The sequence below is a fragment of the Melopsittacus undulatus genome, chromosome 4 (assembly GCF_012275295.1).
Source record: "Melopsittacus undulatus isolate bMelUnd1 chromosome 4, bMelUnd1.mat.Z, whole genome shotgun sequence".
Lineage (NCBI taxonomy): Eukaryota > Metazoa > Chordata > Aves > Psittaciformes > Psittaculidae > Melopsittacus > Melopsittacus undulatus.
The window spans coordinates 31,383,358-31,527,536 of record NC_047530.1 but is presented as its reverse complement, the minus strand read 5'-3'; positions in this window follow the sequence as shown (position 1 = coordinate 31,527,536).

Here is a 144,179-nt window from a genome sequence, read left to right as displayed (position 1 = left end):
TTAACCATTTTTTTGCTTTTGGCTGGTCTTGAGGTTATTCAAAACCAGAGTTTTCTGGCATGACAGATGCTGTGAATTTGTTTTGCAAAGTTTATTTTATTTTGTTGAAGGCTTAAAAAGAGACAGGTATATCTGTTGCTACAGAATTAGTAATTATTGGATGACAGATATTGTCTGCTATTGTTGTTTAAGGCATTCATTCTATAGAAAGTCTGTTTTTTAATATTTTAAAAAAAAGAAGGAAAAAAATGTTTTGTGAAGACAGCATCATTAACAATATTTTGGAACAGTTTGTAAAAAAGAATTAATCTTACATGAATACCAGCGGAGTGTATCAGGTAAGCAGAATGTAATTATCCATTTTGGCAGGTGGCCAGTACATCAAATTTAGAGGATGTGTCATCCAAATGACAGTAACCTGTACTTTTAATTAATTTATGACAGATCTCACCTAGTTTTGCACTTTCGGAGTCATATCTTTTTTTATTGTTGTTAGTTCTTTTGAAAAAAAAAAGATCTTTCATTTGTTTCAGCCTAGTGAAATATCTTATTTTGACTTTTTTTTCACTTTTTGTTACATCAAAGGAATATCTGCATGAAAATGAAAGTGTTGTAATCACGAAGTGTTGAAATGCTTCTATTCTTAGGTCTTTAAAAATATTGCTAGAAATGCTCAGAAATATGCTTTTGACATATTTCTGTGATTATTTTTCTATACAAAATTGTTAATTTGGAAAACTTCTGATTAACTCTTATTCTTATAAACTGTATTTACACCATTTCAGGTTGCCTAACATCACCAGTTAACATGATTCCAAGTGAGTGCAGATATCCACCTTGAGTGTCTCTGCCCCTAAGTTACTGGATCATATTGATTTAAAGGAAATAATATTTTCTATTGTAACACAAATACTTCTTTTTCGTTGAATATTCTTTTTCTAATTTCCAACCTCACTAAATTAGCAGTTGCACATGAAAAGGTGATTACAAGCAGTCAGCTTGTAGTCAAAATAAGTGGACACTGATTCTGTTCCCCTATAGAAAAATGTCTTTGCCATGACTCTGAAAATTCATTTATGATCTTAGTTGTTGCTTTTTTTCCCAGCAACTGCTAACTTCTCATTAAACTATTGAAATCTGTGACAACAGCGGAGTGCTGTGAGTCATTAGAATGATCTCACCTTGTCAGTGGTGAAATCTACATGAACATAAGTCTGTGGCAACCAAGGAATCTCACTTAGCTACAGAACTTACTCAATATGGAAAGAAAATTTTATAGTCTCTTGAGTCAGATGTCCACTGAACCTGAACCACACTTTTTAAAGTGACTTCAAAGACAACTGAGAGTACTAAGATGGGCTGATAATTAGTTGGGTTAATCATATCACTACTTTTGAAAGCATAGATTAGTTTTAGCATGAAACTGAAAATCAGAACATGAGGAGAGAGAAGAATGAACATAATTCTAGGTTTGCAAAGCTCCTTCAGCATAGTAAAGCCTGTTTTTCTTAAATAAATCTAAGAGCAAAAGCTGTGATGTGTTTGCACTCTTTGCTGTGTCTGAGGCTGTTATTGTGTTGTGGGTTAAGTCCAGTCGGTAACAGAACCATGCAGCAGCTCTCTCACTCTCCTTCCCCACTCTTTCTCCCCACCACTCCAAGGGATGGGGAGGAGAATGGAAAGAATGTAAACCCCAAGGGTTGAGATAAGAACAGTCCAGTAACTAAGGTGTAACACAAAACCACTAGTGCTACCACCAATAATAACGGTGATAAGTGGAATAACAAGGGGAGACAATACAGTTGCTCACCACTTGCCAACCAATACCCAGTCTGACCCGAGCAGCGATGTGGGCCTTCCGGCAAACTACCCTCAGTTTATACACCAGGTGTGACGTGCTGTGTTATGGAATACTCCTTTGGCTAGTTTGGGTCAGTTGTCCTGTCACTGCTTCCTCCCAGCTTCCCCTTCTCCCTGGCAGAGCATGAGACTCAGAAAAGTCCTTGGTCAGAGTAAACATAACTTAGCAACAAACGGTGTTATCAGCTTTGTTTCCAGGCTGAAAGTCAAAACAGAGCACTGCCCCAGCTACTAAGGAGAAAAATTGACTGCTACTGCTGAACCCAGGACATATTGGTAACTGCTTCCTCAGCTGATGAGCTTTATTCTCAATTTCCTTCTACTAGCTAATAATCCAGCTCCCCTTTGAAGAACAAAACAAGCAAACAAATAAAGAAACAAGAAAGATGCCACCTCAATGCACATCTTCCTACCTATTATTTTGCATAGACATCCTGCTGGAAACCACTGTATCTGACGGACTGTAGTGCTGTTCAATTGCCCATGAGCATGCAGGGGCAATAAAGTGTATTTATTTCCTGTCCTTTGTAGCTTTTCTTTGCTTATAGTCCATTCTGTGAGCTGCAGAATATTTTGCAAAAATGTATAGCTTTCTGATTCTGCGAAGAGCAAAGACAGAAATGCCAATCAATTTTACTCGTGTTTTTGTTCAATGTGCAAACCTTGTTACTTATGCATGGTTTAAGTACTAGTTTGCAACTTCTGTGGTCATAAGTTGAAGTCTTATAAAGTGTTTCCTGCTGAAATATCATGCTGGCAAGAATTCAGCAGCAAATAAATATTGCTGTCCTCACTAATTTGAAACAGTGTGAGTCTTAAATCTTTAGCTGCAGGAGATTTATTAAGATTGCAGTTTTCATCACCTTCCCTTCAGTCTATCAAAATAGGTCAAAACAGCAGAAACCATATTTTTTGGAATTATTTCAGCTGTTGTAAATTTAATTTCTTTAATTCCTGGCTTATAATACAGTTTGAGAGTAAGAATCCTAAGCTAGAAATAAATGCAGCAGCTATCCACAAAAACATTTTAAACTTAAGGTTAACTAACTGGTTTGATTGAAAGTGTTTTTAAGTTTCAACTGTAAAAAGCTGTCAAAATCTGACCCACAGCTTTGCTAATTGAATTTTGAGATATCCTTGCATTAGTGTGATCTTTTTTTTTAATTTACTGAACTCTTTGGGGCATATTTAAGAAGGATGTGTGCTTTTGCTCTGCATTGAAAACACACTGTTTTGTTACTTCACAAATATTTTGCTGTCTTCCTATCAATTCCGTTTTTCTTAAAGGTATTTACAACTTCTCTAACACATTCTAGAGCAGTAAAACATAACTTCATGATTCAACGTATAAATTAATGAAATTATTATTTCTGTTCTAGAAAAGAAGACTGTTAGATTACTTTTGTTCTAGCAATTTTCAATATTAATTTTTAAATATTTATCACTAAAACCTTATCACTATCACACACACTTTCTTTTGAAGAAGTACCTGTGAAGCACCTATGTGTCACCCATTTATTCAAGCTGTTTATAGATAGCTTGGTCCTAGACAACCAAAATACCTTTAAATAAAATGCTAAGTATTAAAAAAGAAAAAGTAAGGGAAATAATTCAGGGAACTTCTTTGGAACATTTTATCACAGATGGAAGATCATGAGGCAGACGTTCTGAGACTTTGAAAAGTTATAACCCGATTTTAAAAGATTTTTTGAGAGAATATGAATTTTACTCTATAAAGGGAGAAAAATTAAAGGACAAAATATCTTTACAACATCCATTCATTGTTTCCTGTTGCCATTATCTGGAGAAGCCTTGACTAAAGGTAGCTTTAACTGGGTAACTGCAACAAGTGTGTCAGGTAATTTTTAACTATAGAAAGATTTTACTTCAATGATGTACTGTTGAAAGAAGAAGGATGAAGACTATGAATGAGTATATGTGAGTTTACATTAGCCGGGACAGGGCTGTTCTATTACTCTCCAAATTTAGCTCTCAAATAGAAAGAAATCAATTCACAGGCCAAGTTATGAAGTTTGGTAAAGAAAACACAGGTCTATTTTACTAGGTCATTTATTCTGTGTCACTGATAATTCCAGCTTATTTTCTACAACATTACAAGTCTAAGATTTTTTTCAATCACCTCATAAATGCAGTGGTCGAGGTCTCTGGCAGCTCATTTATTTGTACATAAAATTTACTTGAGTTATTATTTGACATTTCACACCATAGGATACAATTATTGAAAATTGTTAATTCTGTACTATTTTATGACCAAAAAAACCCAACCTAAAGCAAAAACAAACAAACAAAAAACCCACAAACAAAACTCTAAGTCAAATAGTTTTCAATATTGAGGCAGGTAACAAAGTATTCATAATTCTTAGCTGAAGCATGATCATAGAATCATAGAATCATAGAATAGTTAGGGTTGGAAAGGACCTTAAGATCATCTAGTTCCAACCCCCCTGCCATGCCCATGGACACCTCACACTAAACCACCCAAGGCTTCATCCAACCTGGTCTTGAACACTGCCAGGGATGGAGCATTCACAACCTCCCTGGGCAACCCATTCCAGTACCTCACCACCCTAACAGTAAAGAATCTCTTCCTTATATCCAATCTAAACTTCCCCTGTTTAAGATTTAACGCATTGCCCCTTGTCCTGTCACTAGAATCCCTAGTGAAGAGTCCTTCTTCAGCATCCCTGTCAGCCCCCTTCAGATACTGGAAAGCTGCTATGAGGTCTCCACACAGCCTTCTCTTCTCCAGGCTGAGCAGCATCAACTTTCTCAGCCTGTCTTCATATGGGAGATGCTCCTGTCCCCTGATCATCCTTGTGGCCACCTCTGGACTTGTTCTAACAGTTCCATGTCCTTTTTATGTTGAGGACACCAGAACTGCACACAATACTCCAAGTGAGGTCTCACGAGAGCAGAGTAGAGGGGCAGGATCACCTCCTTCACATGTCATGTAGAGAAATAATTTACCCTGCACGTCTCTGTTCTATGGGTCATCTTCAGGATGTAAAAAAATAATGAAAACCTTCTGTTGAGTAATAGCTAAATAACACTTTTGTCCAATTCATCATGACTTTTTGTATTCTGAGAGCCAATACCAATAGCTCAGAGGCTTTCCCCAGGTATATTTCCTATTAAAAACCCACTGTACACAAAATAGGATTCAAGGGACATTTGTTTGTAACATTTCCAGCATGATTTGCATATGTTTTTCCTTGAAATCATGCACTGGTTTGAAATCTAAAACACATATATGATTTCCCACATCTTTATTATATTGCCAATACTCATTTCTTATGTAACCAAAATGACACACTTCTGTAGTGAAATATAAAACTATTGTATCCAGTTAAAATTAATTATATCAGCAGAATATTTAACAAGTACTCAGGCCATATAAGTTTTCAGCTTCAATTATAACTCATATAGTGAAATTACATGTTATGAAAATGATCATTATCATCAAGAAGTCTTTTTTTTCTTGAAAGCTTCCTCTGAAATAGTGTAAGATTTGAATATTATTCTTTAAATGAGAAATGTTTTTAAAATTATTTACAGAATTAACTTATACATATGCAGACACATATATATACATATGTTTGTTACATTACAGTAACAAGAATATTGCTTTTGTAAGACATATATATTGTTTAAAGCTGAGTAATTAGATTACTTACATGTCTAGTCTTTTCTGTCAGTGTAGGTATCTGACTTCAACATGGAAACAATAAAAAAAAAAGAAATTGGAATGGCAATGACAGAAGATCATAGAAGTATATATTGGATAATACAGGGGAAAATATTGGTTTTATGGCTCATAATAGAATTATAGAATCATAGAATGGTTTAGATTGGAAGGGACCTTAAAGATCATCTAGTTCCAAACCCTCTGCCATGGACAGGGACACCACCTTCCACTAGACCAGGTTGTTCAAGGCCCCATGCAACCTGGCCTTGAATACTGCCAGGGATGGGGCAACCACAACATCTCTGGGAAACCTGTTCCAGTGTACCAACACCCTCACAGTAAAGAAGTTCTTTATATCTAATCTAAATCTACCCTCTTTCAGTATAATACTGAAATTACTCTTTCAGTAATAGAATACTTTATATAAAAGTATTCTTTTGTAATTAAAAGAAGCAATTATTCTTTCTTAAATTGAAATAAAATAGTCATTGGCATTGCACAAAATTTAAACTCTTGTCTAAATTTTATTTTAATCAACTAAAAAGCTTGGTCTCTGAAACAAAAATCTTTTAAACTGTGAGTTTCAGAACTTCTACAGTTTTGTTGGAATGTCATGTAAGAAAACTCACTAGAAGCTTTCTGTAAGAGGCCTACTTGGACATTTGAAAAGAACTATAATATAACAGGCCTAAGTGAAAGATTTTCACTAAAAGTTCCTCTCATTGAAAAGCCATGCTTTGGCGTTAAAAAGACAAAGGCCTTGGCTCCCAATTATTTGCTTCAAACTTGCCTCAGAAAAGGCTACTATATGCTAATGGAAACTTATGTGGATAACCAGTTGGTCTGCAATATGAAGAAACCTGCATTTGAGCACTTATGTAGAGACTGATATGAATGCAAATTCTGTCCTCTTTCATGACTTAAAAGCAGAAGTGGGACTCCTCGTAGTAAAATTTGATGGTTGCAGGGTAAGCCATCTACCTCTGACACAGGATTTTGCATTTTAATTTTAGGAAATGGAAGTCAATACAGGCAGTCAAGTCTATAGCATATATCCCATCTGCTTTAGTTCAACACAAATCCCTATCTCAACTCCATTGGCTGTATTGACCTGATCTCTGCCAATTAAAATGTGCATTTGAATATCTGTTCAAAGCTGACTGGTGTGCTGTAAAGGTCAGGGGCTCAGTTCAGCAGCTAGAGTGAGTTGAAGAGTGTTCTGCATATCTCTGGCTGCACTGGCTTGCAACTCATTGACCACAATACAAGCTTGCATACCTGGTTTGTGTTCAAACACCTACATTTAAGTATCTTAACTTCAAAATTAATCACTTGTTATAGATTTGATCAATTTCCAGCACATACATGCATAATAGTGTTTGAGATACTCCAAAGAATCCAAAGATCTGCTCACAAAAGAGCCCTTATAGTACTGTGTCATTCCAGAACAATAGCTGCAGATCAGTAGTGGATATTTCAGATAGCATTACACATCCATGTGTATGCATCTATATTGAATCCCACATGACTTAATTTAAAGATGAAACACATCCTTGAACTTAGACAAGCTGAATCCCACAGCACTTTTCATATTTCCTAGATTAGTATCCTTTAGTAATGAAACTGCATGAACAGCCAGCTCACACACTTCTTCTTACAAGTGAATGATAGACACGACATTTGTTTGAATCAAAAATAAAAGAAAATTTTGAAACATCAAAAGTTGTATTGAAATAGATTTTTCTTTATCTGCTCTGTTCTAGCTAGAAGGAGGATTCAGGCACAGCAAACACAGAAGGTGGCTTTGTGTGAACGGGAATAAAAACAAAGTCTTTGAGGCCAGCATTGGGCTGCTGCTATGATTTATTTTAGTGCTACAAGTTTCTAAACAATGAAGCTGCCAACTTTTTCTACAAGCATTTATTTAACACTCTCACTATCAGAAATTTTGTCCTTGTTATTTACTCTGAATTTCACGTGAAGAATTTGGATATGAAAACAGTGGGGGGGAAAAAAAAAGAATATGTTAGTGATTTGTGTTCTTTTACAAACTCTCCACTCAAATAACTCTCAGTCTTTCCTAAAGTGGTATTTCTTCCAGACTTCTGGTGACAGAAATAATTCCTTTTGATTTTTAGACAATATTTTGCTACAAACCGTTATTTTCTTAACATACGCGCAGAAGTTTAAACGTTTCAATCATACCATAGTGAATCAGAGTATTTGATTTTTCTGCAGCCAAAAATAGGGAAATTAATACCAAAACCAAAATCCTATCAAGGACCTTACATTTATTTTTCAATAACTAAATTATTTAAAATCTAATTAATTACATCAATGTTTATCCTTTAACTGTTTGTTAAAGGACAGCTTTGGGTGAAAGAGAATCTGGTTTTGCTGAATTGCTACAACTAGCTTAGGGTTTTTTCTGTTCAGGTGTATTTTTGCTTGATATTTGTATTTCTGATTTTGGCTGGTTTAGGAAAGCATATTTACAAATATAGAAATATTTTCCAGTTTGGCGATGATCACGTTAGGGAGAAAAAGGGGGAAAAAAGAAAAAAATTAAAAATTATTAGCGGCCTGATTCTGATCTAATTTAGAAAAATATTTTCCAAAATAAAACATCTTTAACAACGTGAATGAAGACAGGAGTATTCTACTCCATCTGAAGGTAGGTCAGAACATACAGATTTCCATCTGTGACATTTGATTACTGCAGTATGAGTTAAACTGAAATATTTTTGAAATACTAATGCTTATGACCTTTGGAAAGTTATGACTGAGGCTAAATAGGTAAAAGACTCCTCATTCAAGTTTACCATCTATAGACGAAACAGTCATAAAAACAACAGCAGAACAACCAGTTCAGTTTGTATTTGTGGTAAAGGTCTGTAATTGGATTGTAGATAGTTTAACTTAGGTGTTGAAGTACAATCTACATTTTTATGTCTCCACATTTCATACCTTTATAGGCTGGACAGCAACAGAACTTGAAAATCATGCTTCATTTGCTCATTTTTTTATGAATGACAGAATTACTTAGCTAGGTTTGTCAGCTAATTTCCAACAGGCTGATTTGGGCCTATTGTTTCATACCCTAGCCAGCCACTTTGATCTGTCTATAAGCTCCCCCTGTTACTTCAAAGGTCTGTGCTTTTCTCTGTTTTCTTTCTTGGTAGGAATTTCTACACATCTTCCTATCCCCATTCTTGGGATAAGCCATAGTAGCCATCACTGGCAATAGATCTTCTATTCCATCTTTGTTTGCTGTCTAGACAGGCTGTTACTTGCACAGTACTTCAGCTTTTTCATGGTCTCAAGGATGCCTAAACACTGAATGTGATAAATGGAGTTCTATACTCTTCAAGTATTTAGTGTTATGCTTTCACAACTTGAAAAAAAATGACAATTTCCTCTTTGAAGGATATATATATATTCACCTTCTGACTTGCACAAATCTCTCTGAGCATCATTTAGCAGCACAGAAATTACAACACAAGAACAGAATACCCTGATACTCTTTAATATAGTAACCTGTTGCCAGAGCAACCAATGCCGCACAAAAAAGGGATAAACCCCCTATAATGAACCTAAATATGCCATTTTATATTGTTAGACAAATATCTTCTAAATCAAAGCTGGTGTTCCTCTTTGGTTTAACAAATTTAAAACTGACAGCCCCAGCAATATTAGTCATAGAAATGATCATTGTCACACGTGAACTCAAAGCTGCCTCAATCTCTCTTGCAAATAAACTTGAATTACTGTTTTAAATTAGATTCTGTAGTAATGAATACCAGAACTTGACAATTCTTAAATATAAACATTTCAGCTTATATCTATACTCAAAGAGAAAGGAGCCATGAGGAAAGTGCAGAAGAAGTTAACTGCCCTGGCCAGGAATGCATCAGTGGTACCGCTGGCCATTCCTGATAATGTACTAGACTATCCTTAACAATTTTTGGAGCTGAAATTTCCCTTTGTAGATTTGTTGACTGCTGTTGGGAGTTTTTCAACAGGATTTTTTTTTTTTGTACAATCTGGGTGTTGTATGGGAACAATTTCAATTTTGCTAAATATCTTTTGTACCAGGAGAAGACATGGAATGAAATTCAAATTAAATTCAGAAGGATCAAAATGCTTCATTTTTTCCTAATTAATCCAGTAGGGTTGAGGATTTTTATGTCTACTTGGTTTGGATTTTCTTTTTTTAGTAAACTCATCTATGACTATAAATACTATTTTAGTTAAATCACTTGTTTTGAAGGAGCATATATGTTACTAACAATCAAATAATAAAATATGAATCAAAGTATCTGACAGTCAAATGTGTGTTTGTCTTTTAAAGAGTGATTCCCTTCACCTGTGTGTGTGTGTGTTCAGAAAATATGTTGCAGATCATTTCATTAGCATTTTCATCCTTTATTGTTTTATGTAAACAGATTGTTCAGCTTTATTCATATGGGAGATACTGAACTCCTGAAGTAAATAGTCTTAGGTATTCAGGCAAGCCAGAGTGTTACAATTTCAGAGTTTAGAACCATGAACTGTACGGTCACAAACAATCAACTCCTGCCAAAATAAAATAAAGGTGCTTTTTTGTCTTAAATGCCTTTTCAATATACTGTTCAATAAAACCAATTTGTGCTGTCCATGGTGACCTTTATGTGGTATTACATGGTTTGCAGAGGAAGTGTGTCTAATCAATAGTTAGTTCTTAGGGATGACAGTGCTGAACTCTTAGATTCTTCTCCTGCTGGAATACAATTATAAGAATAGCAGATGTGGTAAGACTGGGCTCTGTGCTGTGGAAACACATTTTATTGCAAATTAACTTGTGATTTGTTTAAAAACTTGTCCTTATTGCTCTGAATATACTGTTAATCAGAACAATTTCTAAATAAACAAATTTTAGCCTGTGTTTTTGGTGGGTTTTAACTAATGGTATTTATGATTAATTACCAAAACCATTTCACCACTTTGAGAGAATAATTGACTGTAAGAAAAACAAAAGATTCAGGTGTGCATTCACAAGTATTTCTTCACTCTCACATGTACTCCTGTCAAGTTTCAAGATTTTATATTATAGAAATGTTACTGTTTATAATAAATCAGTTAATTTTAATCTACTGGTTCTGATTAGATGAGGACTTTAGAAAGAATACTGGAATATCAGTGATATAAAACCTACTTTGAATTAAACTCTTAACATCATAGAGGTTTTATGAAAGATCTCTTTCTTTACCCCAAATTATCCAGTAGAACTTTTTCACATAACGACTTTACTAAGGGCAGATCATGAAAATTAGATTTTAACATTGTCCTTGAAAAAAGTTCTTATCCTACCACACAGTAAACATAATTGCAGTCTTTACATAGCTCATTGAGGAAAAATCCATAAACACTTAAAGTCATGTTAACTGTCCTTCAGAAGGTATTTGGATTTATTCATTGGAATGGTCTAAGAGGTGAAACAGATTTTAATATAATAGTAAATATTCCAAAATTAAAACAAAAATAAAATATTACTGTCAGTAGTATTGTTCATGTAGTATTTATGATAGTATTCATCCTTCTAATTCCACTGTTTAGAAATTTCTGGATTGCCTCCCATGTGAGGATGTGGATCAACTTTCCTATGCATTCACTGTTACCCAACTGAATAATGTAATATTTTCACTTTCTGGGCTATGAGGAAAATGTTAGGGTTAGGGTTAGGTTTATTTCAATTAGGCTTTTTTTTTCTTTTTCTTTTTTTTTTTTTTTAAGAGGAAACACAAGCCTCTTGTATACTGCAATTTTTTGTGCCTTTCTGTTTCCTTCCAATACCAGTGAGACTGTGAAACCAAAATCAAACAGAACCTAAAAACACCACCACCACCAAAAAATTTGAACATAAAGAATTAAATAATTAAACCAAAACCCTAAACTTTGTGTAATTGTACTGTAAGCTTTACGGTGTCATTGCTAGGAGGATGGAAAGGGAAAAGATAAGGGAAAAAAGAACTATCAAATAAACACTTTATCATTTCAGGGAGAAAATGGTTATTACTATCATGGTTAAACAGCAAAGATTTGACCTTGGAAACTTCAGAAATCCTGTTTCACTAGAAGTATGTGGTTTTCTATATTGTATTATTCCTTTGGGCATATTTCAGTGGTAATAAAAAATAATACATGAGACCAAAAGAAAGGTAAAACGTATGTTCATATTTCTTTCAGCCTTTTTACTTTCTGCCTCTTTTAAGCTTTAAAGGAAGAGCATATTTCACAGTGCATTCACCTGTAGCAGCAAACTGGGTAGCCATGCATTCACTGCCCATAACAATATTTCCATTTGCAGATTCTGTTGGCTAAGCTGATCAGAATCAGCCATTTAAAATATACTTGCAAATTTTATGTACAGAATTTTTTCAAGCATTTAAGCAATTTCAACCAAGTTTCTACAAGCATTTAAGATAACCATCATATTTCAGAAGTCCTTACTGAAGCAAAGCAGAATGTATGATCTTGTTTGATGATATGGTAGCAACATAATTATTCTTATAAGAGTGGCATCTCAGGCTCAAAGTCAACATTACTCAGCTGAAGCTGAGCTTCTCATCAGTTTTTATCCTACTTTATATTTTCAGCTTGAGGTCAAATACCAGACCAATTAATATCTATATTTTGTTTTTCCTTTCAAATGTAATTCACAGGAGAGCAGGAATATGAGAGTCAGTAGGAAGTTTAATTAATATTTACCAAAGAACTTCATAAAATATTTGTGTTTTAAATTCAAAAAGGAAATTGAGGTTGTGTCTCACTTTGTGTGAAGTGACACATATATATATCTGTTGATTAATATACACATAAAATGTTGAGGTGAAATTTTGACCCTTCACATTCAGTAAAATTTTTTACCTTTAATTCACCACTTTCCTATCTGAAAAGAAATAAAATGATGTTGCTTCCTTTTTTTTTTTATGCACTGCTTTGAAACCTTCTGGAGAAAACAATCATTCTGAATCCTGTAAAGTATCTTATGTTATATAAAAAAATACCCATTAAAAAGTAGAAGCTTGGATGAGGTGTTTTCCTGCTCATACTTAATATATTTATCAGTGCTAAACAATTTCCAGTATCTGAGCACAGCAGCATGCTTTAAGGAACCCTGCTGCTTCACTTCTTAATGTTACTGTTCATGTTACAATAAAGATGCTGCCAAATATAATCATATTCTCAAAAATCTCATGTCTTTTCTTTTATATATATATCCTAATCTTCAATTAAGCTGCACATGTAATACATATAGTTACTGCAATTGGCTGAAATTTTGAAATACTTCAGCTAGTGAAATACGTTGGTAGCTACGTTAGTTACATTATCATGTAAAGTGAACTCTCACTTCCTTGGCTTTTCAGAACTTTACATTTTGAAAGTTTTAACTATCTCAGAATTTATAACAGGTTTATAATGGGAAGGTCCTTGAGGGGAGTATAACAGAATCTCAGCCCTCTCAAAACTCAGTAATATCAAATTTCACTGCTGTCTTTTGAGAAAGTGTTTATTTCCAGACTTAAGCATTGGATGTACACAGATGGTAATGCACTTGCTTTTCAGTGAATCAAAAAGCATAAGGTTCCTGGTAGGGACAGTTGCTTTGACCTTAGGAACCGTTAACAAATATGGTTTTGTTTGTTTGCTAGTTCTTTAAGCAGAGGTTGAAATTTTTGGCTCAGCCAGGTGCAGGGGGCAATGCCAAGAGGTTCCCAAAAGCTCTGAATTTACTGTAGCTGAAGAAGGAACAGAGTTTACTTCTCCTCTACAGACATTTGATGACAACTCAAGCACATTAATGGAACATGGCCAAAAAATGTGTCATTTCTGTAAACAATCGCTTTTTGATGAAAAATGAAGGGTGAAATGGAGGAAAAGGCCAAACAGAAGGGCAATCACTGTTGTCTCTTTTCATGCTTCTGAACTCAAAAGCAAACAGTTTTTGAGGTATGTGTGTAAGTATAAAGTTGTATTTCTATATTGTGGTCATATAAGGAACATTTCAGGGGCAGTCTCAGTAGACATGAAAGTATTGCAAACTGCTAATTTACACAGCTAGCAATTGTCCTCTGTACCTGGCAGTAATACTGCCTGATCCTTTATGTCAGAGGCTTAAGAACAAAATTCCAGTGGTGTAGGTTCTCATAAAATCTTCTTCGGAGATGCTTAATGATAATATACCCACTTCTTCACAGTATTCTATTTTTCTAAGAAATATTATATTTAAAGGTCTGTTGGCAGAGGTCACAAGAGCTGATTTAATAATTTAAAACTGAAGTTTGGATGACAGTTTTCTAAGCCTAATACAATTTATTTTACATTCTTTTAACTGTCTATACATATAATTTAAACAAATTTATTTCCATTGACAAAAGATACCTGATAGTGCTAGTGATGGAAATCACAGTTAGGAAGAGATACATCCTATACGATTGTTTTTCTTTGCTGTATTTCGGCTAAAGTGACTCAGGAATTTCTGAGCTTGGAAGATATTCTGATCCCTATATTAGTCTGCTCACATCCTTGTGAATGAAAAAAGACAGCAAGAACATTCATTGAATGCTTGACTGAACTCAACAACTGATTCTACATATGGTACAGAATTAATTATTTTGAGAAGAAGAATCTTCATCTCTGCCTATAATCACCATAAATAATAGACTTTCCTGTTAAGAGTTCATCATTAGCCACTCACTGAAGTGTGTCTGTAGCACAAAAGCTTGTGTTGGGTTCTCAGATAAAGCTGAAAGCAACTGTAGAGAAACATAGTAAGATAATGGTTTTCCAGTAATATCTTCCATTATAAGTAAAAAAAACCAGCAAAATAAACACAAACAAAGCAACAAATTATAGTATATGATAAAAATATAACATTTTTTATTAGATGTGGAACAGAGGCAAAAAAAATGACTGCTGACCCCACAATTACATGACTCTTGTTATGATGCTCTGTCAGGAAACTAGTAAGATATCAGCTGTGTTGTCTAGCTGGAGCTTGAAAATACAGATTAAAAAAGCATATATTAAGCACCCTCATAATAAAAGTAATTAGATGAAAAGAAGCAGTTAACTTAGTGGGCTTTGACTGAAATTGAATATCTAAATATTTGAATCTGCTTTTCAAATGGGAAAAAAAAATCCCAAAACAAAACATGATGCCCAGAACTATATGTTAAAATAACAGTATCTTTTCTTTTCTGTTTACAAGGAAAGGTGGAAAGTCATGGCTAAAAGAGGTTAATTCAGATCCAGTTTTAGTCAAATATCTGAAAGGATATCAGCTTTTAGTTTGGATATGGAACTATTTATAAAACATCAATGTAGTCTTTGTTATTACTTGTTTTCCTTCTTTAGGGTAAAAAAACCCCAAAACAAAACAAAAAAACAACAAACCAAAACCAAAAGCTTAATGTTTTATGGTCTGATGTAAATTCTGTAAAGGTTTTTGTGGAGAGTATACTTACCCTGAAATAACCCTTATTTATATATTTGATTATTCATGCTTATTACTTTTGAAGTTAACATCAGGAAATTAAAAGCTGGTATTACTCTTATGTTATACTTTCAGTTGCAGTATGGAATTTCAAGAGGAATCTTAAGTATTTTCCTGGATTTGAATGCCTTTTTCTGCTTGGAATAGTTTTTACTTAAGTGACAGCACTTTTATGGGCCTCATTTACACTTATGCATTGCAATTTTGGCCTTGACTGGAAAGAACCCATGTTTTATTCTCAGTCTTTTGTGTACATACAGGAGATAATCTGTGAGAGAAAAAAAAGAACCAGTCATGACAAAAGATAAATTTCAACAAGATCTGGTAGATATCATTCTTCCCAAGAGGCTCCAATATGTCTATAATGACTGAATAGAATAAGGAGTTTGTCACTGCAGAGGGTTTACATACTGTGTAGTGTAATTCCCTCATCTCTGTAAGTGACTGCTTTCTCAGGGTGAAATGAAATGTGCCATTGCATGGTATTATAAGCAAAGATATTATAAACTTGCTAATTTTTACATCAGTTGTGGAAGCAAAGGAAATTTCTTCCACTGGGAGCCATTGTGGATGAATCAGTTAAAGATTCCGCAAATTCACACTTTAGGTTTTGGGTGTTGGTTGTTTTTTTTTTTTTAGAGAAAGCTGTCATCACTACAGATGAAATATCAGGAAAGTAGAGCTCTACCCACAAAAGAAGCAGTGGCATTGAGCAACCTTCTGAATATAAAATAGCAGCTTCTGAAAACAGAACTCTGAGGCATTTCTCCAAAATTTGTTAAGACTGATCAGAACAGAATAAAATGAAATAAACTAGTCCCACAGTAAATGTGATTGCAGTATAGCCCTTGACATTTTCTATCCTCTTTTCTTTCGAGTAACACAGCCTGTATCCATGCTTAAAACCAATTTTACTAGTATCTGTCAGGACATATTTCCTAGCGGTACCCATAGCACAACTGTGCTGTCTGTATAGATGGCATCTCATGTAAATGGTCTTTAAGAGAAAAAAGGCCAACATTGTTTCCGGGATCAAAAACAGATATGTTCGTTCTGTTTTGTTTTTTTGCTTGGATTCCAGTTGCACCTACTGGATGCAACCATTCAAAGTAAGTTCTACCAGTGTGTTATATCATGTGGACTTTGCATAACCAATCACGTAAACAAAATCAATGGACTCAATTAGCCCAGTTTAATAGGAAAGCCAGACTTATTCCAGTCTCAAAAATGCTTAAGGAACTTAATATTACAAATACTGAAATCATACTAACAGAGATCAAGTGATGAATGAGATTTGCTTCGGAAGTTAATAAAACCAAGGTGACTTTTCTTGACCTTCTTCTACTGAAATGATTTTTTTTTTCATGTATTTCCAATATTTTTTTCCAGTGTAAATTTTACTTTAGATATTCGCTTAACTTTTAATGATCATATTTCTCAAAGAAAACCTGTCATTAAATGAGGCATTCCTATAATCCTATTCTGCTGTGGCTGTGATAAAAGATTTAATTTGAAACTTCAGTGAAAAATCCAACATATTTATTTTTAACACATCAATTTTAAACAAAATTTTATTTTTTCACTAAACTATTCTAAACAGCTACATACAGCAAATTTATTCCTTACTTAAATAGGAAAACTTATTAATTGTTTAAGGTTTTACAAAAGCTTCTTAAAGATAAAGGTTGAAATATTTGTCCTATGGAAATCACTTACAAAATTCTACTGTAACATTTGGTCATCCAGTCAGTAGGCTTTGATTCAAAGTGCCAACAAGCAACAGACAGTGGATGGATAGGTGTCAATGAAAAGCTTCCCAACGTATGGATTTAGCAAAAAAGAAGAAACAGTTAGGAGTGATGAAACAAATATATTTTTTTTTAATTTTCACAGCACGTGTATAGTACTCTGTACTACTGTTATTTTATTTTTGTTCTTGTTTGGTTTTATTTCCTTTCTGTGTATTTGTAAACCATGTCCATTGTGATGAATTACAAAACATCCACCAGTTTTTAACTATGGCTGCTATAGGTCTGAGTTGGGAATAAACCAACAGCTAGAGCAGAAAGATTTTGTGTTCTAACACTAAATACTCAAGCATGTAATTCATCCATTCATTTAATAATATTTCAATTACTGACAGAATTTTCAGTCAGACTAAACATTTAAATCAAAAGCAGGTTAAGATTTGTTTCAGTTGTTTTTTTTTTTTTTGTTTTGGTGAGTGATGGACAAGTTATTTTGATCATCCAGCCTAGCTTCTGTTTTGTTAAGAAAATGAAAACAGAAAGAATGAGGAAAGAAAATAAATTTTGTAGAAACAGATTTATAAATTTGCACGCATAAAACCCCATGTTAATGAAGAGTAAAAACATACTAATTCAGACTTCATAACATTTCAAAATATTAACTGATTTGGCCTGGAAAACAAAGCATGCATAAAAATCTGAGAAAGCTAATTTTAGTAATTTAACTGAATGTCTGATGGAAGCAATGGAAACGTATTAACATATTATGAAAAGGTAATTGAAACAGTATAAAGAAGCAGCAAGAAGGACAGTTAGATCTTGACAAAGCTCAAACACATATATAATTTTAATTTGTTATGATACAAGTGAAGGGAAAGTTATTTAGAAAAACTGGAATATTAGATCCACATCCTTCTCATTTCAGTAAAGGAGGTCCATAGATTATTTTTACTTTGTTTACATTATGTAAAGAATAAGAAAGAAAAATATCTTCCACAAATGTTCCAAAATTAAGGCACAGTCTTCCCAAATGTCAGTTTCAGGTCTATGATGTTATTTGAGACACTGTGGTTAATCCAGTAAGATTGTACTAAGATGAGACATCTGTAAGGTCAGACTGTATGCATCTGGAAGTTCAAACTGGAAGCTCACATGAAATTTTGTCATACCAAACTGTTAGCTGTACTTCCAAAAGACTCAATGACAATTCTTCAAGGACAAATGATACCACAGATGTTTGTGAACTGGTTGAATCTTCAGAAAAAATGAAAAGGAGATTTTTATTTTTTTTATAGCAATTAGCTATGTTTGTTCCTTCCCATTATCAATAAACAGCAAAAGAGTTTGAAATATAAATGTCAACAGCTTCCTATGAAGTATGAACTTGTCTCCAGTGACAAAAGAAATTGAGCAATAGGTGGTTAGGAAGATAGAAGATAAATGGTTGGAGAGAAAAATGAGATTGAAGAAAAAATAAGGAAGCAGATGTTCAAGAGGAACAAGTTCATAAATGTATTCTGCAACTATAATACATACTAATATCAATATATTTTAGTAATTGAATGTTGAATTAGAATACAAAATAGAATACTGCTTTCTTACAGCACGGACAAACCTGATCTTTACCTCCCTTTATGTTCCTTTAACCCACAGAGAATGTACTGCATTTCTGGACAAAATAGTTAAATGTTTCCTGTTAGAGTAAAATGCTATTCTCTGGCTGTTGAAGTTACCCACAGAGAGATCTTTACTTTTCAGAAGACATCCTACCAGATTCAGAGCATTATCCTGTGTGAAAGGAGTTATACACTCCCAATGCTTCCTTCTGCCAAGAACTGTATACTTTACAAACAAATCCTTTGTAGGCTTGTCAAAAGATATTTTCCACACAACATTGCATTTGCCACTGTAACTCACTGAAAAATCCATTCAGATTCCAACCACACACAGAAGAATCAGCAACCTGTACTGGAAGAATAGGAAATACTTTTTTTTTTCAAGTTCTTTGATATAATTTTTGTACAAATAGGACAACAAATGTTGCATTAAAATAGCAAGAGGCTGTGAAATTAACTTTTTTCTTTTTTTTCCTGAAAATGTCCAAAATGCAGTTTTCCACTTGCATATGGAAATCATTGAAATCTGTATCTTTAGTTGTCTTCAAGTGTAATACTGAGCAGAAATTAGATCTTTCCAGAACATTATAACAGAAATAGTGTCAGCACTGGTGACCTATATAAAAGCATTACAACACCACATTTTCTTCTCACCCACCCAAGCAGTTTGTTAACCAGCAAAAGGACCACATCCTGGAAAAAAGAACTTCCTTGAATACATTATGTTTCTTACAGGTCCACAAGCCTTGTGTTTCACCATTATGCTTTGGCTTATAATCATTCTAGGAGGCACAAAGCAAATGGGGGATGGAATTTCATTTAACAGTGAATTTTGTAAATGTGCCACTACTGCAGAAGCAGCTGCAGCTAAATAACCCTAGTGACAACCTGCTGTACAAAGAGTCTTCAGGAGGCCTGATTCTCATTTACTCTAAGGCCCTTTTCTCTGGCAGTGGTACTGATTAGGAGCCTTTAAGACATGGTAAATATAATTTTAAAGCCATTTTACACAGCCAGAGCAAATCAAGGGGGCTAAGGATAAGTGAAAATTAAGGTCCAAGTATTCTATGACTCTCCTCATTTCTCACAGCATCACTGATAGAATAAGTAATTGCTTCTTGAATGAAATTATATAAAATGTTTGTGGTTTATAAAGCTTACTGCAGCAATGAAAATTTAAAAGTGAAAATGAAAGCCGTCTGTAAAAAGTTACAACAATTTTCTTTACATCACCTGACTCAAGTATAAAACAAATGGAGGCTTCGTCTCACCCCTTCTTTGATCCAATGATTAGGCATCTAAGCTCAATTTATAGCTATTTAGCATCTAATAGAAAATACTTTCTTTCATCTCAGCAGAAAGCATGCAAAAACAATGCATCCAGGAGGGCAAAATAGGAGTAGTACAACACAACCATTTCTCAGTCTCCATTTCTTCCTTTTCATTATGCTGTCTTGGTTATATACCTTATTCATCATACATCACCTTTCACACCATCAGAGAATTTGCATTACGTGTGAGCAAATACTGTACTTTCTTTCCCACTAGAATATTTCAATTCCCTACTTCTTTCTAATCTTTCTTTTTGGGGGCATTTTTTTAGTGGGCTGTTTATTAATGTCCTCTGAAGAATGTTAACTAGTTCTTTTAGCTAAGCATGGAAAACGTAGTAGAGGACAATCACAAAGATCACATCTGTTCTATTTCAACAGCCACTGAATTACATATAAATACATGTGTTGCTTTTTTATTACAAAGCAAGATTGTTTGCATTCAAGATTATTTGCATTCAAGTTTGAAAAACCCAAAACTTTACATATTCCTGACACCAGAGAAGTATAGAAGTATATGCTTTAGGAGTTTAGAATAAAATTTTATTAAGAAATATGAGAAAATGAGAACAGCTTGAGAGAATATCCAGTCTTTGAATTTATCATTAAATTAAACAAAACAGAGCCGAAAAAAGTACAAAACAGAAAAGACTGCAACAGTGGAAACCAGAGTGAGCTAGAAGATAAGATTGCATTTTTTTCATAAAAGAAAATATTTTTCTTTGCTTCCTTTCAAAAGAAAGATCACAGGATAAGTAATCAGCATAAACCTGATGCCAGCTATTTAAATAACTACATGAAAAACAGTACAGTAATTTATTCATACCATAACAGTTTTTTTTTTACGTCAGTTTACATGAAGCTATGTTTTCTTCTTGTACAGTGTTTTCTGTGAGACAAAACTATACCAAGAGTAAGCAACCAAGACTCAACGAAGAGAAGGGCTATTCTGGATCTTGTCCTCAAGAACATGGAGGGGCTGGTGGGGAATGTGAAGTTTGAGGACAGCCTTGGCTGCAGTGAACATGAAATGATGGAGTTTGAGATAACTAGGTCAACAAGGAAGGTGGGCAGCAAGCTAGCTATCCTGGACTTCAGGATCCCTGACCTCTTGAGGGGTATGCTTAGTGGAGTACCATGGGATAAAGTCCTGAAGGGAAGAGGGGCCAAAGAGAGCTGGGTAATATTCAAGGATCACCTCTTCCAAGCTCAGGAGCAATTAGTTCCAAAAAAAGGAAGTCAGGCAGAAATAACAGGAGGCCTCTGTGAAGTGAAAAAGGAGCTCTGAACAAGCTTCAGCATAAAAAGGAGACCTACCAGTAGCGGAAGCAAGGACTGGTATTCTGGGAAGATTATAGATAAATATAGCAGCCAGGGATCAGTTTAGGAAAGCTAAAACCATGGCAGGACTAAAACTGACCAAAGACATTAGGGACATGGCAAAATCATGGAGCAGATCCTGATGGAAACTATGCTAAGACACATGGAAAATAAGGAATTGATTGGTGGCAGCCAACATAATTTCACTAAAATTATTGCTGAGATGAGTACCTTGACAAAGGACGCCTGCAACACCGGAGCAGAGAGGGGGGAGATCAGCGTCCAGGAGCCTCACCACAGAGCGACAAGAGCGACTGAGGAGAAAGCCTCAGATTCTCGACAGGACTTGACCAGGAGCCGGCAGCTCAGCTACCGCGAGAGGTGACTCACCAGGGGCGGAGACAGGAGGAGTGGCACCAGCTGTGAGTGGTTAAAAACCTACCCAGGGAGCGCAGCAACCAGGAGTGGGGCAAACAGAGCTGGTCAACGCAGTTTGCACTGCAGTTCGCACGGGCAGGCGAGCGGGATGGTGAGCACTCACCTTATGACCAGGGTCTGGTCTGGGAGCTCTGCCTTGGCTGCCCCAGTCGTGGCACAGGCACCCAGACAGAGCCGGTAAGAGGGCAGGTTGCAGTGCAGAGCTCGGAGTGTGGAGAGTTCCTGCACTGGTCTTGTGAGGGAAAGGTGCAGAATGGGCAGGACTGCTCTCGCTGCTCCCTGATGGAGATCCTCCTCCAGCAGGTGGCTGAGCTACGGGATGCTGTCAGTAAACTGCAAGATGTCAGGGAAGCTGAGAGGAAGCAGGACTGCCTGCTCCATGTACAAACTATGCAGGGGGCTCAAGCTTTCCCTCTAACTCATGGAGGAAAGAAGGAGGCTGTTGATCAGGGAAGCTGGGAATTAGTAACAAAGGAAGACAACCAAAGGAGGAAGAGAGCAATTAAAAGCAAGGGTCTTCCTCCTAAATCTACTGTACCCACCCAGAACCACTTTGCTGTCCTGCAGGGGGCTGATGAGGAAATGCACTTGCACCAGAAACAGTCGGCTGGTGCACTGGTACTGGTGCCGCCAGGAAAAAGCGGCGGGTTGTAGTAGTAGGGAACTCTGCCTTGAAAGGCACAGAAGTGCTCATCTGTCACCCTGACCCGGTCGCAAGGGAGGTGTGTTGCCTACCTGGGGCACGGATCAGGGATGTTGTGGAGAGGCTGCCTGCTCTAGTAAGTCCCACGGACTATTACCCACTTCTAGTGATACATGTGGGTGCTAGGGATATAGATAGTAGTAGCCTGAGGAGTATAAAGAAGGACTACAGAGCTCTGGGATAAGGGCTCTGGAGCTCAGATAGTCTTTCCAACAATTCTCCAAGACACAAGGGAGGACCTTCCAAAGGTTAGGAGGATTAGACAGTTTAATAAATGATTAAGAGGGTGGTGTCATAGTCAAGGGTTTGGGTGTCTTGAACATGGGGCCCACATTTGTAGGCCAGGCCTCCTGGGGGCTAGTGGAACTGCTCTGATAAAGAAAGGGAAGAGTGATTTTGCTGGGAGGCTTGCCAGACTTGTCAAGGAAGCTTTAAACTAGATGTGTTGGGGGAGGGGAGCATCATTCCATCCCAACACACCCAGTCAGTTGCCAGCACCTGTAATAAATGCTCGGAGGAATGTAGTGATATCCTACCCGCTCCAGCCACTGAGCTGGCTTCATTTGGAGCTCGGATCAGATGCCTCTATACAAATGCCCATAACATGGGGAACAAACAAGAGAAATTAGAAATGTGGGCACGTTTACGGGAGTATGATATAATAGGCATCACAGAAACATGGTGGGATGGCTCCTTTGACTGGAGTGTTGGAATGGAAGCTTACAGACTTTTTAGAAAAGACAGACACAGTAGGAGGGTTGGGGGAGTTAGGGACCAAGTTAGGAAAGCTAAGGCCCAATTGGAGCTAAACATGGCAAGGGATGTTAAAGATAATAGGAAGGGATTTTATAGGTAGGTAGCGGCTAAAAAACAGCCTAGGGACAACGTAGGCCCCTCCTGAAGCTTTCGGGAGAACTAGTTACGCAGGATTTGGAGATGTTCTGAATGGCTTCTTTGCCTCGGTCTTCACTGGCAAAGGCTCTGACTGCACCACTCGAGTCTTGGAAGGTGGATGCAGGGACTGTGAAAATCGAGAACTTGGGCCCACTGTATGAGAGGATCTGGTTCCAGACCATCTTAAGAACCTGAATGTATACAAGTCCATGGGCCCTGATGAAATCCATCCGCGGGTCCTGAAGGAGCTGGCAAATGAAGTTGCAAAGCCACTGGCCATCATATTTGAAAAAATCATGGCAGTCAGGTGAAGTTCCCCACAACTGGAAAAAGGGAAATATAACCCCCATTTTCAAGAAGGGGAAAATGGATGACCCAGGGAAATACAGACCAGACAGTCTCACTTCTGTGCCTGGCAAAATCTGGGAGCAGATTCTCCTGGAAGGCATGCTAAGGCACATGAAAAACAAGGTGCTTGGTGACAGCCAGCATGTCTTCACTAAGGGGAAATCCTGCCTGACCAATTTGGAGTCCTTCTATGATGGGGCTACAAAAATGATGGACAGGGGTGGAGCTGTTGATGTCATCTACCTGAACTTGTGCAAACTATTCGACACTGTCCCACATGACATCCTTGTCTCTAAATTGGAGAGACATCAATTTGATAGGTGGACCTCTCGGTGGATAAAGAAGTGGCTGGATGGTCGCACTCAAAGAGTTGTGGTCAACGGTTCAATGTCCAGCTGGAGACCAGTAACGAGTATGTCCCTCAGGGATCGGTGTTGGGACCGGTCTTGTTTAAAGTTGTTGTCAATGACATGGACAGTGGGATTGAGCGTGCTCTCAGCAAGTTTGCCGATGACACCAAGCTGTGTGGTTTGATTGATACGCTGGAGGGAAGGAATGCCATCCAGAGAGACCTTGACACTCTCGTGAGGTGGGCTGATGCCAACCTCATAAAGTTTAACCATGCCAAGTGCAAGGTCCTACACCTGGGTTGGAGCAATCCCAGGCACAGCTACAGGTTGGACAAAAAGGAAATTCATGGCAGCCCTGCGGAGAAGGACTTGGGGGTGTTAGTCAATGAGAAAATGAACATGAGGCAGCTTCAGTGTGCACTTACAGCCCAGAAAGCCAACCATATCCTGGGCTGCATCAAAAGGAGCGTGACCAGCAGGTCGAAGGAGGTTATCCTGCCCCTCTACTCTGCTCTCATGAGACCTCACTTGGAGTACTGTGTGCAGTTCTGGTGTCCTCAACATAGAAGGAGATGGAACTGCTGGAACAAGTCCAGAGGAGGGCCATGAGGATGATCAGGGGACTGGAGCACCTCCCATATGAAGACAGGCTGAGAAAGTTGGGGCTGTTGAGTCTGGAGAAGAGAAGGCTGCATGGAGACCTCATAGCATCCTTCCAGTATCTGAAGGGGGCCTACAGGGATGCTGGTGAGGGACTCTTCATTAGGGATTGTAGAGATAGGGCGAGGGGTAACGGGTTGAAACTTAAACAGCAGAGGTTTGGACTGGATATAAGGAAGAAATTCTTTCCTGTTAGGGTGGTGAGGTACTGGAATGGGTTGCCCAGGGACGTTGTGAGTGCTCCATCCCTGGCAGTGTTCAAGGCCAGGTTGGATGAAGCCTTGGGTTCTATGGTTTAGTGTGAGGTGTCCGTGGGCATGGCAGGGGGTTGGACCTAGATGATCTTAAGGTCCTTTCCAATCGTAACTGTTCTATGATTCTAAAAGCAGATCTCAAAAATCTGGTAGCTTTCTATGATAGGACTAAAGTGTTGGACATCTTGTGCAAAACATGTGACACCACCCACACAGCATCATTGTCTCTAAATTAAAGAGGTATAGTCTTGACAGATGGATCACTCAGTGGATAAGGAATTGTCTGGATATTCACACTCAAAGAGCTGCGTTCAACAGCTCAGTGTCCAAGTGGAGACCAACAATGAGTGGTGTTCCCCAGGTCTTAATATTAGGACCAGTGGTTTTTAACATCTTTGTCAGTGACATGGACAGTGGGAGCAGGTGCACACTCAGGAAGTTTGCTGATGACACCAAGGTCTGTGGTGCAGTTGACACACTGGAGGAAGGAGATGTCATTCAGGGGGACCTTGACAGCCTTGAGATATGGGCAAAGCTCATTAAATTCAACAAGGCCAAGTGCAAGGTCCTACATGTAGTTTGGGGCATCGCACATAATAGAGACATATCATATAGTTTTTATAATAAACAGGTTAGGAATAAATTTGTATAAAAGATATGTGTTTATGAGTGTGAAAAAAACTGTAGATTGTGGAAACAAAATTACTCAAAATGAAAATTAAGATTATGGTTCACCCTAGGGACAAGGATTGGAAAAAAAAAATTGCTATTTGCAGTGATAGCAGCCCAAAGGAGTTTTGTCTTGGTTTTCTAGACCATTAATTTACCATATAAGTGTTCTGGATTATTTCAGCGTTAACTATTCCAACTTCACAAGTCTTTACAAACAACATGAGGCGTCACAAGGAATTATAAAGAATACATAATTCCCACTAACATTCCTCAAATGTTTTCAGATCCCTTTAAATTCTTAAATAATTATTCTCCTTTATTTATTGTCAAATTGCTTAAAGTGGGAAAACATTATGTATTTTTTTTTGTTCTGTAACTGTCACCTTACAAAGAAATATATTGAAAAATATCAATCATCTTAAATCCTAATGTAATTTTTCTTTCATTTTGACAGGGAGTACTTTCTGCCCTCAATATTTGAACCCAACAGTCATGAGTACGTCCTACCAGTTTATCAGTTCACGTTTAGCTTAGTTAAAATTCAAAAGTTTAGAAATTTATCTGAACTGACCTCTGCCTTTGTTTGGCCTGCAGACTTCAGCTAATAAAACTTGACACAGCCCCAGGCTGAAAGTGTGCAAATTGGAGCAGCTCCAGGCATGGCGACTCTGAAAACCTGCTGTTTTATGATGGTTTCTTCTTGGTCCCAGGAGAAAGCCATTTGCTATCAGTCTGTGAGAGAAATTGTAAGTTGCTAATAACAGCATATGTATTCTGTATGTTTTGTAGACTCTATCATCTTATTCCAGTGTTTAAAGGCTGGCTACAAAGAAGATGGAAATTCCCTTTTTTCAAGGAGTCATATGGAGAAGACTGGAAGTAATGGATACAAGGTACTCCTGCATAGTTTTCAATTAGACATAAAAGGAAGTTTTTTCACAGTGAGAACAATCAGTCACTGGAATAATCTCCCCAGGGAAGTGGTAGATTACCAACACTGAACAATTTTAAGATTTGACTGGACAGTTGTATAGGTGGTGTTTTTGTCTTTGTCAAGAAAGGTTGGACCAGATGGTCCTTAAGGTCCTCTTCCAACCTGGTATTTTATGATTCTATGATTATTTTATCAGTATATTTTGGGTTATTTTAAAAAGAAGCTGTATGATTAAAGACCTAATGAGAGAAGAAATAGCATGGAAGAAGCAGTTCATCACCATGATAGACATTCTAATAGACATTCCCATTTTATACCTTTGCTTTCTCCTTATCTGTTTCAAAGAAGCATTATTTTTGCTTAAGAAATGCCTTCTTATATTTTGTGATCTCAGATTCTAAAACAGAAAGGGAACAGATTCCTGTGTTCTGTCAGTTTTTCATGCACAAATTGCAGTATACAATAAAATTCTGCCCTGGATTATTTAGAAACAAAAGACATAGGACCATAAAAGCAGTATTAAGGGAGGAAGGGGGAAACTTGGTGAGGGGAAGTGCAGCAAATCTTATAAATGTGGCAATTTGAAATACAGAGAATTGCTCTTTTTTTTGCATTCTTGTCTAAAGCAGTTCCTGTGATCAGTGAATTTTCAATCCAATAGAGGATTATGAGATGCTTAGGTTGTAACATTGATGAAAACTGTCTACGAAAATATACAAACAAGATACCTAATGCTTTCCTCTTCAGAGCAGGCTTGTTAAGTATTTCCTGTTTATCATCTCTTATCAAGAGGGAGATCATAGCTAAAATTTCAGTGCTGGAATTATCTGGGGTGATTGTGGAAATGTAGGATAGAGTTGCTAGTATCAGATGCTAACTAAAAGCTAAGATATTTCTGAAATCCAGTATTCAGAGAAGCCCAGTATTTATGCTTAGTTTTTGTGAGATTATCCTGATATAGAAAAACAAATGAATTCTGGATCACGTTGACCACTGCAAGGGCCAAAAAGTCCTTCCAAAAGTCTTCCGTAATAAAGTTTTAAACTCTTGAGCACAGAATCACAAAAAAAAAAGGTTAGAAGAGGTCCCTGGAAGTCATCTGCTCCAAACTTTTTCTCATAGCAAGGCTAGCTTCAAAGTTAGACCAGACACCATAAAGCCTTGTCCAGATGAATATTGAAAGTCTTCAGGAGCAGTGAATCTTCATCTGCTCTAGGCAACCTGTTCCAATGCTTAACCACTGACAAGGGGAAGAAACTTTTTATGCTGGTTGTGTTTCTTGTACTGTCATTCATGACCACTGTACTTTATCTTCTTATTATGCACCCAAAATAAGTCTGATTCTATATTTTCCATACTCCCCATTTAAGTAGCTGAAGATTGCTACTAGAATTATCAAAGTATAATTACCGCCTATACTCTTTATCCTTTTCTCATCCAAGCCAAACAAATTCAGTCAAATTTTTCTCTTCTCAGGACACGTTGCAACTCCTGAACCATCTTGGTGGCCCATCACTAAATTCTTTTCAGTTTGTTGACATTTCTCCTGTACAGAGGGCCCAAAGCTGGACAAACTATTCAGGATGCAAGATCAAAAGTGGGGAGTAAAGGAAAGTAAGCACATTCCTCAACTTGTAGGCTACCCTCTGGCTAATGCAGCCCAGGGGCTGCAGTTAGTCATTATTACTGCAGGGATGTGATGGTGATCCACATTTAACTTATACACCAAGACATCTGGAACTTTGTTTGCAAGACTGCTCCACACCTGAACAGATATGTGTTGTTGCTCTGTCTGCACTTTCTCTTGTTGTAGTACATGGGGATCCTCTTCGCCCACTCCTCTAATGCTTAACAATGTTCATGTGACACACGTCATCCATGCACAAATGTTGGATAGATCCTTCTGTGAAACTAAAGGTTTCTGAGTACATTAGAATATTAGTTATTTTTTTATACATATATTTATATTTTTATAATTATTTTAGATATTTAGGTATATTTATATTTATGCAATTATATATAAATAAATGCATATATATGTAATATATATTATATAAAAATTAAATATAAACATATATTTAGGGATATAGCCTGAAAAAAGAAATAAGTTGCACTTTGAAGGCAGGTGTGCTGACTTGAAGAGGCAGCATTTTTATTTAACATTCAAATGCTTCTTTTTTCACTGACCTTTTCTCATTTAGGGGTCTGTGGAAAATGAAACATTACCTCACTTAATAGATTTCAATCATCTCTTGCATCACCTGCTTGAGTGATAATCTGGAGTCTATTAAAAGTTATTGAAGATTGAATAGCAGGAAGACTGAAAAACAAAGCACTAAAGGTTTGTTTTCAGTTTTGTAGATTATATAGAGAGAGATGTGTTACTTATTTCCTTGGCTGTTATGATGTGCTGATATAGTGTGTTCCATCCCTGACATGCAAATTATGCAGATTGGTGTGTATTTTCACTTAAAAAGTAAAATCAAACAAATAAGGAAAACAAACAAGACAGAAATGAGAAACAAAGCATGAAAACAAAGTGGCAAATAAATCTATTGTGCAATTTGGGACAGTCACCTCATTCTGCTAGGCATTGTCTTCACTGACAGCTATATCTCTTTGTTCTCAAAGACCACCTGCTATCTAGACAATAGAGGTAGAAGATATTCAGTTCCTTTTCTACTTTTCTTTCCTTTCTTATTTGGTATTTAAATGCTTTAAGAGATAAACACAAGTCAATGACACCTTTAAAAAAGCTTAACATAAATTTAGACGTTTAACATCTAAATGAATAACATTATTTTATATGTTAATAGATAGCAAGAAGGACATAAGAGACTGCATTTGGCTGTTATTCTTCTTATGTCAGTAAAATGTGCATGTGCCTGCTTCATTATAGTTGGTGTTAACTTTTGATGATATAATGCACAATTTATGCAGTCTCTTCTTTATCAGAACATAAAAAATCTATCAGGAGAAGCAAGGGATTTTCCTTGTTGGTTTGTTAGAAATGCAATTAAAAATATGATAACGAATAGCTACCAATACAGAAAGTGGGTGTTTTCACGTTTTCATGAATGTTGATTGGAATGTTAATCAGTTTTATGTCTCTCTAATAACATTGCTACCATCCCAAGAAACAATTAAAGAAATCTTTGTTTCTGAGATCTCTATGCATTTTTCATGGGATGCTGGGCATTTGGATATAAGGAAGCAATTCTTTACTGTTAGGGTGGTGAGGTGCTGGAATGGGTTGCCCAGGGAGGTTGTGAATGCTCCATCCTTGGCAGTGTTCAAGGCCAGGTTGGATGAAGCCTTGGGTGATACGGTTTAGTGTGAGGTGTCCCTGCCTATGGCAGGGGGGTTGGAACTAGATGATCTTATGGTCCTTTCCAACCCTAAATATTCTATGATTCTATATTCCCAGGCAGAGCCTGTTAAACTGTTCTGAGAGATAGATTATACAGTCAATATCCTGCCATGAATGCAGACTTGAATATTTGGGGGAGTATGTGAAAACATTTTCATTTACATGATGAAGTAAAAGAGATTTCCAGAAGAGAAAAGAGAACTTATGTAAGTTACAGATATTCTGTACGTGGATGTAAACAAATTGATATAGAAAATAAAGATGCATATTAAAAAGCAAAGCTGGCAGCTTGATGTTATTACTTCTGCAAGCTACTATCTAATAGCAAAAATGTTTTCTCCTGATTTATTCCCCTTCATCTGATAACATTTGTGAACATTAATTAAAACATAAAAAAAACCAAAACCAAACAACCCTAATAAGTAGCACATCACTGAAAAAAACAAAACAAAAAGACACTGAAAAAAGTCATTTAAGGAACAACAGGGTCAATAAAGCTTAGATTTCAAAGCCAGTGCTCCCTAGATACTCTGGGTGTGTATATACACAAAGAAGCTTTGATCTTGAATACTGGTCTCCAGATTGTCTAGTTCCTGGACTTTATTTTGGAACCGAAAAAAAGTTCTTTGGAGATTGGGAGATTTCTGGGACAGGAGTAGAGGCTGTTTTCTGTAAATAAGGGATGACAAAGTGCCAAGCTTGGCTTTCACTACCTTAAGATACCTTTCAAAACTGTTCAAACAGTCCCAGTGCCTCCAAACATCAGGATATAGCATCATTCTGTAAGAACTTCACTGTAGTTGGAGGTAGAATAGCCCTCCAATTACTTGAGGTACCTGAAGCCCTCAAATGTACATATACACATACATATGGTTATATATACACATATATATATGCAATATAATACTAACTTCTGATTCCTCCTCACCCCCTTCTTTCATATACACATATATAAATATATACATACACATCTAGAACATATAGACATATTTTCACATATTTATACTAAGTTACAAGTGCCATAGGAAGATTACTTGCTTCTCAGAGGATGCTGAACTCAAGAGACAAAGACAAACATCCCTCATGGAATATCTTGTTTCTGCCTGAACATCAAGAAACACTTTTTTCATTGAGGACGATCAAGAATTAGCACTGATTGTCCAAATAGTTTGTGCCCTCTCCATCCTCAGAGATACTCACTAGCTGTCTGGACAGAACCCTGGACAGCTTGCTCTAGATGACCCTGCTTGGACAAGCATTTGGACAAGACAAACTCCAGAGATTCTTTCCAGTCTCAGCAATTCTCTAATTCCATGACTGAATGGAAATTATGATACAAATCTGATGCTGATGTCTGATAGTGTTGGTGTGAGCTCTGTTGTTAGGCTGGGAGGTATTTAACAGACTTTTTTTAGTGAGGTCAGTCTTATAGGATCTCCTCCATGTTGTATTGTAAAACAGACAAATCCTTTCAAACATTTAGCATCTGCAATAGCTCTATTTCATTTGTCTGATTGGTTCATGTTGGCTATTGGATTTATAAGTTCCACTTGAGGAAAGTCACATAGATACAAAAAACAGTACTATCATATCAGTCTTACCACTCTTGAAAAGCAATTTTATTGAAACAAAGGATAACTTACTACCATCTCTTAGCAGCATGATGATGAAAGGGCAAATACTTCCCTGCCCTCAAGGTACATTCCTTCTGTTCTCAGAAACGGGTTTCTCTCTTCCTTCATGGGTTCCTTTCTTATTGTGATTAAGTTACTAGTGAACTAGAACATTTTACAGTGAACTATCCTTACGTAGTCAACACAGTTTTATATTTGCATAAGGTGTTACACACTTAAAAGTTGTTATATTTTTGACAACAGAATTATTCTCGTGTACGTCACTAGGCAAAATTAGGCTGGTGCAAAATAATTTAATATAAATGTAGACATAAATCAGGAAATCCATGCTACCCTTGACCTTGATAAGGTGTTTCTATGTAAAAGATATGATTTAACTGGAATTGTGAAAGATACATTCTGTTTTAATGAAAATAAGTTTCCAGTCATTCAAAGAAAAGTAATAAAATGGAGCCATCAAAAAATACCAGTGAAAAAGTTAATACTTTCATGGAACAGGAAAGATCTGTAAAGAATCTTAGAGGGCTTTGGCTTTGTTTTCCTTAGGAATAAAATGTTAGAGCTGGGAACTAAAGCAAATGTTTCAAATTATTTTGTCCAAGGTAAGTACCATATGCAATAACACAAAAAGAAAAGAACACAAAACAAAGCAAAGCCATCCCCAACACATGCTTCTCAAGTGAGAGGCATAAACAATATTCCTAGCACCTGTCAGTTCATATGCAGAAATCTCCACTCAAGAAGGAATAGGGCAAAATAATTTATACAAAGGACAATTGATTTTCAAGGAGAAACAAATGCAATATATGAAAATCTTTGGTGGTATACCTGTAAGTAGGATTTTTAAAAGCTAAGAAAAAGGATACACTATAAATTTTCTGCTATAGAAAGATTCTTGGAGTTCACAAGCTTCCCTAACTTGGTCTATAATGATTGATTTAGCCTTGTTGTATATATAGAAAACAAAATGTATAAATCTAAATTTCATCAGTTTTACTTACCAGTTTGTCATAACTTTGTCATGTTAGCCTGAACATTCCTTATGCCTCAAATCCAAATATTTTTCCAATACACAACATCACAAAGTATTTATTCAGCATTTGAATTGTGGGAGGGGTTATAATATCATGGTGACATAAAAGATGTCTTTGAAAACTTAGTATCCCAAACTATTTTCAAATTTTCCAAATATCTGAAACTTTGGAGGCTGTGACAGTTTTGGAACATAGCTAAAATCCAGCAGTACATGGTCAATATGGGTCTTGGCTGTTTAAGCCAGCATTTCACCTTACTCTACCCATCTCAGTTGGTCAGCTTATCTCTGCTACTGTGTAGGCTCTCTTTAGAGTCAATATAAATCACATTTTTTCCAGAAATCATTTCCTACCCTCTTTTCTTAAGATGTTTTCATTTTTCTGTACTGTATGTAAAAATAACACCGCACACCTGGGTACCTTAACCCTTCAATCTCATTTTTGTTATGCAGAGAAGTTCATGGAGATTGCTAACACAAAGAAATGGTACCTTATGGAAGACTCAGAAAACTTGCTTCTATGTGCCGTATAGCTAATTTGGTAATATAATTTGGTCAAATGTATATAAGTTTCCAAATCTTTCAATAGAGGTTCTCTTCTGAATCACACCAGTCCCTAATCCACATCACAGTCTTGTCTCCATTCTGTTCCTTCTTCTGTCTCATTGTATTACCTATATCAGATTATAAATCAGAATAATGACCATAGATACAAGAATGAAGTATCAAGTAGATACAAATAGATCTTTCTTTGGTTGTTTTTCATTATTAGTAGGTCCTTTGAATGAAAGTTCAGAATACAATTTCTACCAAGTTTGGAAAACAAAGTTTACATTCACCATTACATCTGTTAAACGGTAAGTAGTGATAGAAGCCATTTGATCAGCCATTTAAAGCTATGCTGAACATAGGTCTGCAGTGTCAATTATACACAGTAATACAGTTTTAGAAAGGGAAAAGGATAAAATGGCATATAAAGGCTTTTCTCCCACCATAAATCTAAGAAAACTTTGAAAACTGACATGAATAGATCAGGAACCACAATACCTGCTATTGTAAAGCCAGGAATGCAGTTTCCTGGAAATGAAAGTGAAAGCCTGACATCAGAGAAAACATAATGATTATATGACTAAATTGAGCTGAAATTAAATTCTGGAAGCCTGTTTAATTATTTTTTATTCTACACTAATGGAGGATTAAACATTGCCTGTGGAGTTTGTCCTATAAATTACAAACTCTGCTCCATGATCAAGTGCTAGATTTCTCTTTATTGCACTTGCTCAACATTTATGAGAGGAGAGAATGGCACTAACTCACTGGTAACTTCAGAGAACTTCAGAGAGTTATCACAGAGGGATATGACATCATTGCTCAAGATGGGTGACATGGTTCAAATTAAACTTCAGCATTCAGGAAAGAGCCCAAACCTTGACATTTCCAAATGACTTAGATACACAGGGCCAAGTACTTCCTGCTTTCATGCTGTGTGTAACAGAGCCAAGAAAAACAAAGGTACAACAAAGGCACTTTTCATGCTGTCTTGAGCAACTTTGTTTAAACAAGATTCAGACTAAGAGATATTCAGAAATACTGTAAGTAGCATGTTATAAGAGTACAATAAATGTAATAAAAGTGGAAATAGACTATTACTACATTCACACATGAGGTGACCTGACTTTTTCTAAATCCGTATTGGTGCTTTTGTTATGTTTTTAGAGACTGGGTTAATTCATTAAATTTATTAGGTTCATAAAATTTAAATCATGCTTGCATTGAAGTATAAGACATATATTAAAAACATCTGAAATAGATTCAGAAGTATAGTACAAGGCCAGACATGACAGCTTTGATGGGTCAATGCTGATTTCCTCTGCAGTGAGACCTGGTGTATCTCCATTAATTGGGAAGTACACAAGAAAAGAAACAAACAAAAATCCTCAGTATTCTAATGTCAGATGCTTTCTCAGGTTTGGCATGGAGGAAGACGGATGCAGAAGCTGGAACACAGCATGTTTCAGACTCTCTTTTACTGTTATCATTTCCCTAAAATAATAGCATTCCAGGTGGAAATGAACTCTGCTCAAACATGACAGCAGGTAGTTGACTGAAAATGTAAATTTTTTGAGTCATAGTTTCTTGGGGTTTGACCATACTGTGTAACAAACTTCTAATTCCTCCTCACCCCCTTCTTTCATTTGGTATTCCTTCTGCATGTATTATGGTGAGCTTCTGTTTTTTTCTCTGATACAGAGTCACTGGCAAAGTGGTAATGCCTTTTTGCCTTTTAAATTATTAAAACTTCCCACTGACTTAAAGATATATTTCAAGCATACTCAGTTGTGAAAATATGTATTTTAAACATACTTGAATGCATTGTCCTTTATACAGTATTATTTTAATCTTTTGGGTACACTGAGTCACATTATTATAATAAATCAATTAAGTGTGCAGACAGTACTTAAATAAAAAAATGGTTGTGTACTTTTCAAACCCATTCATTCTTTAACTTACATATATGTATTTGCTCAAAATGAAGTTTATCAACATGAAGTATGCATTTTATATTAATACATTAAAAGAGTGGAAGCTTATTAAAACCCTTTGCCCTCCAAATGGCAGAAAAAAACCCCAACATTGACTTATGTCACAGTATGAAACTACACTCAAGAAAGCTTAATATCAAACCTCCACTTTCCAAATAGTCATGTTACATTTCTCTTTACATAAGTTAGAACTTTAATTCTAGATAATTTGGTTTTACTTGGCTCTTTGCTGCTCAGTTTAGTTAGTGACAATGTTTATGGTCCAGTATTATCAGATCAAAACTAGTGATTACATTACATCATCCATAAAATAATGTGGTTTGTTTTCAGAGTAAAGAAATCAATTTAAGTGACATGACATACTTATATATAAGCATGTAGGAGCAAACATAAGAAACTATCAGCTTTTTTTAACCCTGGGTTTTGTTCCTCTTCTTTTCCCTTGATCACAAAGTTAAACACATTCTTAACAAATGGCCTAATTTTCCTTGAGGACAATGGTGCCTCTGAAAAATAACATTAGCTTTTACAAGAAGAGTGATCTAATTTAGTTTTTAGGTACATCATAAGTAAGCACAAACAACAAAACAATAAAACACATTTTTTATGAAAGCAAATGATATGACACAAACTGAATATATTCAAGGTATAATCAAGCTACTTGGTAAGATTTTATAGTTTTCTTACCATAACATTTCACTGATTTTTAAAATTTTAGACAGGTAAAAAACATTATTGCAGACTGCAATTTCCAGCTAGAAATTTACTCTTATTTTCAGAGTGTGTTTATATCTAGACAACTTACGGTTCCATAAGCATTGTGAGAAGCAGAGTGTCAATGACTCTTGAAATATTTGTCTTTAAAAATATTTCCTAATAGGCATGTATTAATACTTTTATAAAAAAATTAAGGAAACTGCTGTTAAGGATCAAGATCTTAAGGCAGGGTAATTCAACAGATTTCTCTTGGAAAGAATGAAACCATGCCAACTTAAATTAACATGCACACATTAAAGTTAAAAAATGTATGAAATTGCATATCTTAAATATAGTAAAAATTTCAGTAACTCTGTTTAAACTGTTTTACATATGCTAATGATAACAAAAGCTACAGTGTCATCTTATAGAGTAAAACTCTTTCCATGAGGGCTTTTTTTAACCTTTGCCTCCATAAATCAGCGTCTCTTTGAACCTTATTAATGTATGTGAACAAGCAATTATTTACATGGGGCTGTGTTCTGAGGGTAACCTACTTTGGAATGTTTACTCTCTTGTTGCAAAGGTTACAGCAGTTGTTTTGCAGACTCCCAACTAAAGACTCAATTCTTCTTTTTTTTTTTTCTGAAACTGAGTTAACAGTTTTGATAAGACTTGAAGCACACTTCACAATAAGTATTCTTTTCACTGTTAGTTGCCAAATAATAGAAGATATTTTCTCCCTGAGAATGAAACTTCTGATTTCATTCCTTTTCAATGAAAAGATTCAATTGCCTTTCTCTGATATATCATATTTTTCAGGATTTTAATATAGATGTGAATATTACTTCACGTATAGGTCATGAGTCCATTACCTGAAGTCTTGATTTGAAAGCAGAAGGAATGTGGTTTAATGAAAGCACAAAAACTTTGGCAGGACTGCTGGTCACTCATTTTTTGAGATTTGAGTGAAGATGATCATGAGTGAGAAGGGGAAGCTGCACCATGTTAATAACAATGCAGTCAAAGATACACTGACAGGTAAAATAATCACTGGAAAACACCCATATGAAAGTAAACTGAAAAAAAAAAATCCTACTACGTTTAGTGAGCAGCTAGATAAGACAAGCAAGAGGAAAAGGTGGATTTAAAGAAATGGATGGTTTATTTTTTTTTTCCTTTTCCCATAACTGATTAAAAGAGAATATGTGATTAATTGAAAGGAGGCAAAACCCAAAATGAAGTTTTCTCTGTGTAATGCGTAAATAGTAGACTTTGCTATGTTATCATGCAGTCTGAATTCCACATTTAGAAAACAAACAAAAAAAAATTGTTGTCTATTTTCTACATAAAATAGTAGCCTGAATTAATGAAAAGATACAAAGATCAAATCTTACACAGCTGTGACAGTGAAAGAAAGGGGGAAAATAACATGAGAGGAGAGTTAGATCAGCTTTATTCCAGAGACAAGATCTTTTCTACAGGATGATTCAAATTGTGTATTCTGGGTTGTTTCTCCAGGCATCGTGATATACCACCAAAGTTCATATCAGGATTCTTACTCAACACAGTCTTGGTGATAGTGTAAAAAAAAAAAACCCAACATAAACCAGGTCTTATTTTCTTTTAATGTAAGGAGAAAGAACCTGCCAGTGAAATTAAGAAGCCAGATATTAAAAAACTTTTTTTGGCATAGCATATGAATCACCAAAGGAACTCGGTGCTATAGTATTCAGTAATGGCAACATTCATTAGAAGTGCAAAGGAAATGCACAAAGAAGTTGAGACAAATCTTCCTGAATTTGAGTGACATCATGTATTATGTAACTTGATTTTTTACTTCTTATTTTTTACTTCTTGTTGGGAATATATATGTGCCTGCCATTTCAGTCAAGAGTTTCTACGTTTTGTTTACACATTACTTCTTATCAGGACCCTTGGTTCTTAATCAAAGAGACATAATACTACGGGTTAGACAGCCTGTTGGTTTCTCTCAGATGTGATCAGCTTTAGCAAAAGGTGGGTAAAACTATAAAGGTGAGGTATATTTCAAAATTACCACTCTCATGACCTTATATGTAAAGTCATCACTAACAGAAAAATAAAGGGAGGAGCTTCTGATAGATACATTGGTTCATGTTTCTTATCTAGGGAAGCAGTTCCCAAACTGGGTAATAGAGGTAGAGGACATACCAAGCTAGTAAGTTTTGCAGGGTAACTGACCTTCCTAGGAAATGAAGAGAAGGCAATATCCGTATTGGACTCCTGACATGCACTTCAAATGCTGCAAAACACTTGATAATAATTTCATAAGTTTTTCTTCTTTCTCTGACATGATTCGTGGCTGTGCACAGGTTTTTGAACTAGATAGGTAGCTATTAATGAAGGAAGGAATTTCTGAAGTGCCTCTATCCCTGAAGCGGGACTGCAAAAAACAAGAGGTAGGAAATAGCACTTGGGAAATATCTGTTGTGTCACTGAAACAAGTGCTGCTTGACTAGTTATTCTTCTCTACTTAAAATGTCAGAGGCTGGAACAACTGTCTACACTAAAACAAAACAGAGACAGAATGAACATTTCTGTATAATAAACATCATATCTTATATTTGCTATAGCAAACTGCTAATGTTATTCATCTGATGTCCTATTTCCTCAGGAGTACATTTTTTACCAGCTGCTGTGTTCCGTGTTCCATAGTAAGGAAGATATACCCGTATTTCTTAAATGAAATTCACATCTGATGCCAAAGGGCTGCTATTTGAATATCAAGAACTTTTCTACAAAGCTTGCATTATTCCTACAACTATTGCACATATGTCTGATCAGCCACAATTACCAAAAAAAAAAAGGCAAAAATAAATATAAATTTGCTAGATCAGCTCAAGGTTAATGTCAGGCTTCTCTAGCTGCAGCTTCATTCCTGAAGATATTGCTGACTCCTTCCAGTATCACATTTCTACAGATGAGCACAAACACTTGGTTTTCTTTTGTGTCTGTGATTTCAGAAGTGAATTCCTGTGAGCCTCCTTGGAATTTGACTCTTAGCACTTCTGTTCCAAGCACTACCTAACTCGCACTTGAATACAGTTTGCAGAAATAAGAAACATACTTACACAGAGCTGACCTTCAATGAAAGACTAAATATCCTGCACAACTTTTATTTAGTTAACACACTTCACAAATTAAATTCAAAAAGTGGATGTAATGCCAAATGTCACCTTTTAGCTGTTTCTAAAAGATGTCCAGTAGTCAAGCTAATTTTTGTTTATATGTTGCAAATCTGCTTATTTGGGACAAACTCTCAGTTTATCAGTTAGCTCTATTAAATGAAGCTGCAGCTGTTTACACTAATGGCCCAGCTCATTGAAACTCTGAAGAGTTAGTTTTCCAGCTTTCTATTACTGTACAGTTTTAATTTTGCTGAAAAGTGGCAGGATTTATTTCCAGGCTTTATTAAGAACAACTGTATTAAGAGAAGGCACACAACAATTACTCTATTTTACCCTACTACTTACTGGGCAAGTCGACAGGGACATAGGCACCTTGACATTTGCATGAAACATTTTAATCTTCTGCCAGACATTTCAGCAATGGATCAAGGACAGTGTATGTCCGTATTAGACTTCATGGCACTAATGAATAAAATAGACTCTTTTATTACACTCAGTAAAGGACATATATGCAGTAAATCAGAAAGCTAACTTTTGTCATGTTTCTTATAATGCATTGGAATCCTGAATATTGGCAAGAGGTATTTCTGTCTCCTTCTGATTATATATTTTTAAGGTTTATAGACCATTTTTGTACACATTTATTAAATTGTATCTTTTCTACTTTGTTTACTTTTAGCTATCCTAAACAGCTAGGAAAAAAAAATCAGCAGAAATGAGGAGCAGAGCAACAGAGATGAAAGAAATAATGGTAAATGAGGCTTATGACAAGAAAAAGAAACCCCAAACAAAAACAAACAAACAAAAAAACCCTAAACTAACTAAAGTTGGGCTTATGTAATCTAAACAAATAACCATGGGTACATGATTACCTTAGATAAATAACAACTGTGGGTATATGATTACTATGTGTAAGTATATCAAAGGTAGAAACAAAACAGGCAAAGAACAATTGTTTATCCTGCTAAGCCTAACAAAAAATATTCAGTTTTATCTTAAAAAGTCAACAGAGTTCTTGGGATTTATATTTTAAATACCATAAAGTTCTTATTTAATTAAAATATACTAAATTTAGTGTATTCATTCATTCATAATATCTGATGATCATAAGTCAGGATATCAGTATTTATTCTGATAAAACATAATGCCAAATGGCATATTCTTTTTATAGATTCCCTGTCACCTCTAATTCATCTGTATACAAAGAAAAAGAACATTGCAAAGAAAAACTCTTTAGCGAAGGGATGTAAAACCCCTGATGGTACTGTGCAAAGTGTGTTTGATTCATAATTCAAAGATTAATTCTGCATCCATTTGGGTAAAGAATTTTCATCTTTTGAAACGAAAATGAAGGTTCTGGGTTGTTAGGGGTTTGCGTACCATAGAGTATAAAACATGAATTTGGTTAAAGTTAGTAAATTTGAATATATAAGAGAAAAAATTATTTAACATTTAGACTGGCCAAAATTATTTGCCATTTAGATTGGCAACAGTTTTCTATGAAAAGACATTTCTTTACAACAGCCAAAATTCTTAAATGAAGAGCAACCATCCAAGGTTTTAATCCTTTAAGAGATGTCTACTATTAATAACACTTCCCTGCCCCAGGCATCCTGGGGTCTCAGGCTTTAAAGCTGATAAAGTAATTTATTTAATTGGTACACCGATCAAAGTAGCTAGAGCTCAGTGTTTCTGGGTGCCCGAAGAAAGAAATCCCTGAGCAATCATAACCTTAAAATCTAAGATTCCTGCCCCTCACATGGCAGTTTGGTCCAATAATGATATAAGGGACAGGGGTCTTGTCCTTCATTGGTTCTCTTCACTGCCTTTAGGAAAACTGTTTCTTCATTTCTTCTTTTATCTCTAAGGTTGCAGTTTCTACTGACCAGGGTAGTCACCTTCCTTGTTTCCTTATCTCGTGGCATGAACCAGGTATGGGGCCTCTTGCTACTTAAATAAGTAAAATTTCAGAATATCTGTGTGAAAGTTCACCTACTGTATCTCCAGGTGTTTAGAATGACATTAGTGTTAGGGACACACCACACTAAACCATATCACCCAAGGTTTTATCCAACCTGGCCATGAACACTGCCAGGGATGGAGCATTCACAGCTTCCCTGGGCAACCCATTCATGTACCTCATCACCATAACAGTAAAGAATTTCTTCCTTAGATCCAATCTGAACCTCTGCTATTAAAGTTTCAACCCATTCCCCCTTGTCCTATCACTACAGTCCCTAATGAATAGTCCCTCACCAGCATCCCTGTAGGCCCCCTTCAAATACTGGAAGGCTGCTATGAGGTCTCCAAGCAGCCTTCTCTTCTCCAGGCTGAACAGCCCCAACTTTCTCAGCCTGTCTTCATATGGGAGGTGCTCCAGTCCCCTGATCATCCTGGTGGCTCTCTTCTGCACTTGTTCTAACAGTTCCATGTCTTTTTTATGTTGAGGACAACAGAACTGCACTCAATACTCCAAGTGAGGTCTCACTGAAGGCAGGAAAGGAAAAGCATGTATGTTGTACTTCCTTTCAACACCTTGATTTATCATTCTTAGGCAATTTTCATTGTCAGGAGAAAATATAATACGTAGTCATCTCCCACATGTGCCTAATAGAATTAAAGTATGCTATAAGTACTCTCTTTGTTGCAAATAACTGCTTTAGTGAAAATGTTATTTTGCGTGGGGTGTTACTGGGGAAGCTGACTGAGGAATGTGATTTGTTTTACAGTTGATGACAAGAAATTAAATATAATCAATAAATAAATAAAACTACAATGTCATTAGATAAATTGCTTTCTGTTTTCCAGTCTCAAAAACTTTTTAATCTATTTTGTTAATACATTTCCATGAATTAGATCTTTGGATTTGAGATCATTTAGATCTCAACCTTATTTTTCTGCTTATAAGACATTTCTGTTTTGATCATTCTTTTAAGATCCGCTCAAATGCAAAATATAATTGAAAACTTGCGAGATACAGAAAGGTTACACTGTATAACCTCTGAAAAAGTTGTCCTTCCCCTGTGAAGACCACAAATTAGTATTAAGACTCTATGTAATTCTTCATGTTTCTTTTCTGTGAGACAAATAACATATACATTTCCATGCCACTTATACATATATATCTTTCTTCCAAATCTTTGCACAAAGAAAAAATTATAAACAAGAGAAAAAATGAATCACTGAAGCACACTACAAATGAAATTTAGTTCTTGCAAAGAGAGCTATGAGTAAAAATCCATCATTGTTCTTTCTCCCCGGCTTGGCTTCTGATGTTTCACAGTCTGTTTTGAAAAAAAAAAATTATTTCAGATATTTCATAATTTTTATGGCAGATTGAAAGGTTTTAGTTTGAAGAATAAACTCTAAGGATCCATTGTTCAATTTAAATCAAATACTTTATCCAAGATTAACAATGGAAAAGATTTTGCTCACCTGAGGTACAATTAAGAGGAAATTCCTGCTATGCTTCTGTATGGTTTTCCCCTTTACTGAGGCCCAATGATGTAAAAGACGTGTACCGTAGGTGAATTTAAACATTGTCCCTTTAATGATCCATAATGTCTCCATATTTACTCAAACCCAGACTGAACGATGCTATCCATACTAAACTCTTAGTCCTCAGTGAGGAAGGAACAGTCACATATTGATAAACATGTGAACTTTGATTATATAGGGACTAACCAAATACATTGTCCTTTGACTTTCATAAAAACGTTAAGTCATTGCAGGGTAGTGTCACAGAGAATCCTTAGTCTGCTTACCTGCAGAGGGTGAAGTTCTGAGCTGCTAAAAAATTTGAGTGGAGGTTTGTCCATTTACATATCTAATCAAAGTCCTTTAGAATTTCAATCAGCATTACAGCCTTATTCCTTATTACTATAATGAAACCAGAGAACAACTAGACACAACAACTATAAATGAGTCCTCTACTAGTCCTTCTTTGCTATGTAGAACCACAAAAATTGGACAATGGGAACTGGTGGAAATTTGGTCAGTAGATTTAAATGACTGTGCTAAAAAGCTCTTCTAGATTTTCTTCTTTGACCTTTAATTACTTAGTCTTGAATGCAGTGATCATGAGAAGGTCGAATTTGAGGTCCTCAGGACAGTGAGAACAGTGCGCACCAAGCTCACTGTCCTGCACTTCAGGAGAGCAGACTTTGGCCTCTTCAGGAGCTTGCTTAGCAAGGTTCCATGGGATATAGCCCTATAGGGCAGGGGGGCCCAAGACTCTTGGTTAATATTCAAGGTTCACCTGCTACAGGCTCAGGAGTGTTGCATCCCAACAAGAAGGAAGTGCAGCAGGAGGGCCAAGAGACACCCTTGGATGGATGAGGAGATGCTGAGAAAAGCTCATGGGAAAAAAAGAGGCTTAGAAAAGGTGGAAGCAAGGACAGGTGGCCTGGGATGAATACAGGGATCTTGTCAGGGAAGTTAGGACCGGCTTAGGAAAGCTAAAGCTCAGTTACAGCTAAACTTGGCTAGGGATGTTAAAGATAATAGGAAGGGATTTTATAGGTAGGTAGCGGCTAAAAAACAGACTAGGGAAAATGTAGGCCCCTCCGTAAGCTTTTGGGAAAACTTCTGAATGATTTCTTTGTCTCAGTCTTCACTGGCAAAGGCTCTGACCGCAGCACTCAAGTCTTGGAAGGTGGATGCAGGGACTGTGAAAATCAAGAACTTGGTCCCACTGTATGAGAGGATCTGGTTCCAGACCATCTTAAGAACCTGAATGTACACAGGTCCATGGGCCCTGATGAAATCCACCTGCGGGTCCTGAAGGAGCTGGCAAATGAAGTTGCAAAGCCACTGGCCATCATATCTGAAAAATCATGGCAGTCAGGTGAAGTTCCCAACAACTGGAAAAAGGGAAATATAACCCCCATTTTCAAGAAGAGGAAAACTGATGACCCAGAGAATTACAGACCAGTCAGTCTCACCTCTGTGCCTGGCAAAATCTGGGAGCAGATTCTCTTGGAAGGCATGCTAGGGCACATGAAAAACAACAAGGTGCTGTGTTGGGGGTCGAGCATGGGCGCTTTAACAGGCCTACAGCAAGCTGTGAGAAAGTGAACCTCTGACCCCAGGCTAAAAGAAGAAGCGTCAAGATCAGCAAAACAGGAACGCAATAACAAGATGCCAGAAGCATGATGTAACGCTAAGCTGAAGCGAAGGTGTGAAACCAATCAGGAGAGGCAAAGTGGAGCGTGTACCCCTCGTGGGCAAAGTGAAGCAGCCAATCAAGTAATGCATGATCGCGTGTAAGACAGTATATTAAGAGCAGCCTTGTAATCAATAAATGGAGCAATTTGTGAACCTACATCGTATCGGTGTTTTCTCCCCTCCACCTGGCCGCGGCAGTGCTGGGTGACTTCCAGCATGGCTTCACTAGGGGAAAATCCTGCCTGACCAATCTGGTGGCCTTCTATGATGGGGCTACAGAAACGATGGAGAGGGGTGGAGCTGTTGATGTCATCTACATGGACTTGTGCAAAGCTTTCGACACTGTCCCACATGACATCGTTGTCTCTAAATTGGAGAGACATCAATTTGATAGGTGGACCACTCGGTGGATAAAGAACTGGCTGGATGGCCACACTCAAATAGTTGTGGTCAACGGCTCAATGTCTGGCTGGAGATCAGTAACAAGTGGTGTGCCTCAGGGATCGGTTTTGGAACAGTCTTGTTCAACATCTTTGTCGGTGACATGGACAGCGGGATTGAGTGTGCCCTCAGCAATTTTGCCGATGACACCAAGCTGTGTGGTTCTGTTGATACTCCAGAGGGAAGGAATGCCATTCAGAGGGACCTTGACACACTTTTGAGATGGGCTGATGACAACCTCATGAAGTTTAACCATGCCAAGTGCAAGGTCCTACACCTGGGTTGGAGCAATCCCAGGCACAGCTACAGGTTGGGCAGAGAAGAGATTCAGAGCAGCCCTGCAGAGAAGGACTTGGGGGTGTTGGTCGATGAGAAAATGAACATGAGCCAGCTTCAGTGTGCACTCACAGCCCAGAAAGCCAACTGTATCCTGGGCTGCATCAAGAGGAGCGTGACCATCAGATCCAAGGAGGTGATCCTGCCCCTCTACTCTGCTGTTGTGAGACTTTACTTGGAGTATTGTGTGCAGTTCTGGTGTCCTCAACAGAAAAAGGACATGGAACTGTTAGAACAAGTCCAGAGGAGGGCCACCAGAATGATCAGGGGACTGGAGCACCTTTCATATGAAGACAGGCTGAGAAAGTTGGAGCTGTTCAGGCTGGAGAAGAGAAGGCTGCATGGAGACCTCATAGCAGCCTTCCAGTATTTGAAGGGGGCCTGCAGGGATGCTGGTGAGGGACTGCTCATTAGGGACTGTAGTGACAGGACAAGGGGGAATGGATTGAAACTTTAACAGGAAAAGTTTAGATTGGATCTAAGGAAGAAATTCTTTACTGTTAGGGTGGTGAGGTACAGGAATAGGTTGCCCAGGGCGATGGTGAGTGCTCCATCCCTGGCAGTGTTCAAGGCCAGGTTGGATGAAGCCTTGGTTGATATGTTTAGTGTGAGGTGTCCCTGCCCGTGGCAGGGGGGTTTGGAACTAGATGATCTTATGGTCCTTTCCAACCCTAACTATTCTATGATTCTATAACATTCTTTTTCTGTCAGCTTGTCTCATTGTTGTTACAACTTCTGGATTGCCTGTTACACAAGCATCTCAGTATACTTTACCACCATGTGTTGAAACCCACCATGTTCTGCAGCTTGCACTTAAAACTGTCACTGTCTTAGAATGGCTTAAATATTTAATGATATAAAAGATTTTTCATAATAACTTAGTAATACTTGAAAATATTAAAGATACTACAGAGAACTGGTAAATTTTTAAATTGTAGAGGCAGCATTTACTGTGCTTTTTAGACAAAAGGGGAGAGTTCAAAGTTACATCATGGCATTAAATGCTCGGTGAGGACTTCATTTTGTTTGCAGTAGGAAATAGTGTGTAAGCATTCTCCTGCAACCCTCTTTATATTAGTCTGCTATATTCATATTGCCAGGAAGAAAACATAATTATGTTCAGAAGTAATCAAATTAATCTGATATCTTTCATATCCTCACAATAGAGAAGAAATTCGCCATTTCAAACAAGTAAATTATCTAAAAAAGAACATCAATTTTATTCTAGTCTAGACAGGATTCAGCTCTGCAATAAAATCTGATATCCCAAGATGAAGTATTTTATTTTTTATTAAATTAAGTATTGATAGTAGATAACAGTTTAAGAAAAAAATGTTTAGAGCACTTCTTAGATATACTAAAACTGTGTAAGAATTATAGTAAATTGTTTTAATTTTCTTTCACCTGTGGACCTCAGCTTTGAATGAGACATATACTTTCCAAAACCAATGACGTGACATATGTTATGATGATCCAAAAAATTTAGTGTAGAGAAAATGCTGAATAAACATGGAATAAATGTGCAACAAAAAAGCAACTTTCAAAAAAGAAGGAAAATTATTCCACCTGATTTTTATAAAAGTTGACAATAAAAAAAGCCTGAACAATCTCTTCAAACAGCTCTCTTCTAAGCTTTCAGGAAGTGAATAATTTTTAGTCTGGTCATCTCTAGTCTGCTTTGCTGATTTTTGAAATGCAACCCTAGATTCCCAACTTTATAAGTAAGTTATTTCTGTTTGCTACAAATAAGCAATCAATATAAACAGAAAAGAATAATTAATCTTAATGAGAAAAATATAAGGGCACATACTTAACTGAACAGCAACTTAACAGCAAGAACAGTTCTAACAAGTGAAATATTTTGTGAATATTTATATAGAACTAAGGCACAGAGGATTAGTCAAAGGAGTAACCAGATACAGGAAATTCTAGAAAAATATTTTACAGAAAGTACACTTGAGTTTGTTAAAAAATATGTCAGCCATTTCTTTTTAAACTGATTATTTTACAGTGTGGTTAACTTGGGAAACATGTAGGATAATAGTTTCTCTTTTTCATGCTACTCTGACAGTCTGCTGTTAAATACACTAAGTGGGACAATCTAACAGGGATTTAAAAGATACCATATATTTGTGAGGTGAAACAAATACTTTTCTAGACCTATATTTCTAATTCTGTCTTCACCAGGGTATGTATCTTTCTTTGGAATTGAACCACGCACATAGCAGAGCATGTTTACAATTAATTTTAGTATTTTTGGGAAGCTCACTTAGTAACTCTGCATGTAGGATAATACGAAAATAATATGCAGTTCTTTGAATATCGATGCATTAGCCATATTTTTGTTCTGAGGAAGTTGTTCATAATATTCAGTATAGTTCTTCCTTCTGACAAGCTTGGTATTCTCAGCCTCTTCTGTGTTAGCACATTTATCCTTCTTCATCCACCTTTCTCCTTTAAGAATGCTTCCTTATCTTTATATACTGTATTAAGAAGATAGGATCTCTAACCCTAATTAACACCATTGGACATGTCTACACTATTGCACTGACATGATCTCACTCAACCCTCCTTCCCCAAACTCCTCTTGTGCTGGAAGTCATGCAATTACTGTAATTACTATGGAACTGGAGTAGCAGTGCTGGAGGTGAGTTAACACAAATATCAGCCTGGTCTTAGAGATGAGTTATTCCTGTTTATATGATGTCAAGATAACTGCAAGTAGAAGCATACCACACTCCCATCAGCTGGCAAAATATCATGTAGATACTCTGTAAACGTTCTTTCCATGTGGAATCCTGCCATAGTTATCATCAGAGAAGTCTTCAACATACAGTAAACTCTGGCTTGTGAATAAGGGAGTAATCCATTTAAGATAAGCAAAATAAGTTTTAAATTTAAAGCATTTTTGTGTTACTGTACCTTAGTGCATATATGATCCAGCCATGTCATTTACAGCCAAGATCTGTAGTTCCATTCTAGTCTTTGTGCAGTCCAAATCCTATTGTTTGGGTTTTTTTTTTTAACAGAAATTTTGATTTAACAGAGTGGTAAAACTTCAACCTCAGAAGACAGACTCCTGATGAAAGGAACTGTGTGTGCCTTTCATAAGAAAGAGATCAGCATCTGGAATAATATTAATTAGTAAAATTGTCTCAAATAATTTGAGAATCATTGATATTATGTTTTATTATGCAATATACCTCCTCGCCTGCATGGTGAAAATGGCACAACCAGAGAAGAAAAGGGCTTATTAGGTCTCATTTCATTTTTAACCCCTTCTCAACAAAGATTTTATCAGTGTGCTTTCTTTTTCCCTTTTTAGTTCGCAAAAAAAAATTGATACTGCCTGTCTAAAGGAAGTGCAAATAAAATCTACAGTGCAAAAACAGGGCAGATGCTTTTGTCGATATGCTGCTCTTTCTTGATGCTTGCTTGCTCTCCACAGCTCACATTTAATTGATAAGCCTTACACATATTAATGTCTGGGCTGTGAATGAAAGGATACAACACTGTATGAAAGTTCAGATTTACTCATATAAAATAGACAGTGGCATAGAAAAAATTTTAAGCCATTCTCTATAGGTTGCCCATAATTTATCTGAAGTCCTCAACCTCACATAAGCAAAATAAATACATCCTACACAGAAACTGTTGATAAAAAGAATAATGAGAAGAAGGAATGTATTCCTTCTGTTTGAAAGCCATGGAAGAAACCCTGATTATGCTTTGAAAAAGAGTGTTGTGTTTAAGTGTTTAGGAATAGGCTTGGAAAACAGCTACAAAATGTCAGATCAAGATCAAGTCACTTGGAATCCTTATGAAGAACATGGAGAGATTCAGTAGCTATTACTCCAGCCCACAAGGCTAAATTAAAGCCACGACCCCTGAAGTTTGGCCACATCACATGGTGGCTTTGTATTGAGGCTGGATTTAAATTTTCCCAGTCCTCTCGTAAGTGCAGCTGCATAAAGTGTGAATAAGCAGTCTTTATGTGTTGTTCATTAATTTCACCCCCAAGGAACATATTTTATAAAATTGAACACAGTATCAGAAATGACTGCAGCACAAAATTTGCTTTTATTGCTATGCTAGCCAGTTCTAAGAAGTAATTCCAATCAGTGAGAGCCAGAGCCAGGAAATCATGAGTTCATCTCAGTTCTGACAATAACTCCTTGTGTGAATTCTAGTCTGTTATTCAAATGCTGGTTTTCTAAAGGGGACTCTTACTGTGGGCACTTTTCTTCTTGGGTACCTACTTTCTAAGATTTAGCCTGAAATCCTGGTTTCATTGAAGTATTATGCTCACAGAGGTCAAAATTTCACCTCTATGTTTTTTGTTTGAGAATACTGAATTCCCACACCCTATTGACTTCATCTGGTCAGCAGTTTAACATTTCTACAACCAGGCCCTTTCTCCAGGTCAGCATTTTTTTTAACATTTTCACCATGGGATAAGCATTTAAAAATTAAACTTTTTGTTTCTAGTTACATTGGAGAATATTAATATTAAACCTAGTAGTTAGGAAAGTAATGCAAAGTTGTGAGTGAAAATTATGCTAAGGCAGGGGTTTGACTCTTTTCTCACAAGGATTCCAACTTTCTATCCAAATATTGTGCATGTCTCATGAACATTTTTTGCAATAGTAAGATATAGGTACTGTGATGGATCACAACAGAACAACAAAATACTCTTTTTAGCTTCTAAGACCCAAGTTCACAAGTCCATTTTTTTTAACACACCCATTTTTATGTTTAACTGAGAGACACTATGATCATTTCATGCTATGACAAGTTTTAATGCAATAGCACAGGAAAAAGAATGTGCAATATGATTTATTTTTCTTATACTTGCATACAGAGTTGCAGCTTCAGATGTCTGTCTCTATGTTTCTGACTTCATAGACCATCCATAGAAATGACAATGCAGACTGCTTGTTCAGGTGATTTGCTAAATAATTATGAACTGTGCAAAACAAATCCACTCAATTCAACCTTTTAGCTGGTCTTTTTCAACAAAATGCTGAATGTTAAAGTTTGAACCTGAAACATATTTGTTTTGTCATATGCTTGTAAACTTTTAATCTAACTGAAGAAACTGCTTTAAATATGGACTGATCTAATGTATCAATGTTTCAGTTTCTTAGTGTAGCATATGGGACAGAGCTGAAAATTCATTTGGTGCTTCCAGACAATAGTGACCATGCTTCTCTGTCAGCTATCAATCGTTCTCTTGTAATTCAGAGTTTTTATTTTGCAGCTTGCTTAAAGAACACAGCCTTGGTATAAATGCAAGGTAAATTAAGAGGTATTATTGTTGCTGTGTGGTCTTGCATTATACTCTCCCGCACTATGTTTGATTTCATTGCTGACAACAGACACTTATTAGGCAAGAAAATGTTAGACTGAAGAAACAAATCAGGCCCCTAAATCCCACAGCTGAGGTTCTTGGACTCCCCACTCTAAGCACCTTGAAAGTCTGTTTACCCACTTAAATTTCTTAGGCGATCTAACCGATAAGTGGTCATGAATAAGAATCACTCAACATAAATATAAGAGTTTAGGCATTTAAGTCAATAAATTGTCAAAATTGCCTCAAAATTAAGCCCATAAAGATGTAACACACAAAAAAAATAAAGTGGTTCAACCAAGTTAATTATGTGGTGTCTTTGCACTGAGCATAAATATCACAAGAATTATTTGATTATTCTGGTTCTATTGATTGTTCTTCAGGTGTCCTGATACAGTAATTGAAACACACCAACAATCAAGTCTTGAAATGGCTTTATTCATATTCATTGACTTCATTCTTATCTATTCTCTTTATGCTTAATTTTGCATTCTGCCTGTTCTTAGGGGTTCAGTATGTACATGTAGTACAACTTCGAATTTCTTGTCTCTCCTTTTAACAAATTATGCTGTGGATACAAATTAAGCTATCAAGCAAAGAAAACAGCAAGGCAGCCTCACAAAGTACTGGTTTGATTAATGTTAGTCATAAAATATCAATCATAATTTTAAAGCAATTTCTTAAAAATACCATTATAATAATCTTTTAGGAAAAATTACTTCACAATGATAAGAGTAATGCATAAAAAGAAAATAAAATTGTTGTCTATTTGCTTGAAGAATGATAGAAAACTATTAAGCTATCTCTATAATTCTTAGGATAATTTTATTTCATACAAACAACAGCAGAGTAAAAAAATACAGAAATAGAAAGATTATAATGGGAACTCAAAAAGCAAGGAACTAAGGGAAAAATCAATCCCTCCTCTCCCCACACTACTTTCTACATAAATGAAACAGACTGGAAGACATGTCTAATGTCTAGCAGAAATAGTTTTGCTTCCCAAAATTCCCATCTTTCTTTAGCCTTGGCCCCATAAAATGTATGGTGAAGCCTTCTCCTAAATGCACTTTGTCAGATTTTGAAGAATCAGTTAATAGGCTAGAAATTTGTTTCTTTTGCTCTGTTTATAAGATACAAACTTAATGAAAAAGTCACACAGTGAATCACACCTGAATTACCTTACCCAAAATAAGATTTAAAATGAGTCTTTAAAAACCTGCCTTATGGCTGAATTTCTCAGTGATTTATTATTTTCTTCTCTGATCCATTTTTAAGAAAAAAGATACAGAGATTATGATCTCACTTCTTGAGCTACAGTCCAGTTAAGGGATAAAGAATTAAACATCTGCTCCTTCTCCTCTTATACCTCTTTTCTGTATCCATATTTTTCACATACTTTTTAAGTACTTTGTGGTATTTGTTAGAATAATAATACCACTATCTGTAGCAAGAAAGAAGGGGTTAAAAAAGAAACTAAAATCTTTATGAAATTATTAGGTGTTGTATTTCTTCACTGTTTATTGTAGTCTCCTGTGTGGCAATAATTAGGTACTAAAATGTAACCAGATTATTCCTGTGATCTCTTTTTTACACCATGTAACACCCAACTAGAACTAATTTAAATCCATAAAGTAATTGTAAATAGGTTTTAGAACCCAATATATTTTAACACTTCAAAATTTTACATTTGATTCATAATAATGTTATAATATTCATCTGCATACCAAAATCAAACCTTCTGAAAGAATCAGCCAGGACAGATTCAAAACTCATACAACATAAATGGTCCCTTAATGATGGGTTGAGTGTACAAGGATATCTGCCAAAACATATATGCTTAGGACATTTTCTTTTTAATAAGTGTAATAAGTAATGCATGAATGTCTGTTGCCTTTGGCTCTAGTGGAAATAGCAATAAGTACAGTGCAAAAGAAAAATAGGAAAAAAAGCTATAGCAGAATAAAGAGAAGTTATAACAAAAAAGAAAGACCCAAAGCATATTTATTCATCCTACATATCCACCAAGTGAAACAGCAAATGTGTTTCAAGCTAGATTTTATGAATAACCAATTTTTATCAGCAAAGAGATGAGTGACTGAAGTTGCTCTATTTATTCTCTTTCAGGCACTTGAGTTCAATTAAGCTAGCCTATTTTCTCTCCTTGAGTATCATATTCGCAGACATAGACTAAAGTATTTCTTGATTTGTTCTGTGTCTTAGGTCATGGTCAAACCTAAATGTTCTGCAACTGGCATTTACTTATTATTTTGATGAAAGAAAGAAAGAAAGAAAGAAAGAAAGAAAGAAAGGAAGAAAGAAAGAAAGAAAGAAAGAAAGAAAGAAAGAAAGAAAGAAAGAAAGAGAGAGAGAGAAAGAAAGAAAGAAAGAAAGAAAGAAAGAAAGAAAGAAAGAAAGAGAAAGAAAGAGAAAGAAAAAAGTGTTTTACTTTATCAAAACGATGTATATGAATTATACAATTAATGATATGTGGAGCATATTAGAACCTGGTTGATATTTTCATGCATATACTGTGGCTGCAAGAATAAAAACAAAAAACCTTCTTTGTGTTTAATGCATTAAGCATGAATACACAAACTTATATTTGTAACAGAACCATGATGGTAGCATTTTGGCTAGAAAACATGATGCTACCCCATAAAATTTCTTATAAGCAAGAAAGCAAGCTACATACATGAACTGCTGGTTTTATAGCCATTATTTTTAGACACCAATTAAATACTGTGCTTTAATGGTAATATTCATATTACTGCTATTCTTCTGTGAAAGAACTGACTCCTACTGAAGAAGCAAGGAAAATGATTGAAGCAAAAGAAGGTTTTCCAGTTTTGCCTGCAATGCTATGAATTAAAATAGGTTTTCTTGTGGAAAATATTCAGAATGAATCAAAGGAATAATGCCTCAAGCTTTTTTTTTAATAAGTAGAAAGAAGTACTCTTTCACTTACAATATTCAAGAAATGTGCAGACTGCATATGTACAATAATCTCCCTTATGACAATTTGGATTGCCTGAGTTTTACCCACCACCTTATATGCCTCTAGAGGTACCAGAATTAAGACTCTAAAAAACGTTGAAGATTCAGTAGCAAAATTTTGTTCTTCTTGCAGACCCTTTGGAGCCCCTAATTGGATTCTACATGGGCAAAAAGCAGGATATATGGCTTTAAATTCTGTTTCTTCATTCCTTTGACTGCTTTTTTAAAAAGTGGAAAAGAATAAGGAGTTGCATTAATATCTACATTTAAAACAACAACCATAACTGACCTAATATGATCACAGAACAATACTTTCAGAAGACTAAGACTCACTAAATCACACTTGTTTTACGTTTATGTTGTGTATGCACACATTTATTTAGCTTACAAACAACTGGCAATGATAGCTGGGGAAACTGGTGGCAATAGTCATTCCCAGTCCTGGTTTATGTGATAGCTCAACTGAGATGTAAAGTAGAAATGTGCTGTTTATCTTCTTTTCTCTCCTATTTGGGTTATGCTGCTTCCTGATCTTAAGCTAGAACCTAAAGTAATCTCCCCTATCAACTTCCTTCATTCGTATAAATTGGGAATCCAGTCTGTCTGCATCTTTATTGAATCTTACCCCTTTAAGCCGTCTGGTAGAAAAGATTCATGAAGTTGCTTACGTGTGGGTTAAGTGACTCCACAAAGAAAAGCAAGGGATCATCACAGCTTCCAAAGCCCAAAGTTTTGTGCATATTGGCAAAAAATTTCATGCTAGTTTGACATCTTCTCCATATAGAAGAATGAAAGGAATTACAGGCATTTTGCAGGGCAAGTTCACAATGACTTGCACTCAAGGCTGTACCTCTAAAGGTGTGGACATGATCCACAATTACAGCTTTGAATGCTGCCTGAAGAAAATGCAACAATATTGTGTTCCTTCATCACTGCAGAAGAGAGAATATTTGTAATACAGTAATATTTGTTTTCATATCTGTGTTCAGTAGGCTTGTACATAAGGTTTAGTTATCGCATTCAAGAAAAAATATCATCATAGACTAAGACCAGCAGGTTAGACTTCTTCAGCTTTTACATACTCTGTAGAAAGACAAATGTTTCAAGCAGGAGACATGTAAGTATATATAAAGAAGCAATTTTTCAAGACAAGCAAGATCAGTAACAACCTCTTTTTATATTCAGTGATGATTAATATTGCTATGAAAGATTTGACTATTTTCTAAATATATATCAAGGAAATGTTTATATTTTTGTTGTGGTTTAAACAAAATCCGCACATTTCGCTCACTCACTCCACCCCTTGCTCCCCCAACTCCCAGAGAATTAGGAAGGAGAATCCAAAGAATGTAGCCCCCACGGATTGAGATAAGAATGGTTTAATTGCTAAGGTATAACACAAATCACTACTGCCATTACTACTACAGATAATAATGATAAAGCAAATAACAAGCGAAAAGAATACAACACCCCACCAGCCACCGACCCATAACTCACTCCACCCTGCCCGGCTGAGCACCGCGTGCTCCCTCCTCCATTTCCCCCCAGAGCTCCACCCTTCCAGCTCCCTCTCCCAGTTGCATCCTGGGCATCACGTGCTATGGTATGGAATACCTCATTGGCTAGCCTGGGTCAGGTGTCCTGTCTCTCCTTCCTCCCGGCCTCCCCTCCTCCCCACCAGAGCACGTGCTCAGAAAAGGCCCTGAACAAAAACACCCAAGCAGTACCTCAAAATATGCTCGCTATCAAGCAACTGTTCCCAGCCCAGAAATCAAAACACAGCACTCCACCAGCTACAAGAAGGAGAAAAATGACTGCTACGGCTGAACCCATGACAATTTTGCAGGACAAGAGAACTGGATAATAGTTGGGTTGGAAGGGACCTCTGGAAATTGTCTTGGGCAGCCCTTTCTGCTTTAGGTAGAGTCAGCTTCAGCAGGTTGCTCAGGACCATGTCCAGTTATGTTTTGAATAACTCCAAGGATGTGGGCTTCATAATCTTACCAGGTAGCATATTCCAGGGTTCAATCATCCTTAAAATAAAATTGTTTTTTTTATATGCTTAAATGTATTTTTCAGTATTTCCGGTTGTGACTTTTGCTTTTCTTTGTATACCCCCAGGATGCTGTTGACCTTCATTATCACAGGGCACATTGCTGGGTTATGGTCAGAATCGTATAATTCCAGGTTGGAAGAGACCTCAAGGATCATCTGGTCCAACATTCCTTGGCAAAGCAGGACCTAGGCTAGATGTCCAAGCACCTTGTCAGCTTGATGTCCACCAGGACCCCTGAATCGCTACCTGTCAATTTTTTTTCCAGTCAGTTGGCCCCAGTCTGTCCTTGAGAATGGGATTATTCCTTCCCAGGTGCAGGACTTTGCATTTATTTTGTTTAATTTCATGATACTCAGCTCCAAATGCGCTTTGACCTTTCTAATCCCATCCCTGCACACTTGGACAGCATCCCTACATTTCTCCTTTGATGTATACCCAAGCTTCCATTTCTTGTACTTTTTTTTTTTTTAATGTGCATGTTTAGCCAGGAGCTCCTTGATCATCCATGCACTTGTCCTGCCACTGGAACACTGGAATGGGCAGTCCTTGAGCTTGAAGTAGGTAATTCTTGAAAGTCAGTGAAGATTTATGTTTTTCTTTCAGGTATTCAATAAAACATTAATCTGGGCTACACTGCTTCTTCAAAAGTGAGGAAGACAGACTGCTCTGTTAATGACATCTCACAAGATGGTTCATAAGATGCATGTTCTTTCCCTCCTATCTGTTAACAGAATAACAACAGACCTTAACCACGTTCATAACTGTAAAATAGTTCAATATTTATAATTTAGATGCCAAAACCAAAGAAAATAACCAATTAGAATTACCAACTAGACTTCCAGTCTGATGGACTACATGTGTTCCTACAGTTTATGTCAAATTATCTTTCTGTACCTCCTTTAGTAGAAAAATAAGCCTGACTGACTGAAATGAGAAAAGATGCCTACACTTATTATATTATGAGTGAGACAAGGGGTGCATTAAAAACATAGTTGGAAGGCCAGGGTCCTAAGAATGGTGATGAATGCAGTTAAATCCAGCTGGCAATCAGTCATGGGTGGTGTTCCCTCAGGGATCAGCAGTGGGGACAGTTCTGTTTAATATCTTTGTCAATTATTTGGACAGAGGGATCAAGTGCACCCTCAGTAAATTTGAAGACAACACCAAGTTGGGATGGATGTTAATCTGCTTGAGGGTAAAAAGGCTCTACAAAGGCATCTGGACAGGCTGGATTGATGGGCTGTGGCCAATGGTAAAAGGTTCAACAAGGCAAAGTGACAGATCCCGCATTCAGGCCACAACAATCCCAGGACTAGGGAAATGACTGCCTCCCTGTACTCGGCACTGGTGAGCCTGCATCTCAAGTACTGTGTTCAGTTTTGAATGCCTCGCACTGTGGTTCTCCAGTGTGTCCAAAGGAGGGCAAGGAAACTGGTGAAGTGCCTAGAGCAGAATTCTTATGAGGAATGGCTGAGGGAACTGGGGTTGTTTAGCCTGGAGAAAAGGAGGCTGAGGGGAGATTTTACGCTCTTTACAACCACCCGAAAGAAGGCTTTAGTGAGGTGCATGTTGGTCTCCTCTCCCAAGTAACAAGCCATAGGACAAGAAGAAACAGCCTCAGGTAGTGCCAGGGTGGGTTTAGATTGGATATTAGGAAAAAATTCTTCACCAGAAGGGTTTTCAAGCATTGCATCAGACTGCATAGGCAAGTGGTGCAGTGAAAATATGTGTAGATGTGGTCCCTAGGGACATGGTTTAGTGGTGGACTTGGCAGGGCTCTTAAAGGTCTTTTCCAGCCTAAATTATTCTGTGACTATGATTCTGTGATTATTAAAGGTGGCTTGCCAAAGAGATTTGAGTGTGAATTTACTATTTATTTAGTGATATTCTGCTGATACACTTACTTGGAATTCTCCTAAATAAGGTCATTCTCAGCAAGTGCTGAGAATTAAATGATCTTATTACCATTTCAAAGTCCTGGTCAGTACATATTATGTATGAATGAAAACCCATGTTCTTCACTGAAATAAAACAATTTACCTTCGGTTACTAAATAACATTTGCTATGGCCATGAATAAAATTTGGATGGTAAGAGCTCAGCAGTACCATTGATCTACATAGGCAGAAGTACCTATACTATACATGGGTAGAAGTAGGCATTAATGAAGACTGATACTACAAAAATCCATGTGAAGCTTTCATGAAGGTTTCCAAGATCAAAAACTTACTAAATTGGTTTGATGATCTTATTCTGTATTTTATCTTTTTATTTATTAGAAATACTACTACTTTGAGGCAGAGTAAAAATTTGACAACAATATTTTTCCTTGTTATGTTAACATTTTTCCCTTAATAGAGAACAATTGATGGGATTTATTTCACATTGTTGTCTTCAAGAGCAGAAAGCTAGATTCAGTAATTTGAAAGATCTTTTCCAATCTAATGTTTCTTTCTATTGGAAATTAGAGGTCCATAATTTTCTTTTAAAAAGCTGTCAGAGGGCAGTGAAGCTTAAAAAGATGTAATAGGTCACCTGCTCCATTTGTCTATTAGTATAGTAATGTTGTTTTCAATATTATCCTTTCCATTTTGTCCAGCACAGTTTTAAATATCTCAAGTGTCAGAGGTTCCATCATCTATCATAAAATATCAGTTTGCAGCAAAATAGCTCTTACAATAGGAAATCTCTCTGGCTACATCCACGCCTTTTATCAGTACAGTAGTCACAGTTAACCCATGTCTAGATTTGGAAAATATTCAGAATAAAAGCAACCCTTTGCAGAACATTAGTAGTAGATAGACACAAAAAAATGGTCATACAACAGTAACAGTCTTAAGTGAGGTGTCTGATCTTCAGAAAAGTTTAATGTTCTCTAGACTTACCTGAGCTAAACATTTTACTGATTGTGGGGGACTGAGCTCAGTGACCTAACTGACCTCTTCTACTCTTAACACATCTGTGCAATGTCTAACTCCAACCTTTATAGTAGTTTATGTTCTGGATTGGTGCCAATACCTAATGTCTCTTTGTCTGACCAAACCTGCATTTCTGAGCAGTCTTGGATTGGCATCTCTCCTGCTGGTTGATCTGTCTCAATCTTATCCCAGTCTGACATCATAATGTCTATTCACTCACAGGTATTACTTCTCCATACACTCTGTTCCCTGAAAATGGTTTTCCAATCTCCTTCAATTTTTTGCACAGTGAATATTAACAAGGCCCCAAAGACATCATTCAGTTGCAAGCTGTGAGTGGGTCTTTTCACTTTCTGTGAAAAGCCGTCCTGAAATGTTATGTCAATGATGCTTTTTCCATTCTCTTTCAAAACTCAGTAAAACAGCCTCCTCCCATGAGTGTGGAGTTATTTCACTATAGGAATACTGTGACTTCCATGTAGAAGATGCTGATTTATGGTACATTGTAATTACCATAAATGTCCAAACTGCTGTGAAAATAGAGATATTAAAACTAAGGAGAAGGAAATATCCAAATAGAGTTGAATATTGCCTTCAAGTTTATAACTGTCTGCAACCATTTCCAATTAAGTTACAAGTGAGATCTCCCTATCAAAACATGAATTCTTTAAAATTGTTTATTAAAATAATTCTTCTAGTAATATCAAAACAACTTCCTTGTTCATTACTATTTTTGTTTCCCTCTCTGCTCTTTTACCTTACAATTTTTAATTAATTTTCCTTGGAATTACTAGATTCTTGGAACCATGCAGCCACTCACTCACTCTCCCCCTTTTTCCACCCCTTGCTCCTGGAGGGATGGGGAGGAGAATTGAATGGATGTAAATCCCACACGTTGAGATAAGAACAGTCCAGTAACTAAGGTATAATACAAAACTACTACTACCGCCACCAATAATAATATTGATAAGGAAATAACGAGTGGAGAGAATATAAAACCAAAAGGGGAAAAGGAAAACAGAAAACAATAAGCACAAGTGATGCACTATACAATTACTCACCACCCATTGACCGATACCCAGCCCAATCCAAGCAGTGATTCAGGCCTTCCAAGTGACCTCCCCCAGTTTATATGCTGTGCATGATGTGCTGTGGTATGGAATACCCCTTTGGCTAGTTTGGGTCAGGTGTCCTGTCTCTGCTTTCTCCCAGCTTTCCGTGCCCTTCCTCACTGGCAAAGCATGAGAGACTGAAAAGTCCTTGATCAGAGTAAGCATTACTTAGTAACAGCTAAAACACTGGTGTGTTATCAGCATTTTTCTCAGGCTAAAGTTGAAAACACAGCACTGTACCACCTACTAAGAAGGAGAAAAATGACTGCTACATCTGAATCCAGGATTCAGTCTTAGCTACAGTTATTAAAGTGGTTTACACTTCAGTGATTTAGGTCTTCCAGTCTTTTTTGAGGGGTATATAAATATCATGATCATAATTTAAATGGATGGAGAAACAGATGCTGAAAATCACTTAAACATCTTATCCAAACTCAGTTCAAAATAATATTCACAATATGTCTAAATCATATAGAAGTGTCCTGGGATACCTGTCTTTCAAGTAAGCAAGGTCCACAATGGAAATAATTTGTCTTCTTTGACTTCAGCTATTATTTCTACATGGCTTTGCACTGTGTTATGTCCACAGCTCTGTTAGGTGACTGTAATACCGCCCTGCACTGTAGCAACATAGCTGGGGCCTCAGATAGGCCCATATTTCTTTTTCTAAGTTTTACTCATGGCATCAGAGATTGAAAATCATTGTGAAAAGAGGTTCTTATCTGAGTACCTACTACTTCTCTTTCACAATAAGCCAATGAAATACATTTCTTCACTTAGCTTGCAACAGATTTGGATATATTGTCCTGCATTTATACCTCTATCAAATTTTAAATTTTTTCTTTTTTTTTTTCTACTGTTGTATTTTTCTTACAGAAAATGACATTTTGTAACATCTTTGCCATAGAACAATGTTATTAAGAACTAATTGAGGACATACTAAATGCACCTTGCTGAAAGCAAAGTTCATTTACAACAATAGTCTATCAGTAAAGGCATAAATATGCTCCATACTGCACATTTTCCTGAACACAGTCTTCTTCATAATATCATACAATTATGAATGGCTGTGAAGGTATTGCAGTGGTTATATTCAAATCAGTCTGGAATTTTTAAGTGCTGCTGCTCTTGTTTTATAATATTAAATTCTTCTTTTCATAGCAAGAGAATGATGAATTTCAGTAATGTTTTTGTGTGAACTTGAAAAATCAATATAATAAAGATGAAAGCATACATATACACAAAGCAATAAAGTTACTAAGAGACTTTATGGAAAATATATAGCTCAAATAATACTTACACTAATTACAAGTCTCAAGGTTATTACAAAGGGCGAGATCCAAATCCAGGTTAAAACATATCTAAAATTTCTCATTGCAGCCATATGTAAACTAGATTTATAAGTTTATTCCACAGTCATTGAAAATTTAAGACTTAATTAATTGCTGTTCGATGCCATTTCAGATGCCTGGGCTTCCAACTGCTCTGGAAAGATGGGTGACTAGAGACTCGGTGCAGAAAAATCAACATGTTCTACAATATACAGTTTTGCCAGGAACCATCATAGCATATTCCTATGCACAGGTCTTCAGTAAGTGATCTGTTTTTTTTTATAATGGGAGCTAAAAATATTCTAACTTCAGAATATTTATTCCTTTCTGGAACTGTGAAATACATACAAAAGAAAAAAGAAATAAAATCTCCCACAGTCAAGCTATATAGTTCTCCACATTCATATCCATTTAGAAAAAAGTGAATTAATTATTAATTATACCACACATTTCAACCAGAAGGTTAAAGTCAAAGAGCTGCCTATTAACATCAAACAAACAAGCATCTATAGCATACAAATAGAAGACAATAAGAAAAGAATACTATTTATGCGCTTAGCTGAGGTTTCTTTTATTGAAGGTAACTTCACATTGTTGTACCTTCCTTAACAAGATTGAAGAACACTTTAACAAGTTTATATTCTAATTCGTCTTTTTATGAAATGCAAATGAAAAGAAATTGTATAATAATATCGCCCTCCTTATCACTTGAGAAATAATTATTTGATCTCTTTCTTTAAATCTGAGAGGCTCACTTAGGATCTTGTCTTGGTCACTTTTACTTCCTCTCCTTATTTAAGTTGTTCCTTTATTTTTATTTTGATAGTCAAAACTATTTTCTGTAGTATCCTTGTCAGTATTCCACAGTTGAAAATACTAGATGCTTCATAGGAAAGTGCAAAAGACCTTGCAAAGGGCAGAAGATCATCTTCCCTCATCTTCCCTAGTAAAATCTTGGTCAAATCTCTGAATTAAGACATGTCCTGCTCATGAGAATTTTGTTTCCCTTGCAAATCTTGTTCTTCAGTGCTTTCTAATTATAACTCTTTTTATCTATATATATGCATATTGACTTGCTGGATATAGCAAAGATCTTAGCTTTAACATTAAATATTAATGCATGTCATTGCCTAATTCTGTAGCATGTGAAGAATATACTTTATTTCAGCTGGTTGGGGCAGCCTTCGTTTACATACCATCAGAAGTATTACATTCTTTCATTTAAGATAGGAACACTAGAAACTAGTAATCTACTATTGTTTTGTGTTTTTCTCACATGAAAGAAGTAAACAGACCTTTTTTCTACAGCCTTATTGTATACTGCGCTGCTGCTTGAGCTGGGAAATTTATCAACTATGCTGAGACACTCACACTACACTTCAGGATCTATCAGCCCATAGAACAAAATTTTTCAATAATTATTTGAAATTAGATGGCTGCTACCAGTATAGAGCGACAAGAGCCACAGGACCTCCCAAATCCTGAATCTTTCCCAGCTGCCAGAGATAATATCATTCTTATGTTGAGGACACCAGAACTGCACACAATACTCCAAGTGAGGTCTCACAAGAGCAGAGTAAAGGGGCAGGATCACTTCCTTCAACCTGCTGGTCAAACTCCTTTTAATGCAGCCCAGGGTACATTTGGCTTTCTGGGCTGTGAGTGCACACTGAAGCCAGATCATTCTCAGTTTCTCAGCCGACACTCCCAAGTCCTTCTCCACAGCACTTAATGCATGCACACAGAAACATATACATCCCACCTCTCCAGGGCACACAGGTCACAAGCATATACAACTTTTTCTAGGATCATTGGTTCCACTATTTACTAACACAATTCACACATTCCTACCCCAAAAATAGCGAAATAAAAAACCAAACCAACCGACTAAATAAAATCCAAACAAACAAAAAACTCACAGACAGCTGTGAATCCAGGCATGTTATGTGTCTCCAGCTGTTTAAACTTGATAGTCTGGTGATAATACCTTTTTCTATGGTTCATCTTGACACAGATAAAAAAAAAAGAAAAACAAAAACAAAAACAAAACCAGAATCAATAAGGATTGTCCTATAAATGCTCCAATGTTTGTAGAAGTTAACAAATAGCCCAGGAATACCAATCTTATTAAAAGAATTTCAAAGACAAGACAAAGTGGTAAAGGGCTGAGTTATTTCAGTTGAAATGTCCACTCAGGTAAAGATTAATAGCCAGATGCTATCATCCATTGAAAGAGAGGAAAGGAGGGGGAGAGGAGAAGAAGTGGTACGTAGCTGTAGATGGTGAGGTCTCATGCTGCTATGGGATTCAACCAGGCAGTGATCAGTTGCAATGACATAAACCTCAAAATGGAAATCTGAGTTCCAAATCTACCTTAAGTGGAATTGGATCAGGATATTGTGTTGGTTTACTGTAAACAAATATAGCCATTGAATGGGATATTGTTTTATTAAGGTTTACACTGATCACATTTCCAAACTTGCTTCACAGTTACCCTTTCTCCTGATCTAAGATATGAAACAACTGACAGTATATCTGGCTTTAAAGATAACTGAGCCACAAATGGCCAAAGGGAACAATACTCTGGGCAGAAACCCTATGCACTTGCTCTGTTCTTGGGCACCTCTTTAAGATTTGGTATTATCAGCTGTCAGAAACAGTGTGACAGCATAGAGGGACTTTTGATCTAACTGTGTACCATTGGGATTACTCTTTTACATTTCCTCTCTGATGGTCTCTTTTTTTAACTCCTCTTTTCAAAGCTCTTTCATTATAATCACAGTAGCTTACACTTTTCTGTCAAGGAACTTTTAACTCTGGTTTATCATTTTGGTGACATTTTCCTCATTAGGCAGCAACATTTATTCCTCATCCTTTCAGATCCTGCTTTTATTCTTGAAACTTAATGCCTAGACCTCTTTTTACAATATGGACTTTCCCAGAGGTGAGGCATGAGGACAGGACCATACACACTGCCAATGAAATCAATTAAGTAGCACAACAAAAAATATTAACATTTCATAGGTCAATGAAGAATTCACCTTACGAAGATCTACAAAAGCCATTAAAGTGTAGACCTGGATGAAAATGAAGTTCTGAACTTTATTGGGCTGAGACACATAAAATTGCAGAGTAGTTAGCGTTGGAAAGGACCTTAAGATCATCTAGTTCTAACCCCCCTGCCATGGACAGGGACAACTCACACAAAACCATGTCACCCAAGCTCTGTCCAAATTGGCCTTGAACACGGCCAGGGATCGAGCATTCACAACATCCTAGGGCAACCCATTCCAGTGCCTCACCACCCTCACACTAAAGAAATTCCTCCTTATGTTCAATCTAAACTTCCCCTGCTTTAAGTTTTAACCTGTTATCCCTGGTCCTATCACAACAGTCCCTAATGAAGAGTCCATACCCAGCATTCCTATAGGCCCCCTTCAGATAATGGAAGGCTGCTATGAGGTCTCCATGCAGCCTTCTCTTCTCCAGACTCAACAGCCCAAGCTTTCTCAGCCTACCTTCATAGATGAGGTGCTCCAGTCCCCTGATCATCCTGGTGGCCCTCCTCTGGACTTGTTCCAACAGTTCCATGTCTTTCTTAGGTTGAGGACACCAGAACTGCACACAATACTCCAAGTGAGGTCTCATGAGAGCAGAGTAGAAGGGCAGGATCACCTCCTGTGACCTGCTGGTCACACTCCTCTTGATGCAGCCCAAAATACAGTTGGCTTTCTGGTCTGTGAGCTCACACTGCTGGCTCATGTTCATTTTCTCATCGACCAACTCCCCCAAGTCCTTCTCTGCAGGGCTGCTCTGAATCTCTTCTCTGCCCAACCTGTAGCTGTGCTGGGATTGCTCAGACCTAGGTATACGAACTTGCACTTGGTATGTTTAAGCTTCATGAGGTTGGCATCAGCCCACCTCACAAGCGTGTCAAGGTCCCTCTGGATGGCATTCCTTCCCTCCAGCGTATCAATCAAACCACACAGCTTGGTGTCATCGGCAATCTTGCTGAGGGCGCACTCAATCCCACTGTCAATGTTACCGACAAAGATGTTGAATAAGACGGGTCCCAACACCGATTCCTGAGGGATACCACTTGTTACTGGTCTCCAGCTGAACATTGAGCCATTGACCACAACTCTGTGTGTGGCCATCCAGCCAGTTCTTTATCCACCGAGTGGTCCACCCATCAAGTTGATGTCTCTCCAATTTAGAGACAAGGATGTCATACAGGACAGTGTCAAATGTTTTGCACAAGTCCAGGTAGATGGCAGCAACTGCTCTACCCTTGTCCATCGTTTCTGTAGCCCCATCATAGAAGGCCACCAGATTGGTCAGGCAGGATTTCCCCTTAGTGAAGCCATGTTGGCTGTCACCCAGCACCTTGTTGTTTTTCATGTGCCTTAACATGTCTTCCAGGAGAATCTGCTCCAAGATTTTGCCAGGCACAGAAGTCAGACTGACTGGTTGATGGTTCCCTGGATCATCCATTTTCCTCTTCTTGAAAATGGGGCTTATATTTCCCTTTTTCCAGTTGTTGGGAACTTCACCAGACTGCCATGATTTTTCAAATGTGATGGCTAACATGTAGCTGAGATTCATCCCTAGAAAGCTAAGTGGTTTGAAATTCGTGTACATAAGATTCCAGCATCTTATCTGGAATCTTATTTGTTAAGAACCTGAGGTGAGTGTTACAGTGGGAAGCACTTTGAAGCACTAGAGAGGGAGGGAATAGGTTGATCTTTCCTACACAATCATGGCTTTTGCTAAGTAACCTTGAGCACCATCTACTGGCACTTTCTGTATTAACTCCTTACAAGCATTTCTACTCCTGAAAGAGGTTTAGCCCTGGTTACTAGATGTCTTACAACCTGACAGCATTTCATTCCTATCTGACAAAGCATCAAAGGGACAGACCAGTTTCTGTCTAGGCGAAACTGTAGGCATGGTACTAGAGGCATAAAAATATTTCTGGAATTCTATGCATGCTAAGATTCTTCACCACATTGCTTAGCACTGTGGCTAGAAGTCTAACACTGTTTTGGTGAGCCCAGAAGGAATTTACACAAGACCTTTGGCTTGTGCCTTCATACATGTCATCACCTTTAACATGTGAGCTTGGGGAAGAAAACAACCCCAAAAATGTATAAGACAACTTTCACAGGAATATATGATCAGAATTTTAAAAGAAAAACTGTTGGAGGATTTTAAGATACATGAGAATAATACTCAAAGATATCTTATTGGTTTTTACAGAAAACAGAGCAGAAAAGTATAAGTGCACATGCATCGGGACTGAGTGTATTATAAAATCTTGGTTTTCAATGATATGTTATAGAAAAAAGGTATTTAACAATTGGAACTTATAAAGGATTTTAAACATCTGTACAGATTAAAGTATTAATAAATCTCCCAAGATTTATGTAGTGGACATACTTCCTTGGTCTGGGTGGGTTTTGTTTGTTTGAGTTTCTTTTAGTTTGGTTTTATCTTTAGATTATTTGTTTTGGTTGTGATTTTGTTTGGCTAAAAAATTTAAAAATGTGTTTCTGGAAATAGAAAACCTTTAAGACCATTGAACTCTTAATTTTCACAGTGCACTAGAATCCTGTTATTTAGAACTTGTGTAATTGCCATACATTAAGAAAATAATGCAAAGTTTAATGGTGTACTAACAATTTAATTTATTGCAAACTGCTAGTGGATTTCTTTCAAATTACTGAGAACTTAATCTAAGAGGCAATAGAAGGCAACAGCAATAAGGGAAAACGCAGCCCTTCTAACTGTAGCTATGTTTGAAGTCCACCTTAAGACAAACTGTATTGCCAAAGTATTTGTCTCAATGGTCTTGTCTTTTTGAATGGCCCATTCCTTTGATCAAGAAAGTAGTACAGAGAGAATAAGATATTGTGTGGGCTTTATAGTACCAGTAAGTCAAGGACATGTGTTGATTTATATATGCCTGTTTCTAGCAGTATTGTTGCAAAAAGGAAGTTGAACTACATGTGAGAGACCAGACATGTATGAAAAGCAAATGGCTAAGTTCCCACAAATTTAAGGTAGTTTGTTAAGGAAAAAGTCACACTGAGCAAGCTGGTCCTATTCTGTAAAAGCTCTTTCCTTTATTTATCAAGGTGGTGTACAGTCATATGTCCCATTGGGCTTCTTCCTGGTGTATAAATGAATAACAGTGATTAAAATTTATTCATCTGTGTGTGTGTATGCTTGTATACATCTGTTGTGAAGACCTACATTTAGTTGTCACTAAATTGAGTCATTATAATATAATCTCTACAGACCATTGTAGTTGTTTTGAAATTTCAATAATTTCATCAAATGAGCCGTTTATTAGATAGATAAATACACTGTCACAGATCCTAATCCTCATGTTCCTAATTGCAGAGTTTTAATGCAAATCCATTATTAAAAATGTCTGTAATCCAATATGCATCACGAATCTCCTTAGTTAATCAAGGCAAATACAAACTTTTTTGAACTGTGCTTTACGAGGATTTCAGACTTCCAGTCTCTTTGTCTGCACTTATTCTTCAAGAGAAGATGACTAATATGATTTTCTAATCAGACTGGTAACTCAAAGAGTGTAAATTGCATGTAATATTGCCAAAGCAGTGAAATCTAGAGAGATGTTACTGAGAAAGGAGAGAAATAAAATATTCTAGAAGAAAGAAAACAAAATCACACCCAGTATGCAAAAAAGCTTCATTAATTAGTGTGGCCTGATTTGTATTTCATATGTCAAAGAAGAAAAATGAATGTGTACAATAGAGCCATTTACTGTTCACCAATCTAAGTATCTTAAATTTTTAAAAAAGTCATACATAAGGTTATTTAGGCAAGGAGTTTGAAATGGAATAGATGACAAGTCACTGGGCTAGTGTTCTGTGTTTCTGAACATTGTGAGGGATATTTGAACCTTAAATATCTTCCTTATGAATTTTCAAATAATTACATAATTAATGAATAATCTTATACTCATCCCGTACAACTTGTTGATATCTAACCCATAAGTTACAAACTGCTTTATTGAAAATATAACGGAATTTAGTTCTAAATACAACCCATTGAAAGGTTAAGTGTAAAGGTTAATGAGTTAGAATGATCCCCCTGCATTTCTTAACATATGCTAATCCATGTAAAGTTTAGGTTCATATAGAAACACTGTGAGCAGAAAACACCTGTTATTCATGTAAGAAAAAAAAAGTTTAAAGGAGAAAGCTAATATATATAAAACACTTCACAGTTGGGTAAGGAAGCTGGGTAACGGGTTGAAATTTAGACAGCAGAGGTTTAGGCTGGATATAAGGAAGCAATTCTTTACTGTTAGGGTGGTGAGGCACTGGAATGGGTTGCCCAGGGAGGTAGTGAATGCTCCATCCCTGGCAGTGTTCAGGACCAGGTTGGATGAAGCCTTGGGTGATATGGGTTAGTGTGAGGTGTCCCTGGGCATGGTAGAGGGGTTAGAACTAGATGATCTTAAGGTCCTTTCCAACCCTAACTATTCTGTGATTCTATGATTTACAATTACACATCAATGTTACATTTACTTACATGTATGTACTTGAAGAGACTTCATAGCAGCCTTCCAGTATGTGAAGGGGGCCTACAGGGATGCTGGTAAGGGACTATTCATTAGGGACTGTAGTGACAGAACAAGGGGTAATGAGTTAAAACTTAAACAGCAGAGGTTCCAATTGGATCTAAGAAAGAAATTCTTTACTGTTAGGGTGGTGAGGTACTAGAATGGGTTGCCCAGGGAGGTTGTGAATGCTCCATCCCTGGTAGTGTTCAAGGCCAGGTTGGATGAAGCCTTGGGTAATATGGTTTAGTGTGGTGTGTCCCTGCCCATGACAAGGGGGTTGGAACTAGATGATCTTAAGGTCCTTTCCAACCCTAACTATTCTATGTTTCTATGTGTCGTAGTTTAAACCAAGTCCCCCAACTCCTGGAGAGTTAGGAAGGAGAATCCAAAGAATGTAGCCCCCACGGATTGAGATAAGAACGGTTTAATTGCTAAGGCATAACACAAAACCCCTACTGCCATTTACTACTACAAATAATAACGATACAGCAAACAGCAAGTGAAAAGAATACAACACCCCACCAGCCACCGACCCATAACTCACTCTACCCTGCCCGGCCGAGCACCATGTGCTCCCTCCTCCATTTTTCTCCAGAGCTCTCTCCCTCCAGCTTTCTCTTTCCCAGTATGCATCCTGGGCATCACGTGCTATGGTATGGAATACCTCATTGACTAGCCTGGGTCAGGTGTCCTGTCTCTCCTTCCTCCCGGACTCCCCTCCTCCACCTGGCTGGAAAAAACCTTGAACAAAAAACACCCTCAAAACATGCTCAAACCATGACACTATGTTCATACCATGAATCAGATTATCTTTTTCTACATATATTCCACTATGATACTGACAGCAAATAGTTCTCTTTGATATCTTTTTGTAACTAAGCACTGAATTTCAAAGTAAAACCCCTTTTTTTCTTTTTTTTTTTCTTTTTTTATCTTTTTTTTCTTCATTTAAAACCTCTGAGATAGATAGGTGCATATTGACAGTCTTCTTGGAAATTGAATCATTTAAAGTATATGAAAGTAAATCTCTTGAGCAAATCTCTTGATTTCTTTAGATAAACAAAACCCAATGACAGCTCTCAGTTTTCCCACCTCCAGCAGTATGACTGCTATTTCTCATATTTAATAGAAATTGTAACGGAGGGGACAAAATTAACTGGGGATTTCCAAACAGAACACAGTATTTGTCGGAAGTTATAAACTTAAAGGTTATAAATATGTTTAAACATTAGGACCAATAATATTTTTCTATACACTGCTTAGTAGAATGTATTAAGTAGTAATATTCTTACATCAGTGAATAAAGGTGACTGTGTTGTTAGCTGGACATACAAAAGTTGAGAAATCACAGATTCTGAAGGAGGATGTTAAGAAAAATTTTAAAGTAAAGTAGTTGTCCTGCGTTCAGCAGTAGCAGTCATTTTTCTCCTTCTTAGTAGTTGGTGCAGTGCTGTGTTTTTGACTTTCAGCCTGGGAACAGGACTGATAACAGCAATGTTTTTAGTTACTGCTCAGATATTTAGTCTGACCAAGGACTTTCTGAGCCTCACGCTCTGCCAGGGAGGAGGGGAAGTTGGAAGGAAGCAAAGACAGGACACCTGACCCAAACTAGCCAAAGAAGTATTCCATACCACAGCACATCATGTCCAGAATGTAACTGGGAGTTACCTGGAAGGGCTAGCTCTCTGCGGGGCTGGACTAGGTATCAGTCTGTGCTCAGTTGGGAGCAGTGGGGGTGTTATCAGTTGGCAGGTGGTGAGGTGTTGCATTCTCTTCCCTTGTTATTTCCCTTATCATTATTATTATTGGTGGTAGCAGCAGTGATTTGTGTTATACCATAGTTACTGGACTGCTCTTATCTCAACCCCTGAGAGCTGCATTCATTTGATTCTCCTCCCCATCCCTCCGGGAGAAGGGGGAGGGCAAGAAGGGTGTGGGGGGGGAAGGGGTGAGAGACAAACTGTGTGGCTGACTTGCCGACAGGGCTTAAACCACAACAGTAGTCCATTCAAAGGAGAAGAGTCTTAACTAAAGGTAGATGAGATGCATTGTATTCTGCGCCACTGAATATTATGCCTGTGAATTTTGCATAACTTACACGGAGGGCTGTTTTGACTGGGTTTTTTACCCCAGGGGAATTCATATATGTATCTCTAGCAACACAATGGCTAAAAAGGAAAATAGCTTTTTATTTTAGTGTAGTTACATAAAGAAAAATATATAATTTTGGAAGTTATAAAAAATAATCTAATAAAAATTACACATTGTTTTCAGTTCTTTAACTTCTTATTCTCTGAACCTGACTTTGTACAGACTATAACAGACTGGAAGGGATCATATGTTGTTCACACATCTTCCAAATTAAAGATCTAGTCTCTTATGTTACAGAAATAAAAGAATATCCCTGCAATTAATGCCAACAGTTAGGCAATTCCCACCATCTTTCCAAGAATCAGATTATTAGGCTACTGAATTTACAGACCTCCCAGTTCTAGACTGGGGGTGAGCTCTGTAATCTCAAGCCTCCTTCTTTACTGAAGCTTTGCTTCTGTTGCTTTAATTTTATTGCAGATCTCTTGCTCTAGACATCAAAAGTTAAACAAAGGATAAAACAAATTTTTTATTAAACAGCTCTAAAAAGGACAAGAAGGCATTTTATAGCTTATTCATTAACAGAATAAATCTATGGATAAATCTCCAATTATATTTTAGAAAGCTAAAGAAAAAAAATCTTTTTAAAAACATCTGTCTTTAGAGTATATTAAAGAAACATGTACCAGTATTCCTGTCATAATTGCTAACACAGAAGAAACTCACTGGATCATATCTAGCAGCTGTGAAACCTACTGCAATTTACTAAATTTCAGAATTAATTTAACAACAAAAATGCAAGAGAAGATAATGAATCACAAAATATATTTTCTTCATTTACTCTGACAATTGGAGCCTAGTTCTAATAATTCATGATAATTTATAATAATATAGTAAATAATGTGAAATGTATATTATAATAATGATAAAGTATAAAGCTTTGATAACTTTTTTTCCATTGGTTATTCTGCAGGTGAGTTATGCCCTTACCCCTGGGGCAGCTTGCTTCATAATGTAAAGCAGTCTATAAACATCTTCTAATATTTTTTTTTTCTGAAGATATTTACTGACTCTTTGCATACCATAAAGGATAGAACATTTCTGTTTTATTCATTGATGGAAATGTTATTTTTTCTTATCTCAGATATTTAAGGCATCCACACTGGGATCCAGAGCTGATAAAAAATAAACTACTTCTGTTTTTTCATTTTGATTATTTTTTTTTAAATTTTCTACTTGTGGTAGAAATTTTGAAACAATATAATGATGCCACTTTTAGAGATATTAAAAACTATGTTTTTCTTCCTGTCAGGTAAAGGCACCATTCAGAGGAAGTTATACACAAGCTGTAGTAGAACAGGAAAATAAATTATGGTTTTATTTTCTTCTTGAAGCCTGGAATTTGTTTAATAAGATTTTCCATAAAAGCATTTACTGTGCACATAATGATAAAAACTTTAAAATCTTTATAGCATGGTTGCTTCTTTTTTCATATAAAAATAGGACATAAAGAGATGTAGCTTTGTTCCAAGCAATGTTGTTAGATATGCTGTTATTCAGCTCATCTGTGCTATTATGTCTACAGTTGTGTGCCCTGGCATAACCATAATTAGCGAGATTAAACTGGAAACAAATTTTTGTTAGCAGGAATTTTAGAACTTGTAAAAGATCAGCAGAAAGGCTTGGAGAATTTTACCTTCCACTAGTGTGCAAAATAGGCTGGATTATGGGGAGGTAGAAGGTGAAGGGAAGAGGAGGGAGAAATTAAAACATTTGTTGAAAGAAATATGTTTGCATGTTAAACCTGTAGAAGAGCTCTAGCTATTATATACATATTTGTATTTATATTGTATATTATTTATGTGCCATTAAGGCACATTAACAGTTTTGTCAAACTATTTTAATCTTCAAGAATACTGTGATACCATCTTTCACTTAGAGTACCTGTGAAAGACAAAGTAAGGTTTTCTTTTAATTGCCTAATGCTATCTCATGCTTTCCCACTCTTTCCTTGGTTTTTAGTGCTACCTGCTGTAATGATAGAATGACATTTCTGCTTTCTTCCAGTTTCTTTTAGAAAAAGCAGATTCTGCATAATTCAGAAATGACTGAAATGTAATAAATTCAGCACATGCAGATGTTTAAATATGAGGTATGTTTGGGGTTGTTTTTTTGTTTAGTGTTTTTTTTTGGGGGGGGGTGGTGGTGTTTGTTTTATTTTTTTTTGTGTTGGGTTTGGTTTTTTTGTTTGTTTGGTTGGTTGGTTTTTTTTTGTTTTTTTTTTTTTTTTTGTTTGTGGTTGGGTTTATTTTGTGGATTTCTTATTTCTTTTTTCTTTTTTTTTTTCCCTAAATGCTAGGAATACAAAATTCTCTGCTCAATTATCCACTTACTTAGTTGGGGCAGTGATTATTATTGCATACACAAATTACAGAGTTCCACATTCAACTCCTCTGGTAAATGGCATTTGGAAATCAGTTATAAGAGTGTACCATAACTTTCCAATACTGATTTTTTCATTAGTACTATTTACTGGTACTTTTGCAACCATTGACCTAAATAAAATATAGGGCTTTTGTTCTTCAATTTACAGATCACAAAACTGACACAGAATTGTTTATCTGAACTCCTGGAGCAGAACCACACATTTACCTAAGCTACTTTCAGTAAAAAAAATCTTAAAATAGTAATTTTTCAGAAGCTAGCATCCATAAGCAAAAAATTAATGAGAAGTTTACAGTTCAATAAACTGTATTGACCAGTGTTGGGCAATAGCCTCTTTATGTTTTAAAGAAGGCAGTCATCTAAGTTCACATCTCTGATCAAAGAAGAAATGAAGCTGTTCACAAGTATCAGGATAAATGAATCTCATAATAAAAAGAAAGTCCCACTTCAGGAAAAAATTCTTATCCTAAAGTGCAGAAAGGAAAGAGTGATTTTGATTGTCAATTGCCTGGACCAAAATACATAGATTACGGCAAATAAGAATTTCTCTACAACTAGCTATTATAAAAAGGAAAAAAAAAAAATCAAAACAAGTAAGATTCCTATCTAAAATAAATGTCTGTTTTCACTCCTGCCAGAAGACTGGTATCCAGACCACCAACCCAAAATGTTAGTTGAAACACTACTTTCAGATGGAGTTCAGGTTCATCGTCTGTGGATGAAACCATTATGATGATGGAACTACAGTTGTAGTCCTAATCTTAATAATATGGTAAAATCAGGGATTTTTAGTGGGAACTGGTGCCAAGAAGCTTCCTTATGAAATTTTAAAATGCTGCTTACATGTATACCAGTCCTCATTATTCCAAGCTAAGCCCTTGGAATTACATTTTCTCAAAATAGAAATGAAGAAAAAAAAAATCTGTTTAGTGCAAGAAGCAATATTGCACTATCAAACTTATGACTATTCCTCAAATTAAAAATAAACAAACAATCAAAAACCAAAACAAACACGAAAGAACTCTAATTCTTTAATGCTGTTATATAACAAGCTGTAAATTCATGCAAACTTTCCCTTAGAAAGATATCAAATATCCTTCTGATTAGTTCACCGCATGAAGGAAAAGTGAAAAAACAGAAACCTTCAAAAAATTGACCCATTTTGCAACTGAGTTCACAATAAAAATCAGCTAGAGAGGAAATTAGTTGTTGCATAATTCCAGCTTTATATGAAAAGATGGATAAATTACTGATTGCATCAGTAGATGTATTTGTCATTTAATCAAATGAGAAATTAGAAATCAAACTTAATTCAGCTGATACTGAATATATTATCTCTGCTTGATATAATCACAGGGAAATTTAACTCTTTTAAGCATACTAATGCCTTTTATAAGTCTGAACAAACATTTTCCTCTCAAAGAACATAGCCACATTCCTCTCCCATTTTTCATCTGGATGATCTTTGCATGAAAAGAGACCCTTCATGTTTTAGAGGTCACCTGCTCCTGCTGTTTGTTCTGCCCCTGAAGTCATAATCTGCTGCCTGTGACATCACAATTAGTTTCTGCAGAGCTGATTATAGCCACAAATAAAGGATTATGACTTCAGGTGAGGGTAAGCAGCAGGAACAGATGAGCTCCTGAGGAAAATGTTCTCTGCTCATGACTGTTTCCTTAGAAACAAAGGGCAGAAAGTGAAAGTTGTACTTTATTCAAGACAAAGCACTTTATATAAAGTGGGAATATTTCCTAGCAATTGCCTAGTGGTCAAATGCATATAAGTATTTTCTAGATAAAATCAAGTCATGGAAAATATTCAATATGTAATACCAAGTTTCTCAGAACTACATTCAACTTTGATTTATAAGGCCCAGATTGTCACACTATGTATTACCCATACCATACAACAGATAAGCAGCGCACTTCAGAGTATCAGTAATGATACATTCCTTGCACTTAATTGCTTACAATCTAGGTTAAATGAGAATAAGTAGAATTGTAAACAGGGCTAAAGTACAAGATGTCATGGCAGAAAAGAACAAGTTACATGATAATATAATTTTGTGGAAGGCTGATGTATATGTTTTGAAACTGACAAATGTAGATTTTAGCATGAATTAGCTGCTTACTATTTAAGAATTTTTTTTGTTGTTGACTGTCCACTTTAATCCATTGATAGAAGCAGTCTTTTCTGTTTAAATGGTGACAGCAAGGGACTTTAGGACTCCACCATTTGCTTGCTCAATTATTTTAAATAAATCACTCAATGCATCCAGATCTCATTAGCTGCCCTGTGAAATACAGCACTGCAGCCATCGTAGTAATAGCAACCTTCTAGTCCTCAGATGGGTGCATGTTCTGAATGTCAGAAATCTATCTATCTATCTATCTATCTATCTATCTATTTATCTATCTATCCATCCATCCATCCATCCATCCATCTATCATCCATTCTCTCTATATAAATATAATTATGAAGGTTATGGGCCAGATTCTCACCTACTGTAAGTTATAGCCCTGAGAACCAGTACTCCTACTAAGGTCAAGAATAGAATGAATTTCCCAAACTTCACACATATGAAATAAGTTACATTGTAATAGAAGTACAGAATGAAAACCATTTTCCTTTCTGGTTTTGGGCCAAGAAATATGTTTCAAAGATATCAGAAATAATACTTCTCAGTAATAAATTAATTATTTCAAAACAATTTTTGTTCAGAGAAAGAAAAACATATCTCCTTTAGTAAAAATGAAAATTTTAAGCTGTAAAAGTTCAGCATATTGATACTCTACTTTGAAACCTGTAGAAACATTCATTCTGACTCTGCAGAAATATAGCATCTTCACTCAAAAGCTTTCCAGGTATTAATATTTCATAAATTATAATTAATCTTTTTAAATCTTACCTGGATGAAAGGAGCCAAACAGCTAAGATGAAGTCCTTAGTTTCTAAAATTTCCACTTGCCCGGAGGATATTCCACTGGGCTCAGTACTCAGCCCCCTATTAATTTTAATTTATATAAATTATCTGTTGCCTCTCTCAGACTACTGTAGGGGTGCCATGCACACAGGCAAATTAGAGACATGCTGGTGGTAATGAATTACTAGGCAGACACTTCCCACAGGGGCTACTGCTAACACTGATTTAATTATTTCTTCAAGAAGTTAAGATTCAGGTTTTACTTCAAGTGTTGTCCAGGCTGTGGCCATATGGCTAAGGGAAGTAATACCTATTAGGGCTCGATCTGACTATGAATCATATATTTAAAGTCCGTAGGGAGAAAAAAATAAGTAGAATAGTAAAATTAATAATAATGAAGTACCTAATTTAAGTGGAAATAACTCAGAAGACATAAAAAATGACCTGAGGTCTGTGGTAAGGTGCAATAGGCTGAAGCAAGTAAAAGCTAAATGCCTTTTTTTGGTTGCTTCTGACACTCAGAAATAATATCTTCATTTTTCCTTGACTTATTTGTAGGCAAAACTTCCTACAATACCACCTATACAATATAGGTGGTATGTAATTTTTATGCAAGTCCTTGTCATGAGAATGAAATTTAATCTGGGCAAGTTATCACAGTGATCTGGTAGTTAGAACTGCAAAAGTTCTGTGTGAGGTTGATTGAGGACTGCTTTGCAAATGGGGCTAAGCGCTCTTCAAAACTGCTTAAAAACATGCTTTTAAAATCTTTTAAACTGACGTGTTATTACACACTACAGTTGTAGTTTTATCTTTAACTGCTCTGAATTATGTTATGGAGTATTTTGAAGTGCATGAAAACCTATGATTTCTAGAGGCACATGAAAGATGATTTCGGAATTATTGCATGTTGGTTTGTGATCCCCTCCAGCCATGTGCCTCTATAGACCACCAAAGGAGATAGATACCTTTATTTGTGTAAATATTTACTTTACCATTTGAACTACTACTGGGGCTTGGCTAGAGGCCAACATACCTGTGATTAAACAGCATTGCTCAATCAGGTAGCTCAGCTGAGTATCCATCAAGAGTTTGGAAACCTGAGGAGTTACAGAGAAGTAACTCTTAAGAAACTCTTTCTAAGATTCATAGGGAAAGGTTCTCTGCAAAATCCACCGATCATCTTTGTAGCTATAAGGAGAATGTGGGAAGGCTGAAAGACGGTTAATGATTTCTAAATGAAAGCATTTAGAGAAAAGAGCAAGGACCTTTCCAAAGCGATTATGCACTTTGAATCTCTAGGTAAGATACTTAATAAACTTACCCAGACTCCAGGTTAGGAAATACTCTTCGGAACCTTTAACACTTTCACATTTGGAAGATGCTGGAAGGCAAAGCACATGGAATTATAGAATCATAGAACAGTTAGGGTTGGAAAGGACCTTAAGATCATCTAGTTTCAACCCCCCTGCCATGCCCAGGGACACCTCACACTAAATCATATCACCCAAGGCTTCATCCAACCTGGCCTTGAACACCGCCAGGGATGGAGCATTCACAACCTCCCTGGACAATCTATTCCAGTACCTCACCACCCTAACAGTGAAGAATTTCTTCCTTATATCCAATCTAAACCTCTGCTGTTTAAGTTTCAACCCATTACCCCTTGCCCTAGCACTACACTCCCTAATGAAAAGTCCCTCCCCAGTATGTTATAGTCCCGCCTTCAGATACTGGAAAGCTGCTATGAGGTCTCCATGCAGCCTTCTCTTCTCCAGCCTGAACAGCTCCAACTTTCCCAGCCTGTCTTCATACGGAAGGTGCTCCAGTCCCCTGATCATCCTCATGAACCTCCTCTGGACTTCGTCTAACAGTTCCATGTCCTTTTTATGTTGAGGACACCAGAACTGCACACAATACTCCAAGTAAAGTCTCACGAGAGCAGAGTAGAGGGGCAGGATCATCTCCTTGGACCTGCTGGTCATGCTCCTTTTGATGCAGCCCAGGATACGGTTGGCTTTCTGGGCTGTAAGCGCACACTGAAGCTGGCTCATGTTCATTTTCTCATCGACCAACACCCCGAAGTCTTTCTCCACAGGGCTGCTCTGAATTTCCTTTTTGCCCAACCTGTAGCTGTGCCTGGGATTGCTCCGACCCAGGTGTAGGACCTTGCACGTGGCATGGTTAAACTTCATAAGGTTGGCATCAGCCCACCTCACAAGTGAGTCAAGGTCCCTCTGGATGGCACTCCTTCCCTCCAGCATATTAACCAAACCGCACAGCTTGGTGTCATCGGCAAAATTGCTGAGGGTGCACTCAATCCCACTGTCCATGTCACCGACAAAGATGTTGAACAAGACTGGTCCCAACACCGATCCCTGAGGGATTCCACTCGTTACTGGTTTCCAGCCAGATATTGAACTGTTGACCGCAACTATTTGCATGTGGCCATCCAGCCAGTTCTTTATCCACCGAGTGTCCACCTACCAAGTTGATGTCTCTCCAATTTAGAGACAAGGATGTCGTGTGGGATAGTGTCAAATGCTTTGCACAAGTCTAGGTAGATGACAGCAACTGCTCTACCCCTGTCCATCAGTTCTATAGCCGCATCATAGAAGGCCACCAAATTGGTCAGGCAGGATTTTCCCCTAGTGAAGCCATGTTGGCTGTCACCCAGCACCTTGTTGTTTTTCATCTGCCCTAGCATGCCTTCCAAGAGAATCTGCTCCCAGATTTTGCCAGGCATAGAGGTGAGACTGTCTGGTCTGTATTTCCCCGGGTCATCCATTTTCCTCTTCTTGCAAATGGGGGTTATATTTCCCTTTTTCCAGTTGCTGGGAATTCACCTGACTGCCATGATTTTTCAAATATGATGGCCAGTGGCTTAGCAACTTCATTCGCCAGCTCCTTCAGGACCCGCAGGTGGATTTCATCAGGGCCCATGGACCTGTGTACATTCAGGTTCTTAAGATGGTCTGGAACCAGATCCTCTCGTACAGTGGGCCCAAGGTCTAGATTTTCACGGTCCCTGCATCTGCCTTCCACGATTTGGGTGGTGCTGTCAGAGTATTTGCCACTGAAAATCGAGGCAAAGAAATCATTCAGAACCTCAGCCTTCTCCAAATCCTGTGTAGCTAGTTCCCCCAAAAGCTTCAGGAGGGGCCTACATTGTCCCTAGTCTATTTTTTAGCCGCTACATACCTATAAAATCCCTTCCTGTTATTTTTAACATCCCTAGCTAAGTTTAGCTCTAACTGGGCCTTAGCTTTCCTAACCTGGTCCCTAGATTCCTGGACAATATCCCTGTATTCATCCCAGGCTGCCTGTCCTTTCTTCCACCCTTTATAAGCCTCTATTTTTCTTCTAAGTTTCCTCAGCAGCTCCATATCCATCCAAGGAGGTCTCCTGGCCCTCCTGCTGCACTTCCTTCTAGTCGGGATACAACACTCCTGAGCTTGTAGTAGGTGATCTTTGAATATTAACCAAGAGTCTTGCCCCCCCCTTCCCTCTAGGGCTATACCCCATGGAACCTTGCTAAGCAGGTTCCTGAAGAGGCCAAAGTCTGCTCTCTTGAAGTCCAGGGCAGTGAACTTGCTGCACACTCTTCTCACTGTCCTGAGGTTCTTGAATTCGACCATCTCGTGATCACTGTATCCAAGACTTCCCTGGAGAGTTACATTTCCAACGAGCCCTTCCCTGTTGGTGATCACAAGGTCAAGCAGGGCACCTCTCCTCATTGGCTCCCCTATTGCTTGCAGAAGGAAGTTGTCTTCCACACAATTGAGAAACATCCTGGATTGCTTGTGCCGGGCCGTACTATCGCTCCAACAGATGTCAGGGTGGTTGAAGTCCCCCATGAGAACAAGAGCCTGAGAGTGTGAGGCTTTTCCTATTTATTTCAGTACCTTCAGGCCAGGTCCTGGGGTGTTGGCCTACTTTTGTTAGTGTCCCCTGAATATAGTACTTACTGACTCAAATAACAAATATCACAGGGAAAAAACAACTCAGTCTAAGAAAAAGAGAGAGGGGTTCCCTTACATGTAGTTGGAGGTGCAGATTTTCCAGTATTATTTGCAACCATGACAATTCCTACTATGATAATGTTTACAGTGGTGAGAAGTCCCCTTACAAGATCACCTATGCACACCTCAGGTGTGGCTGTCGTTCTTATTGCAACCCATGTTGTCAGTGCCTGTGCTTGACACTGGCTGCTCATGGCGTCCAACAGGGAGGACATCCTTTTGGGCCAAGGCAGGGTTATGAGGCAGTGGAGAAATTTCTGGCAGGGTCAAACTAGATTTGACTGACACTGCTTTCGTCTTCCAGTTCTAAAGTCTCTTCCCACCATTACAATATTCTTCCTTTATATTTAACTTCATTTTATACTTCAGCTAACTCTTCCTTTCCACCATTGGCTTTCCACAGTACTTTGGATATTTTTTAAACAGGCCAGTGGTCATCTTAAGCAAATTCCACCATTGCTGATTTCATCATAGTGTTATCAGTTTTGGCTAAAACTCTTCCAGTCAGAGGTGGCTGAGGTAGCTTTTTCACACCAGCCATTTACACTCACGCTCTTCTTTTATTACATTTTGCTACACAGGCTATGTCACCAAGAGGAGGCCATTTAGACTCCCCCAAAGTATTAAACTCTCTCAGTATTCCCAGGCATTTTCCTCTAATCTTGCTCCTATTTTGTCCCACTGGCGCTGTTGTTTGTTCTTTACACCATAAAACCTTGCAATCTGTGCTATAAGTTTATACAATACTGTAAGCCAGAAAATTAATACTCCATAGAGAGTATTGGGTTTTTCTTCCTGGCTTGAGCTAGAACCTCATCAGTATTGGTCACATGCTATTATTTTTAATTTGTTTGGAGAAACGAGAAATTTTAAAGTCTAGTACTTAAAAATATTCAGGAAAACGGCAGTGAAATAAAGCACAGACTTTCCTGAGTCAGAAATGAATAAAAATCAGGAATGACATTATGTGCTGTGCTGGTACCAAGGGATTTATGTTCCAAAGATTTCTTTTCACTAATGCCATGTAGATCTTGAACTGACATTGCACACCACTCATCACCTGCAGAGACAGAAACATCACAGTACATCAGCATCTTTACTGGCAGCAATGATGTATCTTGGATGAAGAGTCTCCCATGTTTATCTTTAAGGATGTCAGTTTTATTTATCCGTTGCTACATAGTCAGACTTATTTGCAGGTTACAAGAGCAATATTTTCAGTTGCATGAAAATGTGTTCAAACCTGGAGGCATAGGATTACAAGAGAAATCCTGGATCATTAAGTCCTATCTCCCAGACCCTAACCCTAACCCTAACCCTTGCACACAGTTTAGCTGATTTGATATATCAGTCAGGCTCCATGTTAAAGTTAGGTTTTTTCCTCACCACACTAAGAGGTTGTTTTGCTTTCCAGATTCTTATTTACCTAATTTAAATTATTATTTTAGTCTACAGCCTGAATGTTTGTATCCTTCATCAGTTTGTACCCTTCATGTTTTCCTATACCAACATCTTTCAGCTAGATGAAAATATTGTTTTCCTTTCTGGCACATACCCAGCTGATAAATTTTCAAAGCGCAAATACTTTTTCCACATAATTTTTAATTTTTTATCTTTCAATTCACACTAATAAGACAGATTTTTCAGCCTCTTGGTTACCACTATAAGCCTTATAAATCTGTCTATTAAATAAAAGTAAAAGCTCTCTTTTAATTTAGTTCTTCAATATAGCAGGCTTGTTATAAATGACGTTCTATGTGAAGTCTCATTGGTTGCATTTTGACAGTGTCTTCTGAAAATATGGTCTCTGATGCAAGGATCATATTGGATTTTTCCATGGCCACAACTTTTCAGTCTCATACTCATATAGTGAATAAATAAATATTGCCTTTCATCAGATGTGATTGCTGGCTGATGAATTGGTAGCTAGTTAAACAGAAATTTAACAGAATTTTATCTTTGAAACAGATCTTACATATTTCTTTGTGTCAGATAGCTTCTGGGAGACAAATACTTTCAAATAATTATACTTAATGATACCGTATCAACTAGATATTTTTTAATTTTCTGGTTTATGACAACAGGCTCCTGAATGTTTTTGATTAAAAAAATTCTAATCATAGGATTCTGTAAAAAAAACAGATATTGGCATAAAACTGTCTTTCCTCCTCTCTGCCATCCTTCTTGCTGGTGATTATCCTATTTTCTCTTTTTCTTTTTGATCTCACTGCCATTTTCATTTTTCTTTGAACTCTAGACATAAATCTTAGTAAGAATTTGCGTCCTCTTCTTCTCCATCATGACCTCAAACTCTTGTATGCACACCTTTGCTTCCAGTTTTCACACCATCCCTGATGCAGACTTTCATGGGTGAATGCTTGTGGTTGACTGAGCAGAGTGGTGACTCTTGTAGGCTACTCCTTCACTGCACTCTGCAAATTCTGCAGCAAAATCATCTCACCATCACCTATGCTCTTCATCTCACCTGGCTCAGTAGTTATTCTTGTTTAAACAAATGCATTGAGAAAAAAGTCCTCTGCATCTGTCCTGTACTTTTTCACAAGATTGGTATCTAGCTGCTTTTCTATCTTTACTTGGATCAGTCATACCTTCATTTTGGTTTATCATTAACTATTCTTCATCTGCCACTAAAGTGAGAGACCTGTCCTCCAACCAGTCCTGTAGATCAGCATTTTCCAGACTTCTAGCTGTGTGAACAGCACACTCTGTCATAACCACACAAATTGAGATGAGGAATTTAAAAAAACAGCATATACATCAAAAGGCCTGAAATTTTATTCTAGCATCTCATGCACCAAGAGGTTAATTTCATGTTTTTGAAGGTCAGTCTCTAATTTTGATTCACCAAGTATAGCAATTTCTTGGCAAGTTGCTGTTGTAGAAGTAAAATGCTTGAAAATGAATCATAATGAATGCAGATCTTCACATCTGAGAAGATTTGTAGAGGACTGCAAAAACCCACAGAAAAGTTATTTCACACTTTATAAAGATCCGGCTTGGTGGCACTTTCAAAAATGTTCCTAAGCACTGTCGGATTATTGCTTACTAAACTGGATTATTAAATACAATTTTCTCTGCAGTCTTTCCTTTGAATTCCATGACTTATGTGTAAAATGTAGCTGTATCAGCCCTGAATAAAAAGCTTTTTCAGCTTCTACATACTTTGGAATTATAGAGTTTATCTGGATAGTATTTCCTCTAGATGGGAAATAAGATATCTTTAAAGTTTTAATTCTCTTGTTCTTAATTTCAAACTGAACCAAGCAAGTGAGGGTGGTCTCAGAAACCTGAAGTTATTATATAGAAAGCATGTTAGCCTAGTCATAAAATTTACACAGAGCATTTAAATACTTCTTAGATTTCACCAGAAGTTTACTCTAAGTTCAAGAAGTTAGTAGTTTTCACTGTAGACATGTCATTTTTATCCATATTTTACATTCCTTATAGCCTATTTAGCAAACTTTTCTGTCTAGCTTTGTTTGCATACCTTGTACTTTAGGTTTGTGAGAAAAAGCTTAAGAATTACCTGTCAAACACCCAGCATATTTAAGATAAAGAATTCTAACTTACACAAAAAAAATGCCATCAGATTTATTTCAACATAGAATGACACAATAAATGTGGTTAAAGTTAATATATCAGAGTTAATACATAATTACAAACATCATGAACAGGTGTACATTTTTTATAAAATGGGTGCATTCTGCTAAATCGTCCTCTCTGGAGAAGTTCATAAAAAGGAAAGCTGGCTTGTGGTGCTTCCTCCCATTACTCCCCTACTGCAATGTTTCTTACCTTTAAGTTCTTCTGTATCTCTCTTTGACCTCTTTTGTTTCTCAGTGTTGAAGCATTCCCCTCAGACCATTGTGGACTTATCAGTCCTTCCAAATACTGCTGGGGTGCCCTTACCGCCACATCATGATTCATGTCTGGATGAGGCATTTCAGGGTGACAGCTTTAGGAGGTGGGACATGCAAGACACAGGATTCTCAAGCAAACGTTCAGTTTTCTATTCATTTCAGTAACACTAGCTGAGAAAAAGGAAAAAAAAATATAGTTTTGCCTTTCCAAGGATTAAAATACACTATTTTAAAATCTAATTGATCTTACAAAATATTTCTAAGTGTAGTTTCAGAATGAATGCATAGCTATATTTGTATTTGCTGCATTCACTGAGAATTCATTTCTATGTCATTCATTTGTTCCAGTGATGGAAATTTCAAATTACCCTCATATCCCCTGTGCATGATAAAATAACTACTTTAATTGTAACTTTTTCCTTAAGAAATTTTAGGTGTGCTGTTTCAGAGAACATCTCTCTCCTGAAATCTCCATAAGAAATCACACAATTCTTTATAGGTTTATTCAAAGATCAGCCTTTTAGATTGTCACATCCAATTTTTAGATTGTGTGCATTATTCAACATGAGGAAAATATTAGCCAATTTATATTTGGAACTTCCAGAATGTCGCTGTTTTAAATATCTATTCTTCTTCCAATATGCATTTAAAGACATCCAGACTTTTGAGGTGCCTAGTTGCTACAGGGAAAAGAATTAGATGTGCAAGTATAAGCCAAGCATAAGAAGATAGAAGGCATACAGCAGAGAAGGAAGGGGTATTCCAATATTCCAAAAGCCAAATATTTTTTAAAGAAATTATCCAGTACCAAACAAAAATAGGTAAGATAATATAAAATTTGGGAAAATTGTTTCATGTATTTGAACAGCTCTTACATTTCTGTACATAAATATTAAGAAAAAAAGTTTCTGTCTACCTGTCTCACTACCTTGTTAGCATTTGCATAAATGCACTACCTGTATCCTTTGTAAGTGTGTTTTTGTCAAATGGGCCATGCTGAAGAAAATAACTTTTTTTTTCCTATTTGGTCAGGAAAATAATCAGGAATCTAAGCAAAGTTCAGTTTTACATTCTTTTTTTTTCTTTTTTCCGCGTTTTCTGTTTATTTTCTCTCAGTGGAGAAGCTTAAGAGTGTATGTATCTATAACCTCATAACTCTATTGGTCCTATCCTTAATCCCAAGACAGAAAAGTTGAAGATGTGGTAGGCAGCACAAAATATTCTTTTAGCAACATAGAAGAATTTAGCTATCACAGCTGACAGAAAGCTCATTTTCTACTCATGCTTACATTCCAAAGAACTAAAATACACAAATATACCAATGAATCTCTCATATTTCAAGAAGCTGTTTTATCTTGCTTAGCAACACTCAGTAAAGGCGTCTGTCATTACTGTTCTATATTGGACAGTTAAGCCTCAAAGTCTGTATGTTTTGATGGGTTACTCTGTCTGACCCTTCTGCCTCATGTATTATGCTTGATTAGAAAAAAAGAATATGATATATTCAATTGGAACTTTAGCTCACTTTTGGTTAACAAATTTGGATGCAAATGAAAAAACTAGTCAGGAAACTGAGACATGGCAAATCCAAAAAATGAAAAATTGCTCAAAATGCTTACTTTAATGAAACTCTGTTCAGCTCTAGCATTAAATAACCTACACTGTAGAATTAAATAACCTACACTGTAGATGAAATATACAAGTTATACAAATATCTGGATTACTCCAGAGGAGATAGTCTGCCTTGATTTGAATTACAGATGTTTAAGGAAATTCAAAACTTCGATAAGAATCGTCATGCTGCCCCACCATTTGACTTAAAATTAACAGAAATAATTTCAGTTCACATAAAAGATCTGCAGTTAAACACAGTACATAAAATGCTAGTACTGACAGCCTATAAGATTATAATGACACATAGTTATTAAATAAAAATCACGATAGAGCAAGTAAAATAAATTCTACTTTTTCCCTTAAGACTTTGAGATATAGTAAAGTGGCTTGTATACATATACAGGCTGTTTTGGGAGGTTTAACTTTTGTATTTCAAAATATACTAGTCCGGCAAAAAGCCTGTCAAATCAAGAAAAGAATAAAAATTACTTTCAGTATTTTGACATTTCCATCTTAATTAGCGTGAATATACACACATATACTTTAAGTATATACTTAAAAATAAATTTCCAGTTTCAACAGAGTGGCAGAGAGGAGCCTCCATAGTAGACATTGCGGATGCTAGACACTATATTAAGTTTGTTGCATCATCAGACTACCATATATAAAAAATCCGAAAATCTATCCTCATCAGAAATTCCAATTTAAATTAGAAAAAAATAAATGTTCTGTTTAAATTAATTTTTGTATCAATGAATGTATATTTCCTTTTCTTTAGGAGTGAAAGAAAAAATTAATGGACTTAGTTATTCATACTCAGATAAAAAGAGTGAAACACAGATTAATAGAATCATAGAACAGTTAGGGTTGGAAAGGACCTTAAGATGATCAAGATCCAAACCCCATGAGTGGGCAGGGACACCTCACACTAAACCATGCAACCAAGGCTCTCTTCAAATCGTCCTTAAACACTGCCAGGGATGGAGTATTCACAACTTCCTTGGGCAACCCATTCCAGTGCCTCACCACCCTCCCACTAAAGAACACCTTCCATATATCTAATATAAACTTCTCCCATTAAAGTTTCAACTTGCTCCCCGTGTCCTACCATTACAGTCCCTAATGAAAAGTCCCTCCCCAGCATTCTTATAGGCCCCCCTTCAGATAATGGAAGGCTGCTAGGAGGTCTCCATGCAGCCTTCTCTTCTCCAGACTGAACAGCCCCAACTTTCTCAGTATATCTTCATAGAGGAGGTGATCCAGTCCCCTAATCATCCCTGTGGCCCTCCTCTGGACTTGTTCCAACAGTTCTATGTCCTTTTTATTTTGAGGACACCAGAACTGCACACAATACTCCAAGTGAGGTCTCATGAGAGCAGAGTAGAGGGGCAGGATTAACTCCTTTGACCTGTTTGCTGATCAGGCTCCTGTTGATGTAGCCTAGGATACTGTTGGCTTTCTGAGCTGCAAGCACACAATGAAGCCAGCTCATGTTCATTTTCTCTTGAACCAACACCCCTAAGTCCTTCTCTGAAGGGCTGCTCTGAATATCTTCTCTTCCCAACCTGTAGCTGTGCCTGGGATTGCTCTGACCCAGGTGTAAGATCTTGCACTTGGCATAGTTAGACTTCATAAGGCTGGCATCAGCCCACCTCACAAGCATGTTTAGGACCCTCTGGATGGCATCTCTTCCCTCCAATGTATCAACTGAACCACACAGCTTGGTGTCATTGGCAAACCTTCTGAGGGCACACTCAATTCCATGTCACCGACAAAGATGTTGAATAAGACAGGTCCCAACACCGATCCCTGAGGGACACCACTTGCTACTGGTCTCTAGATGGACATTGAGCCATTGACCACAACTCTTTGCATGTGGCCATCCAGCCAGTTCTTTATCCACCGAGTAGTTCACCTATCAAGTTGATGTCTCTCCAATTTAGAGAAAAGGATGTTATATGGGACAGTGTCAAATGCGTTGTACAAGTCCAGGTAGATGACAGCAACTGCTCCACCCCTGTCCATCAGTTCCATAGCCCCATCGTAGAAGGCCACCAGATTGGTCAGGTGGATTCCCCTTAGTGAAGCCATGCTGGCTGTCATCAAGCACCTTGTTGTTTTTCATGTGCCTTTGCGTGCCTTCCAGGGGAATATGTTCCAAGATTTTGCCAGGCACAGAGGTGAGACTGACTGGTTGATGGTTCCCTGGGTCATCCATTTTCTTCTTCTTGAACATGGGGGTTACATTGCCGTTTTTCCAGGTGTTGGGAACTTCACCAGACTGCCATGACTTTTCAAATATGATGGCCAGTGGCTTAGCAACTTCATTTGCCAGCTCCTTTGGGACCCACAGATGGATTTTATTTAAAGACTTCTTGTTAGAAGAGTAGCAGAATTATTGCAGATTTTTCTCTAAGTAGCAGCCACATTAAACTACTACCAGTGCCCAAGTGAATGTCAGTATTTTCCTGCCATATTATGTGCAGATGCTGTGCTGAATATAAGCAACGAAAACTGCTTCACAAAGAAACATTGAGGACAAATGTAAAGCAAAATGACTACTATCTTAATTGCCTCCTCTTAACTATTAAGCTTCCTCAGTTTGAGTTATGCTGAGAGTATCTGGAATAAGTCAGGTCTAATTATGTTCTATTTTCTTAACAGGCATTTTATCCTGACAGTCTTTACATGCAAGAAGATCAGAAGGGCAATTGTTTTCACTTATTTATACAACTTGATGGAACATACCATGTCTCACATCACAATTCATAGCATTTCATAAGCAAAGATAAAAACTTGCAATATGCTTTTTGTATTTTACCAGTCAAGGTTTCCACAATCTCGAGGTTTTGCAGATTAAAATTCAAGTACATCTACACACCAAAGGGAAAAGCTGTGACCAAATAAAGATAAGTACTGTATAAATATATACGTATTTATACATGCACACATACAACTGCAGTACTTTAAAACTTTGTTATACAGTGCTTAAAGGTCTTGATTTCATCATAGATGTTCTATGAATGATACCCTGTTCCTCTTCTGAATTATATATAGTAGTCCATTGACACGGGACTTTTATATTTACAAATGCATGTATCATGTATTTCATTTGTTAACAGGAGGTAAGAACAATCATCTACACTACCAGCATATAGGTGAGCTAGTGAAATCTGTGTGATATAAGAGCAAAATGGTGAAGATATTAATTCCATTCATAATGCTTTGGAAAATGTTTTATTTCATATTCAGTGTTTCTGTCCATGGCAATACTACATCATTGGCCTGATATTTCAGAATGGATATTTCAGTACCTTACCACAACCTGCAAAATTTGGTAAATTAGAAACTCATGGGAATATTTAAAAAACATTTTGGGAGAAAAAAAAAGAAACAAAATGTCATTGTTCCACAGTATTTATCATTAGACACTTCTCAAGTCCTTAAACAGAAATAGCAAACTCTATCAGGAATATTTTTCATGAAGGTTTTGAGAAACTTAGCAAAAGTGGGATCCCTCTCATCTCAATTTAGCTATCAAAAGATAGGCCTGATTAAGTTACATCTGTAACGTGCTTTCATAGTCAATGAAAAAATGACTCCCAGTCAAGATGCCTTTATTAAGGATAATGAATTACTCTCTCATGGAAAATATTATGGCACACTCTGTGCAGGCTTAACATCCAAATGACATGACAGATTATATTCCCCAAAAATGGCAAAGCCACATTGACTTAATGATGCTCATCTAACAGGAAGATCACCTTTGGATTTATAGAATCATAGAATAGTTAGGGTTGGAAAGGACCTTAAGATCATCTAGTTCCAACCCCCTGCCATGGACAGGGACACCTCACACTAAACCATGCAACCAAGGCTCTCTTCAAATCGTCCTTAAACACTGCCAGGGATGGAGCATTCAGAACTTCCTTGGGCAACCAATTCCAGTGTCTTACCACCCTCACACTAAAGAACTTCCTCCTTATGTTCAATCTGAACTTCCCCTGTTTAAGTTTTAACCCGTTACCCCTTGTCCCTAACGAAGAGTCCATCCCCAGCATCCCTGTAGGCCCCCTTCAGATACTGGAAGGCTGCTAGGAGGTCTCCATGCAGCTTTCTCTTCTCCAGCCTGAACAGCCCCAACTTTCTCAGCCTACCTTCATAGAGGAGGTGCTCCAGTCCCCTGATCATCCTTGTGCCCCTCTGGACTTGTTCGAACAGTTCCATGTCCTTTTTATGTTGAGGACACCAGAACTGTACACAATATTCCAAGTGAGGTATCATGAGAGCAGAGGGGCAGGATCACCTCCTTCGACATGCTGATCAGGCTCCTTTTGATGCAGCCTAGGATACAGTTGTCTTTCTGGGCTATGAGAGCACACTGAAGCTGACTCATGTTCATTTTCTCATCAACCAGCACCCCTAAGTCCTTCTCTGAAGGGCTGCTCTGAATCTCTTCTCTTCCCAACCTGTAGCTGTGCCTGGGATTGCTCCAACCCAGGTGTAGGGTCTTGCATTTGGCATGCTCAAACTTCATAAGGCTGGCATCAGCCCACCTCACAAGCATGTCAAGTTCCCTCTTGATGGCATCCCTTCCCTCCAACATATCAATCAAACCACACAGCTTGGTGTCATCGGCAAACTTGCTGAGGGCACACTCAATCCCCCTGTCCATGTCACCGACAAAGATGTTGAACAAGACCGGTCCCAACACCGATCCCTGAGGGACACCACTGGTGTCCAGCCAGACATTGAGCCATTGACCACAACTCTTTGCATGTGACCATCCAGCCAGTTCTTTATCCACCGAGTAGTCCACCTATCAAGTTGATGTCTCTCCAATTTAGAGACAAGGATGTCATATGGAACAGTGTCAAATGCGTTGCATAATTCCATGTAGATGACATCAGCTGCTCTGCCCTGTCCATCAGTTCCATAGCCCTATCATAGAAGGCCACCAAATTGGTCAGGTGATTTCCCCTTAGTGAAGCCATTGCTGGCTGTCATGAAGAACCTTGTTGTTTTTCATGTGCCTTAGCGTGCCTTCCAGGGGAATCTGCTCCCAGGTTTTGCCAGGCACAGTGGTCAGACTGTCTGGTCTGTAATTCCTGGATCATCCATTTTTCTCTTCTTGAAAATGGAGGTTACATTGTCCTTTTTCTAGTGTTCAGGAACATCACTGGGAAAGAGTGAAATCAACAGTATTTTCAAAATTTTAAAAAATCATAGCAGCTTATATAAAAAATTTTAGTAACTATGACCTGGGTTACCAATCTTAATAATCCTTTGCAAGCAGAGTTAAACTCACTTTATGTTTGATTCAAGACAGATATAAATGAACCATTACTAAGATGGCATCATGGTTAAAGCAGTGCTAGGTCTTATAAACCTTTCTCGCGATGCCTGAACACCAAGGTCAATATAAAAGAGAAAATTTTTGTAGAAGATGCAAGTTAATGTTATATTGGTCAAGTAGTAAGACAGAGTGGGTACTGACACTATAAGGAAGTAAAAGAGAATAAAAGATAGTTAAGAACAAATGATGACTAAAGCATAACTTTTTTCCAACTGCAACTATTGCCACATACCTTCACTTGCCAAAATATTTCTTAAGAACAGCCAATTTCACACATTTCAATTTCATACTCATAGAATGGTTTGGATTGGGACATCTAAAGGTCATATAGTCCAACCCTCTGCAATAAGCAGGGACATCTTCAACTAGACCAGGTAGCTCAGAGCCCCATCCAAACATATCTTGAATGCTTCCAGCAGTGGGACATCTACCACTGAAATGTTTGTCAACAGTCACATCTTCCTGCCTGTTTGTTAAACAATCTGCTATTAATCAATATATTGAGAAACATTACAATAAACTATTCACATACTATTTTAATAAACTATTGTGAATTGTTCTTCATCATTCATGGAGTTTTCAGGTGATGTGAGCAAATGTGAAGTTTAGCTGAAATTTCATATGAATCTCTACAAACCAAAAATGCAACTTCTAAAAATTATCAGTATGCACTTAGTACCCCATGACAAACTGTAATACAACTCTGGTAACAACTCTTCATAGACCAAACATCAGGTTCCAAAAGTTTTCAATTTCATAGCATAATTTTTTCCCCATGTAATAATGTCTGATAATTTAGTAGTACTTAGCATTCTGAATTTCATCACAGTTTTTTTCAGATGATAAATCACTTGAAAACTCAGTAAAATTATTATTACTATTAAAAAAACCCATATTTTAACAAATGGGGCCAATATCAATTTTCCAATCTTCATACTTAGTCAATCATGAGGATTATCATTCCCCTTATTTACTTCATCACATCATATGGCAGTATAAAATTCTTTTAAATGAACTTGGATGATATGCAGTGCACAAGAAAGGTGATACATATGCTAAGTCTAAAAGAAAGGCATGGTTATAAAATTTAATTCAGTTTTGGCTTTTAGGTAATTAACAACATTACATTTTATATTAATAAAGTATCTCCTTCCTAATGTAGATTTTCCAGGAAAGAGCATAATTGCACAGAAATGCTCCAGAAAATAATTTGCGCTTGATATGCAAAAATGAAGGCCATAAGTGAGTGACTTGTTTCATAAAAATGAAGATTTGTTCCAGCTTTTAAGTAGATGCACATGGCGGATAAATGCCTTTCTCTTTGGCCATTATCCAGAGAATATCGGAGATGGTAAAATATACAGTGGATTAGCTGCCAGAATAAAGTACTCACATTGGTCTGCCTACAAGCATCCACTGAACTGCTGCCAACACTTGAAGGGGCCCCAGGACTAGGTGAATCACTCTGTGGTCCAAAGCACCTTTGTTGCCACCCTCATTGTATTACTATCCCCTTGGATTCTCACTGAATTTGACATTTGGCTTACAGCTGCAAAATTCCTCTAAATAATTTCATCCAGAAACACAGCTGGACTCCTTGAGTTTGCATTTATAATGAGCATATTGTACTTGGGCCTGCAAGAGTGAATAATACTGATTCCTTCAGGAGAAATATCTTAATATATATGATTAACTAACTAGGGAGTTTGCCCCTGTCCATCCCACTCTGTCAAATGACACAATAATGCAACAATGTAATATAAGGAAATAGCTATAAGAAGGGTACTTCCAGAGCTGGAAGCCTGAATTTTGCCCTCCACTTTTTCAGAAATATGTATTTTATTGTAATTAAAAATTATTGTAATAATAGAAAATAATAACAAAACCACAATTAAATCATTAAAAATCCCAATCAAATATTCATAAGACCTTAAATTTGTTTCTGAATAAATATTTACACACTCAGAAACCAAACAATCTAGCATGGAAGACATAAACACTGGAAGGCTTTAGAAGGCCTATACCACAAAATGCTACCTATTCTGTGAATAATAGCGAGATATAAAATAACAGGGATGAATGCTTGTGTTTGCCTTACAGCCAACTTAAATCATAGAGTGAGACTGTCCCCACAGAAATCCATAGATCTCACTTTGTAGAAATATTGCACAAAAAAAATAACAAACATAAAAATGCAAATTATTGCAAATAAAACAGTATTCTTTTGCTTCAAAATATGTGGCAGGCATACCAAAGTTCAGGCTAAATGATCATAATGGACCCCTTTTGACTTTAAAATAAATTCATCTAAATTTGAGGAGGGAGCTTTTTAGCATATTAAGAAATGTATGTAGAAAAAGAGATCAGAAATAAGTCTTAAGTTGGGAAATTTTAATAGCACATCAGAACTCTACTCAATATAAAAAAGCTCAGGGTTAATTCAATGAGCATATCTCACTTGTACTCAAACTATATCAGTTGACTATTGTAATCTTTCTAATTGTCCTTTCTTCCTCTTCCTGTTTTATCTCTTTTGCTGAAAGTGGACCTTTTATCCTTGTTGCACTCATACCAAAACTCTTGCAGGAAAGCCTATATTTATTAAAAATCTTACTCAATTTCAAGTTGAAAGTATTTTAAATTAGCTTTAGATAAACATGCCAGTACAGATTCTGAGTTGTAGTGAGCCTGTATAGCTACATTGATTTCTTTAGCCCTACTAAGGAGTTGGGCTGCAGGTTTCTGTAAATTTGACGATATTCACCCTTGCGAATTTGAACTTTATCTCAGACTATTAATTGAATAAACTGTACACAGGATCCCTTTAAAAAAGGAATATTTTCTGAGGATTTGCAGTAAATGACTGCATACCTTAAACAGCATCTTATTTAAAGTAACTGATATAAAATATGTTTTAAACTATACTAGTGCATTGTACAATGGTATAAACCATAGTACTCAGACCTTGCTCTGAGCAAATGTCAAGCAGATACTTGGCTTTTAAGTTAAAGATGGAAACTACCTACTTCACAGGGGATTACAACACACCAGACAATGGGGAGTTTTAAGACAAAAGGCAGGAGTAAACTTTTAGTGGCACAAAAAAAAGGTATTATAAACTTGTCGCTGTCTTTCCCTAAGCTCATTATGGTTTTAAGCGTATTGTGCTACCCCCATCCCTTGTTAATGAAGTGCCTCCAAAATACTTTCTAAAGTATTAGTTTCTCATTATCTGCCTTGATCAGGAGTAAAAGTATCAAAATGCTCTTAAAAACCCGAACATCAGCCCCCAACAACAAATCCCAACCCCCAAACACTGAATGAGTAGATCAACATGTTAAACAGAATAGTGCTTACAAGCATAAGTTTTAAACAATATTTGTTTAGGGATTTTGCCTAGGTCTGCCAATTACAGACTCAAAAACATAAGTTTATTTCAGCAGGAAGAATATCAGAAGCAGTGCTGTCACTTTTTTTTGTAATCCAAGGTGCTAGAGGCCTGCAGGGAGTGCATGATTAGCAGAAGCTTACAGCTGTATTTTGCCCTAGATCTGCATGAGGAACCAGCAGTCACATCTACAGCATACACAGACCTCAGGCAGTTTATGGCCTGTAGTTAGGAATGACATGCTAAACCTTTGCTGAATGTAATGTCAAACACACTGCAGTGGTATTGATTAACCTAATTTTTCTGTGTTTTTCAATATTGCTGTGCTGATAAACTGCACTATTTCAAGCTGACATAAAGCATGAAACTGCATTTAGAGTAATGAATGCCTTTTCATGACACAAAAAGGGTGAACCAAAGAAGTATTTAGCCTGAATTAGTAGTGAGTACAGAAAATAGGCATGTAATTTGTTTCTCCTAAACTGCCACTCCTGTGCTGAATAATGGTTCCTTTTTCCTTCTTTTCACAGTTCTTTTTACCTTGTCTTTACAGAACAGAAATTCTACCAAAATCACCAAAACAGGACACAGTGATTCAACAGTGCTTCACATGGCTCAAAATCAAATACCACATGATGACTGCTGTAAGCTGCTGCCAAGAAATGTCCAATACAAGTTATACAGACTCTCCTTCTGTCACCAAATAAATTTAAGAACAATAAATAGTGTTTCAATGTATGTTTAACACAATGAACCCAAATATATTGTAAAACACAATCAGCATGTGAACAGAAATCCAACAGTTCCAAAGGGAAATGGTGCCAGTCATCCTTGGGACAAAGTTATCCTGCTCTGAGAACAGGAACCAACAAAGAGATCTCTCTCCCTGCATCTTCTTTCATTTCAAAGACAAAAACATTTCTAGTTTACTAACCCACAAGAATTAATGAGAATCCTCAGAAAGGTTGGATTGTGTGACCTAGTGTATGTTGAGGTGAATCATAGAATCATAGAATAGTTAGAGGTGGAAAGGACCTTAAGATCATCTAGTTCCAACTCCCCTGACATGCTCAGGGACACCTCACACTAAACCATAGCACCCAAGGCTTCATCCAACCTGGTCGTGAACACTGCCAGGGATGGAGCATTCATAACCTCCCTGGGCAAGCAATTCCAGTACATCACTACCCTAACAGGAAAGAATTTCTCCCTTATATCCAATCTAAACTTCTGCTGTTTAAGTTTCAACCCATTACCCCTTGCCCTAGCACTACACTCCCTAATGAAAAGTCCCTCCCCAGTATGTTATAGTCCCGCCTTCAGATACTGGAAAGCTGCTATGAGGTCTCCATGCAGCCTTCTCTTCTCCAGCCTGAACAGCTCCAACTTTCTCAGCCTGTCTTCATACGGGAGGTGCTCCAGTCCCCTGATCATCCTCATGAACCTCCTCTGGACTTCGTCTAACAGTTCCATGTCCTTTTTATGTTGAGGACACCAGAACTGCACACAATACTCCAAGTAAAGTCTCACGAGAGCAGAGTAGAGGGGCAGGATCACCTCCTTGGATCTGCTGGTCACGCTCCTTTTGATGCAGCCCAGGATACGGTTGGTTTTCTGGGCTGTAAGCGCACACTGAAGCTGGCTCATGTTCATTTTCTCATTGACCAACACCGCAAGTCCTTCTCCGCAGGTCTACCATGAATTTCCTTTTTGCCCAACCTGCAGCTGTGCCTGGGATTGCTCCGACCCAGGTGTAGGACCTTGCACGTGGCATGGTTAAACTTCATGAGGTTGGCATCAGCCCACCTCACAAGCGTGTCATGGTCCCTCTGGATGGCATTCCTTCCCTCCAGCATATTAACCAAACTGCACAGCTTGGTGTCATAGGCAAAATTGCTGAGAGCACACTCAATACCATTGTCCATGTCAGCGACAAAGATGTTAAACAAGACCGGTCCCAACACCGATCCCTGAGGACACCACTCATTACTGATCTCCAGCTGTACACTGAACCGTTGACCACAACTCTTTGAGTGTGGCCATCCAGCCACTTCTTTATCCACCGAGGGGTCCACCTATCAAATTGATGACACTCCAATTTAGAGCCAAGGATGTCATGTGGGACAGTGTCAAATGTTTTGCACAAGTCCAGGTAGATGTCGTCAACTGCTCTGCCCCGTCCATCAGTTCCATAGCCCCATCATAGAAGGCCACCAAATTGGTCAGGCAGGATTTTCCCCTAGTGAAGCCATGAGTGAAGCCATGCTGGCTGTCACCAAGCACCTTGCTCTTTTTCATGTGCCCTAGCATGCCTTCCAAGAGAATCTACTCCCAGATTTTGCCAGGCACAGAGGTGAGACTGACTGGTCTGTAATTCCCCGGGTCATCCATTTTCCCATTCTTGAAAATGGGGGTTATATTTCCCTTTTTCCAGTTGCTGGGAATTCACCTGACTGCCATGATTTTTCAAATATGATGGCCAGTGGCTTAGCAACTTCATTCGCCAGCTCCTTCAGGACCCACAGGTGGATTTCATCAGGGCCCATGGACTTGTGTACATTCAGGTTTTTAAGATGGTCTTGAACCAGATCCTCTCGTACAGTGGGTCCAAGGTCTAGGTTTTCACAGTCCTTGTGTCAGCCTTCCAAGACTTGGGTGCTGCGGTCAGAGCCTTTGCCATTGAAGACCGAGGCAAAGAAATCATTCAGAACCTCAGCCTTCTCAAAGTCCTTTGCAGCCAGTTCTCCTGAAAGCTTCTGGGGGGGGCCTACATTGTCCTTAGTCTGTTTTTTAGCCGCTACATACCTATAAAATCCCTTCCTATTATCTTTAACATCCCTTGCCAAGTTTAGCTCCAATTGGGCGTTAGCTTTCCTAACTTGGTCCCTAACTTCCCTGACAAGATCCCTGTATTCATCCCAGGCCACCTGTCCTTGCTTCCACCTTTTATAAGCCTCTTTTTTCCCATGATTTTTTCTCAGCAGCTCCTTATCCATCCAAGGAGGTCTCCCAGCTTCCCTGATCAACAGCCTTCTTCTTTCCTCCATGAGTTAGAGGGGAAGCTTGAGGCCCCTGTGCTGTTTTAGCCTGGAGTAAGCAGTCCTGCTTCCTCTCAGCTTCCCTGACATCTTGCAGCTTACCGAGAGCACCCCACAGCTCAGCCACCTGCTGGAGGAGGATCTCCATCAGGGAGCACCGAGTGCAGTCCTGCCCATTCTGCACCTTTCCCTCACAAGACCAGAGCAGGCACCCTCCACACTCCGAGCTCTGCACTGCAGCCTCCCCTCTTACCGGCTCCGTCTGGGTGCCTGTGCTGGCCACCACTGGTGCAGCCAAGGCAGAGTTCCCAGACCGAAGCCTGGTCATACAGTGAGTGCTCACCATTGTACTCACCATCCCGCTCGCCTGCCCGCGTGAACTGCTGCGCAAACTGCGTCGACCAGCTCTGTTTACCCACTCTGCTTGCCGCGCTCCCTCGGTAGGTTTTTAACCACTCACAGCTGGTGCCACTCCTCCTGGCTCCGCCCCCGGTGAGTCACCTCCTCACTTGAGCTGAGCTGCCGGCTCCTGGGCAAGTCCTGTCGAGGACTTGAGGCTCCCTCCTCAGTGGCTCTTGTTGCTCTGTGGTGAGGCTTCTGGACGCTGATCTCCTCCCGCTCCGCTCCGGTGTTACAGGTGTCCTCTCTCAAGGTACTCCCCTCAGCAAGCGAATACTTCTTACTGATTTATTATTTAATGATACTGAGGACCTTGGTCAGCTACTCTGACAGAGAGACACTAGAAAAATACAGGACAAGAAAAGACAGGAGAAGCCATTGATAAACAATTGATTAATTAGACAATACCTATATTGGATATTGTAAAAAAAACAAACCAACAAGCAAACAAAAAAACAACACCAAAACTTCCACGATTTCCAAGAGAGCATAGTATTTTATGAATTTTAAAATTATTTTTTTTAAAGAAAATCTGATTTTTAATTTATTTTGCCAGTTCAACTACATGTATTTCAGAAGATTCTTATCAGTTTACACTGAGAACTGGGACTGAAATACTGAAAATAAATACTGAAAACCTACTCCGTTATAAACAAAAAAGACTTGCAAGATGCCTTTCTAAAGAAGTGAGAAACAGTCATCAGTAAGGCAAGCAGGCATCTTCCCATTCAATAATTGTGTGTGCATGGAGTTACTGGGCATTGAACCCAGCTCAGGTCAGGTCACTGCTGCACTTACACGGCTTCTTGTAAGACTTGTCCTCCATTGGTTCAGGTGGCTCCTGGTAAAATAGATCCCATAACATGCAACTCAAAGCATGGGTTACACCAATTTAAAGGTATTTTCATTATAGTCTCCACACTGGTCCCTTTGGACAAGACCATAGCGTTTAACATTGCAATGAACTTCTCTACTTGCCTCTGCTCTGGCTTGGACTTATTCATAGACTGCAGTCCTACATGCATCCCCATTGCTGTTGTCAAAACATTCCCAGGCACAGCACAGTAAGATGATAAGCAGTACAGCAAGCAGCAAAAGCAAAAAAAAACGGCTACTAATGAACACGAGTCTCTAGTATACAGTAAGGCAAGTGAGCCTGAGCCCTTTGAGCTCTAAGCTAGGTGCCAGAAAGGACTGTCCTGGTTTAAAACCATCTGGCAAGTAAGTGCCATACAGCCACTCACTCCCCCTTTGGCAGGATGGAGGAATCAGAAGAGTAAAAATGAGAAAGCTCATGGCTTGTGATAAAGGCAGTTTAACAGGGAAAGTAAAAGCTGTGCACACAGGCAAAGCAAATCGGCAAATTCATTCATTACTTCCCATCTGCAGGCAAGTGTTCCACAGGAAAGGAGGACTCCATCATGTGTAATGGCTACTTGGGAAAGCAAACATCATAACTCCCCCTTCCTTTTTCTTTCCCAGCTTAATATGCTGTGTATGATATTTTATGGTAAACAAAATTCCTTCGGCAAGTTAGGGTCAGCTGTTCTGGCTGTGGCTCATCACAGCTTCTTGTGGTCCTCCTCACTGTCACAGAGTATGTGAAACTGAAAAGTCATTGATTTAGGGTAAGCACTAGTTAGTAACAACTAAAGCAGTGATGTGTTATCAACATTAATCTCATGCTAAATCCAAAACACAGCACTACACCAGCTTCTAGGAAGAAAATTATCATAGCCAAAACCAGGACACTGAGTAATGACTGCAATGGCATAATACTGCAGACTTATAGTAGCAAACTGAATGATCAGTGTAATAGGCTAACCCAGAACACAAAATGCATTATTTTGAAATTATATAATGCCTTTTCTTGACTTTAAGGAAATAAAAGATCAATATTTTGTCCTGATCAGTAACCAAATATTTACACAAACTTTATTCAGGCTGCTTCTCTAATGCAAATGGGAAAGATTTAGGTATTTTTATATTTTGCTGTGGATTTCTGTTACTGCCTTCTGTTCCCTTACCAAACTGCATGTAGAAGATGGAAAATGCACTAGAAGAATACAAGGAGATTTTCTAACGATTTTAACTTAGAAAAACTAGTCCATTTTTTGTTTTGAGGGAAGAATTGCATCAACAGTAGCTTGATATAAATTAGTTCACCCAAAACTGAACTGCTCTAAAATATCTCCTTACTGAGGTCCAGGGGAGTTACCAAAATATGGTACAGCTTTCAGACTTCCAGCATCTGTAGCTAACCAATTCTCTTAGGGGACTGGAAGCATATAGACAATAAGATGAGGAGTAGATGTTTTCTACAGTCATCTTTTGGTCCATTAACCAGCAGCTAAGAAAATGAAACCCACTTAGTGTATATTAATTGAAATGGCCAAATTTCTTAGTAGGAAAGTTTATGATTAAAAAGGATTAGCAAATGTCATTCAAGAACTTCAAAAGCCATCATTAGACTTAATTTCTTCATTTTATGTTTTCAATGGAGTATGGTGTGTGTTAGAAAAAGCATCTATTTACTGTACTTTAATTGGTACTTGAATATATTAAGTCCCTATTAATTTTATTTTATAATTTGTCATCTAAATGACAATTTATGTCTTTTCTTTATGCCTTTTTAGTTTTAAATAATGGACATTAAATGAGCAGGCTGTTACAGAGAGATGCAACACAATTTTCTGGTTAACTTTATCACAAGTAGTTGAACACCATTGTGAAGGGCTTGTAGGACCACATTCAACCTTTGTTTAATGTTTCAAACTTTCTCTCACCAAATACAAACATTAAAAGACTCAAAGCCTATTTTTGCCATTCAGTTCCCAAAGTCCTGACAAAGTGAACCTTTTTACATTCAGGATATTTTCTCTGTGGTTTTGACAACTGAATTTTGTTTAAAAGCCTTGTGATTACATAAGATACTTGACACTATGCAAAAGGTGCTGCATTTCACATAAAAAAAATTTAATTAAACTACATTTAAAGTTCCCTGTACATCTGTAGACACGTTAACATGCTTTCCCATTTTTTTTTTTAAGTGAATGTCATTTTTGATAAAATGGCCCCTAAAGCAAATGCTAAAGAGCAGAAATAAACGTATGGAACTGGGCTGTATTCTGTCCTAGAGATCTAAGCCAGGATAAAAAGTTATGTCTTTCAAAAGCATGCAGATAGAAAGCTTCAGAACAAGGCCAGACCTACAAATCTCGAAAGCATTACTTTTGTAAAAGTACGTATTTCTTAAATAAACTTTAATATGAGTAGGGAGCAGTGTCACTTCCATAGGCTGCCACTTTTTTGATACACTGAAATGAATATGATTTTATATCCTATTTGTTTTTATTCAAAATCTTTAAAGTGAGCTCCAAATACCTGACTTCAGAATTCTCCATATGTATCCATTTGATGATGAGGCTCGCACACTTATGTCAAAGACTGCTAACACAAATGAAGGACATGTCTACATGATGAATGGAGATGTCTATGAACATAACTGTAACATCTGTCTAGATCAGATAACTTCTGCATGTTATCAACCTGAGTTTCCAGATGTAGAAGAAAACTGTGATATAAGAAAGAACAAATAAACAAGCAAACAAAAAAATCCTCAAACCCAACCAAATAAAAAATAGGTATTTTGTTTTCGAACATGAGAACAAAATAATTCAGTTTTACTAAGTTGTGCAAACAGGACTTTCTTCTAAGAGAGCTCTAATCTCAGAAGTTAGCCATATGCAGCCCTGTTTAACCAATTGCTTATTTTGTTTATGCTTTATTCTAGACCTCCCAAAGTATGTTATTTCAGTACAGCAGAAGAATGGATATGACCATTAGTGGTCTTATGTTCGAAATTACACCAATGGAATAAATTTATTTTATTTAAAAAAAAGAAATAATTGCACTTATGAAGTTTATGATTAGAATTTGTCCTTTTTTATGTATTCTATGTAGAAAATGTCTGAATTATGGTGGCAATTAAAAATATGAGGTACAGTTTTGAATACTTATGTCATTGTTGTTTCTGTAAACTTTTTCAAAGAAGAACGAGTTTAAAATTCAAACCCTCTTCTACTGATCATGTATGTTAAGCTTAAAATGCTTATGTTTACAAAACCTAAAATGCACAACTAAATGCAACATTTAATCTTAGCAATTGCCTTCCTATCATGTCTTTAAATTATTATACTTTAAATTCACCATCATTTATTCATTTGCATGGCACTTCTTTTCCAGTAGAGTACTAAATTGCCCTATGCAGGGAATAAATTAAAAAAAAAAAGAAAGAAAAGGTATCAGTTTTTAAGCATAATGTGCTACTGACAGAGTAAAAGCAAGAAGAACAAAAAAACTATATGCAGTAAGAGCAACAGCAGTAACTGAAGATTGGAAATCTGTTTAGGATAAAAAAGGACTTGCAATTCCTCTTAAAATCATACTGACCAGGATCTGAACATTTTTTCACTTTAAAGGTTTTTGTACTAACTTCATTCCTTTTCACTCCTTTCAATTTTCACCTGCTATGAATTCTTTATTCTGGCCAGGATATGAAATTAAATTATAAGAGGCTGTGTTCTTAGATAGCACTTTGAATTCAAGGACCTAAAAAACACTTCACCAAGACAGCCACTGCCACTGACTATTCTTTACCAGTTAGGAAATAAGACTTAGCTTTAGAAAACATCCATGTTTCCTGAGGATTCCATCTGACCATTATTTGCTAAAAGATTATAAAAGCTGAATAAAGTTTTGTAAGTTCTAGTGCTTGTGGAAACAAGTGCTTGTGCTCACTTGTAACAGATAAGAAATCCTGTAGAATAAAATGTTGAAAATGTACTTTTAAAATCAGCTCACCAAATAAATTGCTCAGACCAATCTTACAATTCACTGTGAGTTGAGATGTTCAGAAAACAAACTTTATTTTTTTAAAGTTTCTCTTAAATAAAACAACATTTTCAAGTGCCCCTTGAAGACGCATGGATGTCATGTAATAACAGATAACCATTCCGGTATACAGCATGATTACATTAAAGTAATTTTACATGCATAAGTTTATCTCACCAGGGATTTATGTGCTTTGTCCCTTTTGAATTTTTCTGTCACAGCATAATTTTGTCTGGAGTAGAAGAAGCTGTTATTTTTAAGACATGAAATTACTCCTAAGGAAGCTTCCTCTTCTTTGCATTTTTATAGTAAAAATTCAGAGTAAAGAGCACAGGTAGTTTCACATAACTTACCAGATAACAAATTTCATTATTACTTTTAGTAACTTAATAACCTTCCTTTGCTTTACACTAAAAAGTACTAGAAAATCGAAATATTATTGAAAATATATAAAAATAGATATGATAATGACTATTAATATTTATATAAGACAAACTTTGTCACATAATGTTTTTATGACAAAAAAAATTGCCAATATGATATATCCTTTCAATTTCCTACTGTAACATTTGCTGGTTGTTTTAGGTAGATATCATGTTGTGAATATTGTCTCTTTCTGCTAAATTTAAAAACCTTAACTAACACTAACTAATATACTAACACACACACACACTAAATATGATGAGAGATAACCATAATGCTTTGTAAAATAATATGGTGCAGGTGTGCAATATATGTTTGTACCTTCAAACCTAAAATTAGTTAACTTCACTAGCCTTAAATTATCTTTCAAAGCGTTATATTTTGGAAACTAAAGAGCTTATCTCTGTCAACAAAGCATTTTTGTTTTTTACTTAACTAGCATTACAAAGGGTATGAAAGGGTCCCTTTGTGAAAGAGCAATATTTTGAGTTTGTGCTCTTAAAATATTTTGCAGTTGCGTTTACATAGCATTAACAGCATAACATAGCATAATAGCATAACATTTGCAGCCTGGAATCATCATTAGTGCTAAATTAAAAGCAATTTAATTTCAGGTGTTAAGAATTGTGTGTGGACAGAATAAAAGCTTTAAATTAACAGGGTATTCATTCATATATAAGTCTGATGCTTTTCTTTATGTGGACTTTCTTCATGTAAATGAATTTCTGTAGTTTTCAATTATTGACAGACTTTTTCAAACTGTTCTATTTTATTTTCCAGACAATGTTTATCATTAGAGCCAATGTATGTCATTAGCTATGGATCTTGCAAGTAACTGTGCATGTGAACGTCTCAAAAACAGCTGTGAAGTTCTGCCTCAGGTACTCCTCTCCTCTATCCACCTTGACAACCTTGATTATAGGTGTCAGAGAAAGATCCAAAAATTTACGTCTTTCAGAAAAAAAAGTATTGCTATTGAATTTCTCACAAGTAAAACAAGTGTTAAGCAACAGTTGTGAAACTTAGAAGACAAAAAGTAGCTTATTTCCATACAAATATTTATCAAAAACATTACTTAATTTTTCTATGTGTAGGTTTAGCTACACTAATAAAACCAGTTCCAGATCCTTTATTCTTATACATCCATTGACTTCATATTTTTCAGATAATTTGTTCATTGACCTCATTCCAAAATTTTCAAACCCATTTCCAAAAACAGACACAAAATAAATCATTGTGTATAATAACCAGGAACGAGCACTGACTTCATTAAGTATACGAAAATTTTATTTTCTAACTTTGTTCTTCTAAACCATTCTCAAGTTATGTTCCTAAAACTTCTGTGATTGATGCCTCTGTAAGAATATCTCCTGACAGCCAAAAAGAAATTTTCATTTGTTTACAGCTTTGAAATAAATCCCTTTACAGTTGAAATCAAATAGTAGAATTCTTAACAAGCCAAATAACGCTGGCAATTCAGCAGAAAACTTGTGTCATGGGTTCAGCAGTAGCTCATGCTCTGCCGGGAGGAAGGAGAGACAGGACACCTGACCCAGGCTAGCCAATGAGGTATTCCATTCCATAGCACGTGATGCCCAGGATGCAACTGGGAGAGTGAGAGCCGGAAGGGCTGGAGGTCTGGGGGGGAATGGAAGAGGTATCAGTCGGTGCTCGGTTGGGCAGGGTGGAGTGAGTTATGGGTCGGTGGCTGGTGAGGTGTTGTATTCTCTTCGCTTGTTGTTTGCTTTATCATTATTATTTGTAGTAGTAGTAGCAGGAGTGATTTGTGTTATACAATTAATTATAGCAATTAAGCCGTTCTTATCTCAATCTGTGGGGGCTACATTCTTTGTATTCTCCTTCCTAACTCTCCGGGAGCTGGGGGAGCAAGGTGGGGAGTGAGTGAGCGAACTGTGCGGATTTGGTATAAACCACGACAACTTGGAAACTTGTCTTGATCTAAAGACCATCAGCATTATCACTAACCCTTTAAAAAAATAACTGTAAAATGATCAAAGATCAGTGAAAAAGTAATATCATGAACAGCACCCCTCTCCTAACTTTATAAAAATTAGAGATTTGGTAAATGACAAAAACTGATTATTGAAAAATTTTACATACAGACAGTTAAAAAAACATGCTATCTCCTTTACAGATAAAAATTTGTTATCATAGAGGTGTAAAGGGCCGATCATTCAGACCAGTTTTGTTTCTGAAACTAAATGTCGCTGCAGTCTTTGTTTACCAAAATTTGTGCATATATATGGAATTTCCTCAACATATTTATTTCAGCTGTGTTTTCCAGTGCCACAGAACTCAGAACAGGTCCACTGGATTTTCCAACAAGCAAGAAAACCCCTTCTTTCTTCAACAGAAACACAGCCTACTTATACTTTATTAAAATTTTAGATAAATAAGTTTGAAGGAAGAAGAACGCAACTTGTGAAACTCAGCCAGCAATTTGTATCACTGCAGCTCACCAGCTAGGTGGCTCTGACTTCATATATTCACTGGAATTAACTTCAGTAGGCCATGGTTAAACAGTTGTATTGCCTTTGACTTGGGGAAGTGAGGAGAGAGGGCAAGACATAACTTTAAAATTTTCTGTTGGAAATATCACCTGAGAAATAAATATGCGCTGTCTGAGATTTATTTGAAGTATCACATCACAGACTTTGAAGTCACTGCTTTTGAATAACATGAAATTTGGCCATACACAATGCCTAAGCAACAGAAATGTTCTTCATTGATGAAAAGCTGAAGACCATGTCCAAATCTCTTACCTAAAATTTCCAATGTTCTTGTTGGTTTTGGCACAAATTTAGAGGATTTTACTTCCTGAGGTGGCCAGGGAGACTCTTAAGTTTTGTGACACTCATAAAATAATACCATGAATGCAATTAATTCCTTTTATCTTTTAGTGCCTTTTTAAGATAGCAAAGGCTGCAGTTGGAAGCCTTGTTCTCTCATATTAATTTAAACTTTCTCTAATGGTGTTTATGACTGCCTGCTGGTTTACAGGCATGTTACTCTCAGTATTAAAGTCGCTGTCTCACAGCTGTAGTCTCATTTCCTGGTTTACCTATTTATTGTTAGAGGTTTTATTGTTAGAGGGAAGTATTATTTATTCATTCACTCAGTTGTGTTTCATTCCATTTTAAAGATTTTTTTTTGGGGGGATGCTGTGTTCAGGAAGAAAATTCACTTCAGATGTCTTGAATCAGAAGTAGCTTCTAAAGTGTAAGTTCCAGCCTGTCTGCATTTCTCTAGTATTGAAAAGAGAAGATGAGATTTCCTATACTATTCTTCACATTGATTCTCCTGTTCAGGCTAAATAGGAATTGGGAAAGTAAGAAAGTTTCAGAGCCTTCAGAAAAGCAATGCTTTGTGCAGGAAGAAGAGGGTTGTGTTCTTGGAAAAAGTGAAAACCTTGGGATTTTTCCCATTTCACTGTTAAATATTGAACTTACAGCTTCCTGGTATCCAAGCAAATGCTTTATTTTCATATGACAACAGATGATGATCTCAGGTATTGTTTGCTGTCTCCACGTAGCCTTCTCTTCTCCAGCCTGAACAGCCCCAACTCTCTCAGCCTGTCTTCACATGAAAGGTGCTCCAAGCCCCTGGTCTTCCTCATGTCCCTTCTCTGGACTTGTTCTGACAGTTCCATGTCCTTTTTCTGTTGAGGACACCAGAACTGTACACAAGACTCCAAGTAAAGTCTCACGAGAGCAGAGTAGAGGGACACGATCACCTCGTTCGACCTGCTGGTCACGCTCCTTTTGATGCAGCTCAGAATACGATTGGCTTTCTGGGCTGCAAGCACACGCTGAAGTCAACTCATGTTCATTTTCTCATCAACAAACACCCCCAGGTCCTTCTCTGCAGGGCTGCTCTGAATCTCCTTTTTGCCCAACCTGCAGCTGTGCCTGGGATTGCTCTGACCCACGTGTAGGACCTTGCACTTGGCATGGTTAAACTTCATAAGTTTGGCATCAGCCCACCTCACAAGTGTGTCAAGGTCCCTCTGGATGGCATTCCTTCCCTCTAGTGTATCAACCGAACCACACAGCTTGGTGTCATTGGCAAACTTGCTGAGGGTACACTCAATACCATGTCCATGTCAGCGACAAAGATGTTGAACAACACTGGTTCCAACACCAGTCCCTGAGGAACACCACTTGTTACTGGTTTCCAGCTGGACACTGAGCCATTGACCACATCTTTTTGTGTGCGGCCATCCAGCCAGTTCTTTATCCACCAGGTGTTCTATCTATCAAATTGATTTCTCTCCAATTTAAAGACATCTATATCTTTCTCTGCCATTATCTAGTTATTTACAATGCCTACCTAATTATAGGAATGGCTGCAAAGAACATCAACACTGTCTAAAATTTCGGGTCTCATAAAATTCAAGCAAATATGGTAGACTGAAATTGTTAAAGGTATTTATTTCCACAACTATCTCAGAATAATTTTAAGACAAAAAAAAAACAAGTAGATGGTACTTTTATTAATTAAAAAACATGCAAACTTTGTGAAATGATTTAACCTTAGCTGTTTGCTTAGCTATATATATTCTCCATATTTTCCCAGAAGCAGATACATAAATAAGAAATAGGCTGTATGTTTAGATATATTCAAGACAGAGCTAGACAAACTTCAGCTTTCTCTGGCTAGTTCAGCATGGGTGGACTAAATGATTCCTATTCCTCTACCTGTACATTTGGTAGTCCAATATCCTGAAGTGAAACCACAGTGGTGAGAAAGACTAAAATATATTATTAGCATTAGCAGAATAAAATTTTTTCAAACATATTACCACTAGCAATACTGAAAGCAACCAAAAAAATTGCATTTGAGAACCATCTTATTAATTTATTGGTAACATTACATGAAATAATTACAGAAATTGTCAGATGACTTTACTGATTGATTAATCAGGAAAATATAAATAGATATTAATTACTGCAATGGACTGGGATGTATACTATAGGATCAGACCAATACAATACTGGCACTTTTCATAGAGAGGAAAAGCGATTTAATAGTTTTCAGGACTCCTGAATCTTTATGTCACTATTTCTAAATGCTTATACTCTTGATTTTTACCTTAGGGTATAGCTGAATTATTTACAGTATTTCTTATGATGCAGACATGTGAAAGCTTTGATTTTCAGTCAGAGCATAAACTTCTGTTATTAAAAAATGTGCATTCTAGTTAGTATTTGGGGAAGATAGCATAATCAACAGTATATATATATATATTAATGCTGTAGATCTATGAAAACAGTATTTCCTGACTCCTAGAATCATTTTCTGATCAGTATGTGTTATGAAGTGTTCTTACAGCTTCAGAGTTTCAAAGTTATAAATGTTTCTTTCATGCAGTCATAGCATCCTTGAATGCTTAGGGTTGGAAATGACCTTAAAGATCATCTAATTCCAGCTGCCTGTCATAGTCTCAAAGCCCCCAACCTGGCCTTGAACAGTTCCAGGGATGGGACATTCATAACTTCCTTTAACAAGTCCCTTTGTCATAGGAGATCAAGTTAGTCAGGTAGGACATTTTTTTTTCATAAATCATGCTGACTGGGCCTGATCAACTGATTGATCTGTATGTGCCACATAATAGCACTCAAGATGATCCTGTCACCAAGGTCAGACTGACAGGGCTATAGTTTCATGGATCCTCTTGCAGTCCCTGTAGATGTGCATCACATATGCTAACTTTTCCAGTCAACTAGGACCTACTTGGTTAGCCAGGACCGCTGGTAAATGATTGAAAGTGGCTTGGTGAGCACTTCTTCCAGCATCCTCAGTCCCCTTGGGTGCATGCCATACGACCCAATGGACTTGTGTGTGTCTGAATGGTGTAGCAGGTTACCAACCATTTCCCCTTGGATTATGGGAGCTTCATTCTGCTCCCATTCCCTGTTTTCCAGGGATCCAGAGAACAACTGGTTTTCTTATATGAAGGTCCTTTCTAGTCCTTTTTTTCTACAGTTCCATGATCAGAAAAATATCTCAAAATATTACATAAACTATGAAACTGCTACTGTGAAGATTATTGCCCTCTGAAATGTAAAGGTATATTATGAAATATACAGGATATCCATCTTTTCATATATCATAAAACTGCAGATGATAGGAAAGTAAATACTGCGGGATGTTCAGCTTCTGCTCTGTGCATGAAGGTGAACTAGTTTGCTTTTTGTCTTTCTTGCCTACCAGCAAGGAGTTTGGAACACCAGAAAATTAGCAAAGAGAGAAAGACAGAAAAAAGATAGGAATTTCATAATGGATAGTAACACACATGCAAATGGAGGAAGTCCTAGAGAAACACATAGGAGTGTCAGAGAAGATTCTTTTTGGCAGGAATAGGGAGAATCATGAGAAAAACAGCTTTAGAAAGCAATGTGAACTAGAAAGACTCGTGATACAACAAAAAGACATCACAACTTGTAGGAGAAACTTGCATCATATGAGAGATTTAATCTTCTAGGAAACTGCAGCTAAGAGCTTACTGTAAAACAGTAGCTTGTTTAAAGCTGTAGCTTAGATTATTTATAATGCTGTATAAAATCTGTCATGATAGACAGGATGTACAGGCACTCAGTAACAATCCACTTTATCTAGAAGATAAGCTATTTGCATGATAGCATGCTACTAAGTGCAGTGCTTGCATGGTGTTTATGAACTCTAAATTTATACCTTATACTATTTAATCTTTGAGTATTTATGTAGGCACATTCCTCATACACACATAGATGTAAAATACAATCATCAGATTCTTTGTGGCTGGAAGAAATGCACTGAAGCTTCTGGGACATGCTGAGAATCTACACAGAGCCTGGAAACCATCAATAAAACTAGCTTCTCTAAACAAGAGATTATCACTTCAGCTTTCTGCACAGAACACAGAGATAGACAGGTACTGAAGGCTTAGGTTCACAAAATACTAAATGCTTATTAGAGACTTTTACTGGCAGCTAACAGAATGCACCTAAGAGAGATGAATGGCTTAAATCCTTGTAAATGTGTAAACCTTAATTGGCAGATAACATCAGCTTTGCTTTTGATTGATAATGTTCTATAATCTGCAGGAGATAAACAAATCATTGTTTAATTAAAAAAAAAAATAAGGAATCATTTTTTTTTTCCAGAAAAAAAGGAAGGAAGGGGGGAAAAGGAGGAAGGGAGAAGGAATGAAGGAAAAGAGGAAAAGAGGAAGGGAGGGAAGGAGGGGGGAGGGAGGGAAGGAAGGAAGGAGCAAGGGAGGAAGGAAGGGAGGGAGGGAGGGAGGGAGGGAAGGAAGGAAGGAAGGAAGGAAGGAAGGAAGGAAGGAAGGAAGGAAGGAAGGAAGGAAGGAAGGAAGGAAGGAAGGAAGGAAGGAAGGAAGGAAGGAAGGAAGGAAGGAAGGAAGGAAGGAAGGAAGGAAGGAAGGAATTAAGAATGATTAAGAATGTTCTTATGCTTTCCTTCATGACTCTGTGTGTGAGAGGAAATGTCTATTTTATGACCCACACAAGTATCACTATTCAGGTATGCAGCTGAACAAGAGTAAGACACCAGCACAAATACAAGAATTTCTAGGAAGAACTGTAAATTAACAATATATGGCCTTTAAATACAAGGTTAGTGTGTGCTTGCGTAACTCCTTCCCCCAGGGGAAAAGGGCAACAGTGATGTGATCTACTGAGACACACTTAATTTAGGCATCTAAACTAGGAGAGGTTAGTCACCATAAGCTCCTTTATGCGTAACAGAAAGAGACTGGCATGTCCATAGGGTCTGCATTTCTACATTAAAAAAGTCTGTGATGATTATGCTTCTAACTTGGGTACCTCAAATAAATGCAAAAGACTCTGTAGGGTAAATATACACTACAATTTTTTTTATTAAATTGTCAGTGTTCTGGAAAATTCAAATTAACATCAGCATAAGTCCGAGGCAAGCCACTTCCATTAGGACAATATTTTGTTAGATGATTCTGGAAGGTATAACATTATCCTAGTGATAAATGGGTGTATGATTCACTGCCTTCCTCATCCCAGAAGGGCTTACTGAAATGCAAGAACACTTTTGGCAATGTGATAAAACTCTGGGGTTTTGTGGGTGTCTGTCTGCAGCAGCTACCAAGTAGAGCTAGACTGAGTGTGTGGAAGGTGAGACCACATGGTTCCAGCTCTCCCAGTAGTGCTTTCTCTCATGTACTGGGAATGATGTTCTATGAAATGATGTTCTATGAAGTGATGAAAACATATTCTATGTTGCCATATCAGATAAAGTACATTTCAAAGTGTAAGTCCTGGTGATAAATTGGGAGCAATTGTATTGACATGTTGCACAGAATTATAGAATCATTACTCAGGTTGGAAGATAACTTCATATGTAACCTAATCCAACCCGCTATTCAAACCAAGTCTAGTTAGATCACATTTCTTATGACTATGTCAAATTACACTCAATGATGTCCTTGAAGATTAGCCAGCTTTCCTAGGCCCCTTTGCATTCCAGGGCATTTTCCCCCAGGACACTGCCAACCAGGTTCCTAATCAAGAAAAAAATTACTCTTTCTGAAGGGTCATAATTCTACTGTTTATCTTGCTTATGCTTCTCTGGATCTTAAACACCACAGAATCAGATAAGGCTGCCCTTGACCAACATCAGCCATTATCCAGATGCTCTTTCTTGTTTGTGAGTAGACTCTCCTAGATGGTTTAACCATGACCTGCAACATAAAATTGTCTTCAGTACATTCCAGAAATCTTGCTTCTTCTGCTTCCTCTTCTTGGTCAGGATGTATGTAGATACCTGCTACAACATTATCTGTGCTGGTTTATCCCCCAGTCTGAACCGACAAGCTCTCCATTGCTTCATTTCCTGCCCTAGGCCAAAGCTCCATGCATTTAAGTGATCCATTCACATAGAGCATAGGCCTCCTCCTTGCCTTACCACCCTAGCCCTCCTAAACAGCCTGGATATCCAGTGCAACATTTTAACCAGGAGAGGTATCCCCCCATGTTTCCATAACAAAGTTTCTGAGGAATAACAGCGTTTTGAGCTGGCCCCAAATAATCTGAATAGTGCTGAACTTGCTTGTATGTTTACACACAATATGGAGTATTTTACACATCCTCTTCCATTTTGTCTGTTCAATTCACTGCAAAATCAAATGCCTGATTCCCTGCAGGTGTCAACAGTATGTGCCAGCCACTACACTGAAGGAAAATGTATTGTGTGTGAGTGACTGTTCCCACTTTAAGGTTTAAAGTGTTTTTTCTATTGCTAGGGAAACTGTCACACTTTGCTCTGCATACTTAGAGCAGCTGGCTCAGCCAGATCTCGAACCTGGAAAATGTCATATTGTGCTAGGAAAAGATGAAGGCTACTAATTAAAAAGGAAGCTAATAATAAAGATGCCTTAAAAAGATAAGGAAAGAAATTAATGAGGGAAGGAGATAGTCAAAAAGACTTACAAAGAGATCAAATATAATTAATTTCAAATTGCATGTATTTGTCTAGGAGTTTTCTGTTCTGTAAGTCTACTTTATGCCAACTTTGTTCATCTAAAGAGAGTCTAAATTCTTGATGTGATTTGGCACAGCTTCAAATATTGTAGTGGACATTATGATTCTTAACATTATGAGACCTAGACCTAGACCTTTCCTATCAGCCACTGCACCATCACAGTGACATCTAGAGACCACGTCTGGTCTTGGATGAAGTTCTGTAGATGAGACTGTTTAATATATGTGGTGCAGTAGCATCAATACATATAGAGACCTGGACTGGAGGTACTGGAGCTGCTCTTTTCCCTTTCAGGACTTCATATATAGGCAGAAAATATAATCAACTCAAATGACATTTGTGAAGGAAGTTACTGATTTCCTCAAAACAATTGGAAGCAAAGAATAAGGTAAAGTGATTAGTAAGATAACAAGATTTCTATGCAACAACTTTCCTACAAGAAAATTAGATATATTTTCCCCCAGTTGTGTGAAACTTGGATTTACCCGATTACAAAAACTTCTGCTTTTGAAAAAAATAGCCTCTACAATCTCTAAAGGCAGCCAGTTTCTATATTACTCCTTGCAAACTTAGCCCTGCTGCTCAAAAATCCACTTGGGCTGTACAGCAATGCAAAATCAAGGCACCGTAATACCTTTCCTCATTGTCACTGAAGTGTTATAGGTAAGTATTTATCAGGATTCACCTCCTTTACTGTTTTCACCTGGAAAGGCTGATACAATATATTTGTATTTTACATTATTTCAGCAATCAACTAAACTGGGAGTAAAATTCATATGTATGATAGTCCAAACTTGCTCCAGATGCACTGAGTCTCATACAAGGTATTGGTGCAACTTGGTGAAAAAAAAGTAACAAAACTCTACTGCACACCAAGGTACTAATGGCAATTGAATTCTGATGCATTTTGGCTGAAAAGGGAAGCATTCTCTTCTGATTCAGTGCACACAGTACAGGAAATTGATAATGCCAGAGGAATTATCAAGTTCCATGCTGTAAACTGAAAAAAAAAATTACAACTTTATTGTTCCTACAAGATCGTTCAAACATATGTACTTCAGATGTGCTTTTGTTCTTCCTATGTGTGGACATGCACACACAGTTGTAGTATGCAGGCACGTAAGCACTTCATTAAGAAATACTGTATCATCATATTACTATAATCAGAAGCAAGCAGTAAGATGAATACTAGCTTCCAGCATTCTGGAAGGAATAATGTTTTTCTTTGTGGAGAATGTTGAGTACAACATTCAAGATAACAGATCCTAAGAAATGTAGGCAAGATCCTGCAATACCTGTAGTATTTCACTTAATGAAATGAAAAATATCTATGTGTATATATTATATTAAATAAGTGTGAGCAAAATCAGAATTTGCAGTCTGTTGTAATATAATTTTATTTTCTTTTGGTGTCCTTTCCAACCCTACATCAATTCAGCCACTGGAAATGCTGCTTTAACTTAGCTACACACCTGATTAGAGTTAGAAAGTAGAAAATTCCTGGGAGGACAAAAATAACTGGTGTTCTCTGCTGCTTCATTAGATAGATAGTTATCAGTGTGAACTCTGGTACACAGGAAACCTCCTGCTGCTTTTTGGACCTACTGCTGATAACACTCTATCTGATTTTGTCCTCTTGATATGTCTCCCCAGGAATTTTTAACCTACAGTGGCCACAAATGCTGCTACTATCTACTCACCTCCATAAGTATAAAAGGGGCACTTCCCTTTGTCATCTTTTGTAAAGTGAGAAGCTGACCTTCACAGTTTTCTAGTAGTGAACAAAAAGATGTGAGGGACCAAGGCATCCCCAGAAAATAAAGGAAGTGGATTTGCTGAAAGCTTCTGAAGGATCTTTTACCCTGATTATTCTGGTTAAAGGAAAGCAAATTTTTTGTGTGTTCATATAAGCCCTAAGAATAAGGTAAGAAAGAAGCAACCAATGCTCTTCCTGTTCATCTGTGATTACATAATTCAAAATTAGTGTGACAGTATGATCTATTAATATTCGTATTTCACTTAACTCCTGGTATGGGACCAGAGGCATATTGTTTTAAAAACAGAGAATTAAGTCTTTCTAAATAAAGTCATCTGTCTAAAGTGCTAACATCCTAAAGCTTGGGAAAGGAACACAGACAAAATGGTATGTGAAAAGTCTTTCCTAAGAACACAGAGATATAGTATCATAGAATCATATAATCATAGAATGGTTTGGGTTGGAAGGGACCTTCAAGATCGTCTAGTTCTAACCCCCTTGTCATGGGGAGGGACATCTTCCACTAGATCAGGATACACAAAGCCCCATCCAACCTGGTCTTGAAAACTTCCATGTGGGCAGCCACAACTTCTCTGGGAAACCTGTGCCAGAGTCTCACCAAAGTCATACCAAAGTTCATACCAACTCTAAAAAGGAGGGTAAGGAAACAGAAGACTTGGAGAGGATCAGGAATCTGTTTCTGAGCAGAAGAAAGTGAAGAAAGCAGTATAAAAAGAACTCCAAACAGCTTTCATCTCTATTCCCCTCCTGGGAAGCCACGTGAAGAATGAAACATTTAATATGAGCCAGAGAAAAGGACTGGGGGGATAGAAAGTAAATGAGGCCAAAGTTTGCATGCAGTTCGTAGACTGTATACTGTGGCTGTCAGCTGTGTAAGGTTCTTATTCTCTCACTACTCCTTTGTATACAGTAATAAGCCAAGTTAATTTATGTGGAATATGTTGTGGATGTACTTGAAGGTCAGGTTTGCTGAGCAGACCTTAGTGTTCTCAATATGTGAAGATATTTGAATAGTGAGGTAAAGGCACCTGAAGTGTAGGGGTTTAGGAATCACTGGCTATGGGTACAGGGACATGATTAAAAAATAACAGGAGACAATGAATATACAATGTATATCGGCAACTGCAGCTGGAGTGTAAGAAACCTGAGGTGCAAGAACTTGAGGTGCAAGTGTTGGAAGAGAAGTGGACAAACCAGCCAAGAATACTGTCTACTCAGAGTAGCTGGAATCTGGATTGCAGGGATTTGGGAATGAAAAGGAGTTGCGATGTGTTTGTGCTTGGGTTGGAGGGAGAGCTGGGAAAGAGCATGTCTCTAAAGGAAAGCCAAATTATCACAGCTGTCAGTTGTGTCCACAGAGGGTCTTTTAGGACTTGGAACTCTCACTTTCACTCATCATGATTAGGATTCAAAACACCCTCACCAGCTAGTTTATTATAAACTTAAGTGCTTAATAAAACAGACCAGACTAGCCAAGGGACTGTAATTACCTATGTACCAGAAGAGGATTTCAAATTTTAATCTGTATAGTTACACATCTATTTGGAGATGATTCTGACTGTGTGATACTATACCATATATGTGTTTGCATCACCTGAATTTAAAATTATGTGTTTTAATTGTTGATCACTGATACAGCAATAATCACACTGTAAGTGTATGGATACTTAAATTCTTTACACTGAAATCCCTAGCAGTACACAGAAGAAAATCTCCCAAATGGTATGTAACTAAAGGAAGAGTCAAACAAAACCTCATACATAACCAGGTCTGTGGAATATATAGCTAAACATTGTTAACACACAGGAGAAATCCACGACAGAATATCAAGGTACTTTCTCTGACAGTCATAGATTTTCATGACTGTCATGAAAGTAACCAGAATTTCTGAAGAAATCAGAAATGCTGCTTGGCTTGATTTCTCATAAAAAATATGAGATCTTTTATCCTACCCTAAAATGACACTTAGGATAATTGCAATAAGGCTGTTGCTATATGCAGAACTGACTGATTAATACATTGGCACATTGAGACACCAGACAAGCGAAAGCAGGTATTCCCTTTGCATGCATTTCTACAGCTTTATAAACACATTGATGATAGTTTTATAAATCTCATTGACATATGGATCGATCAATACAAACTCAAAACAAGCATTAATAATATGCAACTTCTGTTATGGCATATTGTGATAAACAGAGAGGCATGTAACCTATATTTTGACCTACTTTGACCTTGTATCATCTTTCCATAGCTTACATGTGTTTCAAACCAACAGTAAATGCTTTAGTCCATAGACTTTGAAGCTGTGAAGCACATACTATATAAATGCTGGAGTTTGGTTTTTTGTCTTTACTTGATGAGCTGTAAAAAGAACAGAGTTTGTTAGCTTGCATAGTGTAATGTTATTCTCTAATAAGATAAAAAAATCCCATACAAGCGTGAATGTCCTTTGAGCATAACATAATGTAGCTACATTTGTTTTTTTTTGTTGTACCCATAAGTGTAATATGCCTGTTCTTTATTTGTATTAGAGTTATTTGCTATGAATTAATGTGCTTACAAGTCCCATGTTCATAAGTGAGTGATATTCTTTCTTTTTTTGACATGGATTTCTAAATTAAACTGTGAAATTGAAAATGTTCCCTGGTGAATAGAACAACATTAATAAAGTATGTATGAAGTAATCATGTATGTAGGGAACCATGAACAAATGACAGTGACTCCAGGGCTACATGCACATAGGCAGCATGGCCCAGATTCATTTTACTTAGCTACTTTAATGTCTAAATTAAGAGCATGGTTGCTGTAGGCTGTCTGTATTGTTAATGGAAAGAAATGAGCAGTTTCAGATGGCAGTTTACTGGGTATTAGATCTCAATCATGCTCTGAATGTGTCTCAGTCTCCTCATTGAACAGAACCTAGGGCAACTATGTGTCAAATTTAGACATTATTTTTGAGATATTAAGTACATTATGTATTATATAGTGGGAAGACTTTGGACCAAGGTTACTATGTGTTATTTAGGTAGGACACAGAATCAGCCTTCTGACAGAAACACACAGTCACACCTCTGGAACTTGACAGCAATGGTCTAAGTTAGCTTGAAAAGAAAATAAGACAGGTGGGAATTAATAGCCATACATCATTTAAAAAGATATGTCTGATGTCCCTCTGAGGAAATATAAAACTGTATTATATCATATCTTCTGTGTGTTGGGAGAAAAGTGGAGACATGACAGGTAACATAATTTGAAATTTCAAATATACACATACCTTTGTGTATCCTACTCTGAGGGTAAGGAAATTTTTCTGGATAGCTTCGCCGTGGTACACATCTTACTATATAAGAATTATTCCCTGAACAATTCTGCTTTTATGTTATTGCAAGGATCCTAAAGTAGGTATTTGAATATTGTAGGAATTTGAAGAATTAGCTTTGTGTCTATGGCACATAACTTTTTTTTTTATCAGTTGGTTAGTGGTTGCCCATGTATGAGCAGCCCATCTTTGGTGATTTTAATCAAAACATAACCAGAAATAAAGAAATTTTGAGCAGATATTAGAATTTCTCCCTTTTCCCCAAAAGGTAGTGAACCTCTGGAAGAATTTAAATCTCCATCTTTGGAGATATTCAAAACTCAACTGGCCAACACCATGAGCAACCTCTTTTAAATGACTCTGCTTTGAGTAGGAATTTGGACTGTAGTTACTCAAGGTTTCTCCATATTGCATGATTCTATAAATCCTGGAGTGAGTTATGCATACTAAGTGCACAGACCTTACATTAGAGATTAATGTATGTATGGGAAGGATCACCATACCAATCCTCTACCATTTTCTGTCTTCTTACTGAATATTGCTGTACCTTTCATCAGACTTCTGCAAGTCATTTTTTTTAACACAGACAACCTAGACCCTGAAGCTGGACTTCACATCAAAATCATGTCAGTTTCATTTATTCATGTGATAGAGCAAACAGAAAAGCACGAAGTACACAGTTGTTAAGACATCAGTATAGTGAAGTCTAGTTTACTCAGCAGCTTTAATTTAAACCAAACTGTTAACTGTAATTCTTTCTTCTGCAGTATATATTCTGGTATAATTTTATCACACATTTGTAATTCATACATAGTTTCATTTTTTTTTCCCATGCTAAATAAAAATAGTTGGTTTTCTATTAATGCATGAATGCATTCTTACATATATTCATAGATGTATATATATTTCCATCTCCAGCTGTAGGCTGTTCTTCAGAATAGGTAGAATATAGAATCATAGAATCATAGAATAGTTAGGATTGGAAAGGACCTCAAGATCATCTAGTTCCAAACCCCCTGCCATGGGCAGGGACACTTCACACTAAACCATATCACCCAAGGCTTCATCCAACCAGTTCTTGAACACTGCCAGGGATGGAGCATTCACTACCTCCCTGGGCAACACATTCCAGTACCTCACCACCCTAACAGGAAAGAATTTCTTCCTTATATCCAGTCCAAACCTCTGCTGCTTAAGTTTTAACCCGTTACCCCTTGTCCTATCACTACAGTCCCTAATGAAGAGTCCCTCCCCAGCATCCCTGTAGGCCCCCTTCAGATACTAGAAGGCTGCTATGAGGTCTCCACGCAGCCTTTTCTTCTCCAGACTCAACAGCCACAACTTTCTCAGCCTGTCTTCATATGGGAGGTGCTCCAGTCCCCTGAACATCCTCGTGGCCCTCCTCTGGATTTGTTCTAACAGTACCATGTCCTTTCTATGTTGAGGACACCAGAACTGCACACAGTACTCCAAGTGAGGTCTCATGAGAGCAGAGTAGAGGGGCAGGACCACCTCCTTCAACCTGCTGATATCCATATTACTAGTGCTGGTTAAAGCAAAAGCATTCTGGATTTTATAAACCATAATTGTACCCATCCAAGAATGTCTTTAACATTAATTAAATTTATCTCATGTATAGGGCTTGTACTTCCAGCTGCACATCTTTTTGTGTTAAGAAACGTCCCTAGCTGACACATGCATTTAACTTGCAGTTAATCAGTTCTGAGCTTATATTGCATAGACATCATTTTATTCCAGCATGTTCAGGGGAAAGATTGTCTAATGGTGCCAAATCTAATTCTGCAAAGGTTTATTCTAGAATAAGATTTCTGTACCACCAGTCTAATTCTGAAAGTGTTTTATGGCCAGATTCATCAGAATGGTAGAAGTCTAGGTTGGATTGGTGGTTTTAGCTTACAAATTCAAAGATAAACTGAGAATCATCTTTGATAAATAATATCTACATTATCTGAATATACTTATTTTCTATTCAGAGTCAAATAATAGTTTGCTTTGGTCATTTAGATAATCAGCAGTATAGTTCACACTTTTTCTTATATCTCTATGAAGTCCCTTCTTTGACTTAAAGGTACTTGTAGAGCAGGAGTAAGAGATAAAATTAGATTTAGTCTGGGATTTTTATTGGATATGTTAGAGTTCAAATTTTTATCCTTCACTCTTAAATCACTTAGATCCTTCTCAAAACTCCAAAGTAGTTGAAAAATATAAAAAGAAAAAAAAAGGCAAAAAAAGCAAAACACGAAACACCCAAACCAAAAAACGCAATCTCCAAGCTGCTTTCTATAACATAAAAGTAGAAGATTCTGCCAAAAAATACATACATTAGGGATAGCTGCTTATTTGGACCATAACAAGATTTTCAAAAAGACTTTATTCAAATATCGGAGAAGTTAAAACAGCTTTAGAAATAGGACTGTTGGAGGCACAAAGAGAGAGTTCAAATTCTTCTCTTGTTCATCTGGCTCCCTCTACGTCTGCTTCATATTTTGGCTAAACAGAATGTACCAAAGCAGTAAATCACTACAGGCTTTTTATATTAGCCACATCAAATGCTAAGATAACACAGCACAAATGGCAAGGTTTTCATAAGTTCCTAATGCCAGGAGTAGCATGACCCAAAGGGCCATATATAAATTTACTTAGCATCAAAAATAGATACAGGTCTATGGGAAAAAAAAATCTTTCTCCTGGAATTTCATGTTTCCTTCCTGCTTGGAACGCTATTATTCTCAGCTGAGAATTTATGACTATTCTGCAGTATGTGGACAGATATGTTGATATACATGTAACTGACATCGTTCTCAGAAGATAGCATACAGGCAAACACACAGACACTTTTCCTTTTGGCTTTAGTTTTCCCAGGTGATTAATTATCTTTCTTATGTTATGAGGCAATATTTCTGCAAGTAAGTGGAAGAAATGCAGTCATATCTGGAAAATCCTAACATTTTTTGCAAACCAAAAGCCATCAGAAGCTCACTAACATTGCTATGCATGAATTTAAAAGGTTTGCCACTAAATCCTGTGCCAATTTAATTTTTATTTTTAAGAAAATATATATTAAGTGTATGTGGAAACACAGAATTTTGACAGGATATTAGAATCACTAATCCCTGATCTTTTCTTTTCCTCCATAAAAAAAGCATTTTAGATTGCTTTAGATTTTAGATTTTACCTAAAACACTTTTAGATAAAGTGTTTTAGATTGATTTAGAAGGGACAGAGCTCTCTGACTTAAACGACTTCAGTCTAGCTGTGGGAAAAGACTTAAGACAACTACAAATATCCAAGGCTAGATAGGTGCCATGAAAAACAGCCTAGTTACGGTAATAATGGCTTGATTTCAATAAACACAGTCCCTTAGTACCAGAGCAAACTATTCCAATTTCATAAATCACAAACCTAGAGTAGTTCATCATTCTAAAAATTTCTTGTGGTACAGTGCATTTGTAGGTATGAATTGTATTGACTATGCAAAATAGGTGAGTGCTAATGTCCTCTACACAGAAAGTTATGTGGACTCTTTGTAGAGATGAAGTTAAAAAATTTACTTTGAATAAGGCTCATTTATTATCTAATTGAATGAGGCTTATATTTTATTTCCATTACAGAATATATCGTGGACTAATACTGCCTAAAACAAGCCTGTAAAAGAAACTACAGTATTTATTCTTATGCTAACAACACCTCATAAACTTCTGAGGTCTTCAGCAAATACAAATGCAGGAAGCCAAAGCTGTTTATCACCAACTCAAACATAAATATTTCTAGCTACAGTAGACTGTATACACTGAAAAGACAACTGTCACTGTAGACATGCCTTCCTCCTAATTTATTTCTCCTCTAGATCTTTAAGGGAAACCTAGGATAACTATCATGGTTTAAGTGCAGTCAGTAACTCAGATGCATGCAGCCCACTCGCTCACTCCCCCTTTTCTTCCCCCCACCTCCCCTCCCCCCCACTTCCAGAGGGACAGGGAGGAGAACTGAAAGAATATAACTCCCATGAATTGAGGTAAGAATAGTCCAGTAACTAAGGTATAACAAACCACTGCTGCTGCCACCAATAATTATAAGGGAAATAACAAGGGAGGAGAATACAATACCACCTGCCAATACCCAGCCCAACCGAGCAGTGAACTAGCCCTTTTGGGCAACTCTCAGTTACATCCTGGGCATGATGTGCTACTATATGGAGTACCTCTTTGGCCAGTTTGGGTCAGGTGTCCTGTCTCAGCTTCCTCCTGGCTTCCACTCCTCCCTGGCAGAGCATGAGACTCAGAAAGTCCTTGGTCAGACTAAACATTGCTGAGCAGTAACTAAAAACATTGGTGTTATCAGCACTGTTCCCAAGCCGAAAGTCAATAACACAGTGCTGCACCAGCTACTAAGAAGGAGAAAAAATGACTCCTACTGCTGAACCCAGGACAATAACCATAGTACTGTCAGAGATGTATTGTGCATCTTAAAGCCTAGTCTGATGTTCATATTAATATGGCTTAATTTTAGTGAGATTAATCTAATATCAAGAAGAAAAAAAAAACCCTTCAGTACTGTACTTTAAGTGAAATGATTGACTGCACAGATATAGTTGAAATATGGGTGTGGGAACTGCACAGGAGAGCATATATTCCTTTTTCTCATGATATTCTGGACAGTTAGAAAATAGAAGTTTCTCAGTGTGTCCATAGATCTACACCAATAGACCATGGCTCATCCACTCACAGATTTCTAGAGACAGATTATTTATGCATGATGCTAAATAGATATTTGGTTTTCACTGTAAATATGTGATAGCATAGCATAGTATAAATGGAAGCTAAGGTAAAAGTACAGCCATTCCAGGTCAGAACAAAAAGGTCCATTTAGCCAACTCTCCTGTTTCCAAACAAGAATGGATGATAATAGATATCTGGAGAAAAGTAGCAGTATTTTCTTCAACACCACCACAGTATTTGGTAATTTGAGAACTCCACAAGATATATGGGGTGTCACAGCCCTCACAGTTAATCAAAATTTTATTCAATAAGTTTAGATGTTTGGGGTTTTGCCTTGAAAATATGTCCAGAGGATTTTGAAATTGTTAAAATCCATAAATTCTTGTATCAATCAAACGCTAACTAGGCACATCACACAACTTTATTTTCCCACTTTGTCGTGGTTTAAACCAAATCCTCACAGTACTCTCACTCACTTCCCCCCTTGCTCCCCCAACTCCCGGAGAGTTAAGAAGGAGAATCCGAAGAATGTAGCCTCCACGGCTTGAGATAAGAACGGTTTAATAGCTAAGTATAACATAAATCACTACTGCCATTACTACTACAAATAATAATGATACAGCAAACAACAAGTGAAGAGAATACAACACCTCACCAGCCACCGACCCATAACTCACTCCACCCTGCCCAGCCAAGCACCGCGTGCTCCTTCCTCCATTTCCCCTCCAGAGCTCCACCCTCCCAGTTGCCTCCTGGGCATCACGTGCTATGGTATGGAATACCTCATTGGCTAGCCTGGGTCAGGTGTCCTGTCTCTCCTTCCTCCTGGCCTCCCCTCCTCCACCTGGCTGGAGCACGTGCTCAGAAAAGGTCTTTAATAAAAACACCCTCAAAACATGCTCGCTATCAAGCAACTGTTCCCACCCCAGAAGTCAAAACACAGCACTGCACCAGCTACAAGAAGGAGAAAAATGACTGCTATGGCTCAAACCATGACACACTTTCATCCCACCAATTTTTGCTTTCATTGCTCCCTAGTTCTTTTATTTAAAGAGGCAGTAAAGTGTTGATCTGTAATTTTAAAACTATGCATAATTTTATACATATCCATCCCCTGCTTAACTGTTCTTTTCCAGGCTGAGGAATTCTTTATTTGAACTAGGAAAGACCATAAATTCAGCCAGTTTTGAATATAAAGGCACACATATAGAGGCATAATATTCCTAAAACATAGAAACAAACTACTTTTTTCGTTTGTCCAGACATGAATGCAGTGAGGTTTTATTCCATTTCCAGTGATCCTAAGCACTATTAAAAAAAAAAATTGGAATAAGCTTTACATTGGGTATGTTCTTACTATAAAATTGGCTACACATGGGTAGATATTTAGCAGCAGGAATTTAGGCAGGAGTTGGGCAAGAGGTTATGAACTTGTTCAAGCCTATACTTCAAAAAAGCAAAATTTCTGTCACTGCTACTTGAAAACAAAATCCTGAACCAATCCTTCTTTGTTTGCAATCTTTCAGCAATTAATGGTCAATAAATGCAAACTTGCTGAGAGCAGGAAATTAGATTAGTTAGGTTGAAAATTAATCACTAAAAATCATCAAACTGACTTCCTGCCTGAAGAAAATGTCAGCTTTACTCATGTCTGGGAAGTCTAGGACTTCCTTCGATCAAAAAAAATACTGCTTATAAGAAAAACCTGTTTTCAGAGCAAGGGAAAAAAAATCATGCTAGCCCTAGCTAACACTCAAGACAAGAGCAGGATGCTGATGTTTACTTCAAATAGAGAATCAGATGAGAAATAGCACAACTTAAATACATTTACATATGATCTTATTTAGACAATAAGCAATGATTAAAAAATGCCTTGGGCATGGACACCTTGCACTAAACCATGTCACCCAAGACTCCATCCAGCCTGGCCTTGAACACTGCCAGGGATGGAGCATTCACAACCTCCCTGAGCAACCCATTCCAGTACCTCACCACCCTTACAGTAAAGAACTTCTTCCTTATATCTAACCTAAACTTCCCATGTTTAAGTTTATGCCCATTACTCCTTGTCCTATCACTACAGTCCCTAATGAAGATTCTCTCCCCAGCATCCTGGTAGGCTCCCTTCAGATACTGGGAGGCTGCTATGAGGTCTCCATGCAGCCTTCTTTTTTCCAGGCTGATTTTATGATTCTATGAACTGTGGATCAAAATTAAGTATTCATCAGTACATCCTTGGCCTTTCTTTAGAGAAACCTTTATTTTAATTTTAAAATGTGAATGGTTTTTAGAGCTTTTTACTCATAACATTGCCAAACATTAACGTTTCACAAGCACAGTGGCCTGCAGTCTAGTACTTGGAGTAAGAATCGTCTTTTATCAATCTAGGGAATTTGATAAAGAAGGATTTTTATTTTTGTTTTTGACAGCTATTGTCTTGCTATTATCAAAAAATTAAAAGCAATAATGGTTCCTAGTTATTATCCAGTAGCAATTCCTCTCTTCCTGGGTAAGGTAGTGGGAACAGAATAGCAGTCTCTCTTCATGTGCCACATAGGCTCTGTTTAGTTTTTGAATAAACAGGTCTTAGCAGTATACTAGAAATTCCTTGTTTCTGATATTATGATGTCCTCAAGACCCAGACTCATGCTTCTTGCAGAGTTTTAGCTGGTGTCACCATGGTTTATAGACTCAAGGCTCTCTTCGCTCAATTAATTCATGAGTACTTGATGCAGAAAATAGCATTCTTTGCCCTCATGTCAGGCCAAACAGAAATAGAGAAAGTTATTACTGAATTTTGAATGTGTTGTGGCTGCAATTAATGTCAACAGGTCTCATGGGAGACAGCCATCACTGTCTGCATTATGGTGTTGCACGTGGAAGGTAAGTGGGCCGTAGCTTTGTTTCAGGTCCTCTCTAAGGATGGTATAGAATATGCATTTCAGCAAGACATGAGCAGCTGCCTATCATTAACTGGAGCTAGGTAAAAAAGCTCCCTAATTCATAGAATTATAGGATCATAGAAAAGTTAGGATTGGAAAGGACCTCAAGATCATCTAGATCCAAACCCCCTGCCATGGGCAAGGACACCTCACACTAAATCATATCACCCAAGGCTTCATCCAACCAGTTCTTGCACACTGCCAGGGATGGAGCATTCACTACCTCCCTGGGCAACACATTCCAGTACCTCACCACCCTAACAGGAAAGAATTTCTTCCTTATATCCAGTCCAAACCTCTGCTGTTTAACTTTCAACCCATTACCCCTTGTCCTATCACTACAGTCCCTAATGAAGAGTCCCTCCCCAGCATCCCTGTAGGCCCCCTTCAGATACTGGAAGGCTGCTATGAGGTCTCCATGCAGCCTTCTCTTCTCCAGACTCAACAGCCACAACTTTCTCAGCCTGTCTTCATATGGGAGGTGCTCCAGTCCCCTGATCATCCTCGTGGCCCTCCTCTGGACTTGTTCTAACAGTACCATGTCCTTTCTATGTTGAGGACACCAGAACTGCACACAGTACTCCAAGTGAGGTCTCATGAGAGCAGAGTAGAGGGGCAGGATCGCCTCTTTCGACCTGCTGGTCACGCTCCTTTTGATGAAGCCCAGGATACGGTTGGCTTTCTGGGCTATGAGTGCACACTGCTGGCTCATGTTTATTTTCTCATTGACTAACACCCCTAAGTCCTTCTCTGCAGAACTACCATGAATTTCCTTTTTGCCCAACCTGTAGCTGTGCCTGGGATTGATTGCTCCAACCAAGGTGTACGACCTTGCACTTGGCATGGTTAAACTTCATGAGGTTGGCATCAGCCCACCTGTCGTGGTTTAAACCAAGTCCCCCAACTCCCGGAGAGTTAGGAAGGAGAATCCAAGGACTTTAGCCCCCACGGATTGAGATAAGAACGGTTTAATAGCTAAGGCATAACACAATAATAATGATACAGCCAATAACAAGCGAAAAGAATACAACACCCCACCAGCCACCGACATATAACTCACTCCACCCTGCCCGGCCGAGCACCGTGTGCTCCCTCTTCCATTTTCCTCTAGAGCTTCACCCCTCCAGCTCCCTCTCCCAGTTGCATCCTGGGCATCACGTGCTATGGTATGGAATACCTCATTGGCTAGCCTGGGTCAGGTGTCCTGTCTTTCCTTCCTCCCGGCCTCCCCTCCTCCACCTGGCTGGAGCACGTGCTCAGAAAAAGCCTTGAACAAAAACACCCTCAAAACATGCTCGCTATCAAGCAACTGTTCCCAGCCCAGAAGTCAAAACACAGCACTGCACCAGCCACAAGAAGGAGAAAAAATGACTGCCACGGCTTCACCCATGACCCCACGTCACAAGTGTGTCAAGGTCCCTCTGGATGGCATTCCTTCCCTCTAGCGTATCAACAGAACCACACAGCTTGGTGTCATTGGCAAAAATTGCTGAGGGCACACTCAATTCCATTGTCCATGTCAGCGACAAAGATATTAAACAAGACTAGTCCCAACACCGATCCCTGAGGGACACCACTCATTACTGATCTCCAGCTGGACTTTGAACCATTGACCACAACTCTTTGAGTGCGACCATCCAGCCAGTTCTTTATCCACAGAGGGGTCCACCTATCAAATTGATGACACTCCAATTTAGAGACAAGGATGTCGTGTGGGACAGTGTCGAATGCTTTGCACAAGTCCAGGTAGATGATGTCAACTGCTCTGCCCCGTCCATCAGTTCCATAGCCCCATCGTAGAAGGCCACCAAATTGGTCAGGCAGGATTTTCCCCTAGTAAAGACATGCTGGCTTTCACAGCACCTTGCTCTTTTTCATGTGCCCTAGCATGCCTTCCAAGAGAATCTGCTCTCAGATTTTGCCAGGCACAGAGGTTCATGGCATTTGGATTCAGGCTCTGATGTCAGGATACAGGACAAACTTGTGCTCACACTCCTTAAAACCTTACTTAGATTTGAGATATTTGTAAACAGAATATTAGCAGAAACTTATTTTAAGCAACCCAAAACAGTCATACTTGGTACCATCAAAGTGAGATTATGGAGTTATATTCAGGAGTATATAATCTCCTCACCAATCTTCTCAGTACACACAGGCATTCTAGCTTTGGAGGAGTTTGGTAGCCCTCCTGTCACCCCTATGCTCATGAGTTGCCAGACTGTCAATGCTTGCTTTTATTCAAATATATAAATTAGATGTAATATTGGTTTGAAGATAAAATTCTTACCCGTAAATTTATAATCTGGGCATTTGAACTTTTTTTTAAACTCTATATTTGTAATGAAGTTTTCCATGGTCATACGTTCTAGAAGTCAGCTGGGATATAAAACACTTCTGATTTTATTTTAAATACATTTTATTTTGCTTTCAGCAACACCATCTGATGGGACATTAGCTGTGTGATAAAACTGTGCAATACATTTTTCAGGTCACCAGAGTCACCAGAAGAACAAAAGATCCTCAACCCTTTTTAAAGAAACCTACTAGGTAGATATATTTCAAAAGTCAAATAATTATGTGCCAGATTTTGAAGGGTTTTTTTAGTTTCTTTTAATGCTCTTGAAGAGTTCAATTAGGAATTTCAAATGGTCCTTAGATCCTTGCCCTCCTTAATTTTAAAGAGTTAACTGCCCATTTTTTTTGGTTTTCATTGAAGTATATATGCACACACAAACACACACATTAAAATCCCGGAATTTTACCTAAAAAAAAGTTATTAATTTTTTGATCTTCTGGGGAAAGCTATGTAACTTTGCAAATCTCTTCAGCTGTCCCAAAGTCAAATATCATACCATCTACAGACCACTTTAAATGGTACCTCATAAGGAAATCAATATGAGCCAGCAATGTGGTTTAGCTGTGTTTCCAATCAATGAAATAACAATCAGTTCAGCCTCTTTCCTTTATTTAAGGAAGGTGCTTATAGTTCCTGGATCCCGAAGACTGAAACTAAATCTTCATTTTTTTCCCTCCCCTTTCTTTTAAAAATGATCTGGTTTTAACATTCTACCATCTTAGGCAGTGGCCTATGCAGTCCATTCTTTCATATTTTTCTCAGGTGCTGAAAGAATACATATGGAATTGTAAAAGAATATGGATAAGAATGACCCATGCAATCCTTTGTAACATACAGTTTCTGAGTAACTGCATCTTACCTTTGTTTTGAACAAGACAGTGCCAGTTACATTCAATGAGCTGCAGTGTGTGAGACGAACTGCAGCATCTGCGAGAAAACTAATTGAATCTTGCAGGATTCTTTGTTTTGTTTTGGATTAGCTTTGGCTCTTCTGACACTACTGAAAGTTCTGCATTTACAGCTAGGAAGTTGTATATTAAATTAGGGGATGGCAGAGAATGCCAACAACAATAATTAAATAACTGATACTTGGGGAGATGATGTAAATGCAGCTGATGTAACTGAGCAAGAAGGAAGCAGGATACTTATGCAAATGTATTGGTAACAAACTCATAAAAGAAAACTACCCTTTCTGTCTTTTCTCATGCTGCCTGACAAGATGCTTTAAAACTACAGCTTTAGAAATGTTAATTCTGCATATAGCTGTGTTATATTAGAAAAACTAAAGGAAAACAAAGGACATTTTGGCATACCTCAGAGCACTGCAAATAATAGTTTGTCATATTGCTGTCAAATTTGAAGTAATCCTTTATTTAACATGTACATAAAACTGCCTTTTAAAAGATTGTTTGGGCTGCAGAAACTTTTTGTCCTAAGGCAACTCAAGTAGTCCAGGAAACCTGATATTACATTTCAAACAGGCTTTCCTTAATGTAGAGATTTAAGCCAGCTGAACTTTGCTGAACACAAACCTTTACATTTATGATAAGAAAACAACTGAATGGACTAATGGATTAATTTTATTAAATGATATAAGCAAAAGTATTTTCTTTTTTCCAGACATAGACACAGTGAGGATTTGAAATTACTACAGCATCCCATGATGATCCTCTCTGAAACAGGGAAAGAGAGGAAAAGGTCCAAAATGAAGAAATTATTTTTATTTAAAACAAAGCATACTAACTTACAAAGAAAGAAAATACCTTTCCCAAGCCTTCAAGTCTGAAATGATACACATTTTTTGCCATGAAAATTTCACTTAATATGTTAGGATGAATTGCTGGAGGTTATAGAGAAAGAAATAGGTGAAAAAAAGTGAATAAAAAAATCTCTGAAAAGCAGAAAAAAAATCTGCAAGAAGTAGGACATTGAAGTTTTGATTTCAGGTAGACATCTAGCTAGAAAGAATATAAGAATAATGACAACCATTTACTAATAATCCTTTTGTTTTTCATGCTTTGGCAAGGTAGTGAAATTTGTTGCCTGTGGGAGTAAAGCATCTCTTTCCTGAAGCTGCTTTTCTTACACATCTCAGTTATCATTCCTTAGCCCAGAGAGTGTATGCCGTATGCTTTTCAAATTTTCTTCTGTACAGATCCCTTCTAATTTTACTGTTTGTTGTTTAAATTTTATTATTTCGCACTTCCTGTAAAACCCTTCTGATTCCTTCCAGAGTGCTCTATTCTATTCCTGATCTAGGACATTTCTGTATAAATAAATTTTAAATTATATTCAATCTATGAGGAACTGTCTAGAGAAAATATTATTGTAGCTAACAGGAAATATTAAGGTAAATAAAAGTCATTTATTGACATTCTGTCCAATATATTATTAGTACAGTTTTCCATGGGTGAAAATGTTAAATTCACAAAACCTGGTACACTAATCGCATATTTAAGTCAAACCCCTCATAACTACACCCAAATACTACATCTTAAAGTGTTTATTTCTATTATAATTCATAGCAAAATGGGCTAGATTGTAAATAGAGGATTTGAAACAAAGTTAGTTATAATTTGTGCCTGGCTTCTTTAGCTAGATGAAATTTGATAGTGAGATAACTATAAACATGAAGAAGCATGTTGAATTCAAATAACTTACTGGGGCATTTCTGCAAACTAGAGACAAGTTTTAAGAGGAGCTTAGCATCAGAATTAAGCTGGTTACATAAATGACCTCAGGAAAAGCAAATTAATCTTAGCTAAGTAATATGAAGCCAGTATTGGCAGTAATTATGATTTTAAAACAAACCACCTCCCAAAGCCTCATTCTCTCAGTCAATTCTTTTTTCTTTAATTAGATATAAACAATGAAGCCCAAAGGATTTTAGCGAGAAGATATATGTAAACTAATCAAGTCTGAAATAACAGACTTTGCAGCTACTGTTACTTTGTTAGTGAACAGTGACAGAAGCAAATTCAAAGCAGTGACATAAACCATAGCTAGTTTGGCAATTTTGTTTGTGTCTGACTATATTTAAAGAAGAAGACATCCTTCACTGCATGAAATAACCAACTAAAGAGAGACTGGGCAATAGTCAGTAACATTTATAATGCTTTTGCAATACAAACTTACAGTTTTCCAGTGTTTTCTTCCTGGGAACACATAATCTTTCTGGGAATATTCCTGGGAATACATATCTTTCAAAGCCTAAGAAGAATTTATTTTTGGAAAGTATTCATCTTTATGGGGTTTGGTTTTAACCTTTAAATAAAGATAAGGAGAAAGAAAGAGCTTCCTGGCAGAAACCTGAAAGACCTTTCAGATTACAGAATGTTTGTAATCAATCCAAAAAAAAGGCCATTTGCCTCTAGATTTCATGATATCTAAAAACATGCAACACTTTCAAATAATTCTTTTAGTCAAGTAGTGAGGGCTATTAAAATAATATACATAGCAAAACTTTCTTAGTGAGAAATATGTAACACTCAACTGTAGAGGAAACAAAACTGAAATACCTAGCTCAGCTTGAAGACAAATGTTTAAAAATTATGATAAAATCCCAAATTCATGAAGTTTAAATTAAAAAATGTCAGCTTCTACTTGTAAGCCCATCTAGACTACCACGCAAAATTCTTACCTAAATCCAAGAACTGATGCAAAGAGAAGACCTAGCACCTTTTACTTGCATGATTTTGCCTCAAAGAAAAGCAAAGAATAATTTTTTTTTCCTCCTCCTTACACAAGAGGTGACTGTCTGGACTCAAACTCCTTTGTTTAATATTAGGATATGCAAGTATATTGATGCAAATACCCTACCTTTATTTCAAACTGATTAGACCTGACAACAGTTTCAATCTCAAAGCCATATAGCAACATTAATACAGTGATGTCTAAGCTGATGAATCCTTCTGAAAGGAGGTGGTCTTTTGCCTCTTGCTGGTTAGCATATGTTTATTGATCTAACAAATGAGAAAAAAGTCCTTAGCCTCTGGAGCTTAGATTAATGACTTCTGTTTTAAAGAAAGCATGTTATGCCTACCTGATTAAAAGCAAAAGTACAAACAGGCTTATCATTTCTCTATTTCAACCTATGCAGTGTGGGAGGGACAGCGAGAAAATAAAGAATAAGGAACCTTACTGCATCCTACACTTCAGTCATACCTCTGAAAAGCAGGTGTTCTCTGACTGATCTTTGTCTTCCCATTACATACTCTTCATATGCTTTCTATTGCAATGTCACTTTACAAAATACTTCCCTTTAGTGACATGACTTCAGAGCACAGCAAACATCTTTGACCACTAGTCTAACTTGGAACTGTCAGCTCTTACTATAACAGTTTGGGCACATATGAAGTCAGTGATGACAATCATTGTGTTAAGAAACATTATCCTCAGCTTATCCATGCTCCAATACAATTAGGATATTTCAGTGAACATTCCTTGATACCCACACAAGTCTTCAAGTCTACCTGGAGTACAGTTTAAGTCTTCCTAATTCCATACAACTTTGCAATTTCTTGCTTGGGACACAGGCAATATCTTTATAATCTGGCAGCTGCAGAGCAAGAGCTGTCACTCCACTGAGACAGTATCCAGTCCAAATGCTATCTGTCCTATGAAATACAAAAGCTCTTCCCTTTGTTTCACTGAGGGTGCAAGCAAGATATCATAACTGTGAGACAATCACAAAGTGGTCTGAACCTCAAAATTATATATATACTTTGATTGTACATTTTTATTTTAGCTGATATTGGGGTTTTGACCTTTAACCAAACCACATTGCCAGGAATAGGCTCCTGATGATTCAAAGGTAACATATGTGAATCAGTTAAACTGATTAGAGTTTACTTCAAAATTAGACTGGATGGTCTATTTTAGGATAGAATTAGAAAGAAGGTATTAAACCTTGTAAATTAGGAATAAATAGACATTAAATGAATTATATTGATATCTTTTATACATGAAGCAGAATGGATTTGCCAGAGAAACACTAGAATTCAGCAGTGCATAGTTATTTCAGTAAAAATAATATGACTGCAGTATATCTCATTAGGTAAGCCAAATACATGCTAGTCAAGTTTTGGCATGGGATCTGCTCTGCTGGAACCACGTACAGATTTTTTTTAGATTACTCCAAGACTGAATATGTTTTTGTGGTTTTCTTATTACCTTAAGGGTACTTTTTTTCTCCATTTGGCAAAGGGGTGGGAGTCAAGAAGTGTAAAAATAAAGCTTAAAAGCTGAAATATAGAGGATAGCATCAGAGGGCACAAGTTCTTGAAAATGCATAGCTTGATTCTGGTCTTCCAGAATGGTGCAACTCTGAGAAACTTAAAGCAGCTTATCATTTGAAGCTAACACATTATAAAGGATATTTTTCCCTATGCTTTTCCGTGGGAGTTGACCCCAGCTGGATGCCAGGTGCCCACCAAATCTGCTCTCAGCCCCCTCCTCAGCTGGACAGGGGAGAAAAATATGAAAAATGTTCGTGTGTCAAGATAAGGACAATGCAGATGATGCAGCAATTACCATCACAGGCGAAACAGGCTCTACTCTGGGAAGTTAATTTAATTTATTACCAACCAAATCAGAGTAGGACAATGAGAAATAAATCCAGTTCTTAAAACACCTTTACCCCACTCGTCTCCTCTTCCCAGGCTCAATCTTCCCCTGAGTGGCACAGGGGGATGGGGAATGGATTTGCAGTCAGTTCATCAGACACTGTCTTTGCTGCTACTTCCTCCTCATACTCTTCCCCTGCTTCAGCATGGGGTTCCTCCTATGGGAGACAGTTCTCCATGAACTTCTCCAACATGAGTCTTCCCCATGGGCTGCAGTTCTTCATGAACTGCTTCAGTGTGGGTCCCTTCCACGGGGTGTGGTCCTTCAGGCACAGACTGCTCCACTGTGGGTCTCTTATGGTGCCACAAGTCCTGTCAGCAAACCTGCTCCAGCGTGGTGTTGGGGGTCGAGCATGGGCGCTTTAACAGGCTTGCAGCAAGCTGTGAGAAAGTGAACCTCTGACCCCAGGCTGGAAGAGGAAGCGTCAAGGTCAGCAAAACAGGAACGCAATAACAAGATGCCAGAAGCATGATGTAACGCTAAGCTGAAGCGAAGGTGTGAAACCAATCAGGAGAGGCAAAGTGGAGCGTGTACCTCTCACGGGCAAAGTGAAGCAGCCAATCAAGTAATGCGTGATTGCGTGTAAGACAGTATATTAAGAGCAGCCTTGTAATCAATAAACGGAGCATTTTGTGAACCTACATCGTATCGGTGTTTTCTCCCCTCCACCTGGCCGCGGCATTCTGGTGACCCCGACGTGATACCAGGAGAGAGAGAGACCGCGGACGAGAGAAGGTGGAGATCCCGGCTGCCCGAGAGAGGCAGGCTGTCCGAGAGAGGCAGGAAAGGAGCTCAAATTACGTGGCCACGGCTGACCGTCCTTCTTAAGGTGAAGGGAGCAACCCTTAAAGAGACAGACCTAAAGTTAATGTTGAAATGGTCGAAGACACGTTACCCAGAGATTTATGAGTCTACCGGATTTGAGATATCCTTGTGGAATGGGGCAAGAGTTAAGCTGTGGAATGCAGCCACGAAAGGCAATGAAGCTGTGAAAGGAGTTAAGCTGTGGAATGCAGCCATGAAAGGCAATGATGCTGTGAAAAGTTTGTTAGTCATTTGGATAACTGTTTTAGAGACGTTAAAGTCAAAAAATGAGATCATGGAGACCAGCGTGCCCCCCCCCCGCCCTCCCACCCCAAAACCTCCGCTGGTTGCTGCCATGGCTGTGAAGACTGAAGATGAGGATGAAGATGATCCTTTCGACCTGAGCCCTATTGACCCCGAGAAGGAGCCTGTGCACGTTCATCAGTTTGCTGTTGCTGCTCCTGAGATTCTGATGCCTGATAATGCCGATGCTGACCTGGATGGTGCTTTTGACCTGGAGCCTATTCATCCGGAAAAGAAGCCTGATTTATATCCCCCATATCCTCATGATAAATGGGTAGCTGTAAAGGGAGAAGTGAGATGGGTGGGGGATGTGGATGTATTGCACGGTTTCCCGTGGTGTGTGTGCTTCCCACCTGAGATGGGAAGGTCTCTTGTATGCTCTTATCAGGGGTATCGGGCAGAATGTGTCAGACCGTGGAGTTGGGACCCCATATACAACTCCTTTGATACAGTCTCTCTGTGATACTCATGTACTAGAAGTTGGTAAATATAAGTATGTCCATGTTTCTATCGACCCTTGGAAACCTTTAGAGATATTGCTGGCAACTTCTTCCAACATAGGCTGGCCACCTGTGTTGGAACGAGTGTGCATTTTAGTCAGTATAAAAGCCCAAGCCTCATGTGATGTGAGGGAGGCAGAGCCTCTGTGGGGACGCCCGCTAAGGTTGAGCCTGCCACCTTGCACTGCGATGATGCTTCTTGGAGCTGGTTTCTTAATAGTCTTTACAAGGTCCTTGTGCCACGTCCTGTATGTGGGACTGTGCAGTGGGAGCAATGATTGTCCGGATTTTGTGTTTCAAATATTGTAGTTCTGTGGAGAGTGTATGTGGGATCCCATATATGCATATATGTGTGTTTGTGTGTGTGTGATGAGGGCAGACAGTGTTCTGTATATTTTTTGTTGTCAGGTTCATGTAAAAAGTTTTAACAGGTAGCAGTTCAACATTTTGGGCAAGAAAGGGTCAATGCATAAGTGCAGCAGGTATTTATGGTTGACCACTTAAAAAAAAAAAAAAAAAAAAAAAAAGGGGGGGAGTGTAATGATGGAGCAAACTCCTTGACTGTTAACACTGTACAGTTTACTTCTGCAGCTGCTTTACATCCTTCACAATCTTTCTGATCATTCTGAATCTATTCACAAGAAATTGTTTGAACTTAAAGAAAATACTGTAGAAACAAATCCTATAGACTCTTGGTTAAAATCGTTAGGAATAAGTAGTTGGTTAAGGAGTTTAATCATGATGTTTAGTGGACCAATAATGATTATGTTGTTAATTTTGTTTTTTGGACCTTGTTTGTTACAATGTATTATGCAACGCATGCAGCAGATGACGAACGCCTTATTTGAAAAAAGAGGGGGAGATGTTGGGGGTCGAGCATGGGCGCTTTAACAGGCTTGCAGCAAGCTGTGAGAAAGTGAACCTCTGACCCCAGGCTGGAAGAGGAAGCGTCAAGGTCAGCAAAACAGGAACGCAATAACAAGATGCCAGAAGCATGATGTAACGCTAAGCTGAAGCGAAGGTGTGAAACCAATCAGGAGAGGCAAAGTGGAGCGTGTACCTCTCACGGGCAAAGTGAAGCAGCCAATCAAGTAATGCGTGATTGCGTGTAAGACAGTATATTAAGAGCAGCCTTGTAATCAATAAACGGAGCATTTTGTGAACCTACATCGTATCGGTGTTTTCTCCCCTCCACCTGGCCGCGGCAAGCGTGGGCTTCCTGTGGGGTCACAGTCTTCAGTGTGCGATCCTCCCTAAGCTGCAGGTGGATACCTGTTCCACTGTGGACCTCCACAGGCTTCAGGGGAACAGCCTGTCTCACCATGAACTGATGCTACTGTCTGCAGAGCTGTTTTGCCCACATATTTTCACCCATCTTTTCTGGCCGCTGTTACATAGTAGTTTTTTCCCTTTGTAAACACATTATCCAAGAGGTGCTACCACTGTTGCTGACAGGCTCCACTTTGGCCAGTGGTGGGTCTGTCTTGGAGCCAGCTTCAAATGGCTGTCAGACATGGAGAAAGCTGCTAGCAGCTTCTTGCAGAAGCCATCTCTCCAGCTCCTCTGTTATGAAAACCTTGACTTACAAACCCAAGACAGCTCTATATCCTCTTTTCTCACACTGAACACACAAAAGATAATGTGAGGTTTTAAAAGGAGGTTATATGCTCTCAGAATTACAGATTAAAAACTTATTTTCCAAATGGCAATATTAACCAAGTTTCTTTTGGTAAAATTCTGTTTAAAGCACTCTGCATCAATTTGTCCCTCTAGTAGATTTCTGAGAGAAAATGAGTTTTGTTTGTTTGGGTTTTTTTAAAGCAGAAAAAAGTCCTCTCACTTTCGCTGGAACAGTCACTCTGGAAGATTAAATCATTAATTTATTTGTTAAATGCCTTCAACTTAAAGCTGAATATCTTATTTTTCACTGAAGTTCCATACTTGTTTTTGAATAAAAGATTAGAATAAGTTTTTTGAGTGACTAAAGGTAAATTACATTGAAATATCTTTCAATTACTGGGTCAAACTTTGTGAACAGTTTGATTTACCTTCCCATATAACCTTTTTATAGGCTGTTTGAATATTGCTGATTATATGGTAACTACATACTGTGCCATGCAATAAGCTGTTCACTGTTATTGAAGGCAATGCAACTTATTTCCTTAGAAATTGTGGTCAAAGACTTAATTCTCTTATTTCCTAGTTATACACTAATGTCCATGTTGTACGAAGATGCCCTTTTTTACAACTATCCCTATTTCAAACTCACAAGTCATGAAAATGATAGAAAGACAACAAAAATAAGCCCAAGGAACAGCAAATAGGTTGAAAGTTGATAATGCTGGTAGGGAAGCAAGGATTTTAAAGTATGTTAAACCCCAAGGAAGTGAACTGATGATAAGGATGCAATGGGACATAAACGGTGGTTTATAGTCCAGTTTGTTCTTTTGTTTGAATCTGAGATATGAGGTATATTAAATTCCTGACCAACGGCTTTAACTAAGCAGTAACAAGCCAGCTAGAAAGAGGTGGTGATTTAAATGATATTATCTTAAGAGTAGGTGACAACGTGAAGTTTGGTTATATTTCTTTCACCAGTACTTTAGTAAACTTTTGTAACTGGTATAATGAAATCTATTTGTGCAATTTGCTGACTGATTTTCGAAGAAATTTAATGCAACTTGCATAGATGATGCTTTAGCTGGGAATCATCAAAGCACACCATTCCAGCAAATTATGACAAACATAAAATACGAGTGAAAGCACACTCTGATAGTGCCAAGCACCCCATTACATGTTGTGGGCTGTGAATAAAAAAGTTCATTAAACATAAGTAAATATTAAATGCAAATGATTGCAGATGTTTCTTTAACACAGAAAACAGTGAGTGTCCTTACTATCCCCATTAATGAAGAATTTAAAAATGCATCTATCATTTTCATGTCAGAAAACCAGTGAAGGGGATTTTTTTCCATTGAAGCCTGAAACGGTTGACCTTTGGGATAAGGAAAACTCTTCCTAAAAATGCAATTAATTTTGGTTTCACTGAGTATTGGTAAATCATGATTCAACCTCCATGAGCTCTGTAATACTGTACATTAGTAATGTCTGTGCTTGCTGTATTTCCACTGTACTCACCTGTTCCTCATCAAGGTAGGCCAGTGCTTGGAGACAACAATACTAAAGCAAGCATTAAAAACAAATTGCAGCATAGCAGCAATGTCCATAGTAGGGTGATATTAGCTGTTAATACATCAGATCTGGAAGAGAGGCCATTTAGAAAATTACCACAGAATAAAGAAGCTAAATTTTAGGTTTTTTCCATTCATATATATGATTCAATGTGCCACAGGAAATGTATTTATGCAAAGTATCATGGTTAAAAAATAATTTATCTGTAACAGTAAAACTGACTTACATTTTTCTAACCATTGCATTGAAGCAGTTTTTGTGTCAACGAACAGCAGTGATCTGCTGGAAAAATACCTTTTTTTTACTGTCTCCAGTACTGTTTCTGCCTGTCTCTATAGGGATGGTTGCTGAGGAAGATAAACAAAATAACCATTGTGGCCATAGAGAAATTATAACTATAGCTGGCTGAAAAGTGGAACTTCCAGTTCATGAAAGATAAAGGGGAAGTTTTTCTTTATTGGCTTTCAATACCTCACATCAGCCCTGTATGATGAAAATTCCAAGATTATAGTTTTGCACAGATAGAAAAACTAAGAAAAACTTGCATAAACCCATAAGAATGAGAAGTTTACAGAAGGTAATGGGTTCCAAGGTTCTACTGCTTTTTAGTGAAACTGATTTTCACTTCAGTCTTCTGGTTAACACACTTTGAAAGTGACAGACACATTTTACTGTGCATCAGCATTCTTCTCTCACCTCCTCTTCTCTGCTATCACCATACATGAAATTAAACACTGACACAGGAACTTCTCAGACTTGGATTTTAGGCCTTTCCATGACCCTTAATTAATGTCAGGCCCATTTGGCAACTTATTCTGCATACCTCTTCTATGAAGAACCCTTGGCGTCCCTCTCCCTCTGCAAGCTGGCTCAATTCCAAATATGGTGACCTTAGGAACACTGTGCCCTGGCTTCGCCTGGACTACCAGGAGGGAAAATAGTGTCTCTTTGGAAACTGACCTGGCAGTGAACATAAACTTGATGTATCCACAATGTCTGAGTGCCTAACACTTAGTTTAAACAACTCAGTCTTTATTTTTTTTTTTGTGATGGAACTTCACTTTGACAGAAAATACACCACATATTCTAACTACAGTAAAGGTGTTAACAATTTTGACAATCCACTATAATTTTTTATTTTTCCAGAAAGCATCTTTAAGTAGGTCAGTCAAGCAAAATCCAAGTAGAACTATTTAGATGGTTCATTTCTACTTCTCTGTTGTTTACTATTTTCTTAGAATCATGGAATCATAGAATAGTTAGGGTTGGAAAAGACCTTAAGATCATCTAGTTCCAGCCTCCCTGCCATGGGCAGGGACACCTCACACTAAACCATGTCACCCAAGACTTCATCCAGCCCAGCCTTGAACACCACCAGGGATGGAGCATTCACTACCTCCCTGGGCAACCCATTCCAGTGCCTCATCACCCTTACAGTAAAGAATTTCTTCCTTATATCCAATCTGAACTTCCGCTGTTTAAGTTTGAACCCGTTACCCCTTGTCCTATCACTACAGTCCCTAATGAATAGTCCCTCCCCAGCATCCCTATAGCCCCCCTTCAGATACTGGAAGGCTGCTATGTGGTCTCCACACAGCCTTCTCTTCTCCAGGCTCAACAGCCCCAACTTTCTCAGCCTGTCTTCATATGGGAGGTGCTCCAGTCCCCTGATCATCCTCGTGGCCCTCCTCTGGACTTGTTCTAACAGTTCCATCTCCTTCGTATGTTGAGGACACCAGAACTGTCCACAAGACTCCAAGTGAAGTCTCACGAGAGCAGAGTAGAGGGACAGGATCACCTCCTTCTTACAATAATGTAGTTAATTATTGAGAAATGTCTCCACTCTTCATAGAATCATAGAACCAGCTAGGTAGGAAGAGATCTCTAAAGACCATCAAGGCCAACTGTTACCCCAGGACTGCCAAGACCACTACTAAAACATGTCACTAAGGGCCTCATCCACACAGTTTTTGAGCACTTCCAGGGATGGTGACTCTACCACTTCCCTGAGCAGTCTGTTCCAATGCCTGATCACCCCCTCAGGGAAGAAATTTTTCCAGTCTAAACCTCCCCTGGCACAGCTTGATGTCGTTTCCTCTTGTCCTATCACTTATTACTTTGGAGAAGAGACTCACCCTCTCCCCACTCCATCCTCCTTTCAGGTAGTTGTAGAGAATGACAAGGTCCCCCCGAGCCTTCTCTTCTCCAGACTAAACAACTCCAGTTTCCTCAGCCACTCCTCATTACACTTGTGCTCCAGGCCCTTCACCAGTTTAATGCCCTTCTCTGGACACACTCCAGCACCTCAATGTCTCTCTTGTAGTGAGGGCCCAGAACTGAACACAGGATTCAAGGTGCAACCTCAAAAGTGCTGAGTACAGGGGGATGATTACTTCCCTAGTGTTGCTTATTTATTGAAAAAGAACTTTTTGTTATCTTTTATGGCAGTGGCCAGATGTAGGTTCATCTGTGCCTTCGCCATTATAACTTTCTCTCTACATAACCTAACAACATCCTTTTACTTTTCATGGGGTAACTCTCCCTTCTTCCACAGGTGATAAATTCTCTTTTTTTTTAACTGAGTTCAAGCAGTATCTTCTTGTTCATCCAGGCTGATCTTCCCCACCAGATTGGGTTTTTGGCACAGGACCACCTGCTCCTGCACCTTAAAGAGTTCTTGAAGAGTGTTCAGCCTTTCTAGACTCCTTTGTCCTCCAGTAATGTTTCCCAAGGAATCCTGCCAACCAGCATCCTAGACAGGCCAAAGTCAGCCCTACAGAAGTCTCAGGTGGAGACTTTATTGACCTTCTTTCTGACTTCTCTAAAGACTAAAAATTCAATCATTTCATGACTGCTTTCCCCAGGAAAGCCTCCAACCATCACATCACCAATCAGTCCTTCTCTGTCTGCAAACAGCAAATCTAGCCAGGCATCTCCCCTAGTTGGCTCACTAACCAGTTGGGTTAGGAAGCTATCTTCTACACCCTCCAAGCACTTCCTGGGTTGTTTCTTCTCTGCTGTGCTGTACTTCCAGAAGACATCTGGTTGGTTGAAATCCCTCATGAGAACAATGGCAAGTAATGGTGAAACTTCTTCCCATTGTTTGAGCCACATCCATAGCTTCATCCTTGCTACATAGTCTATAACAGACTCCTACTAGGATATCAGCTTGGCTGGCCTTCCCCCTGATTTTCACCCACAGACATTCAACCTTCTCACTCACAACACTGAGTTCAAGGCGGTCAATGCACTTCCTGACATACAGTGCAACCCCACCAAATTTTTCTTGCCTTTCCTTTCTGAAGAGCCTGTAGCCATCCATTGAAGCACTCCAATTGTGAGAATTGTTTCACCATGCTTCTATGATGCTGATTATGTCATAATTTCCCTGCTGCACAGTGGCTTTGAGCTCTTCCTGTTTGTTGCCCGTGCTGCTGGCATAGACATAAAAGCATTTAAGTTGCCCTGTGGATCTGGACTCCAATAGCAACAAGCTAACCCATGGCTCATGTCTAGTGAGCCTGGTGTTATCCCCTTTCCCCTTCAAGCCTAGCTTAAAGGCCTCAAAGCCTAGTTTAAACCTAGCTTAAAACCTAGTTTTGAATCTAGTTTAAAGCCTTTTCCTACCTTTATTGTTCCATATTTACCCCCACTAGCACTACTTCCTTTTAATTCTTGGAACAGATGCAGACCTAAGTTCCAAAGAGTACTACAAAATGCAATAAACCCAACTCCTATTAATTTATAGAGAAACACACAGTCCTTCTTAAGTATTATTACTTGCCATTTTGAGAAGCTTTGATGTGACATTTTGTCACCTCGTAAATATCTCTGAACAGAAGTTTGATTATCTTGAAAATTATTAAACTAAGGAAGTAAGTGACCTTTTATTCAGAAATTATGCCTGAATTTTGATCATTATAGTTTAAAATGACGTTTTACATTATAAGTCAAGATAAATATCAGAGCAACTGTAACAGTAAATGCAACATAAAATTTTGGCTTACTTTACAAAAATGCTTACCATATGACTGCATATTTGAGTGGCATGGTTATACAAGATTTATTGTTGTTTTGTGGGTTGGACAGCTCAAGCAATATGGTAATTTGAAGCTATAGCTAGGTAGGATATGTATATGCTGACAATATATGTACAGGCTGAAAATGTACATACAGGCATGTACAGAGAGAGAGGGACAGAAGGAAAGAGAAATAAGGAACACTGATGGAAAAAAGCATTGGAAAAACTGTAGTGAAAAAATTATATCAAGCTGCCAACAGGTTTTCTAGTTTTGTTGTTGCATTTTTTTCATAACACTGTATTTAATGTGTCCTTAATGAGGTCAAGGAAGTTACCTTGACATAAGACAACCATTAAATGAGATTAGAATTAGACTTCCAAAATGTGGTGAGAAAGGCCCTGTTCCTCATTGGTATTTGAAAACACAACATACTTTATAATTAAAACTAGATTAAAATATTTGCCCAAAATATCTAGTAGAGATTCTAAGTATTTCAATATATTTGGCAAAGTGCTCAACTGGTGTATTCATATATGATAATACCATGGACATATCCCCAAATATCCAGATTTAATTTACTAATCAGTAGCACCTATTTTCTCAGTTAGAAATCTTTAAGCTTTATGTCAGGGAAAAAGGACAAGCAAGGTTAACACGATAATGAGGCCTCTGAATGCACACAGCTCAGTGTTCCATCAAATCTGCAGTATACCTCACCTTAAATTTGCTAATGGTGTGAAAAAAAAAATAAATGCTCCATTCTCCAGCCAGTTTGCTTCTTTGTGTGATTAATTGCCACTGAAAACAAGCAAAATGCATCATCTTCACTGAAAAAAAAAAAAGAAAAAAGAAAAAAAAGTATTTCAGGAGTGTTTAGGTGCAGGTTGAAGACTTACTCAGGTTCTCTCTTAGCAGTGTGCTGCTGTGACTGTGGAGTTGATAGGTCCATTTATGATCTGCATATACAACTGCTTGAATGAAAGGAGAAAACAGAAGGTTGGTTAGGGTCATGTCTGAGCTTGATGGATCAACTCCCATCCTCACCTCCCCCTAAACTGATACAGTTGAATTCCTGATGAGGTGGCTCATTCTCTCTCCATGGCTGCTCAGGGAATCAGGTTCTCAAGTTTAACTCATTGTGACAGGCTGTGTGTCATGTGCCCTTGTGATGTTTACATCTTCATAATTGTACTGCACTAATGTTGAGCAGCCAAGAGTGAAAAGCAAATTATTCAAGAAAGTTTCAAGGTTAAGAGTGTTCTACATTATCATCTGCCACCCCCATGTTTCCATTGCAGATATCCTCTCCCTAACAAAAAGAACTATTATTTTTGTTCATACTTTTAATTTATCCCATTATCCTGTGTAAGCAGAATGAAATCTATTAAAACAATTTTCTTCTTTTCTTCTTTAATACAGTTATTCAAACTGTGCAGCAGTGAGTTTTATCTAGACAGCTTTATGATGCTTTCCTAATTCTTTTACCCAACATGTTTTCTGTATCTTTTGTTTTCTTCATGTTGATTCTTTTAGGGGATAGTTCACATCCCATTTCAAGACAGTGGTGATTTAACAAAAGATTGCATGAACAATATAGGGAATGCAAATACTAATTCCACACATACACACCATTCCCAGATAATGTCCTAATTCTGGGGGTAAAACTAAGTTTCTTTCCTTTCTTCCATGTTGACTAACAACTCTTGAAATTCTGACTGTAATGTGGCTGCATTGTTATTGTAAAGGTGTTCATCAAATAATTTTCATCTGGTTTCTTTCAGATAGAGCTGTGTCTAGTTGCTGTGTCTTTAATTTCTTCAAGTTTCTAACTCCTAAACTTTATGCAAAAATGCATGTCATCACAACATCATGAGGTGAAGTTTCATGTAGGCCCAGCCCTTTATGTCATATGGGATTTTTTTTACAGAATTTAAGGAAAATTTGGGTGACTATTCAGCTAGACAAGATTACTGCCTACAGTAGGAGACGACTTCCACTCATATATTCAGAATAAGCATTTTTGTACATGGATGAACAACTGAAGAACCTAAAGGAAATAAGGAGGCATCAGTTGAACTGAGGCATATATGAAGATAGACAGTCCATATAGATGGAGGCATTGTCTTGGTCTTAAGTTCAAATTTCTACGTCCCAGTTTAGATGATTATTTATGCTGATATGTAAATAATGAGACAACAACATTGAGAGAAATGGGTAGTCAGTTCAAGTCAGAAAGTCAAAAGAATGATATAACAAAAGTGTAGATGGCAGAAGATGTGGGAAGATGCAGACAATCATTAGCTAGGCAGATGAAACTTTGAGAAGTCTAGTAAATTAAAACTTTTTTAACAAGGACAGTGTACAGCTTGACATCGAAAAGACAAAATATGAGAACACGTAAGTTGTATCTCCAAGGCTCCAGGCTTACAATAAATGTGCTATGGCTGCTGCAGCCTCCTTTAAAGC